The sequence below is a fragment of the Amphibalanus amphitrite genome, unplaced genomic scaffold (genome assembly GCF_019059575.1).
Source record: "Amphibalanus amphitrite isolate SeventyFive unplaced genomic scaffold, NRLGWU_Aamphi_draft 001646F_arrow, whole genome shotgun sequence".
NCBI classification, from domain to species: Eukaryota; Metazoa; Arthropoda; class Thecostraca; order Balanomorpha; family Balanidae; genus Amphibalanus; species Amphibalanus amphitrite.
Window position 1 is genome coordinate 1 of NW_024883139.1, and position 130,767 is coordinate 130,767.

At 48.7% G+C, this 130,767-nt stretch overlaps 4 protein-coding genes across 5 annotated transcripts; 1 reads left to right on the plus strand and 3 right to left on the minus strand.

Moving 5' to 3' along the window:
• Window positions 1–206: 206 nt before the first annotated feature.
• On the minus strand, window positions 207–31,561 carry LOC122374358 (the record flags this gene model as incomplete). The annotated part of the gene is made up of 15 exons (XM_043353050.1): window positions 31,302–31,561; window positions 30,914–30,998; window positions 30,403–30,600; window positions 29,987–30,124; window positions 29,465–29,614; window positions 29,195–29,290; window positions 28,364–28,606; window positions 27,142–27,277; window positions 26,665–26,904; window positions 22,413–22,576; window positions 2,085–2,205; window positions 1,363–1,499; window positions 1,093–1,216; window positions 590–744; window positions 207–341 (listed from the first exon to the last, which is right to left on the minus strand). Coding segments are annotated over exons 2-15 (2,104 nt in total), but the record flags the coding sequence as incomplete, so codon positions are not given.
• An 8,280-nt stretch (window positions 31,562–39,841) lies between these two features.
• LOC122374361 (acetylcholine receptor subunit alpha-like 1) lies at window positions 39,842–71,737 on the minus strand. The gene is made up of 6 exons (XM_043353053.1): window positions 71,252–71,737; window positions 58,687–58,731; window positions 57,243–57,352; window positions 51,475–51,655; window positions 43,199–44,038; window positions 39,842–41,159 (listed from the first exon to the last, which is right to left on the minus strand). Exons 1-6 carry the CDS (start codon window positions 71,444–71,446, stop codon window positions 40,965–40,967), a joined length of 1,566 nt encoding a protein of 521 aa, XP_043208988.1. The 5' UTR covers window positions 71,447–71,737; the 3' UTR covers window positions 39,842–40,964.
• Window positions 71,738–76,370: 4,633 nt separating this feature from the next.
• LOC122374360 (acetylcholine receptor subunit alpha-like 2) lies at window positions 76,371–104,655 on the plus strand. The gene is made up of 4 exons (XM_043353052.1): window positions 76,371–76,638; window positions 95,693–95,737; window positions 101,802–101,911; window positions 104,469–104,655. The coding sequence occupies exons 1-4, from the start codon at window positions 76,420–76,422 to the stop codon at window positions 104,653–104,655; spliced, it is 561 nt and encodes a 186-aa protein (XP_043208987.1). The 5' UTR covers window positions 76,371–76,419.
• Window positions 104,656–110,287: 5,632 nt separating this feature from the next.
• LOC122374359 lies at window positions 110,288–122,504 on the minus strand. Of its 2 annotated transcripts, XR_006255203.1 has the most exons (4): window positions 119,567–122,504; window positions 118,788–118,962; window positions 111,463–112,748; window positions 110,288–111,091 (listed from the first exon to the last, which is right to left on the minus strand). XR_006255203.1 is itself a non-coding variant. In XM_043353051.1 (3 exons), the coding sequence occupies exons 1-2, from the start codon at window positions 121,161–121,163 to the stop codon at window positions 118,835–118,837; spliced, it is 1,725 nt and encodes a 574-aa protein (XP_043208986.1). In that variant the 5' UTR covers window positions 121,164–122,504; the 3' UTR covers window positions 110,288–112,748; window positions 118,788–118,834. The 2 variants fall into 2 exon arrangements, 1 of the variants encoding a protein (XP_043208986.1); XM_043353051.1 differs by having other exon boundaries at window positions 110,288–112,748.
• Window positions 122,505–130,767: the final 8,263 nt, after the last annotated feature.

Here is a 130,767-nt window from a genome sequence, read left to right on the forward strand (position 1 = left end):
TCTCCTCTCTCTCTCTCTTCTCTCTCTCTCCTCCTCTCCCTCTCTCTCTCTCTCTCCTTCTCTCTCATCTCTCTCTCTCTCTCTCTCTCTCTCTCCTCTCTCCTCTCCTCTCTCTCTCTCTCTCATAATCTCATAATTTGTCATGTGTTGCCTTTTCTATTTATCCCCCACTCCATTTCATGTTGGTTGACTACATACATTCTTACACGCCAAGTAAGATGAAAGTGACCCCAGTGCGTGCATTACATGACCAAACAGTCGAGCAGAGTGGTGCAGCCTGGCTCGGGTCGCCACTGCCACACCTGCAGGCGGTGCAGACACCAGGCTGGCACTGTATCCATCTGTGGGATGGATAGAGAGTCATCTTTTATATTTTATCATGTCTTAGTGGTCGGTATTTGTTTTGATTCAATTTCTAATAGCCTAAACGTAAGCATTGCACCTATGTTCTATAGATTATGCGTAAGACACTTCTTATAGAGTCAGTTGCATAAAATCACATTGGTCGACGCAGCCCAAACATTCCTTGCATCCTCCTATGATATTATTTCTGATGATTGCTTACCGTAAATAAAAATGGAAACCTTACCTCGGGACTGCAGAGAACGAATGTTTCTCATCCAGATATCAACTGACAGAATTATGTAAGCCTCGATTGAAGCCAGCGGTTCTTGACAACTCTCTATAGGAAGAAGTTGCGGCCTCGACGAGGCTTCGGTACTGTTACCGCAGAAACACCCCGACCTGTCGAGAATCACTCAGTTTCAGTATGAGAACACAACACCGGATGTCACCAAGACATCAACTTTCATTCGTCATTCGAGAAAAAAACTTATACTGAAAAAGTAATGAAATAATGTTTCATGCAAAATAATATTCAAGGTAGTAGAAGTTATCGCAGTATTCATTGCTCAAAATCACAGGCCATGGTTATGTCGATTATAATTTATAGAGATCCTATTTTGTAACTGCCTGTGTTAAAATAGAACGGAAAGTTATCTATATCTATGTGCATGTCTTTAGTGTTTACTCATAGATATATCAATGGCATCGCACAAATGTGTATTGCATGTGTTGCATAATCAAATTTACTTTCCAAATGCTGCGAAGCTGTTTTCTGTGTCATTGCAGATAGTGATGCAGCTGGCCAACTCTGATGTTGATGGATGCCTTATCCAGCTTTCTGGTTTTGTTGAGCACATCCATCCTTCCGGGACTGAAACGAAAGTCATAAATCACTCACAACAACAAAAATCATCGCCTTTTCATCAAAATGCGTGCTAAATACTGCAATATCCCGATGATATCAGGTGTTGCCAAATGTATGGTACCGATGGGCTGCACGCCTGATTATCCACTGACCATTGTTGAGCGCGCCCTTGTCGTGAAGCAGGAAGCCCTGTCCCCTGGAGAGCGTCAGGTTCTTCTGACCCGCCATCCATTCCAGAGCGTTCCAGGAAGAATTCCTGTCAGGCAGGCTACCGCACAAACAACTGCTTCTGTGAAGTCAGAGACGGTCGTCTGTTGTCATTAGGTACTAACGAGTACACACAATGAAGAAGCTCCTGTACAATACATACACTGTTTACTCTGCACGCATACGGCCAAGCAGTGACTTATTCATTCAGGCGATTTTGTTAGAGTGGGACATCACCCAGAAACATTTTGTGCAGCAAACAGCGAGCGCTACAGCGAGCCATGTAGGTGGACACTGCAGTGCACAGTGTGCAGTGCAGCTGAGCATGTGTGAAGGGATCCAACTGATTTGTCCGGGTCCAGTCATCTAACAGGTCTCTAGTGCCACCGGAACACAAACTTCGAGTGCCATTGGCCTGTTCTTAAAATGGGGAGGCATATGGAAATAAGGCCTTATCTGATTTGTATGAGCCACCATTCTATTCCGTCCCCAGCGGTGTAGCTTCAGGCAGCATCGAAGCTGCCGATAACAAGATGCATAAAAACGGTCACGCACGTGCTCGAACTATCTGAGACCATTCGGCCAATGCTCGGAGCCATCGAATTGCAAAAAAAGTGTAAAATATCATGCATCTGACTTGTGGCTCAGGTCAGGCTCAGGTACTCACTTCCCAATCAGCGTAATCTGCTGAGAACAGTTTCTCAAACATTCGTCTATGGTGAGGAAATATCCAGAGGTAGTCCAGTTGATGTTTTTGGGTCTTTCTTGAACCCAAAATAACTTGAAATCTGAAAGAAATGGTGTGGATAGTAAAGTGCAAGCGTGGAAATGTGAATAGTAGGTAGGTAATTAGCCGCACAACTGACTAATCACAGCCCACCATAACTCATAAGCAACATACAGTTAGTGCTATACAGCATATTACACATGGCAGTGTAGGCATAACTATACGTCTATTAAGTTGACATGAGACCTCTAAATGGGGCCTTATTTCACCGAGAATGTGTATTGTGTATAACTCCTGAGCTTGACCCGACACGTGAGGCGTTTCTCGCCAAAGAGTGACATAACTAAAAGGTTAACCTGGATTACGGAAGTATAGGCCCGGGCAGCGCTTGTCGAACAGCACTGCGGATCCGAAGGTTGGGACTTTAATTGTGAAAAACCGCCCGCCCGCCCGCCACCAAACGCAAACACCGCAAAACGCGCAAAACGCACGCCTAAAACGCCAACGCAAACTTCGCAAACAAACAATCGCCCGCCCGCCGAAAACCGCAGAAAAAAACGCACAAAATGCCGCAAAAAAAACGCGCGTCCGCCGCAAAACACAAACACCGCAAAAAAACGCAAACACCGCCGCCGCAAAAAAACGCCCGCATCGCCCGCCGCCAACCGCGAAACGCCGCAAAAAAAACGGCCGCACGCCGCGAACCGCAAAACGCCGCAAAAACGGCCGCCCGCCGCAAACCGCTAAACGCCGCAAAAAAACGACCGCCCGCCGCTAACCGCAAATAACGGCCGGCCGCCGGCAACCGCAAAACGCCGTAAAAAACGGCCGCCCGCCGCAAACCACAAAACGCCGCAAAAAACGGTCGCCCGCCGCAAACCGGAAAACGCCGCAAAAAACGGCCGCCCGCCGCAAACCGCCGCTAAAACGGCCGCCCGCCGCCAAACGCAAACAGCAAAAACACCCGCATCGCCCGCCCGCCCGCCGCCAAACACAAAAACCGCACAAAACGCAAACACCGCCGCAAAAAAAAAAACGCCCGCAACGCACGCACGCCCGCCGCCAACCGCAAAACGCCGCAAAAAAACAGCCGCCCGCCGCCAAACGCAAACACCGCCAAAAACGCAAAAACGGCCGCCCGCCGTCAAACGCAAACCCCGAAAAAAACGCAAACACCGCCGCAAAAAACGCCCGCCGTAAGAAAAACGCTAACACTGACGCATTAAGACAAATATGGCGCCCTGCGGCAAATGTGGTGCAATCATATCTGCCGTTTAAGCAGCCATCCCTTAATTACAGCGCATCCTAATCGTCCAATGCTCGACAAAGTTACGCACATTCTGAGCTTTGCGGCAAAAATGGCGCTTTGAGACAAACGTGGCGCACTGCAACAAACATGGCGCATTCGTTCATGTCGCTTAACAATTCATCCACCCACCAAATTTGAACCAAATCGGACCATATTTGAGAAAGTTATGGACGTTTGAATATTTCACGATAAAATATCTCCGCAAAGGAGGAGCCCAGCTGAACACGTGTGCCACGTGACCACTGGTGATGAAAGCAGGACCTGTCCCCTCACCGACTGACCCAATTTAGTGTTCTTGGCTGGTTCTGTTTCCACGCTATACGGCCACCAGTTGGACAAAACACCATTATGTTGGAGGTACTCGGCTCAAACACGTGGCCACGTGGCACGTGCCAGACCTTTGACAGCTTAACGGCTCACGCCACGTCATGACCAATATAAGTGGCCATCGGCATGTAAAAGATGACCCCGGCCGGTGTCACCGTCTCTGAACAGTGGACGGCTAAACTTGAAAAATGGGAAAATTTAGGGAAATTTTACCTTTCGAATATAAAATTTCCCCAGAATTTTAAATTTTTCATTTTGCAAAAAATCCGAGATAGCAGTTTTTTAGGCCTTTTCATTTTGTGTCTATACCCGTTTTCAGATCGACCCTATGATAAAAACTGACGGCCTGACGGCCATTTCCCCCATTCCTTGCATTTAACAACGTTGGTGTATTTAAGCACAAAAATTGACCTCGTGCCACGGCACGTGCAATAGCACGTGCGCCACGTGACCACTAGTGGGACAAGCTGGACTCATCTGCTCACCGGCTGCACTTATTTGGTGTCGCTAGGTGGAGTGGTTTCCACGCCATAGGACTCCCAGTTGGCCAATGTCGGATTTTCCCGGAGGTTACCCCATCAAACACGTTTGCACGTGGCACGTGCTTTTCAATCGCCCCATATCTGACCCATACCATGTGGTAGCCGACATCCGGGGGCACAACATATTGGGATATTTTCAAAATCTAACGTGGAAATTTTTTGCAAAATCGATTTGAAAATAATTTTTCGAATTCGCCATAGGCTCAACATGGGGTAACTGTCTGTGCCAATTACCCGAAAGTTCTCTAATTATATTTTAAGCGGTTACCACCGACGGGTGGGGTGCCAGCCCGAGAGCCGACCCTAAAAATGCGGACAAATATTACTGAACAGATTTTCCGTAAATCGCATTTTTAATTTTTCCCCATGTTAACCCTATGGGAAAATGCACGTGCCGCTTACCCCAAAACGTGTCAATTATATTTTTTGTAACTTTGCCAGCCGGTAGCTCCCCCACACGGGACCAAACGGTGAAAATGGCAAGAAAATCTAACTATCCGTTTTCGCGGGGATCAAAATGACCAAAATCGCGGCCGAAACGCTAAACACCCCCCTAGAGAGGTAGCTCAGGTTGGGATTTTCAATAGAAAATCACAATTCTAAAGAATAGTGATTTGTCTTAATTGAAAAGTCCCAACCTTCGGATAGGCCCGGGCAGCGCTTGTCGAACAGCACTGCGGATCCGAAGGTTGGGACTTTAGTTGTGAAAAACCGCCCGCCCGCCGCCAAACGCAAAACCGCAAAACTCGCAAAACGCACGCTCAAAACGCCAACGCAAATGCCGCAAAAAAAAACAATCGCCCCGCCCGCACAAAACCGCAGAAAAAACGCAAAAAACGCCGCAAAAACGCCCGTCCGCCGCAAAACGCAAACACCACAAAAAACGCAAACACTGCCGCCACAATAAAACGCCCGCATCGCCCGCCGCCAACGGCGAAACGCCGCAAAAAACGGCCGCCCGCCGCAAACCGCAACACCGCAAATAACGCAATAACGCCCGGCCGCCGGCAACCGCAAAACGCCGCAAAAAACGGCCGCCCGCCGCAAACCACAAAAAACGCCTCACAAAACGGCCGCCCGCCGCAAACCGCAAAACGCCGCAAAAAACGGCCTCCCGCCGCCAAACGCAAAAACACCCGCATCGCCCGCCCGCCCGCCGCCAAACACAAAAACCGCAAAAACGCAAACACCGCCGCAAAAAAACGCCCGCAACGCACGCACGCCCGCCGCCAACCGCAAAACGCCGCAAAAACGGCCGCCTGCCGCCAAACGCAAACACCGCAAAAAACGCAAAAATAGCCGCCCGCCGCCAAACGCAAACACCGAAAAAAACGCAAACACCGCCACAAAAACGCCCGCCGTAGGCAAAACGCAAACACTGACGCATTAAGACAAATATGGCGCACTGCGGCAAATGTGGTGCATTCATATCTGCCGTTTAAGCAGCCATCCCTTAATTACAGCGCACACTAATCGTCCAATGTTCGACAAAGTTAGGCATATTCTGCGATTTCCGGCAAAAATGGCGCTTTGAGACAAACGTGGCGCACTGCAACAAACGTGGCGCACTCGTTCCTGTCGCTTAACAATTCATCCACCCACCAAATTCTAGCCCAATCGGACTTAAACTGAAAAAGTTATGTACATTTGAATATTTCACTATAAAATATCTCCGCAACGGAGGTGCCCAGATTTGCACGTGTGCTACGTGACCACCGGTGGTGCAAGCAGGACTTGTCCCCTCACTGATTGCACCATTTCAGTGTTCCTGGCTTGTGCTGTTTTCGTGCTATAAGGCCACAAGTCGGCAAACACACGATAATCTGGGAGGTACGCGACTCAAACACGTGGCCACGTGGCACGTGCCGGACCTTTGATAGCTTCACCGTTCACGCCACGTGATGACCCATCGACGTGGCCATCAGCATGTAAAAGATGACCCCGGCCGGTGTCAACCTCCCTGAACAGTGGACGGCTAAAGTCGAAAAACGGGAAAATTTAGGGAAATTTCACCTTTCGAATATATAATTTCCCCAGAATTTTGAATTTTTCATTTTACAAAAAATCCGAGATAGCAGTTTTTTAGCCCCCTTCATTGTGTGCCTACACCCGTTTTCAGATCGACCCTATCATAAAATCTGACGGCCTGACGGCTATTTCCCCCATTCCTTGCATTTCACAATGCTAGTATATTTAAGCACCAAAATTGACCCCGTGCCACGGCACGTGCAATAGCACGTGCGCCACGTGACCACTAGTGCGACAAGCTGGACTCATCTGCTCACCGGCTGCGTTGATTTGGTGTCGCTAGGTGGAGTGCTTTCCACGCCATAGGACCCCCAGTTGGCCAATGTCGGATTTTCCCGGAGGTTACCCCATCAAACACGTTTGCACGTGGCACGTGCTTTTCAATCGCCCCATATCTGACCCATACCACGTGGTAGCCGACACCCCGGTGCACAACATATTGGAACTTTTTCAAATTCTAACGTGGAAATTTTTGGCAAAATTGATTTGAAAATAATTTTTCGAAATCGCCATAGGCTCAGCATGGGGTAACTGTTTGTGACGATTACCCGAAATTTTGTCATTTATATTTTAAATAATTACCACCATGAAGTGGGGTCCCGGCCCGAGATTCGACCCTAAAAATATAATTCATTTCTAACGTGGAGTTTTTCCGCAAATCGCATTTTAAATTTTCCCCCATGTTAACCCTATGGGAAAATGCACGTGCCGATTACCCCAAAACGTGTCAATTATATTTTTTGTAACTTTGCCAGCCGGTAGCTCCCCGATACGGGACCAAACGCTGAAAATGGCAAGAAAATCTAACGAGCCGTTTTCGAGGGTATCAAGATGACCCAAATCGCGGCAGAAACGCTAAACACCCCCCTAGAGAGGTAGCTCAGGTTGGGATTTTCAATAGAAAATCACAATTCTAAAGAATAGTGATTGTCTTAATTGAAAAGTCCCAACCTTCGGATAGGCCCGGGCAGCGCTTGTCGAACAGCACTGCGGATCCGAAGGTTGGGACTTTAATTGTGAAAAACCGCCCGCCCGCCGCAAAACGCAAAACCGCAAAACGCGCAAAACGGACGCCAAAACGCCAACGCAAATGGCGCAAAAAAATCGCCCGCCCGCCGAAAACCGCAAAAAAACGCAGCAAAAAAATCAAAACCGCCCGCATCGCACGCACACCAAACGCCAAAAAAACGCCCGTTCGCCGCAAAACGCGAACACCGCAAAAGAACGCAAACCCCGCCGCCGCAAAAAAGCCCGCATCACCCGCCGCCAACCGCGAAAGGCCGCAAAAAACGGCCGCCCGCCGCAAACCGCAAAACGCCGCAAAAAACGTCCGCCCGCCGCAAACCGCAAAACGCCGCAAAAAAGGCCGCCCGCCGCAAACCGCCGCTAAAACGGCCGCCCGCCGCCAAACGCAAACACTGCAAAACACCCGCATCGCCCGCCCGCCCGCCGCCAAGCACAAAAAAAAACGCAAAAAACGCAAACACCGCCGCAAAAAACGCACGCAACGCACGCCCGCCCGCCGCCAACCGTAAAACGCCGCAAAAAAACGGCCGCCCGCCGCCAAACGAAAACACCGCAAAAAACGCAAAAACGGCCGCCCGCCGCCAAACGCAAACAACGCCGCAAAAACGCCCGCCGTAGGCAAAACGCAAACACTGACGCATTAAGACAAATATGGCGACCTGCGGCAAATGTGGTGCATTCATATCTGCCGTTTAAGCAGCCATCCCTTAATTACAGCGCATCCTAATCGTCCAATGTTCGACAAAGTTACGCACATTCTGCACTTTGTGGCAAAAATGGCGCTTTGAGACAAACGTGGCGCACTGCAACAAATATGGCGCATTCGTTCATGTCGCTTAAGAATTCATCCACCCACCAAATTCTAGCCCAATCGGACTTAAACTTACAAAGTTATGTACATTTGAATATTTCACTATAAAATATCCTCGCAACGGAGGTGCCCAGATTTGCACGTGTGCCACGTGACCACCGGTGGTGCAAGCAGGACTTGTCCCCTCACTGATTGCACCATTTCAGTGTTCCTGGCTTGTGCTGTTTTGGTGCTATAAAGCCACAAATCGGCAAACACACGATAATCTGGGAGGTACGCGACTCAAACACGTGGCCACGTGACACGTGCCGGACCTTTGATAGCTTCACTATTCACGCCACGTGATGACCCATGGACGTGGCCATCAGCATATAAAAGATGACCCCGGCCGGTGTCACCGTCCCTGAACAGTGGACGGCTAAACTCGAAAAACGGGAAATTTAGGGAAATTTCACTTTTCGAATATATAATTTCCCCAGAATTTTGAATTTTTCATTTTACAAAAAATCCGAGATAGCAGTTTTTTAGCCCCCTTCATTCTGTGCCTACACCCGTTTTCAGATCGACCCTATCATAAAATCTGACGGCCTGACGGCTATTTCCCCCATTCTTTGCATTTCACAATGCTAGTATATTTAAGCACCAAAATTGACCCCGTGCCACGGCACGTGCAATAGCACGTGCGCCACGTGACCACTAGTGCGACAAGCTGGACTCATCTGCTCACCGGCTGCGTTGATTTGGTGTCGCTAGATGAAGTCGTTTCCGCGCCATAGGACCCCCAGTTGGACAATGTCGGATTTTCCCGGAGGTTACCCCATCAAACACGTTTGCACGTGGCACGTGCTTTTCAATCGCCCCATATCTGACCCATACCACGTGGTAGCCGACACCCCGGGGCACAACATATTGGAACATTTTCAAAATCTAACGTGGAAATTTTTTGCAAAATCGATTTGAAAATAATTTTTCGAAATCGCCATAGGCTCAACATGGGGTAACTGTCCGTCACGATTACCCGAAACTGTACCCTATGATTTTTAAATAATTACCCCCAGAAGGTGAGGTGCCAGCTCAAGAACTGACCCTAAAAAAGTGGACAAATATTACTGAACAGATTTTGCGCAAATCGCATTTTTAATTTTTCCCCATGTTAACCCTATGGGAAAATGCACGTGCCGATTACCCCAAAACGGGTTAATTATATTTCAAGCGACCGGTACCAGCCGGTAGCTCCCCCACACGGGACCAAACGCTGAAAATGGCAAGAAAATCTACCGAGCCGTTTCGGCGGCGATCAAAATGACCCAAATCGCGGCAGAAACGCTAAACACCCCCCTAGAGAGGTAGCTCAGGTTGGGATTTTCAATAGAAAATCACAATTCTAAAGAATAGTGATTGTCTTAATTGAAAAGTCCCAACCTTCGGATAGGCCCGGGCAGCGCTTGTCGAACAGCACTGCGGATCCGAAGGTTGGGACTTTAATTGTGAAAAACCGCCCGCCCGCCGCAAAACGCAAAACCGCAAAACGCGCAAAACGGACGCCAAAACGCCAACGCAAATGCCGCAAAAAAATCGCCCGCGAAAACCGCAAAAAAAAACTCAAAAAAACGCAGCAAAAAATCAAAACCGCCCGCATCGCACGCACGCCAAACGCCAAAAAAACGCCCGTCCGCCGCAAAACGCGATCACCGCAAAAAAACGCAAACCCCGCCGCCGCAAAAAAAGCCCGCATCGCCCGCCGCCAACCGCGAAACGCCGCAAAAAACGGCCGCCCACCGCAAACTGCAACACCGCAAATAACGGCCGGCCGCCGGCGACCGCAAAACGCCGCAAAAAGCCGCCCGCCGCAAACCGCAAAACGCCGCAAAAGAAACGGCCGCCCGCCACACACCGCCGCAAAAACGGCCGCCCGCCGCCAAACGCAAACACGGCAAAAACACCCGCATCGCCCGCCCGCCCGCCGCCAAACACAAAAACCGCAAAAAACGCAAACACCGCCGCAAAAAACGCCCGCAACGCCCGCCCGCCCGCCGCCAACCGCAAAACGCCGCAAAAAAAACGGCCGCCCGCCGCCAAACGCAAACACCGAAAAAAAAACGCAAAAACGGCCGCCCGCCGCCTAACGCAAACACCGGAAAAAAACGCAAACACCGCCGCAAAAAACGCCCGCCGTCCGTTAAACGCAAACACTGACGCATTAAGACAAATATGGCGCTCTGCGGCAAATGTGGTGCATTCATATCTGCATTCATAGCAGCCATCCCTTAATTACAGCGCATCCTTATCGTCCAATGTTCGACAAAGATACGCACATTCTGCGATTTGCGGCAAAAATGGCGCTTTGAGACAAACGTGGCGCATTGAGTCAAACGTGGCGCATTTGTTTCTGTTGCTTAACAATTCATCCACCCACCAAATTATAGCCGAATCGGACTTAAACTGACAATGTTATGCACATTTGAATATTTTACTATAAGATATCTCCGCAAAGGAGGTGCCCAAATTTGCACGTGTGCCACGTGACCGCCGGTGGTGTAAGCAGGACTTGTCTCCTCACTGATTGCACCATTTCAGTGTTCCTGGCTTGTGCTGTTTTCGTGCTATAAGGCCACAAATCGGCAAACACACGATAATCTGGGAGGTACGCGACTCAAACACGTGGCCACGTGGCACGTGCCGGACCTCTGATAGCTTCACCGCTCACGCCACGTGATGACCCATCGACGTGGCCATCAGCATGTAAAAGATGACCCCGACCGGTGTCACCGTCTCTGAACAGTGGACGGCTAAACTCGAAAAACGGGAAAATTTAGGGAAATTTCACCTTTCGAATATATAATTTCCCCAGAATTTTAAATTTTTCATTTTACAAAAAATCCGAGATAGCAGTTTTTTAGCCCCCTTCAATCTGTGCCTAAACCCGTTTTCAGATCGACCCTATCATAAAAACTGACGGCCTGACGGCTATTTCCCCCATTCCTTGCATTTCACAATGCTAGTATATTTAAGCACCAAAATTGACCCCGTGCCACGGCACGTGCAATAGCACGTGCGCCACGTGATCACTGGTGCGACAAGCTGGACTCATCTGCTCACCGGCTACACTGATTTGGTGTCGCTAGATGAAGTCGTTTCCGCGCCATAGAACCCCGAGTAGGCCAATGTCGGATTTTCCCGGAGGTTACCCCATTAAACACGTTTGCACGTGGCACGTGCTTTTCAATCGCCCCATATCTGACCCATACCATGTGGTAGCCAACACCCCGATGCACAATATATTGGAACATTTTCAAAATCTAACGTGGAAATTTTTTGCAAAATCGATTTGAAAATTATTTTTCGAAATCGTCATAGGCTCAACATGGGGTAACTATCCGTCCCGATTACCCGAAACTGTACCCTATGATTTTTAAATAATTACCCCCAGAAGGTGAGGTGCCAGCCCAAGAACTGACCCTAAAAAAGTGGACAAATATTACTGAACAGATTTTGCGCAAATCGCATTTTTAATTTTTCCCCATGTTAACCCTATGGGAAAATGCACGTGCCGATTACCCCAAAACGGGTTAATTATATTTCAAGCGACCGGTACCAGCCGGTAGCTCCCCCACACGGGACCAAACGCTGAAAATGGCAAGAAAATCTACCGAGCCGTTTCGGCGGCGATCAAAATGACCCAAATCGCGGCAGAAACGCTAAACACCCCCCTAGAGAGGTAGCTCAGGTTGGGATTTTCAATAGAAAATCACAATTCTAAAGAATAGTGATTTGTCTTAATTGAAAAGTCCCAACCTTCGGATAATCCGAAGGTTGGGACTTTAATTGTGAAAAACCGCCCGCCCGCCCGCCACCAAACGCAAACACCGCAAAACGCGCAAAACGCACGCCTAAAACGCCAACGCAAACTTCGCAAACAAACAATCGCCCGCCCGCCGAAAACCGCAGAAAAAAACGCACAAAATGCCGCAAAAAAACGCGCGTCCGCCGCAAAACACAAACACCGCAAAAAACGCAAACACCGCCGCCGCAAAAAAAAACGCCCGCATCGCCCGCCGCCAACCGCGAAACGCCGCAAAAAAACGGCCGCACGCCGCGAACCGCAAAACGCCGCAAAAACGGCCGCCCGCCGCAAACCGCTAAACGCCGCAAAAAACGACCGCCTGCCGCTAACCGCAAATAACGGCCGGCCGCCGGCAACCGCAAAACGCCGTAAAAAACGGCAGCCCGCCGCAAACCACAAAACGCCGCCAAAAACGGTCGCCCGCCGCAAACCGCAAAACGCCGCAAAAAAACGGCCGCCCGCCGCAAACCGCCGCTAAAACGGCCGCCCGCCGCCAAACGCAAACAGCAAAATCACCCGCATCGCCCGCCCGCCCGCCGCCAAACACAAAAACCGCACAAAACGCAAACACCGCCGCAAAAAAAACGCCCGCAACGCACGCACGCCCGCCGCCAACCGCAAAACGCCGCAAAAAAACAGCCGCCCGCCGCCAAACGCAAACACCGCCAAAAACGCAAAAACGGCCGCCCGCCGTCAAACGCAAACCCCGAAAAAACGCAAACACCGCCGCAAAAAACGCCCGCCGTGAGAAAAACGCTAACACTGACGCATTAAGACAAATATGGCGCCCTGCGGCAAATGTGGTGCAATCATATCTGCCGTTTAAGCAGCCATCCCTTAATTACAGCGCATCCTAATCGTCCAATGTTCGACAAAGTTACGCACATTCTGCGCTTTGCGGCAAAAATGGCGCTTTGAGACAAATGTGGCGCACTGCAACAAACATGGCGCATTCGTTCATGTCGCTTAACAATTCATCCACCCACCAAATTTGAACCCAATCGGACCATATTTGAGAAAGTTATGGACGTTTGAATATTTCACGATAAAATATCTCCGCAAAGGAGGAGCCCAGCTGAACACGTGTGCCACGTGACCACTGGTGATGAAAGCAGGACCTGTCCCCTCACCGACTGACCCAATTTAGTGTTCTTGGCTGGTTCTGTTTCCACGCTATACGGCCACCAGTTGGACAAAACACCATTATGTGGGAGGTACTCGGCTCAAACACGTGGCCACGTGGCACGTGCCAGACCTTTGACAGCTTAACGGCTCACGCCACGTCATGACCAATATAAGTGGCCATCGGCATATAAAAGATGACCCCGGCCGGTGTCACCGGCTCTGAACAGTGGACGGCTAAACTTGAAAAACGGGAAAATTTAGGGAAATTTTACCTTTCGAATATAAAATTTCCCCAGAATTTTAAATTTTTCATTTTGCAAAAAATCCGAGATAGCAGTTTTTTAGGCCTTTTCATTTTGTGTCTATACCCGTTTTCAGATCGACCCTATGATAAAAACTGACGGCCTGACGGCCATTTCCCCCATTCCTTGCATTTAACAACGTCGGTGTATTTAAGCACAAAAATTGACCTCGTGCCACGGCACGTGCAATAGCACGTGCGCCACGTGACCACTAGTGGGACAAGCTGGACTCATCTGCTCACCGGCTGCACTTATTTGGTGTCGCTAGGTGCAGTGGTTTCCACGCCATAGGACCCCCAGTTGGCCAATGTCGGATTTTCCCGGAGGTTACCCCATCAAACACGTTTGCACGTGGCACGTGCTTTTCAATCGCCCCATATCTGACCCATACCATGTGGTAGCCGACACCCCGGGGCACAACATATTGGGATATTTTCAAAATCTAACGTGGAATTTTTTTGCAAAATCTATTTGAAAATAATTTTTCGAATTCGCCATAGGCTCAACATGGGGTAACTGTCTGTGCCAATTACCCGAAAGTTCTCTAATTATATTTTAAGCGGTTACCACCGACGGGTGGGGTGCCAACCCGAGAGCCGACCCTAAAAATGTGGACAAATATTACTGAACAGATTTTCCGTAAATCGCATTTTTAATTTTTCCCCATGTTAACCCTATGGGAAAATGCACGTGCCGATTACCCCAAAACGTGTCAATTATATTTTTTGTAACTTTGCCAGCCGGTAGCTCCCCCACACGGGACCAAACGGTGAAAATGGCAAGAAAATCTAACTATCCGTTTTCGCGGGGATCAAAATGACCAAAATCGCGGCCGAAACGCTAAACACCCCCCTAGAGAGGTAGCTCAGGTTGGGATTTTCAATAGAAAATCACAATTCTAAAGAATAGTGATTGTTCTTAATTGAAAAGTCCCAACCTTCGGATAGGCCCGGGCAGCGCTTGTCGAACAGCACTGCGGATCCGAAGGTTGGGACTTTAATCGTGAAAAACCGCCCGCCCGCCGCCAAACGCAAAACCGCAAAACTCGCAAAACGCACGCTCAAAACGCCAACGCAAACTTCGCAAAAAACAATCGCCCGCCCGCCGAAAACCGCAGAAAAAACGCACAAAATGCCGCAAAAAAAACGCGCGTCCGCCGCAAAACACAAACACCGCAAAAAACGCAAAACCGCCGCCGCAAAAAAACGCCCGCATCGCCCGCCGCCAACCGCGAAACGCCGCAAAAAAACGGCCGCAGCCGCGAACCGCAAAACGCCGCAAAAACGGCCGCCCGACGCAAACCGCTAAACGCCGCAAAAAAACGACCGCCCGCCGCCCGCCGCTAACCGCAAATAACGGCGGGCCGCCGGCAACCGCAAAACGCCGCAAAAAAAACGGCCGCCCGCCGCAAACCGCCGCTAAAACGGCCGCCCGCCGCCAAACGCAAACAGCAAAAACACCCGCATCGCCCGCCCGCGTGCCGCCAAACACAAAAACCGCAAAAAAACGCAAACACCGCCGCAAAAAACGCCCACAACGCACGCCCGCCCGCCGCCAACCGCAAAAAGCCGCAAAAAACGGCCGCCCGCCGCCAAACGCAAACACCGCCAAAAACGCAAAAACGGCCGCCCGCCGTCAAACGCAAACCCCGAAAAACTCAAACACCGCCGCAAAAAACGCCCGCCGTGGGCAAAACGCAAACACTGACGCATTAAGACAAATATGACGCCTTGCGGCAAATGTGATGCATTCATATCTGCCGTTAAGGCAGCCATACCTCAATCACAGCGCATCCTAATCGTCCCATGTTCGACAAAGATACGCACATTCTGCGATTTGCGGCAAAAATGGCGCTTTGAGACAAACGTGGCGCACTGCAACAAACGTGGCGCACTTGTTCCTGCCGCTTAACAATGCATCCAGCCACCAAATTCTAGCCCAATCGGACTTAAACTGACAAAGTTATGTACATTTGAATATTTCACTATAAAATATCTCCGCCACGAAGGTGCCCATCTTCGCACGTGTGCCACGTGACCACCGGTAGTGCAAGCAGGACTTGTCCCCTCACCGATTGTGCCATTTCAGGCTTCCTGGCTGGTGCTGTTTTCGTGCTATAAGGCCACAAATCGGCAAACACACGGTAATCTGGGAGGTACGCGACTCAAACACGTGGCCACGTGGCACGTGCCGGACCTCTGATTGCTTCACCGTTCACGCCACGTGATGACCCATCGACGTGGCCATCAGCATGTAAAAAATGACCCCGGCCGGTGTCACCGTCTCTGAACAGTGGACGGCTAAACTCGAAAAACGGGAAAATTTAGGGAAATTTCACCTTTCGAATATATAATTTTCCCAGAATTTTAAATTTTTCATTTTACAAAAAATCCGAGATAGCAGTTTTTTAGCCCCCTTCATTCTGTGCCTATACCCGTTTTCAGATCGACCCTATCATAAAAACTGACGACCTGACGGCTATTTCCCCCATTCATTGCATTTCACAATGTTGGTGCATTTAAGAACAAAAATTGACCCCGTGCCACGGCACGTGCAATAGCACGTGCGCCACGTGACCGCTGGTGCAACAAGCTGGACTCATCTGCTCACCGGCTGCGTTGATTTGGTGTCGCTAGGTGGAGTGGTTTCGGAGCCATAGGGCCCCAAGCTGGCCAATGTCGGATTTTCCCGGAGGTTACCCCATCAAACACGTTTGCACGTGGCACGTGCTTTTCAATCGCCCCATATCTGACCCATACCACGTGGTAGCCGACACCCCGGGGCACAACATATTGGAACATTTTCAAAATCTAACGTGGAAATTTTTGGCAAAATCGATTTGAAAATAATTTTTCGATAATGCCATAGGCTCAACATGGGGTAACTGTCCGTCAAGATTACCCGAAATTGTACCCTATGATTTTTAAATAATTAACATCAAAAGGTGAGGTGGCAGGCCGAGATCCGATCCTAAAAATATCAGCAAATATAATTGACGAAATTTTTCGCAAATCGAATTTCCAATTTTCCCCCATGTTAACCCTATGGGAAAATGCACGTGCCGATTACCCCAAAACGGGTTAATTATATTTCAAGCGACCGATGCCAGCCGGTAGCTCCCCGATACGGGACCAAACGCTGAAAATGGCAAAAAATTCTACCGTGCCGTTTTTCTCGGAATCAAAATGTCCTAAATCGCGGCCGAAACGCTAAACACCCCCCTAGAGAGGTAGCTCAGGTTGGGATTTTCAATAGAAAATCACAATTCTAAAGAATAGTGATTGTCTAATTGAAAAGTCCCAACCTTCGGATAGGCCCGGGCAGCGCTTGTCGAACAGCACTGCGGATCCGAAGGTTGGGACTTTAATTGTGAAAAACCGCCCGCCCGCCGCAAAACGCAAAACCGCAAAAAACACGCCCAAAACGCCAACGCAAACTTCTAAAAAAAAAACAATCGCCCGCCCGCCGAAAACCGCAGAAAAAACGCAAAAAACGCCGCAAAAACGCCCGTCCGCCGCAAAACGCAAGCACCGCAAAAAACGCAAACACCGCCGCCACAAAAAACGCCCGCATCGCCCGCCGCCAACGGCGAAGCGCCGCAAAAAACGGCCGTCTGCCGCAAACCGCAACACCGCAATTAACGCCCGGCCGCCGGCAACCGCAAAACGCCGCAAAAAACGGCCGCCCGCCGCAAACCACAAAAAACGCCGCAAAAACGGCCGCCCGCCGCAAACCGCCGCTAAAACAGCCGCCCGCCGCCAAACGCAAGCACCGCAAAAACACCCGCATCGTCCGCCCGCCCGCCGCCAAACACAAAAACCGCAAAAAAACGCAAACACCGCCGAAAAAAACGCCCGCAAAGCACGCACGCCCGCCGCCAACCGCAAAACGCCGCAAAAAAACGGCCGCCCGCCGCCAAACGCAAACGCCGCCAAAAACGCTAAAACGGCCGCCCGCCGTCAAACGCAAACACCGAAAAAAACGCAAACACCGACGCAAAAAACGCCCGCCGTAGGCAAAACACAAACACTGACGCATTAAGACAAATATGGCGCCCTGCGGCAAATGTGGTGCATTTATATCTGCCGTTTAAGCAGCCATCTCTTAATTACAGCGCATCCTAATTGTCCAATGTTCGACAAAGTTACGCACATTCTGCGCTTTGCGGCAAAAATGGCGCTTTGAGACAAACGTGGCGCTCTGCAACAAACATGACGCATTCGTTCATGTCGCTTAACAATTCATCCACCCACCAAATTCTAGCCCAATCGGACTTAAACTTACAAAGTTATGTACATTTGAATATTTCACTATAAAATATCCTCGCAACGGAGGTGCCCAGATTTGCACGTGTGCCACGTGACCACCGGTGGTGCAAGCAGGACTTGTCCCCTCACTGATTGCACCATTTCAGTGTTCCTGGCTTGTGCTGTTTTGGTGCTATAAAGCCACAAATCGGCAAACACACGATAATCTGGGAGGTACGCGACTCAAACACGTGGCCACGTGACACGTGCCGGACCTTTGATAGCTTCACCGTTCACGCCACGTGATGACCCATGGACGTGGCCATCAGCATATAAAAGATGACCCCGGCCGGTGTCACCGTCCCTGAACAGTGGACGGCTAAACTCGAAAAACGGGAAATTTAGGGAAATTTCACTTTTCGAATATATAATTTCCCTAGAATTTTAAATTTTTCGTTTTACAAAAAATCCGAGATAGCAGTTTTTTAGCGCCGTTCATTCTGTGTCTACACCCGTTTTCAGATCGACTCTATCATAAAAACTGACGGCCTGACGGCTATTTCCCCCATTCCTTGCATTTCACAATGTTGGTGTATTTAAGAACAAAAATTGACCCCGTGCCACGGCACGTGCAATAGCACGTGCGCCACGTGACCACTGGTGCGACAAGCTGGACTCATCTGCTCACCGGCTGCATTGATTTGGTGTCGCTAGATGAAGTCGTTTCCGCGCCATAGGACCCCCAGTTGGACAATGTCGGATTTTCCCGGAGGTTACCCCATCAAACACGTTTGCACGTGGCACGTGCTTTTCAATCGCCCCATATCTGACCCATACCACGTGGTAGCCGACACCCCGGTGCACAACATATTGGAACTTTTTCAAAATCTAACGTGGAAATTTTTGGCAAAATCGATTTGAAAATAATTTTTCGAAATCGCCATAGGCTCAACATGGGGTAACTGTCCGTCACGATTACCCGAAACTGTACCCTATGATTTTTAAATAATTACCCCCAGAAGGTGAGGTGCCAGCTCAAGAACTGACCCTAAAAAAGTGGACAAATATTACTGAACAGATTTTGCGCAAATCGCATTTTTAATTTTTCCCCATGTTAACCCTATGGGAAAATGCACGTGCCGATTACCCCAAAACGGGTTAATTATATTTCAAGCGACCGGTACCAGCCGGTAGCTCCCCCATACGGGACCAAACGCTGAAAATGGCAAGAAAATCTACCGAGCCGTTTCGGCGGCGATCAAAATGACCCAAATCGCGGCAGAAACGCTAAACACCCCCCTAGAGAGGTAGCTCAGGTTGGGATTTTCAATAGAAAATCACAATTCTAAAGAATAGTGATTGTTCTTAATTGAAAAGTCCCAACCTTCGGATAGGCCCGGGCAGCGCTTGTCGAACAGCACTGCGGATCCGAAGGTTGGGACTTTAATCGTGAAAAACCGCCCGCCCGCCGCCAAACGCAAACACCGCAAAACGCGCAAAACGCACGCATAAAACGCCAACGCAAACTTCGCAAAAAACAATCGCCCGCCCGCCGAAAACCGCAGAAAAAACGCACAAAATGCCGCAAAAAAAAACGCGCGTCCGCCGCAAAACACAAACACCGCAAAAAACGCAAAACCGCCGCCGCAAAAAAACGCCCGCATCGCCCGCCGCCAACCGCGAAACGCCGCAAAAAAAACGGCCGCAGCCGCGAACCGCAAAACGCCGCAAAAACGGCCGCCCGACGCAAACCGCTAAACGCCGCAAAAAAACGACCGCCCGCCGCCCGCCGCTAACCGCAAATAACGGCGGGCCGCCGGCAACCGCAAAACGCCGCAAAAAAAACGGCCGCCCGCCGCAAACCGCCGCTAAAACGGCCGCCCGCCGCCAAACGCAAACAGCAAAAACACCCGCATCGCCCGCCCGCGTGCCGCCAAACACAAAAACCGCAAAAAAACGCAAACACCGCCGCAAAAAACGCCCACAACGCACGCCCGCCCGCCGCCAACCGCAAAAAGCCGCAAAAAACGGCCGCCCGCCGCCAAACGCAAACACCGCCAAAAACGCAAAAACGGCCGCCCGCCGTCAAACGCAAACCCCGAAAAACTCAAACACCGCCGCAAAAAACGCCCGCCGTGGGCAAAACGCAAACACTGACGCATTAAGACAAATATGACGCCTTGCGGCAAATGTGATGCATTCATATCTGCCGTTAAGGCAGCCATACCTCAATCACAGCGCATCCTAATCGTCCCATGTTCGACAAAGATACGCACATTCTGCGATTTGCGGCAAAAATGGCGCTTTGAGACAAACGTGGCGCACTGCAACAAACGTGGCGCACTTGTTCCTGCCGCTTAACAATGCATCCAGCCACCAAATTCTAGCCCAATCGGACTTAAACTGACAAAGTTATGTACATTTGAATATTTCACTATAAAATATCTCCGCCACGAAGGTGCCCATCTTCGCACGTGTGCCACGTGACCACCGGTAGTGCAAGCAGGACTTGTCCCCTCACCGATTGTGCCATTTCAGGCTTCCTGGCTGGTGCTGTTTTCGTGCTATAAGGCCACAAATCGGCAAACACACGGTAATCTGGGAGGTACGCGACTCAAACACGTGGCCACGTGGCACGTGCCGGACCTCTGATTGCTTCACCGTTCACGCCACGTGATGACCCATCGACGTGGCCATCAGCATGTAAAAAATGACCCCGGCCGGTGTCACCGTCTCTGAACAGTGGACGGCTAAACTCGAAAAACGGGAAAATTTAGGGAAATTTCACCTTTCGAATATATAATTTTCCCAGAATTTTAAATTTTTCATTTTACAAAAAATCCGAGATAGCAGTTTTTTAGCCCCCTTCATTCTGTGCCTATACCCGTTTTCAGATCGACCCTATCATAAAAACTGACGACCTGACGGCTATTTCCCCCATTCATTGCATTTCACAATGTTGGTGCATTTAAGAACAAAAATTGACCCCGTGCCACGGCACGTGCAATAGCACGTGCGCCACGTGACCGCTGGTGCAACAAGCTGGACTCATCTGCTCACCGGCTGCGTTGATTTGGTGTCGCTAGGTGGAGTGGTTTCGGAGCCATAGGGCCCCAAGCTGGCCAATGTCGGATTTTCCCGGAGGTTACCCCATCAAACACGTTTGCACGTGGCACGTGCTTTTCAATCGCCCCATATCTGACCCATACCACGTGGTAGCCGACACCCCGGGGCACAACATATTGGAACATTTTCAAAATCTAACGTGGAAATTTTTGGCAAAATCGATTTGAAAATAATTTTTCGATAATGCCATAGGCTCAACATGGGGTAACTGTCCGTCAAGATTACCCGAAATTGTACCCTATGATTTTTAAATAATTAACATCAAAAGGTGAGGTGGCAGGCCGAGATCCGATCCTAAAAATATCAGCAAATATAATTGACGAAATTTTTCGCAAATCGAATTTCCAATTTTCCCCCATGTTAACCCTATGGGAAAATGCACGTGCCGATTACCCCAAAACGGGTTAATTATATTTCAAGCGACCGATGCCAGCCGGTAGCTCCCCGATACGGGACCAAACGCTGAAAATGGCAAAAAATTCTACCGTGCCGTTTTTCTCGGAATCAAAATGTCCTAAATCGCGGCCGAAACGCTAAACACCCCCCTAGAGAGGTAGCTCAGGTTGGGATTTTCAATAGAAAATCACAATTCTAAAGAATAGTGATTGTCTAATTGAAAAGTCCCAACCTTCGGATACCTATCATAAAAACTGACGGCCTGACGGCCATTTCCCCCATTCCTTGCATTTAACAACGTTGGTGTATTTAAGCACAAAAATTGACCCCATGCCACGGCACGTGCAATAGCACGTGCGCCACGTGACCACTAGTGCGACAAGCTGGACTCATCTGCTCACCGGCTGCGTTGATTTGGTGTCGCTAGGTGGAGTGGTTTCCCCGCCATAGGACCCCCAGTTGGCCAATATCGGATTTTCCCGGAGGTTACCCCATCAAACACGTTTGCACGTGGCACGTGCTTTTCAATCGCCCCATATCTGACCCATACCATGTGGTAGCCGACACCCCGGGGCACAACATATTGGAGCATTTTCAAAATCTAACGTGGAAATTTTTTGCCAAATCGATTTCAAAATAATTTTTCGAAATCGCCATAGGCTCAACATGGGGTAACTGTCTGTGCCAATTACCCGAAAGTTCTCTAATTATATTTTAAACGGTTACCACCGACGGGTGGGGTGCCAGCCCAAGAACTGACCCTAAAAAAGTGGACAAATATTACTGAACAGATTTTGCGCAAATCGCATTTTCAATTTTTCCCCATGTTAACCCTATGGGAAAATGCACGTGCCGATTACCCCAAAACGTGTCAATTATATTTTTTGTAACTTTGCCAGCAGGTAGCTCCCCCACACGGGACCAAACGCTGAAAATGGCAAGAAAATCTAACTATCCGTTTTCGCGGGGATCAAAATGACCAAAATCGCGGCCGAAACGCTAAACACCCCCCTAGAGAGGTAGCTCAGGTTGGGATTTTCAATAGAAAATCACAATTCTAAAGAATAGTGATTGTCTAATTGAAAAGTCCCAACCTTCGGATACAGCTACAGATATGCCAAGTTGTATTAATTGAAAAGTCCCAACCTTCGGATACAGCTACAGATATGCCAAGTTGTAGCTTACCCTTGGCGCGGCTGGTCCTTGGAACGGTTACGCGTCTCTGGCTGGTCAGTCGAAACCCGTCGACGGTCTGGCTCCTTGTGACAGATTTTGGCTTCATCTCACACTGTGAGCGACGCGCGTGACCCAAACGGGTCATGCTCTCGGCCGAACAGTGGAACAGAGGGCTGCGAGGAGAGAGAGAGAGAGAGAGAGAGAGAGAGAGAGAGAGAGAGAGAGAGAGAGAGAGAGAGAGAGAGAGAGAGAGGGGGGGTCAGACCCAGGTGCTTCATTAGTGTGTTGATTGTTGATGAATATGCGTTGATATGCTTAAAATACATTCAGGAATTTCTACCATCGCACTGCACATGCAATGCATACTGTGTTACGTGCATGTCTGCTGGGGCATTCCACGATAGATCGACAAAAAAAACTTGAAATTTACACCCGCATATTTTATTTTTAGCTTTAAATTGGTCAAATGGGTTGTGATGGGCGGGGAACCCAGCTGTGGCAAGGATTTTTTTCTTCGAACAACGGTTTCCGAGATATAGCCTCGGGCAGTTCCTGGAGGTCACGCTGCAACCCTATGTTTGGCGGCTTATAACTCAGAAACTATTGGTTTTCTATGGTAAAAACTTTATATGGTTCAACTCGCAATCAACCAACAAACGTTTTGGCTATCTCGGATTTTCGATTTTTGAGAATTTTGATCACGTGACATCTTTACCTTTTTTCAAAGAGTGACCTTGATATTTTCCCAACTGAAAGTCGCAATTTTGTCTGATGACGATTAAAGCCTTATCAATTGCCATTCATATGCGATAATAAAAAGTGGCTTTCGGCCTGCGTTGACCTCAGGTCAGGATTCCCATTATTACGAGTCATTTTCAGGTCAGGTCAAAGATGACGTCACAGGGGTAAAAAGAACGTCTAAATGGCGGCACTACATATATATGAAGTTTTTTCATGAATAACTTTCGAAGTATCCCAGCTAGGAACAAACTAATAGCACCATTGTGCTCCTCTCGTCGATCCGCATCGAAACATGTGTATGTTGACCTCGAAAGGTCAAGGTCAAAAGTTGACCTTAGGTCACGTGACCTTAACCCTCGCCCGCACATGCCATTTTCCCATCCTAGAACGCACATGGGGGGGGGGGTTGCCACCCCCCGCGCCATTTCGTTCTTGTTGGAGATAGAGCTTAGCGGTAAAGACCAAAAAGATTCTTTGGGAAGAGACGAATCCAATGATACCCAGTTTTACCTTCTCAGGTCAGTCATTGACCTTTCAGGTCAGGTCAAACTCAGAGATGTTGCTGTTTTGGGTCACCGTTGGATATCAAGTGCGCTGCTTATCATATACCGATGACGATGCCGTTTTCTGGTGCCAAGCCAGCTAGAACCTCTTTGTCACACTACCCGACCAGGTTTTTGCTGCTGAGGTCATTTCAGGTCAAGTTAGGTCAAGGTCAATTATATGTGTTTGTATGTCTGTGTGTGTCTGTGTGTACAGGGTGTCCCAAAAAAATGTACCTCATTTGAAATGAAGATATCTCAGTGTTTGAGCATACAATGATCCCAAATTTGGTGCCATATGAAAGCTCATTCCATAGCATTTTGTTTGCTATAAACTATTTTACTGTACGTTACGTGACAGCCGAGTGATAACGGAAGAGCAACACCCTTGCAATTTCGCTCTTCAACTATTTCCACGGGTCTTCCTGGGAAAAAGCTTTCAATTGTTTTGCCGATATTTTGAGCAACTCAGAAGAAAACAATCAGAAATATTGAAACTAGGTTTCATTCATGCATTGCTAACATAACAAGCACACATCGCATCACATCCCAGTCAAAGGTTCAGCCGTGCTAACGCTCGAAGTGCCCTCCCTTTTGCTCGGCACACATGGCGGAGCGTCTTTAGGACTCTTGGGCTACGCGGGCACATGTTTCAAGCGGGATTTTCCGGATGCATGTCCAGGTCGAGTTCCTCAGCTGGTCCAGAGTTTGAGGATTCTTTGCGTATACCACACTCTTGAGGAACCCCCACAGATAAAAGTCAAGGGGCGATAGGTCTGGGGAGTGTGGCGGCCAGCTAACGTTGGCACGCTGGGATATGATCCTATTACCCATGTGCTCGTTGAGCCAGACCATCGTTGATCTCGGAAGTGTGTGGTGTAGCCATTGGAGGCTGATGGTGTTCACACACTTTTTGCACACGTCTGGGAGGAGCTTTTTTGTTTGTTTGTTTTGAAGTGGGCCTTAAGTTTCCGCTGTGTTTGCACCACAGAGCCGGTTTGGGGGTAGGATTTTGCAGCTTGAATCCTTTCCTCCTTGCTCAGTTGCCCCATTGTGCAAAATGAAAAATGTGGAGCATTAATTGCCGTGAAATTAGCGTTAATAAAATATATTATAGCTATCATCACGTGCGTATTTTCTGAGATGTCTTCAGTTGACATGAGACACAATTTAGAAATACTTGTGGCAGCAATTCAAGTGCGAAATGGCAAGGGTTTTGCTCTTTCGTTATCACTCGGCTGTCACGTAACGTACAGTAAAATAGTTTATATCTAACAAAATTCTATGGAATGAGCTTTCATATGGTACCAAATTTAGGATCATTGTATGCTCAGACACTGAGATATCTTAATTTCAAATGAGGTACATTTTTTGGGGACACCCTGTATACTGATGTGTGCACCGATTGTTTATGTGTCCATATTACATGAAATCATGATCTGAGAAGCTTTTACCAAAAATGCAGTCAAAAAACTTCACAAAAGTAAATTCTGCTTGCCTAAAACGCAATTATCTTAGATGACCTAGGTCGACCTTGACCCTGACCTTGACATCTGTACATCGTCGAACAACATGCTCCGTGATAGGTGGGAGGTAAGACTGGCAAAAAAAGCCGAAATCGAGGTGTCAAAAGCTCACAAGGCCCATAGCCAACGCAATATGTTGAGAATTGGCCATTTGGGTCATGACATGACCTGAAAAACAAGGTCATATCTCCGAAACAAAAAACCACAGAAACTTGAAATTTTCAATGGACATCAAGAAAGGATAGAGGAGCAGCTATACGAAAAATCAGCCTTCTAGCTCTAAAAAATGTTGAATGCAGAGCAGAAAGTCTACCTGGGGGGGGGGGGGGGGTGGCAACCACCACCACCCATGTGCGGGCGAGGGTTAAGGTCATCATATATATCATTCGATGGGCCTTGACGAGCTGCACACAATGAGACTATCCGCGCGGCTGTATCTCAAACCTGTAAGGAGTTATTAGCAAAAACATTTGGTGACCTTTAATGACGTCACATGACCCAAGAGCAACGTCACAGTTGACCAAGAGCAAAAAAGGTCTCAAGGTAGTCAAAGTTAGTCGCATATGGAGTCACTCATGGTATATTAGGCAATTCTGACGCGTTTTAGTGTAAAAATAAGGGAACTGATTTTTCCCCATTTGACTTAAAATGGGGTGGTCAAGAAATTGACTCGACCTCAGGTCATCGGTATCGAAATGCAAAACGAACTGGCGCTAGGCGAAAGCAAACGGATTAGTGCCAATTCTACGTCTCTTTCTTTATTAGATCAAAAGGTACAGCCAAAAGCGGAAAATTATTGTGTGTTCAACGCGTGACCTCGGATGACATTTCAGGGGGTCACTGATACAAAGCTGCACCAGTGCCATCAATAATAGCCTAACTCAGCATGATTCAAAAGTATTTGAACCGGTCAGATGCGTTTCGGTGGTAGCCGACATTTCTGCCATTGACTTATAAAGGACAGGTCAAAAATGACCTGATCTCAGGTCAATGCAGGCCGAAAGCCACTTTTTTATTGTCGCATATGAATGACAATTGATAAGGCTTTAATCGTCATCAGACAAAATTGCGACTTTCAGTTGGGAAAATATCAAGGTCACTCTTCAAAAAAAGTATCGAGATGCCACGTGATCAAAATTTTCAAAAATCGAAAATCCGAGATAGCCAAAACGTTTGCTGGTTGATTGCGAGTTGAACCATATAAAGTTTTTACCATAGAAAACCAATAGTTTCTGAGTTATAAGCCGCCAAACATAGGGTTGTAGCGTGACCTCCAGGAATTGCCTGAGGCTATATCTTGGAAACCGTTGCTCGAAGAAAAAATCCTTGGCACAGCTGGCTTCCCCGCCCATAACAACCCATTAGACCAATTTTAAGCAAAAAATAAAGTATGAGGGTGTACGCCTTTGGTCGCTCTATCGTGGAATGCCCCTGCTGTATGTAGTTACCCACCCGCCAGTGGTGTAGTTTTTCCTCCGGCGGCTCTCGCAGAAGTCGATCGTCCCCTGGACGGCTGTTGGGTCCTCTGCGACGGAGGCTGCCCCAGGGCTGCAGCTGGCGCCCCTCGGCAGGCGCAGCCACAGGCTCAGGATGATTGCAGGGGTCACAGCGGCCGGGAGGGCGTCCCTCCATACCGGCAGGGCGGTGGTGATCGAGGTAGGTCCAGACGACAGGCCGCATCGACATCCCTGGCTGTGACAGGGTAAATTGAAGGAATAATACCCTTGTGCTAAAATATATCGGTTGCAACATATCTGATGCCTCATGTGTAGGTACGAGTCCAATCATATCATGCAGGCTTCGTTGCTGCTAGAAGAACTGCGATGAATAAAAGTGCAATATGCAATATTAGCTAATGACAAATAAGAATGGTCAAGTTATGCGATTTTAAATCCATGCATATTTTTGTGAGACCCCACATGCACTTACTGATCAACTCTGCTGAATCCGGCTCCCTGCTCCACACACGCCTCTGTGCAGGTGCGGAGCGTGGCGGGACCATTGAGGTTTACTGGCACCCACTGTATGCCATCCAGATCGCTGCCTGTTATCCACAGTTTCGCCCCTGAAAGAGATCAGAGGCCTCTTGCACCAAAATACCTAGCTAGGTAGAATCGGCAAAATACCTACCTAGTAAAACTACCTACGGCGGTAGCTTCTCTTGCACCATCCTACCTACCTACCTAGGTAAATTTGACAGCTCGCGTTTTTAGGATTTGTTTTGATTGGCTGTTTGGCGACGAATTATTTGTGGGCGCAAACAAATAGTAACTAAAGAAAACAATTAAATGGATATTGTTTTTATTAATATACATTTTGGTATTATGAAATCATTTTTCATTTACGTAAATACCGATAGAAGTTATTTTGATATTAAATTACTTGAACAAATAAGCTTCGTTTCCATGGCAACGAGTGAGTCTTCAACCTGGCTGTTCTGCTACGGAGGTTTATCGCCTTGGTACGGAGAAGCACCTCTGTGAACCCATGGAGCATTTGGTCAATTATATTATTATTCACTCATAAAACATTGATTTATCATTGTCTAAACATTTTGTAATGCCTAATTTACATAAAAGTACCCGTGGAATATCATGTATTGTGCCTATTGTTACTAATTGAATCATTTTACCTAAGCTTTTGCTAGTTATTTTCGAGGCCCGAATTTACCTTCAAAACGTCAAAATTTCCTCCGCGAGTACTACTTTCCGGCTTTCGGTGCAAGAGGAAAACAGCCGGTCGCAGTTCAACAACTGGTAAGTTCCGATGCCGCTCGGTAGAATTTCTAGGTAGATTTTCACGGTAGCGTTTTTTGGTAGGTAGTTTGGTGCAAGAGAATTTAGGTAAAATCGGAATTTACCTGGGTAGGTAGTTTGGTGCAAGAGGCCTCGGCATTGTAAGACCCCAGTTACCTGTTTTTCTATTGGCTGGACGCGTATGATTTGACGCAAAACAGCGCGAAATATCAACGACGCTCTAAATTGGACAAGATCATGTTACACTGACATTAATTTTTCGCGTACCTATTATTTATTCTAAGTCAAAACTTTAAATTGCAAGTGTTGAGCGAACCAGCAGTAAAGCCTGTAAAGACATTACGACAGCCTACATATGTCTCCCACACACGTAAAGCAATGTGTCCAACTCCCACCTGGCCGCAGTTTGCTGATCTGCTTCTGATGCTGCTGGACATCGATGACATGCAGTGACCGATTGGAGCAGGGTCCGCCGGTGACCAGTGAGGTCAGGTCACCGTACAGACAGCCTGAGAGGCCCACCGCCAGGTGGCGGGCCCGCCGCCGGAGGGCCTCAGCCCAGCAGCCGGACACCCCGGCCCTGCTGAGGTCCCACTGGCGGCCGGCAGGCAGGCGGTCTTCGGCACACAGCCAGCCGGCTGACGGCAGGTCACGACAGGTCAGGTCAAGTGAAGTCTGTTCTCGGGGTAATCAAAAGGTCGCGTTGACAAATTTTCTGTAAGTTGGCCAGCTCTGTCTGGGACGGGTTGTGTCAGCTTTGTGCTAATCATTTATTGACCTCCAATGGTGCACGCACACCCATCAGCCGAATGGGCTTAGTTTGGGTCAGGCCAATGTTGATTGGACGCACCACAAGTAAGCACACCAAGACATTCATCTATCCGTGTGAGTTCCAGTCCGACCAGGCCAAAGCTATCTTACAGTTACCGCAGAAGTATGAGCAAGTAAATGCACATTGCATGGTTTGTACTGGGCGTTCGCCGAACATCAGTTTGTAAAGCGCATCGTCTTCTTTGTCCCATTATCCAGACTCACAGATAAACGATTCTTTACAAATAAGTATACATACTGCTAGCCGCTAGGATTTAGCTGCGGAAGGTAATTGATCAGTGGGGACAAATATTTTTCGAAGCATTCTTTTCAAATAAATGATGCCATCTCCCAAATTTCTTCCGCTGACCCTATTGAATGAACTGTTTATTATTGCGTTAAGCTTCTTTACTGACCTGTTCCGTGCATTGTAGTTACAGATCCATTTGTGCTTGTGTCAGTTTCTTCCTTGGGCAGTAGCGCTTCCATATCCCGTTCCACCGATGTCGCAGCTGCAATAAAGGGTTAATTCAAGAATTATGAGGATAAAAAATAAAAATAATAACAATCGTCAGGTTGCACTCTACCAATACGTCTTCACTGGTTTTATGTTGCATGTACCAGTTGGCTGAAAATGGAAAAAAATCATTCGAAATATCGGTATTTTTCGTCCATTTTCCACATACCTTTCGCGTAAGGCAAACAGAAGCGTCTGGTGGAGTCAAAGTAAAAGCCGTCCCCGCAGTCTTCTAATGTGTAATAAAACTCGTTGCATCGGTAGAACTTCTGACGGTCCGTGGGGTGGCGGAAATCTCCGCTTCGGGACGGACAAAGCTCTGCCAACAGCACAAGCGACTGAGTTATTTATGGTGCTGGCTAAATAATAGCTTTTTATACTCTTTTTTTAGCACAGCAGCTCCTTCATAGGCAGTGTAAGCTGAACGCGAAGGAATCTTGGTAGTTGTTTTGTGATGGACAATTACGAACGATAATGCAATTAGAAAAAAGACACAATGGTTTATCGCGTTAATGCCTATCCTTCATATTCATATTTTGATAAAAATCATAACATGAACATTGTAACATTTTTCCTTCAGACGACCGATATTGACTACGATTAAACTGCATGCAATTATACTCATCAAACTTACGCTCCACTTATTATAGTCTAAACCCGAAAGTCTCACAGCCAAACTGCTGCAACCCACCAGCGTATTTATCGTTAGTCGTTGCGAATGTGACCTCATGTCGATCGGCGAAGACGGTCGGGTCATGTCGGCCAGGGGGTCGACAGGGTCCGGTCATACAGGGTGGCACAGGTCCGGTCAGTACCCGATCCGCAGCGTCTGACACGGCAGGAATCAACATTGTCAGATCACATATACCTACAAGTAGGCCACAAGTACCTGTTGTATGCTACAACATTCAAACAGGTATGGTTCAGTCACATACGTACGAGTATGTGATAATATGCATAGGAAGAAGCAGTAAACCATCATGTGCGGCTAAACAAAGAAAAAAGCGGCATATTGGTATAGACGTAACCATAAAGGAGGTCAGACGAGTTTATATCGATGCCTTTGTATTTAAAACATGGACACAAAACTCCAGAAACACAACTCACATGTATCCAGATGAGCGAGTGTGGCGTTCAACAGCAGTCTGGCGTTGTACCCATAGAGTAAAAGGTCGTTGAGTGCAGTTGAAGTTTGTCGCCATTTTCTAGCCTCCTTCCTAACCATTTCGTTTTGAGCGGAGGCGTCTTTTACCTCCTCCTCTACATCATCGGGGGCTCCAAGCACCCGACTCAGCAGACAGATATCTGAGGAAATTGGAGACGAATTGGTGGTTGAGTTTTGCTGTCTCACTGGTGCTTTTGAAATCATGACTTACTTTGTCCTCACCTTTTACATGTTTAGCCTACGTGTGCAAAAAAAATTATCGATCCTAAAACCTTTCTAGAAGATGCTTCACTTATTCTAAGACCATTACATGTTGTCGAAGTTTGTTATATCACAGTCAATGTCATTGGTTCAAGAAAGACAAAAAGGCAAAGCAATTGCATTTCGCTTTCACCTTTGTAATCATCAGCAAAAGCACTGTTTCGATGCATGTCGGAATCATTTTTGACTTACATAAAATGATCGCCGTCAACAGCCCCATATGGTTCCTGGGTCCAATATTCATACAAGGTCGGGCCATGGCGCTCTGTCTACGGATCTGAAAATACCGGGCAGATAGGCGAGTAGTTTATACAATATACAGTCCACTTCATATGTGCTATTGAAATACAGGAGCCGCTTTCATAGACAAAAATGAGACTAGAGAGGCTGTTGAGAAAGCCGAATGGGAGAAACAACAGTAAAGTCGGTGCAATAATACAGGAGAGAAGGCATTCCTGAATTACAAAATCGGTAATCATGCAAACGCCAAATGAATGGTGCTTTCGCTGAAGGTTCCAGCGGCTTCCATTTGAAAAGTCGCCTTTCAAATGGACGATCAAAGATGCGTACGGGTACTGACCTTGTGACTTTGCTGCTGTTCCGCGCCGAGCCACCTACGCTGGCGCTGCCGCTGCCGCTGCCGCTGACACTGACTTATAAGGCGTAAGTGCTGACCAACTGCTGTCACTGCCGCTGCCACTGGCTCTGCCGCTGCTGTCGCTGACTGCTGCTGCCGCTGTTGTCGCTGCCGCTGACTGCTGCTGCCGCTGTTGTTGCTGCCGCTGTTGCTTACCACAGCTGTGCTGTCGCTGACCGCTGCCGCTGATGACAGGCCGACCAGCTGTCACCTCGTCGCCCTCTTTCCACCGGACAGGCAGTCACCAGGGAGGACCGCCGCGCTCGCCGGGGTCAGAGGTCAGCCGCCGTCACCTGTCTGTCACTCTCTGCCGACGTCAGCACCGTGCACGTCACCTAATGACGCGAATTTGTTACACGGTATTGGGGATAGCGTGGCCTGTTAATCACTGTGTTGGTAGGAATCTGTGGAAACCTTTCCGAGCCAATAGGGTTCAGCTTAGCTCACTGTTATCTTCTATCCAGCACAAACTTCATGACCCTGTGGGCCTACCTCATCGTGATGTATAGAAAACGTAAAATGGATACGTTTCTTATAAGAATTATCCCTTACATTCGCTATTATCTTATTTTGCGCAGACAACGGTCATTCAAGGATCGATTACCTACCTACATCTCCATCTTTATATATTATCAACTTGTCTGATACTGACGGATACGGCTTATCCAAATACGTTTAATAAAGTCCAAATAAGTCCAACTAGGTTTTGCGATAAATGAGCTTCAATCGCCAAATAAGTACGTAAATAACAGTCAGATTCAACCAATGACAATGACAGTCAGAGAAGTCACCATGGCCATTGTTTCTATAGCTGACCATTCGTTCGTCAATTGGCATACTCGTACATAATGCAAAGGTTTCAATGAAACGATAGCATGGTAGGACGTCATCCAGAGTCGTCATCAAACATGCGTAAGCACATCAGAACAGAATGCATAGGTATTTTTGTAGCTAACACATCGGTCACTCGGGTGTCGGTGTGGAAAAGGGCACTACGCTGTCCTCTACAGCCCGTTATCTTACAACCTCGCTGCCTCGCGACTATAGATGTCGCTGCTGGTTGGTCCCCGAGTTAGCTAGCCGTTGGTAGTTTCCAAAATTGTTGAAACGGACTACATTTGATGACCTCTGGCGACCTGACCTTTGACCTGACCCAAAAATGACTGAAGTGTTTTCGTCATTATTTTTGACGTTCTCTCGAATGCCGCTTGCTGCGTGTCGCTACGTGGCCCAGGGCCAGGCCCAGGAGCCGAGTTAGTCGGGGGTGTTCAGACCCCCCCCCCCCGGGCCGGCGCGGAAGTCGCGGAGCACCGCGGGTCCGGCGCGGGGTATTACAGCGTTGGACTTCACAGCCTTTTTGTGGAATTAGAACTAAGGCACAAATATGTATGTACCTCATTATGTACAAATGAGCCCGTTCAGAGCAAGTACCTTCTGCACACGAGACCGACTTCATAAACACAACGTTAACCCGCGCCGAGCCGGGGGGGTGGTGTTTGAACACCCCCCCCCTGCTGTTTTTCGCAGATATCTAAAAAACGGCGGCGCTCCGCGCCGCCGTTTTTGGCACACCTGTTTGTGCATCCTTTACGCACATGTTGTGAAAATTTCAGACCCAGGCCACCTTAGGTCAGGTCACCAGGTCACGCCAAGTGACCTCACCTAAGAAAAAATAAGAATGCTCGTCATAGCTACACCGATTGATCAATTGCCTTGAAACTTTCAGCGATTGATAAGAGCAACATTATCTATGAAATGTATATCTCGGAATTTTGATATCGGTGACCTAAGGTCAGGTCAATTTTGCGACCTCTCCATTATAAGTCAATGGGAGATACCTAATTGAAAAGCGTCTGTTTTGCACGAACACTATTCTAGACACTCTCAAACATCGAGACATAGGCGTAGGAACAGGGGGGGCCAGGTGGGCAAGTGCCCACCCACTTTTCGAGGTGGGGGGGCCAACCATGTGTTTTGGCCCACCCACTTTTTACTCGAGGCCCCTCGTCTCGATTTGAGAGGACGTCGTCACCTTCCAGAATAAACAAACTCGGTAAAAATAAGTTCCACGAATCGCCACGCACGGACTCCAAGGGGCCGTGATGGATCCAAGGAGGCCCTCTGTTCATACTTGTCAGTCGAAGCCCCTGAGACTGATGGCCTGAGAGGCCCTAGTGGATCTGAGGAGGCCCCAATATCCACACTGGTCTGGGGAGGCCCCTGACACTGGCGGTCTGGGAGGCCCCTCTATCTACACTAGTCAGAGGTTTGAGACTGGTGGTCTGGGAGGCCCCTCCATCCACACTAGTCAGAATAGGCCCCTGACACTGGCGGTCTAGCCAAGGCCCCCTACCTTCACTAGTCAGAGGAGGCCCCTCTATCCTCAATAGTCAGAAGAGGCCCCTGAGACTGATGTCTGGGAGGCCTATCCATCTACATTGTAGTCAGAGGAGGCCCCTGAGACTGATGACCTGAGAGGCCCTTATAATCACACCAGGCAGAAGAGGCCCATGATACTGATGGACTGAGAGGCCCTTCTATTCATACTGGCCACAGGAGACCCCCAAAACTTTCGGTCTGGGAGGTCCCTCAATCCGGCACCAGTCAGAAGAGTCCCCTGAGACTGCTGGCCTGGGAAGCCCTTATATTCACACTAGGCAGAGGAGGCCCCTGAGACTGATGGTATGAGAGGCCCTCATATTCACACCAGTCAGAAGAGGCCCCCGAGGCTGATGGCTGTGAGGCCCTTCTGTTCATATAACTGGCCACTGGAGGCCCCTGAAACTGGTGGTCTGGGAGGCCCTCTATCCACACTAGTCAGAAGAGGCCCCTGGGACCGATGGTCTGAGAGGCTCTTATATGCATACTGGCCACAAGAGGCCCCTGAGACTGATAAGTCAGAGAGGTCCACTCGTAATGAATCTGAGGGGGCCCTCTATCCACATTTACACTTTTCTAGGGAGGCCCCCGGGACTGATGGTCTGAGAGGCCCTTTTATTTATACTGTCCACAGGAGCCCCCTAAGATCAATGGTCTGAGAGGCTCTTCTATTTATACTAACCAGAGGAGGCCCCTAGGATTGATGGTCTAACAGGCCCTTCTATTTATACTAGCCAGAGGAGGCCCATGAGACTGATGGTCTGAGAGGCCCTTCTATTCAAACTAGGCAGATGAGGCCCTTGAGAATGATAGTCCGAAGAGCCATGCGGCGGCAACTGGCCGTGGCCATATTTCGGCTCGGTAGGGCCCCACAGAGCTCATGAGAGCACCTCAAGGGCTCCTAAGTAGACACGCTTATCCCCATAAGGGTGCCACGCTGGCTTCTGAAGGCTCCTTGTAGGCATCTAAGGGCCCTTTCCGGCCTCTAACGGCTCCATCCGCCTGTGATGGCTCCACACCAGTGTTTATGAGCGCCACACAGCGGCGCCTTTGAGTGTCATACTAGTGTCTCTTAAGGCCCTATATCGGTTGCTCTGGGGGCCCCACACCGGCGCCTCTGTGGGCCACCACACCTGTGCATCTCAAGGCTCTATAGGTACATCTGAAGGACCCACACCGACACCTCTGAGGGCCCCATACCAGTATCTCGGAGCTCTGAAGGCCCCACACCGGTGACTCTGAGGACTTACCGGCTCCTGAGAGCACCATGTTGATGTCTAACGGCTCCACAAGGCCACTGAAGGCACCACACAAACTCTCACTGAGCTCTAATGTCCATGTACCGGCCTCTGAGGGATTTAAGCCAGCGCATTCATAGCCCCACACCAGCAATTGTAAGGGCTTCACACTGAAGTATCTGAGGGTTCCACACCGGTGTCTCTAAAGGGCCACATACCGGCATCTCTGAGGGCCCCATACCGGCGTCTCCGAGGGTCCACATCTGGCGGGCACCCATCAGCGACTGAAGGTCCCACACTGTCGACTCCGAGAGCTCCATCTGCGTCTGGGAGCACCATGCCGTCTCTAAGAACCACAGCGGCTCCTCCGTACGAAAGATGGGCGTCTGCATGCCAAAGGGGAGCGGTTCTGAGACAGTAGGGCACCTACGTGCAATAGAGGGGCGCCTATGAAGCCCATAGGGGCGCCTCAATGCGAAAGAGGGGCGCCTCTGAGGCCTACATATATGGGCGTCCACATGCAATAGAGGTCTGCAAATTGCAATTGATCAATGCCATGGGGGTGCATTCATAAGAAACAGTTGCGCCGGCATGGCAAAGAGAGGCGCCTTCAAGTGTCCATAAAAGAGAGACGCCTATGATAAGCGCACATTGTATGCGACAACGGGGCGACTGTTGGACATATAGGGATGTCTCTGATGACTATACATAGGGCGCTTATATGCCAAAGAGGGCGCCTATGAAGCTAATGGGGGCACCTGGGAAACGAGGAAGACATTTGTGTAAGGGTTTCCAGGGGTCATGCGCCGTTTGCGGCAAATAGATTAAAAAAAAAAATCGGAGGGGGAATAAGCTTTAAAAATGATGCGGACTTTCCGCACTGTTCGCTTAAGCGGTTACGCCCCTGGGAACATCTGCCCGATCTCAGAAGCTAGATTTGGAGGTTATACTTGAAAGCAGCCAGCAGGACGAGGCAGAAGTTGGAGGCCCCTGAAAATAGGAGGCCCCCTGGAAAAGGAGGCCCCTTGACAGGGTGGCCCACCCACTTTTCATGACGTTCCTACGCCCAGGCATCGAGATGTAGGTAAAATGGACACACTGAACCGGAAAATGGCAACTGTGACCCCTCGTTATGTCCCCGAGGTCATCTCAGGTCACGAACAGAATCTAACAGTTTTTCGCTAATAACTTCTGATAGAGACGTGCTAGAGCGCTGAAAACCCCTTAGCCCTCGCCCGCACATGGGGGGGGGGGGGTTGCCACCCCCCCAGGCAGTCTTTCTGCTCTGCACTCAACATTTTTAGAGCTAGAAGGCTGATTTTTCGTATAGCTGCTCGTCTATCCTTTCTTGATGTCCACTGAAAATTTCAAGTTTCTGTGATTTTTGGTTTCGGAGATATGACCTTGTTTTTCAGGTCATGTCATGACCCAAATGGCCAATTCTCAACATCTTGCGTTTGCCATGGGCCTTGTGAGCTTTTGACACCCTGATTTCGGCCTTTTTTGCCAGTCTTACCTCCCACCTATCATGGAACATGTTGTTCGACGATGTACAGGGGTCAAGGTCAGGGTCAAGGTCAACCTAGGTCATCTAAGATAATTGCGTTTTAGGCAAGCTGAATTTACTTTTTGTGAAGTTTTTTTGACTGCATTTTTGGTAAAAGCTTCTCAGATCATGATTTCATGTGATATGGACCCAAAAACAATCGGTGCACACATCAGTATACACACAGACACACACAGACATACAAACACATATAATTGACCTTGACCTAACTTGACCTGAAATGACCTCAGCAGCAAAATTCTGGTCGGATAGTGTGACAAAGAGGTTCTAGCTGGCTTGGCACCAGAAAACAGCATCGTCATCGGTATTTGATAAGCAGCGCACTTGATATCCAACGGTGACCCAAAACAGCAACATTTTTTAGTTTGACCTGACCTGGAAGGTCAATGACTGACCTGAGAAGGTAAAACTGGGTATCATTGGATTCGTCTCTTCCCAAAGAATCTTTTTGGTCCTTACTGCTAAGCTCTATCTCCAACAGGAACGAAATGGCGCGGGGGGGTGGCAACCCCCCCCCCCCCCATGTGCGTTCTAGGATGGGAAAATGGCATGTGCGGGCGAGGGTTAGATGTGTTCGGCTCGACGTTGCGGATCGATTGATATGCAACATGACCTTTTCCGGTCAGGTCATGAACTTGACCTGAGGTCAAATTTTCAAGTTGACCTTTCAAGGTCAAATTATAGTTCATTCGACGCGTCTCGACGAGAGAAACACGATGGTGGCAAAAGTAATGTCATGACTTTTTTGAGTCAAAAGTAATTGCCGTAAAAACGTTTTTCGTAAAAACGGATATTTTGGAGTTTTTGCCCTCTGGAGGCTAAACCGTTGACCTGAGGTCGAATCTGAGGACATTACTCAGAAAGGTCTGTAAAAGGGCTATCGAATGCGCTTTTCCGCAGCGCTGTAGCTCTATCGGTTCCCGAGATAGCCGTTGGCAGTTTCCAAAATGTTGAAATAGTGAACATTTGACCTTTGGTGACCTCTGGTGACCTGACCTTTGACCTGACCCAAAAAATGACCGAAGCGTTTTCGTCCTTATTTTGGACGTTCTTTCGATTGCCGCTTACCGCGTTTCGCTATGTGGCCCAGGAGCCGAGTTAGAAGGGGGGCGGGTGTTCAGACACCCCCCCCCCCCCGGCCCGGCGCGGAATCTCAGAGCACCGGCCCGGCGCGGGTTAATAATGTCATGACAAGATGACCACTTCAGGTTTGCAATAATGCACCTGACGCGCCTCAAATATGGCAACAAACTCATTCATCGCTGCTTATATTGTGGCTTCAAACCAGGAAGCACCTAGGGCGCAGGGCTGAGGGCTGGACTGAGCTAAACCGGCGAGTAAAGAAGACTCTGCGGCGTTGGAAGTGTGAGCATGTCCGCAGATCACAACAGTCAGCGTCAGATAGTCTTTCGGCGCTGGACATCTTTGAATGTGGAACACATTGCTGACTGCTTCATTGTTCAATGCTCCCACACCTTTACACAGCCACGCGTGATATCAGACTCACCGTGGCACACGTGGACACCCGTGGACGATGGGATCAGTGTCGTTCCGTGCTGGTCCACGGATGCCCCATCCCGTAATACCCGTGGATGATACCGGGGTGCCACAGTCCACACCCGTGGCCGCCAGACAGTTTCACTGGCGCGGGGGGGGCGTTTATAGTGCGCTCGGTCTTCTCAAACGGACGCGGATGGCGCTCTCCGGCGCCGCCAACAGCGCCCCCGGGGCACAGTCCGAGGTGATTACCTCGGTGCTCACTCTTCCACGGCCTGATAGGGCCCCGGAGAGAGCGAGAATTCCTTTATCCAGCCGTAGGTAACCGGACCGGAAACCGAAATAAGAGAGACTTACGTGAGATCTGAGTGGATTGATGGAGATGATAGAAACTCTTCTTGGAAAATTGAGGATAAAATATAAAGGAACGTGGTATTTTGATAGCGAATCTTATGTACGTTTTTCGTCCTTTATAGGCTGGGTACATTTAGCTAGAGCTGGATTACTCGGGTGTGGATATTGTGACGTAAATTTAATCACATACAAAAACATCTGACAATTTAGCGCACATTAGGTCTTGGTGTTCTCCAAACTACTTCGCGGAATAAAACTTCATAGGTAAAAGATATTTTGCGAGGTTCCAATATGCAAAGCATCGCCTTTGACCATTTCCAGGGGATTCAGCAGCCAGTTATCTCTTGCTCGGCAGCAGCGCCAGCGACCCTTATAAGCTCTTCCACCCACACAATCCGGCAGCGTACGACACAGATACTGCACACAGCCGCCCGATCGGCGCTCAACAGTGAACCAAAACAGAGACCCTGCCAACCGCAGCGGGTCGCTGAAATGAGCCGCATGTAACACCTGGGACCGTGCTGTCCCGGGCATTGACATTCTGCAGCGGCTCGGTACGACAGGCCAATGCAGACGGGAATATCAGTGTGTCGCCATCACAGCCAGTCCGCTGGAGCCGCGGACGGCGGCCGCCACAATCAGGGAAATAGCATAGGTACGTGTCACAGCACAGGGAACATTTCGCGGCAACGGAGCTGCTGCAAGCAGAGTTGCACGCACTTTCATAGATAGGCAAGACGGCTGTCAAATTGAAGGTTTCCACTGCGCTGTTAGCACTATGCGATGCGCTGGCGCTATGACAAGCCAACGCCAAACAATCCCAACAAGTGATGCCTCCGTTCTCTGCGGCGCCAGCAGTAAGTTTATTGTCAATTTCCAACATGAACTGGTGGTGATTCCGTGCAGTCCTTGGCCAGTCGGACTCCATCGGACTCCTCGCCTCGATCGTTGTAGCGTCCGCGACGGACTCTCTGGGGACGATAGACCGGAAATGGAACTCGTTCCAGACAAGTCCATTTGCACGATGGTGCAGCTCAGTCAAATGACAGCAGGAGTGTGGCAACTGGGCAGCTCGCTTGCGTGTTTCGCCCATAAAACGAGCTTGTGACATTTGTCTGACCTCGGTGAGGATATTGCAGACATGCATGACGGATGAGTTTGTATGTATGTATAGCGGTTGTGCCAGCATTGGGACCAAAATGGATAACATTTCATGATAAAGCCAAGACCGTAAGAGAAGTAATAAGAGGCGTCATAAGGATGAAGCGGTCCTCTCAATGCAGCATGGAGGCGTAGGTGAATCACTGAATATATATCAGCTGTTATAATAATCATATTACACGATGATGCTTCAGCGTTGTAATTGTCAACTTTCCGTCACAATCAAAAATTGACCCGTCAGGCTAGTATGTGTTCATTTAAATGAAGTTAGGCCCACCTAAACATCGTTGTGGAAGGAATGTTTATTCGAGGTGAGCATCATTTTCTTCCGTGAACAGTGGTACAGACACCGAGCGCTCCTCTAACTTATGAGTATACTTAGTTACGCGGGTTGATACTCTGCACGAATAATATATGATAAGCAACATATCATGAGATTAATTGTTTGTATAAAGGATTCAGCCACAGTACGACATGTCCATAGTTAATAAAATTATATAAGCAGGCAAGAAAGTTGGAAGACATGAAAGATTGACTCGCTTCCCATTGGTACAAATATACGCAACCTCTGTTTGAGCATTTGCCTGCACACACTGCAGACTTTGTTTGAATGCTCTTAGTTGGCAAGCAGGAACGTTTTCCATGTACATACGACGAGCATATACGAATGTGGGTTCACCCACACCATAATATTGCTATGGAACACTATACATGTCGGTGCGAAGGATGCTGCAAGATGTGGCAGCTCTCACCGGATCCGTTGCGCCAATATATGTTGCCTTTGGCTGCTCTCTAGACACCAGGAATAGAGTTAGAGGCTAGCGCAGAACGCTAAAGCATGGCCTATGCGGTCATCAGAGGAGGTAGCCAGTTTATAAATGAGCCTCCACAGCTGCCAGCTAGCTCTCCAGCTGCAGTAAACGGCCTCTGACACGTAAAGCTCGTTACTGTCTGTAAAACGGCAAGATTCAAGCATCCGCTCTGTACCCTATTGAGATGTTTGCTAGTCTTGGTAAGGGTAGTTTGGGCCCTTGTAGAGCATCACCCACGAAAAACATTTAGCTGCCAGCGCTGGCTACTTTGATACGAAACTTTCGGAATGCAACGGGCTGGGCGACAGAATCGGGGTCATCAAACACCACCTACCTCACCCTCCCTTCAGTACACCTTTCAGTCGCGCCCCTGGTCAACACGGAGACACCAAGACCCTTCTAACAGCAACGGCGCCACCGTCATTCCTACAGCACCACACACCGGCTTTTTGTGAACTCGGAGCATTTCACACACGAGCGCAAGCTCCCAAACATGTTCTAGCACCGTGTGCTCGCCATGCACCAGCACCACTGCACGCTTGCCGTCACCGTTACCAGTGTTCACGGCACAGCACCCGTCCGAGCGGCTACTACAGGGTCACTCCTCAGGGCCCATGGTGTTGAGGTCTGCCCGCGCCACCTTGGACTTGAGCCGGTCGATGGGTGTCGTGTTGTCGTACAGTGACGGCGCCTGCAGCAGGATGGCACACGTGCCGATCACGCAGGCTAGTGAGAAGATCCAGAGGAACAGCCGGTCCAGCACCATGGCTACGTACTGCCAGTCAGCCTCGATCTGTGGACAGGGGGAGGGGGCGTCGCAGACGCATCAGCGACAGCGGTACGTAGAGACAATCGTTGAGTGATAGATGATGGTAGGAGAACGAATGTCATCGCTGCCAATGTATTTCTCCCGTCACAAAAAATGAGAATACATAGGATTTCTTACGACATAACCTCATTAGTGGTGTAGCCTGGTTTGTGTCGAGAAATACATCACTTCGTGATAATTTGTGTGCTAGCTGTCAAATCTAACTGAAGACTAATTTGTCTCCTTGCAGCTCGCTTGATAAGAACAGGCGTTACCCGGCGGCAAGTCAGCACATAACCATTACAGCGAAGGCGGCAGTCGCTTTCACTGGCCCCTAACGGCTCTCACATCAGCGTTAACAATGCAGCGGCCATCGCCAGTCTTCATCTGCATATTATTACTGTGTATTCAGCGGCGTTATAATGTCCGCCCGAGCGGAGCCCTCGCGGCGACGGGTGCCGATTGTGGCATCCATCCAAAGGCCCGCCGCTGACACGTGGTCAATGTTGATAAACTGACGCAATGTCGCCAGACAACGAACTCAAAATTTACGGCAGCGACGATTCCGTCATTTATCTTTTATTCATGGCTGCCTTGGCCGTAATGGAGGTCGGCATCAGAAAATCGCGCGGAGCAGCTGCGGTCGGTTATACAGAGCGAGAGCAGTTTGTTATCCGCCATCCGGCAGATGAACAGGGCGGGGTTTGCACTGATACAGATAGAATGCGAATGTTGATAATAGCAAACAGTGATTCGGTTTAACCCTCGCCCGCACATGGGGGGGGGGGGGGTGCCACCCCCCCCCCCAGGTAGTCTTTCTGCTCTGCACTCAACATTTTTGGAGCTAGAAGGCTGATTTTTCGTATAGCTGCTCCTCTATCCTTTCTTGATGTTCACTGAAAATTTCAAGTGTCTGTGATTTTTGGTTTCGGAGATATGACCTTGTTTTTCAGGTCATGTCATGACCCAAATGGCCAATTCTCAACATCTTTCGTTTGCCATGGGCCTTGTGAGCTTTTGACACCTTGATTTCGGCCTTTTTTTGCCAGTTTTACCTCCCAACTATCACGGAACATGTTTTTCGACGATGTACAGGTGTACAGGCACCAGAAAACAGCATCGTCATCGGTATATGATAAGCAGCGCACTTGATATCCAACGGTGACCCAAAACAGCAACATTTTTTAGTTTGACCTGACCTGGAAGGTCAATGACTGACCTGAGAAGGCAAAACTGGGTATCATTGGATTTGTCTCTTCCCAAAGAATCTTTTTGGTCTTCACCGCTAAGCTCTATCTCCAACAGGAACGAAATGGCGCGGGGGGGGGGGTGGCAACCACCCCCCATGTGCGTTCTAGGATGGGAAAATGGCATGTGCGGGCGAGGGTTAACAATATCACTTGTTTCGCTGACATTTACCGTCGCTGTGTTGGATACTTTGGTAAATTTGGTGCTGATAGGTGAAACGAAGGATTAGGAATGAATCATTTAATGAAATCCCACTACACATTCTTCTGCAAGCAGCACATTCGTAGTTGCTCCATGAACCGAGAAAACAAGGAGCTACAAGGAAAATGAAATTTATAGCTGCACAACGCCGTTGCCTATACGAGCGGAATAATAGCCTGTTAACAGAATAACGGAGGCGTTTAGAAACACAAAAGCTTTCAAGAAGCAAGATTGATGAGGTTTGTACGCTAGATTTCTCGTAAGTATGGGCTGGGCACCTTCAATGAAATTCATTGAAAAGAGGAAGGGTCGATAAACACATAAGTTACTATACGCAATGTACGTCTGCGGGCTCTCAAAAATCATTTTTATTGATTCATATGCAAGGTCTATACTCCATATTATATTTTAGTTGTGCTACCCATCATCGCATGAACCAATGGAATCCGACTAAGCCCCTTACGAAGGAGAAAAGAATAGCTATCTAAGTGACATGATCCTAAGGCTGACACGGCGAGGAAAGAAACAAAACATTAATCGATAACCATGATAAAAAATCGCGGTAGTATACTCACATCCTCGTAGGTGTCTTTGTTCTTCATGTGTTGGGCGATGGTGCGCACGCCCATGATGGCGTTCTGGACGCGGTAGTCGAGTTTGCTGCCCCCGGGAGGTGAGGAGGGCGGCGCGTGGTGCGAGCAGAATCCGCCCTCCAGCGGGGAGGCGAAGGGTAGGGCCAGCCGGTCACCCACCACACTGGCGTCGCCGTACCGCTCCAGGTCGTAGCGGGACGGCGGCGCCGGCAGCTCCAGCTCCGCCAGCGTCGACTCCTCGCCGTCAGGAACGACCTCTTCGTCATCATCCTTGGCGGGCCGCACCACGAACAGGATGGAGGGCAGGTACTGGACGAACAGGCGCCGCATCCAGCCCGACATCCGGTGCGTGCTCGGCGAGCGAAAGTTGACGTTGAGCACGCAGATGGTCGACATGACGGACAGCGTGACCAGAATCATGGTGAAGAGCAGGTACTTGCCGAGGAGAGGTACTGTCAAAGACGTCGGAGGAATGATCTCAGCCAGCAACAGGACGAACACAGTCAACGACAGCAGGATCGAGATGCAGAGCGAGACCTTTTCGCCCGACTCTGACGGCAGGTAGAACACCAGGACGGAGAGGAAGCTGATGCCCACGCAGGGGATGATGAGGTTCACCGTGTAGAAGAGCGTCTTTCGCCTTAGGGTGATGTTGAAGTAGATGTCCGGGTAGGGCTCCTCGCAGCAGCTGTAGTACCGCTCCCGGCGCTGGGCGGGTACTGACATCACGTCCCACTCCACGCTGATGTAGTAGTCGTTTAGGTCGATGCCGTAGTCAACGTCGTTTGAGTCCGGAGTCTGGTGAAGATGCTGTAGATCCAACTGGAACATCGAACAATAATAGCAACATGTTAGTGTAACGCACAAATTTTAGGTGTGGTCCACCACCAAAAACATGCTTCTTTGAATAGCATATGGCCACGGACGTATGCAATATATGTGGGCAATCAATGGGCATCCACACGCGCCTGCGTCCATTTACGCAGGTCGTTCTTCTTATGTATCCCAACCATGCATTGTATACAGCTGCTGGTATTCAGCTCGAATGTTTGGTGAGACATCTAACCCAGAATGAATATTCTCACAAGTGACGTCAAGATGTTGACTCAAAAAACATTTTCCTCATTTCCCGAATGCCATGATGATGCCAAAACGTCGAAGAAGCAATCATCCGCATGGCAATGTGTGGATGCAGGGGCATAATTGTCTCCCCAGAACGGCAAACCAGCTTCCATTTACCTGCGATACACATCTGAAATTACTCCTGTCAAAGCCATAGCCACGCTTTTTCTCTGAAGGTAAAATTCAAAGCAGATTGGCGGTACCGTGATTGAATAAGATGATTACTTGGAAGGCCTATATGGCTCCTAAGAAAACTATCAGCATGTTTTCCACGAACGGATTTCCTGTTGCTGTTGCTTATTGCGAATAGAATCCAGCGTGATTTCCTACAAAGTACTAATAAAAATATTTGGAAACAATGCGAATCTAGGTATTGATAAGTGTACAAGGGCATTATAGTCATATTCTGGAAAGATTGGCATCAAAAGAAGAAAGAAAAAAAGTCATGTTGCAAGTTCGCCACGTCGAGATTACCATGTTCAACAGTTGCACCGTTTCGGACAAAAAAGTTGATACCTACATGGGAACAAAAATATAAGTCAGTACGTAAGTATGAAGGTACATAAAAATACTAGTAGGTACATTTTTTTAGTAAATCTAACCTCTTCTTTGAACCGTGCCAATTGCCAGCGTGTCCACTAGGGTGTCTCGAAAGTGGGGTCAAAAAAATTAATTCACTTCCTATAGCAAAAACCACTTGCATCTAGCCTTATTATGACATGAAATGATGATTAAAAAATTTTCATTTAATGTTAAGAACCAGCGCACCTCGTCTATTGTAACCCTTTCCTGACAATTTCAGGCGTTGCAGTCTCCATAGGCTTTCTTCGGTGTTATTCTCACGTAAACCGTGTAAATGCGTTCTCGCTTCAGCTTGCGATCTTTCAACGAATCAATACATTTGTTGCATAAACATTTACTAAAACACTTTCCTAGCGCAACATATCCAAAAATTGCTACCTGAGTGATAATCATCCTGCTGACAGTAGGTTATGCTAAAAGCTAATATCCATGTCGCTGACGAGGTACCTAAAATGCAGTAAGAATGTCAACACACATGATATACGGCGTTTTCTACGTTTCTGTCTTGCTCTTGAGCGCACTCCATTCCAATTTTTTTTTGTCCGGATAAGTGGGAGGTCGAGCCTTGACTTCGCACGGCTGACAATGATATCGGCCGTCATGGCCGACACGCTTCTGCGACACTCTTCTGCGCTAGCAGCATTCCTCTGCTTCAGGAATCATCGGAGAACATCGCTTCTCCACGGAAGCTGCGTGCGAGGAAGACTAGCGGATCCAGATTTGCTTTTTTTGGGGGGGGGGCAACTCATGTACCTAGGAGCCAAACCTAGCGTAACCCCAAATCCTATTTTCTCATCGGATTTAGGCCAGTTATTTTTCGTCACAGCCCTGACACGATGAACATTTTTTTTTAATTAGAAAGAAAAAATATAGAAATGGTAACCCACCCGACCCATGCCTTTATATCACTTTGTATAAACACTTCACATTGCTTTTGTCGACCAGTTAACCCGCTCCGGGTCGATGCTTGGCGCAACCTTTGCGGGCCGGGAGGTGGTAAAACACCCCCTGTTTAACTCGGCTCCTGGGCCACGCACTGATTGAACTATGTTTCATTATCGTTGGGGGGGGGGGGCAAACAGGCCACTTTAGGCCTTTGAGGGGGCATAGCCCTAAATGCCCCCTCCCTGCAGATCCGCCAGTGTAAGAGACCATTGGAGATGGAGGAAGCTCTGCTGGGTGGACATTCAGGACCGGGACCACGGTCTGGTTACGGGTACTTGGACCGGGCTTTGCCATGGCCTGAGAATGAATGAGTAACTTCACCACCAATGCATACATCGACAGTCGACACCATCACGAGAGTTCAATCAACACTGGCGGCCGCAGCCCCTCGAGGTAAAACTCACCAAGCCTCCAGGCGGCAGCGGGCGTCGTTCTCGTCCTCGCCAAGTGGCAAGTAGGCTCTGGACACGAGACGGCTCACAATTGTGACTTGGGTACTTTGATTATGGTTAGAGCAGACGAAAGTTATCACTGTGCTGCTGCCGCGGTCGGGCTCGAGGGGCTCGAGTGTCGACTAGGCGTCTGTGGCGCTAGCGTGTCTGGTCCGAGTTCCGACTGAGATTATGGGCTGGTGCCGGACGTGGTTTGCCCAGAGTTTAGCTGCGCTGAAGCGAAGGTCGCATTACAGGCGTGACTTTAAAAAGTGTATCGACAACGTCTACACTAAATAAAGTCAATTAACTACTGACCTGAAACTACGCTTAAACTCTTCACCCACGAACTCTGCCTGAGACTTTCGTGAAAACCACCGTATTATTACTGCCACTAACACCAAGCAAAACCAATGGAGACTGCAACGCCCGAAAAGTAGGTGCAAGCTTTTGGAAATCGCGACTGCGCTTGTTGAAGACAATGGCTCATAATTTTTTAATTGCGATTTTCGAAACCAGCAGACTCGATTGCAAATGTTTTGGGCTATAGGCATGTCAACTTTATTTTTCGAGACACCCTAGTGTCCACTGTCCAATGTCACGCATCCTGTAACGTGTCTACATACATGTTTGAATGTAAACAATATTGGTTTATTGTTTTATCCACGCCCCAAAAAGAACCCGTTGAGGATACCGCTACCATTTCTGCCGTCCAAAGCCAAAACACCGTATCCCAGGTTTTTCAAATTTTACAGGGGAACGATTTTAAGCTTTCTTACTTCGAGGTGTGATTTCTGTGTGAAGAAATCAACATTCCGTGATAGGAAAAAGACCATCAGAATTGTCTGATCTTGCCGAATTGATACATGTATTCAAATTTCATAATAATCATTATCATTTTACTTAGCATTCGATATGGTGTTTTGGCTTGGTTTGTATGTAAATTTTGTGCCTTTTCGCGGAGCAAAAACACCGTATCGCGTTTTATGCCCCAATACGGTGTTTTGGCTTGGATGACCTCCAAGTTACGGTAAAGTTGAAGCATACAGTTTACATGATGGAATGATCCATCGACAATTGCCAGCATTCGGAATCATCGATGCTGCATCATGTGTAGGAAATAGGCGGGTCTATGTAATATGGAGTTCGCGACAAAATTCACGAATTATTAGGGGAATATTCTAGGGTCTAAGGCCTTTCAGCAATACCTGCCAGACTATCACGTGGGCATAGTAAATCAGATCGAGGCTGCTTTGAATGCAGCAAGCAGGCGGTCCACCTCAGTTCAGGCAAGGAAGCCAGTGGCGAATATCGAAGAGAGGCCGATCGTGATTGGGCTGACGAAGGGGTGACGGCGACGGTGTCAGTATGATGAAAGAGGTGATGATACATAAGCTTAGGTCTGGCAGCTGGCTATGCTCCTTCGTCCCTGGGTTACGGGTCTTCAACTGAACAGTGCGGCAATGCCTGAGAACACCCGCAGCGTCAGAAAGGACTGTTATCATGTGGTGTCCGTTTGCATCGTCTGGAAGGTGTAGCCGGACGTGGAACGGCTGGAGGTATCTGGACGTGGCTGTATCACTTTTTTGCTTGAAACTTGGGACTTTCATCCAGTCTACAAAGGGGAGAGCAGAATGTGTTTGATGACGGAGAGTCGCAGACTGAAGGCAGCCCAGGGGCGAACGTTTGATGCGTACATTGGACTTTTCTACAAATTTGCTACAATTAGAAGACGGTGCTAAAAATAGTTAAATGAAGCAACGGAAGTGTTGTCATCTTCTAGTTACAGGAAAGTCTGAGTTCCACGCATATTCAAGGGTTCGCCGGCCGCATTCACAGGCTCCGAAACCAACTGATTTCTGATTCAGTTTTGGGTTAACTTACCTGGCACGGCTACGACATCGGCGTTCATGCCGGTGTTTTCAGGTTAGATCGACTTTAGCGTCAGTCTGGATTGCGAGGTAGTTCGATTGCACACTGAACACTTAACAGCATTCATCAGCGCTCATTTTTGGACTGTGTGAAAGACCCAAGTTGCAGGCAAAAAGTAAATACCAGATTACTCCACCAGTTCCACGTCCGGCTACACCAGTCATCCCAGACGATGCAAACGGACACCACATGATAACAGTCCTTTCTGACGCTGCGGGTGTTCTCGGGCATTGCCGCACTGTTCAGTTGAAGACCCGTAACACCCAGGGACGAAGGAGCATAGCCAGACCTAATCTTATGTATCATCACCTCTTTCATCATACTGACACCGTCGCCGTCACCCCTTCGTCAGCCCAATCACGATCGGCCTCTCTTCGATATTCGCCACTGGCTTCCTTGCCTGAACTGAGGTGGACCGCCTGTTTGCTGCATTCAAAGCAGCCTTGATCTGAGCCACTTCACCCATGTGACAGTCTGGCAGGTATTGCTCTAATGGCTTACATCTTTAAATATTATGCCTCTAAAAATTGTGTCGTTATTATTTTCGCCGTCAATTTTGTCATGAATTTCATATTGAGTAGCTTATTTCCTAAACACGTTGAATCATTCTTGCTAAAAGAGCGCATCTCAAGGTGATCGAGAATTACCGACACCAACCGATGCCAAAATACCGCATATCAGTCAATACGGTGTTTTTGTCACTGGTTTTGTCGGATACCTCGTTCGAACTCAAAGCCAGAAGACCGCATCACACGTGAAACGGTGGCATGAGAGTGGCATAGGTTCAGCGTCCGCCAAGGCCAAAAGACCACATCGCTGTGATACGGTGTTTTGGCATGAGTTGACGACTTGAAACAACTGATGAATTTCACAAACACACTTCATACGGCATTTTGGTGGCACCAAGTAGGTAAATCATGGTTTATCCACAAAAGCCATAATACCTTATCGAATATAATAAAAAATATATTTTTGATACATAACTATAAATGTTACAGCTAAACGCAGCGTCAAAAATGGATTGTCCTGGTATCAAAAACCATATTTCGGAAAAAATGGCCCATACGGTGTTTTGGCTTTGGACGGCAGATTTATATTCCAAAACCAAAAGCCGTACTTATGTTTCATCACTATTCGTGACTTATCTCTCTCAACCAAAGCTTTTGTTTGTGTGCCACCTCGGCAGCCCTTTCTGTGACTTTTGCAGGATGCGTTTCGGAGGCCATCCTTCAGAGAAGCAGCGGACCGCTCGGGACGCGATCCTGTAGGCCCGCGGGTGGCAGATATAGATCTGAGCTCTATATTGAGTCGGCCGGACCGGCCCGGCCGGCCGGCAGCCGCTCAGCCGCTCTGGGTCTGATTTGTGGCGCCGCTGGCGGGGATCGATTGCGGCGCGCTGGTGACAGTCGCGCCGCGCCGACTGCAGGCGCAGCAGAGATGAACAGAGCGGCCGAGAGCCACCAAAAGGTGAGCGCTGAGCTTGAGAGCAAAGATCGCAGAGTGGGTCGACGATCCCATGCATGACAGCAGAGCAGCGAATTTGGCACAATCGAGTTAAAGCTTCGCTACATTAGTTAGGCATTGATAGCGTTGCAGTTCAAAAACCGAAAATACTGAGGTAATGACGTGCTTTGTAGTAAAAGTTGCAGTTCACCATGGTTACTGGATAAAACAAGGGTTATGTCTCATCTTATCTTTTTTATCGTTTCAGGCCTGAAACCAACTAATGTATGCACAATTTGGCATTAAAAGGAATCTTTAATTCCATAGATGATCGAATATCTATTGTCCACTTACACCAAAATATGACCCGTAATAAACCACCTTGCTTATTAGTTACACTGGCGCACGGTTTCCGGAACCCACCAGGCGCTAATCTCAAACACCTCATCGGCCAGTAATCCAATGAGCGTCGACTAAGGTTTACGCTAATTGGTCATAGAAACACCGAGAGCTATGCTTGGCGCTTATAACACTCAAGAACGCTATAGCGCACACTCTGCCTTTTTTACCAGGAAAGGGGCCGTCATTTGAAACAAGAAACTTCTCTCGTGACTGTTTCGTTGAAGAAACAGCAAAGCGAAAAATGTTTCAACATATCTTTATCCACACAACAGCAACTCGTGGGTACAATAAAGTTATAATCGTACTCGCACAACTTTAACGTATATGTGATCACTGCTCATATACGTATGTATTATGTAAGTACCGTTTTTAGCAATATCAAAGTTCTAGCATCCTACGCTGCTACCGAAGGGCGCCACTAGTCTCTTTTAGAGGCTGGGAGTGGCACGCCAATTTATGCTTAGCTCAGCCAATCTAGCTGTTTGTTCTCCGTCTAATCCATTCAGAGCCATTAAGGGATGGCCTTCACTCGCAGGAAACTGAGCTACGTGTGTGATGTTTTGCACATTAGGTCTCTAAATGGACAAAAACAAAGTACGAGGTGGACCACGTTTTAAGAAATAGTGAAAAATGTGTATTTACAGCGGTAAGAATGAAAGAAACGAGAAACACATCACTAATCAAAACATTCGGTTTAGGTTAGCACTTTTGAAGACATGGTGATTATTCTTTCTCTTCGAAATGTTGTTGCAAGGCTTTTTGCTTTGTAGGACGTAGGTATTACCTTTTAAGATTTGCTGGCTGAGCTCATATACTTATTAGTTATGTGATTTCTTTATGTGATATTTATGTGAATTCTTATGCTAATGAATTCACATCAATAGAGTCTTTTTAGATATTATATATTAACACATGGTTTCCCGTGTGTAAATGGTTTTAACGCACGACGTGGATGGATTGGAGCACGAGTGTGTTAATGCACGAGTGAAACGAGTGCATTAACGCACAAGTGCTCCATTCCATCCACGAGTGCGTTAAAACCATTTATGCACGGAAACCATGTGTTAAACTAATTAATACATGCTTAACGGTGCGAATTTGAATTAAAATTAAACTTAGTCCATGACACTAAAAGGGCCTTTTATGGGAATTCTTAGAATAAAGTCAATGACCTTTCCAAAAAACTTCAGTTGAGAAAGTCATCATTGCACGCGCGTGCACCAATTTAAATTGGTGCACGGCTACCTTCGAATTAACGCACGGTTAATCTCCAGTGAACGCACCGTAAAGTATGTATTAATTATAGTTTATGTTTTTATTAACTGCTTATCAGTACAGAAAAATACGACAGTTTTACATAAATAGACTTGAAACAAGGACTCCCTCGGATATTCCACTAACCATGTATCCATCGTAGGTCCAGCTGCCAAACTTCATGAAGCACGTCTGCTCGTCGAACGGAAAGTACTCGACGTCTATCTCGCAGTAGGACTTGTAGATAGCCGGCGGCTTCCAAACCACGCGGCCGGTGAAGTTGAGGATCGCCTTGGTCATGATGGTGACCTCGTAGTTGCCGTCCGCGCTGCCAGATGGAGAGGAGGGCGGTCAGAGCTGTGACTTACACAATGATGACCTTACCCGTCTAGGGGAAAGTGGGGTAAGACGGGCACCTTAACTTTGGAGCCATTTTTCGGCCGGTTAGAAACATCATAGAAACGGGAAACTGGGTGAAAACCTTTTTCAGACATTTTACTTTCATTTGCCAGAAGATGAGACTTAGACCTGATTCAACAAATAAACTGCAGCTATTTTTGCAAAACCTTGCAAAAACCCGTCTTACCCCACCCCATGGGGTAAGACGGTCACATGGGTAGGGCAAGACGGCCAGCTTCTTTCACCGATCAGCGCAGCTCGCAACAAATGCCCGAGATTAGCCGCATTTATACAGTCGCTCGTTGGTCTCAAGTGCTTCGGAAATGGCAGTATACGAGATTCGTGCAGAAGGCGTATGCTCCTATATAGGCCCTAGTTCAGAAGCCATGTAGAACCGTTTTTCACATTCATTATTCGAGAATAAACTGTGCCGAAGGAATATTGCTAACATGTCTGTGAGTATCGGAATCGAACATATTCTTATTAGAAATGCTTCTTTTTTCCTACAGCAACAAAAATATTTTCACCATTACAGACCCATTGGGTTCATAGTTGCCCGTCTTACCCCAAACTCAATGTCAGAAGTTCAGCACGATTTTTCGCTGTGGACAATTTGATGCAGACAAAGCAAATCCGCCGTAAATGAACACTGTTGGCATATGAGTGTACCACAAGTGATTGCGAGTTTTTAACTCTATAGTGCTGTACACAAAAGCTTGCACAATACATTATGGATGTTTTCAATGAAATGAGTGTTTTAAAGAAATCAAAATAAAAGATTATCGACTGAACACAAATTCACCAGACTTGAATGGTGGTGTGTAGTGGGAAAGGCAATTCTGGTCCTAACTTTTCTTGCTCGTAGCGCTATTGGTTTGGTCTGCAGAAGGGGTGCCCGTCTTACCTACCCTGACCGTCTTACCCCACTTTCCCCTACGACTGGGGTCACACTACTGAATACGAGTCACACTTCATGAGTCTGACAACAATGACATAATACTTCTAGTTAATGAGCATATGTGATAATGGAAAATAATTACAAGATAATTAATTAGTACTGACTGTAACTGTAGTACTGACTGCATAAGTAAAATTCTTAGCATTGCCTCAGTAAACAAAGAGCTGATATCAAAGAACTAGAGGAATAAATTTGTTAATGAGCAGATCGTACTACGTTAGTCATACACACACACACACAACGAATTTTATTACAAACACAAATGAAAATAAAAACAAGATGAGCATGCAATTGGCGCAAAAGTGCCTAAACACTTGAATCATGGCGCCTTTTGCTTAATCAGGTAACTCGTATTTACATATTTGTCTACTTGTTTGCTTCTTTATTTTGACTATGTGTTGACCGCCGCTCGTATAGGTGTGAGTTCATTTACCCGCTCGGTAATAAAGATGGATCAGCAGCCGGCAGCAGCAGCGCCAGGGGTTCCCTATTGTATATTTATTTATTTATTTGTTTATTTATTCATTCATTTATTTATTTATTTATTTATTTTCATTATTTCATTTATTTTTACGCATCACACACTTTTGCGTTTCACACACAAAAACGTTTAGTTGACATAATGTAATTTTGGACCTGTTGTGCCAGTGTCAGGAGTTGTTCATGCTCGTTGGTTGTTCCGTGTAGAAGGAGATTCAGTTTACCTGTGTCGGATTTAAGGGCGAAGTCGTCACAAATATTATGAGTAATAAACCTGTATAAAGTACGTCGTTGTTCGATATATGATGGGCAGTGTAGAAAAAAGTGTTTTACATTTTCAAGCTCGTTGCCGCAGTGGCAGCTTGGCGAATCTACTCTTTGGATTGTAAATTGATGTGCATTTAATTTCGACATCCCTACTCAGAGTCTCGTTAATAGACAGTTGCCGATTTTTTTACCCAGGGAGTAATATTTCGGTGGATGCTCTTTTGCCTGCATTTTATATATTTCTTTTTTGAATGCCTTCTTTGTCCTCAGAGCTCTGCTCTCTTCCTTTAGTTGATTCCAAAGTTTGGTAGTTGCTGGGATATACGAATTATGATATTTTGTAGTACGATTAACTTGTACCGTTCTAGTTGTTGCGTTTCTTAACCCGCGCGGGGCTGGGGGGGGTAAATTTTACCCCCCCCCTCGCGAATTTTTGCGATATCTCAAAAACGGCGGCGCGCAGCGCCGCCAAACTTTCAGTACCTTTTCTTACATCAATTTGACACGTTCCCTGAAAATTTGAGCGAAATCCGTCGGAAAATTTTTGAGAAATTGACGTTTTAGTGACGTCATGTTCGCCATTTTCGCCTCAAAAACGGCAAAAGTTCAAACGCCGCTAACATCTTCATTTTTAAAGGAATCAAGACGTAACAAAAAAGGTTGTACGTAATTTTACTTTGTCTATCAAATGGCTATCTCGGTTTTTTGAAAATTTTGGATTTTGGCCTAAATTTTTTCAAAAAACTGATTTTTTTGGGAAAATCATTATAAAATCCAAAATTTTGAGTCTATCGAAAAAACCGGAATATATGTCAGAGAAGTGGTCTATGTGCACCTACATACCAAATTTTAGAAGAATCGGTTCAAAAATGTGGTAGTTATTCAAAATTTTATGACGTCACGACACACAAAATTTTTGAAAAATGACTTTTTTGGAAGTTCTAGACCTCGTACGGAAACAAAAATAGCACCATTCGATTCGCCGTGAAAAACTGCATCAGATAGACACCTTTTTAGGCCTTAACAACCATTTTCAAAATTTGACCTCACTTGACCTGACCTTGACCTGACCTCGACCTGAAATTCATCCAGAGGTGGTCCATATCACTTATTGAGTGTGCCTATTGAATTCTATGAGTAAAATGACCCATAAAACATGTGTCGCACATGCCCTTTTCTATATTTTGTTTTTTGGTGACCTGACCTGACCTGACCTGACCTTGACCTTGACCTCTGAATGATATTGTATGCAACGAATATTGTCTTGGTAGCCTAAGAACACGTTTTGGGCGATCAGTCTCAGTCCATGACTCAATTCTTCGGCAACTACGGTGCAAGGCCGATACTGTAGAAACTTGCAATTTGTACCCTTGACCTGACCTTGACCTTGACCTCACTTTAAATTAAGTACATGATTTTAGTAGTTCGTGATGAGAGCTTTCGATTGGCGTTTGAATTTTCCAAATCGGACCATTAGTTCGGGAGATAACAGGGGGGGGGGGGTAAATTTACCCCCCCCCCCCCCAGCCCCGCGCGTTCGGCTGGAGACCCCAGCCCCGCGCGGGTTAAGGGTCTATCAATTTGGTTGATTCGTTGTGGTGGTATTATTATCATTTGCCATCGCCATTTGCGGCTAGCAACTGCATCGATTGTTGGTGGTAAATTCACCGACACAAATCAGGCTCAGGAATCTTCAAGCCCAGAAAATCCTAGATAATAGATTTATGCTATTGGAGATAAGAATTGACCCATTGCGGCCAAAATTCCAGAATCACCAGTTATTGCAGGAGATCGGGGCAATTGCTTATCACAATACACCAGGGCGGCCAATCGCTCGACGGAAGTGGAAGAGTAATCTCGTCACCCTGTCGTCTCTATCTGCGTCGTGAATGGCCTACCGGAGGCAGCGTTCAGCAGAGATCGGCTCACCGACCGCGTTATCAGCGTACCCAGGCCGTCGGAGATGGAGCGGGCGCCGGCGGCTCGCTCCGGAAGGGTCGGGTCACCGATCTGACGGGACCGATGGACCGACGAACCGCACTGGAGCGGCGGGTCAACGGACCAGAACGACTGATCGGACCGGCCAAGAGGTACCTTAAAGGTATGACATATCAGTGGTACACTGTGGATGTCTGGTAGGAAACGCAGTGGAAGTCTGGTAGACCCGAGTAGCAAACGACTTTGTCTCTTTGCACTGTGCCTTTCGCATAGGCAATATGACCGCGTGGGCGCATGTGCGTATTGCTGTGCAATATGCATCCTGCTTATTGGTGTTATTTGCCGATAAACAATATGCAACTAATGAACAAACTGATCCGAGGATCAAGAGTGGGAACTGAAAGCGAATAGAACGAATTGAGGGAAGATCGGGTCCAAGAACGTATGGATCAGCGGACGGTCAGGCCGACAGAGCGGCGGGACGGCGGACGACCGATGCCGGTGGACCAAAGGGTTGGACCACAGAGTCGCCGCCAAGTGGACCAAAGGGTTCGACCGCCGCACAGCCGCAGAGATAGCGAATAATGGATGAGCGCAGCTGTCGGTTTTCTCGCCGCCGGCAGAATGGCTGCCGTCCGATGGCCGCCACCGCCGAGAATTGAATTATGGACGGCGAGAGAAAACGAAAAACCTGAGAGAGACTCACTTGGTGGCAGTCTGAACAGAAGGTGAGCTTCAGAGAGGAAGGCGATCGAGCAGAAATGGTCATAAATGCCGGAAAAAAATAGTTTTGGTGTAAGAAGGGATCTCATTAACCGTTCCTTGCTGTGGTGGGGACACTAGCCTTTACATCCAAATTATATGCATGACACAACCCAAAATTGGGTAGGTATTTTGTATTGCGTAGGCTTTGCATTGCTATGTTTACATAATATGGTCATTGGGCTGTCATTACATCTATTCAAAACATTCGAAATAATACACCTAATATACACACAGAAAAATATTAACACCGTTAGCGGTGTAATTGCACAGTACATATCTGAGCACTTGAGGAAAGTTAAATTAGTCCCTTCCCCGCTTAAATTACTCGCGCTTCCAAATGTACACCAGGAAGAAGGTAATAGAACACTGTTAGGAGGGTTGGGTGTTTTGCTACATGTAGTAAAACACCCAACCCTCCTAACAGTGTTCTATTACCTTCTTCCTGGTGCTCATTTGGAAGCGCGAGTAATTTAAGCGGGGAAGGGACTAAATTAACTTTCCTCAAGTGCTCAGATATGTACTGTGCAATTACACCGCTAACGGTGTCAATATTTTTCTGTGTGTAGAGGTGCTATTGTTGCAAAGTGGATAAGAAATAAGACATCGAAATAACGAGGATCTCATTCCCAATACCTTTTGTAATTCGTCTTGGTATTGTACATACCACCAACATCTCAATTTATACCACGGAGCTGTAGTCGGAGCTGTTCTCAGTGCCCGTTAAATATTCCAGCGGCTGAGCTCGAGGCTGTTCTAGCAAATATTCATAAATCACTCTCATCCTCTTGTCACGCCGGGCGCCTCCAATATTTCCAGATGGGGTTGACAGACACCCTAGACATCACTTACGATTGCTGTTGTGACGAGATATTGGTTTCTGATGCTAGGGAGGCAGAAGTGTAGTGCAAAAATTCGACGTCACTTTATGCATTGCAATTTTACTATTCTGGTAGCACTTCAAGCCTCGTGAATTATTAACAGAATGGCCGCACGCTGTGCAGAGAGAAGTCACTGCGAAATGAAATGACCTTTTGTCAGACCGTGACTGAAGACAAACAGCGGACAGCGGCATTTGCGAGATGTCACACCACTGCACGGGCGAGCTCACTTATTATATAGGACGATGTCGGGAAGCCAGATGTGTTCTGAAGGGACGTGTAGCGTCTGAACCCCGCCATACTCTGACGGGTCCCAGGCCAGCTTGTAGTCGTTCCATTCCTGTGGATGGACGGGGAGGGGGTCAATGGTGGTATGCACCTGATATCAACGTCTCCATGAATCCCAAACTTGGATAGGTGCGTTCTGCGATCTCACTACAGATGTGGGTTGGATTTTTGATTTCATTCGATCTCGCGGTGATTGATGAAAACTTTAGGATACGACAAGGGGCTCTTGTATGGTCAGCTCAGTGCATCCGCATCCAGCTTTAACAGTCAGTTTGCATCATGTCGTCGAGATGAGTCAACACCCTGGTGCAAAGCATAATAGACTCTGAGTACAAATATTAGTAAACCTCAATTGGCATGTGTTGCCAAATCGGAAATAGCGACAACGTATCTTTTTCAGATGTCACAGTATATTTTCCTTAGCTGTCAATGTTCAAGATACATTGCTATTTTTGTTGTCCAACTGAGGCAGTTTAATTCAATTGGGCGGATATAAATTGGTTCTTAGGAATTAGATCTGCAACGAACAAATATGGTTTGCGTGCAGACCTTATGTACACTTCCTTCAGAAGTGCGTGTCTCCATACAGCAGCTTTGGAACTTTTTATGTTGTAATTCATTCTTGGGCAGTAAGAAGTTGATGTGAACCTATTTTTTTTTTTTTGAAGTTACAAGTAGATTACAGGTTGCACCAGCTGCTCTCGAAGAAACTCCCCGCCCACCCAGGCACGTCACCGAATCAGCCCCCTCTCTCCGTTCGATCGCGCGCATGGTTTCATTCCCGATGACTGGGAGGGGGAGGAGCAGGGTCACCGGCTATCACCCGGTCCGGATCGACACGTGGTGTCAGCGCCTAACGTCGGCAGACGGTCTCAGACGCAGACGTGACCGGCGTGCGGAGACGGACGGCGCCGGGTCTGCCGGGGAGCCGCCAAACACACATCGATCCGACCTCACCGCCGCCGCCGCGCCGCCGCCTCATCGCCACCCGCAGCGGTCAGCCGACGGCTCGCGACTTAGCGCCCGAGTCGTGCACCTGACTGCCTGACCAACATGGGTGAGTAACTTATAACTTCAATTACAGCTCAGTAACTCATGATCCGATTGCGCTGCGTTCGTGTTTGAAATACTTCCACATCAAGGTGCCAGTTCGTGAATTTTGACGAATCACAGCAAAAGTCGTGTGCTGCGACTACACAGTACACATAATGTTGGCCTCATACTCTTAGTGTTTTGGTCAGTTAGCGTATACCGCTAACGTGTATGTACTCGTATGTTTTGTTACCAATGAGCTTACATATAACGCGATGGCATAGACGTTAGGTGACGAAAAGTCATGCAATTCGTGATACAACCTCAGGAGACGGCAGCGGTCCAGTTCCTTACCTGTTCAACCCAGACATTCGTGGTCATGATTTGGCTCTTCATGTTCTGAAAGAAACGGAAAACAATGTCAGATGGTGGTTACAAATAGATGCGTTTTCAGACAAATCACTGTATAACCCAAAAAGGAGAAAAGACGTTAGGCATAACATAAATATAGAGTAGACCGGGTCAAGTCGTCCCGCCGAGGTAAAACACCTCACCGATGTTTCTCGGAACTGGCACGATTCTGAGGAAGCATCCTCTCTTTTATAAAACGTGCACATATGATTATTATATGAGTAGACTTGAAAGGAACTGTGATACCCAGCAGCCGAAAATGTGTTTTTGGAATTTTTTTTTACGTTTTGTTGTCACTTGTCAGATTATGCATCATAGCGTTTTTTATGGGTCACATCAGGGTTATAGTTTTTTTGCATTGTGAACAGCTATTATCTGACGCTTCTAATGCCGGGCTGGTTCATGCTCAATTGTATCTTGCTGGAGCGCACAGCGTTTTTCCCTGACCGAACTATGTGATGGGGTAAAACGCCCCAGTAGGTCGCGGGAAAAAAGCCCCATGGGGCGTTTTACCTCATGTGTTGTTTGAGCCACCCACTTTCTAATGTTCGGCAGCTGGCGAACAGTAAGATTCTATGCATTTATACATGCCTATTTCTATCAACAACTAGATGGCAAGTGAAGTATTTTGTTAATATTTGTATTGCAACAATTTATCATTTGGCTTTATAAGGCAGGTGAAAAACCTGACCATACAATAGTGTCACAGCTGAAGGCCGGATGGGATGGAAGGTGCTTCGTGCTAACTTCAGCAACTGCTTCTGCAGTGGTCTAACGGACCTCTCATATAAGATTTAGGCAATAACCATGCTCAATTTCTAATCTTGAGTATGGGGCTTCTTGCCCCAGGCAGTGGGGTGTTTTGTCCTGGTGGCGGGGCAAAATGCCCCTTCTGCTTCACAAATCACTTCCTAGTTGAGAGTCCGATCACAAGTGAATGAATTTGAGGGTTGAACTTTAACCCTATTAGTGGCAGGGGGGGGTTGTTTTCATCCACCCCTCAGGTTTTTCGGGAATATCTCCGAAACCGCTGAAGCTACGATGCTGAAATTTTCTGACTTTTCCTAAAACTAAATTGGGCACATTCCCTGAAAATTTCAAGTTCATAACTTTACCAGGGGCGGCTCCAGAGTACTGGGAATTAGGGGTCCTACTATTCGTGAAGCGAGTCATTTGGGCGAAGATCACGATGCTGATGTAGTATAACTGTATGCACCAGTTTTACGAACAGTGAATGAAAGGTATCATATGATAACATATACAAAGTTATTGTGCATCCTCTTTTGACACGTTTTTGCTATAATAGGCGGATCCAGGCGTCCAAAAAGGGGGGGGGGTATGTTTTACCTCCCAACATAGGTGCCCTGACACCGCCTATGCATGACCAATACAACTGTAGTCGTTCTCTCATAAGAAAATTGTAATATAACAATACCATTGCCACCCTTTTTAGAAACAGTACCAACAAAAACCTTATTTACTATACTTTTTGTGTACCCCCAATCTCAATGATCTGTATCCGCCTATGATTTTTGAAAATGCATATTTTTAGGATCCATGTGAATTCCTGGTTCATTCTCTATCGATCGGCAAAAGTTGCGTTAAGATTGGTTCAGAAACCTGGCCGTGATAAACAGTCTAAAATGTATCTGCAATTTGCCCGTTTTTACCCCCCCCCCCCTCTACCCCCCTTTTGACATTTTTTAAATTTCTATTTTTTAGAAATGTAGATCACGTTGAGCGAAATCGAATGCCGTTTGAATTTTGAAAATCGGCCCGTTAGATCTCGAGATATCAGGGGGGGGGTCGTAAACAGCCCCCCCCCCCCGCCACCAATAGGGGTAGCCAGGAGCCTGCCACTAATAGGGTTAAAGTAAAATGTCCATAGAACGGACGGAGCACAAATTTGAACTTTCAGGTGATGTGGGACAACAGTTATTAAACGGAATAAATTATCTGGGGCGTCTTGCCTCAGGCTACTCTACCCCAGCCTGATAAGTAAAAGGCTATGCTCGCACCATTTACACAATCCTAAAAAATGCAGCCATATCCCCCATGTCTTACCACATGCTACAGTAAAATTAGCTTCTGATAATATTGCAACTTTAATGCTCGCTAACATTGCTTGTGTTTATTCTCCAACAAATCATGCTAAAGGAAAATTTATTTCGCAGTTCGCACAATCGCGGACCTGACAACATTTTTCGTGTGTGTTTCGTCCCCGTTACTGCGTGTCTCTACTATGCGAGCGGTGCCGCTTTCGCTAGTCTTCTCGCCATCATCGCCACGTTTTTTACCCCATCGCATTCATTTCCTTTTCTTTCATCGCCTGCCCGCACCCCGCCAGCGACAGAGAAAGGAGCATCACAGGCGAGCAGGCGAGCCCGGGGATTCGGGGGAGATGGGGAGCGCCTCCCACCATCAAACATCAGACCTCGCCGCCTTACTCAGGGAGACACTGCGTGAAACGAGCCGGCGCGAGCCTTTTCGCCCGCCTCCCCCGGGATGTCTCACCGCGCTCTGACTCGTGCTCACAGCGAATGTGATACCACCCAGTCTCCTCCCCCCTCTGCCCTCAGTTCTCTGTCCTCTCGCTGTGCTCAGACCTCCGTCCCGGATCACTCGTGTAAGGGAGGGGGCGGACAAAGGGCCGCCGGGACCTGATGTGGCCGGGTCAGCACTCAGCAACGGTCGTGGGCGACCCGTGCCAGCCGCTTTGTATCTGCCAAAGGGTGGCCCGGCTGTCAGCGGCGCCGGCCCTCAAACACTGCAAGTATCGCAGGTATTTTTTCATTATTATTATAATCATTACTTTCCAAACAATATACTGAGAAGAGCTAGAGAGTACTCGTAGCCAGCGGTAAACAATGCTTGAAACTATTTCTGGGGCTCGCGATTGGCAGATAACATCTCACCTATATGGCATGACCGTTTTAAATGAATTACAAAAAGTTGATACCTTCTTATCTGACAATTGCATGAAAAGGAAGACGCACAATATGCACAAGGAAGATGCACATGGCGCCTGCTGTGATATTTTGATCTGTAAAAGGTCGCCACGCATTGCTTTGAATCCAAGGAGTGAACTGACAAATGTATCAAAGAACTTCAAAGGATCTGATGATTGGAAGTGGTCTCATGTATGTGAATATCAGGCACGTGCATGAAAATGAAACTTGGATACTGGATAGGTATGATACTATCTGATCTCACAGACTTTGGTCTCGGATCCAACTTAGTCATAGATTTAGCTGTCTGGAGGCATATGCCTGCGCCAAACCACATGACAGGCGTGCATCCAGCTCTTTTAGACTTAGTTTCATGAGATAGCTTCCTTTCAATAAAAACTGCATTGCAACAAAACGACAACAAACACTTCCAAGTTCCAACTTATGTCCATCAGTCTTCGCTCCTCATATAATGGAAGGCTGTCCCGTTTATTTCATCCCGCGTTTCATCTAAATCGTTTCAGGGCATCGGAGTCGCTGAACCTCCCATCGCTTTGCGTCCGAGTTTCGTAAGGGCGTCGGGCAGTTGGCAGCTGCAGCTGCCGGAAGCCGCAGCCGGGCCAGCTGTCGGACCTGTCTGGAAAACTTCCGAAGCTGGCGGAGCGGCCCGGAGCGGGCTGTCGCCGACACTCTGGTACCATATTGATCGTCGGCCGGCCGGCGGGAGGTGGGCGCTCGGAGCCGGGCTGCGAGAGCGGCGCCCGAGCTGCCGCAGCCCAGGGGAGCACGCATTGTCACCGACTGGTCACCGGCGCAGCGCCGCCGGCTGCAGCCCGACCTTGGGGGCGGGGGGGGGACTGTGGACCGCAGAGGGATGCAGGGGAGAGGGGTGGGGCGGGGAGGGAGGGCCAGCGAGCTGATGGATTGTCTGGGGAAGCCGGGTGCAGCTGATGGAGCCGCGCCGAAAACTATTAGATTGGTGGGGTGTGATGGTAGGGAGAGAGGCGTGTGATCGACTGGTACCCTGAATAATTAAAAACCAACGCTTGTTTTCCGCTAAATTATTGCTTTTTGCATTCTTGCAGATATCTATTGTCAAATGTATATTATTTGATCTATTTGTATCAAGTGTCATTGTTCTAAGATTTTCTTATTGACGATTAGATGAAAAGACTAGAAACTTACAGATTGCATTCCATGATTCAGGATCCAAAGCTGAGCACCAGCTAAGGATATGTCCACTTTTTATAACAGCTTTAGTCAGACAAGAAAACGCGTGTTACTTATTCATTGCAGCGTGACAAAGGAATTATAAAAAAAAACATATGGTCGTGGTTGAGGTCAGCTCAATGCCATTGTAATCATTGCACGGCCCAATATCATGTCGAGCCAAGCTTTCGTCTCCCTTATAGATAGCTCTCAGGCTCGCTGAAGGTTGGAATCATACACGTTCAACTATACCAAGCGGTGACTCTTCCAATGGCCAATGGCTTCAAAACTTTTAACTAGTTCCCGTTCTCAACGTGCAAAATTAAATAAGCTTTCTCCAAATACCAATTCTTTTCTGTTCTCACTCGAGTTTATATTGAAATGGCCTAACGTCGTAACTGCAAACTGCAAAGCCCAACCCTTTGTCTGAGCAGTGCTCTAGATGAATGTGGCAGCAGGAGATAAGGTCCAGCTTTCAAATAGACACGAGCCTCCACTTTGAAACTGACATAACTTGGCAGTCTATCAAATATATCCGAGCATGAGTTTCACAAAGTCTGCTTTACACGCTGGCTGCCATTTCCGTCGGCTGCGATCGGACGGATCGCCTGACCGACCAGCGCGAGCCGGGGCCGGGCTGGGAACATTGGTCGATTGCTGGCCGAACAAAGTTGGCCAACGGTCGTCCCTCTCAGTGGGGCGTCGGTTCCGACAAGGCCTGGTCTCAGGAACCGAGAGCGCCCCTGCCTGTCAGCTCTGCAGGAAGACGCTGCGTCCGGGGCGAGGCTGAAAAGAGGAGAGAGAGAGAGAGAGGAGAGAGAGAGAGAGAGAGAGAGAGAGAGAGAGAGAGAGAGAGAGAGAGAGAGAGAGAGAGAGAGAGAGAGAAAGAGAGAGAGAGAGAGAGAAAGAGATAGAGAGAGAGAGAGAAAGAAAGAGAGAGAGAGGGGGAGGAGGGAGGGAGATGATTGTGGTGGCACGATGCCGCAGTCTGACTAATGGCAACCACTTAGCTAGCCGGAGATAATTATTGGCAGGGAAGCACTGGTAGCGAATCGTGTAGTAACAACCCAGGACATGACAGGGAAGACACACCGAGCAGTGTTCGCCATGGGCCGGGCCAGCCCAATGGGCCATGGGCTGGGCTGGGCTACGGGCTGGGCTGGGCCCTCAAATATGAAGGATCGATGGGCTGTGGATGGGCTGGGCCAAGAATTGTAGAGTAGAGTCAGGAGTTCGCAAATGAGACAAATACTAAAACTACATAGCTTATTACCGTGCAAGACTAAAAAACGAGTTAATAAAGCACGCATGCAATGTGCATTGTGCATGTTGCTCGTAAAAGATTGTTTCTTTGCTACCTTTTGATACCTGTGTGGTGTCAATAATTTTTTAATACATTCATTTTTGACGGGCTGGGCCGGGCTGGGCTTTGACGCTTTTACCATGAATGGGCTCGGGCTGGGCCGGGCTGTGAACCCATGGGCCTGGGCTGGGCTGGACTGGGATTTTACGGCCCATGGCGAACACTGACACCGAGCCACCCTGATGCGAAACAAGAAGGCCTATTTAGCAGCTGGCTCTGTATATCCATGTATATCTCATCATGTCCGACTGGGTCGATGCAGGACAGACCACTATGGCAAAAATGACAAAAAAAAAAGTTGCACAAAGACGGCACATAACCAGGAATGAGTGCCCCACGAAGGAAGGCAAAGCAAAGCAGGAGTGGTTAAGTATGGTATGATCATGGCAGTTGTTTCTCCTGTTTTCTGTATAATCATCACAGGCAGTAAAGTCAACTTTACTTAGCCGTCGCCCGCACATGCCATTTCCCCATCCTAAGAACGCACGTGGGGGGGGGGAGGTTGCCACCCCCGCGCCATTTCGCTCCTGCTAGAGAGAGCGCTTCGAGAGAGAGCTGCTAGAGAGAGCTCTGCTGCTAGAGAGAGCGCAAAAACCAACAGATTCTTTGGGAAGGGACAAATCCAATGGTACCCAACTTTGCCTCATTTGGTCAATCATTGACCTTTCAGGTCAGGTCCAACTAAAAAATGTTGCTGTTTGAGGCCACCGTTGGAATATCCCTTGCTGTGCCCAACAGATACCGATGAAGCTGGCGTTTGTGGTGCCAAGCCAGCTAGACCAGCTCTTTGTCCCTCTATCCGACTAAGTTTTTACTGACACTGGTCATTTCAGGTCATGTTAGGTCAAGGTCAATGATATGTTTTTGTATGTCTGTGTGTGTTTTATACTGAAGTGTGCACCGATTGGTTTGTGTGTCCCTATTACACGGGATCATGAACTGCCGATAAGCTTTTACCAGAAATGCAGTAAAAAAGTTCACGAAAAGAAAATTCAGCTAGCCTAAAATGCAATGTTTTTAGGTGACCTAGGCTGACCTTTTCCCTGACCCTGACATCTGTACATCGTTGAATAACATGTTCTATGACAGGTGGGAGGTAAGATTAGCAAAAAAAAAAAACTAAATCAAGGTGTCAAAAGCTCAAAAGACCCATAGCCAACGCAAGATATTGGGTACCTATTGGTCATTTGGGTCATGACATGACCTGAAGAACAAGGTCATATCTCCGAAACCAAAGATCACAGAAACTAGAAATTTTTAGTTGACGCTGAGAAAGGATAGAGAAGAAGCTGTACGGAAAAATCAGGCTTCCAGCTTTAAAAATGTTGAGTGCAGAGCAGAAAAACTACCTGGGGGTGCCCCCCCCCTTATGTGCGGGCGAGGGTTAACCCTCGCCGGCCGAGGGGGGGGGGGCGGGTGCCGCCCCGCCATAGGGTTTTTTCGCGATAGCTCCGAACACGCTGGCGATAGAGAGCTGAAACTTGGCATACCTGACCTTTGATCCAAGTCGCATCTTTCGACACCAACCGCATTTTTGGGTCAGGTCAGGTCACTGACCTATGACGTCATAAGTGAACCTCTGCACGGTCTTCAGATGTCGCAACTTCGCAACGCCCTCACTGCCAGAGGAGATGTCACAGGGAAATGAAACTTGCAGGATCTAGTATCCATTATGAGTCTCACAACTTGTATATCTCGGATTTTTCCTAAAGGTCATATGAGGTCAGGTCATTTTCGTGACCTCACCATTATAAGTCAATGGGGAAAAATGAAAACTACTATTCTGGCGCCGGGAACGATCTCCAACTATCTCAAGCACACAGAATCGTGATTTGATGCACTCCTTGCAAGGTCAGATGCGTCACTTTTGCAATGTTGACCTTGCGTGACGTCATGTATGACGTCATCAAGGTCATATTAGTTTTTCGTCAATAACTCTTGATCAAATTGAGCTAGCGAGTCGAGAAAGCCACCAATGGACTCAGGAAGACCTGCCGAATCGAATGATATGCGACATGACCTCTTTCGACCAACTTCGTGACCTGGGGGTGCTGACCTGACCTTGACCTGAGGTCAACACCCTAAGTTGACCTGACCCGGACAAAAAGTATATCATTCGACGCGCCTGGGCGAGTCGAACACGATGCTGCCAAAATCGCGGCTCTGCGGCCATTTGTTGCGAAGTTATTCACCAAAAACTGAACCGTACCCTGGGGCACTTGACCTGACCTCAGAGGTCACCGGTTGACCTAGGACCTTAAAATCGGGTACCAATCTCTGCGTCTCGTAACGGCGCACACGCTCGTTTTTTCCGCGACGCGCTAGCTCCACCAGGGGCGAAACGGCGAGGGGGGGTCGTACCCGCCCCCCCCCCCCTCGGCCGGCGCGTATGTAGAAAACCAATAGGTCCGGCGAGGGTTAAAAGTACATGCACAATGGTTAATAAAGCCTTGCCGTATCATTCCAAAAAGAAACTTGCTTGCAGTACTTCTATAAGGTTCTTGGCTGTCGCAAGAATCACGGCTAGATTCAAGGTTGAACGAGTTTGACAATGGTTTCAACAATAACACATCTGTTCGTGAACCGATTTTGTGTGGGGAACGAAGTCATGTCTGTTGCCCTGCTCCATATTTATAGTTACCAAGCAATGGCCAATGGTTTGTGTCCGTTTGAAATACAATAATAACTTGATGCATCGATATGAAGTGAACCGAGCCATTAAAAGTTTCGGGTGACCAAGACTAGCAACAGTGGCTGCTGTTTTATGAGATCAATTTGACAAGGCGCCAAGCAGCGATATCGACCGTAGCTTCCCCTGTTTGAGCTGACCGCGCTCAATGGTGTGAGACCGCCGGGAGAATCCTCTCCCATATTATCCTCGCCGGCTAAGCCCGGGTTTCCGAGGACCCGCTGTTTGGGGATCGATGTCCCAGCACGGTTATTTTTCCGCCGCCCGCTGAGCTTCATCCAGCCACTGCTGTGATCGTTTTCAGCTCCTTAGTCGCGGAGCCACTCCGAGCACATCAGCAGTCCAGCTGGCTAAAACAACGAAATTCCTAGGCACCACAGCCTAATGAAAATAAACGCGGACGTGCTCTCTCCGTGTTGCCATTGATCGCGCTTCTATTGATGTCATTGTTCGAGTTGGCCAGATGGGACCGACAATATAGGCTAGTTATTTCAACAGGACATGCAGACTACAGAGTCAGTCCGGGTAGCGACCATGGAATACAAACCAGACAACTCATAGGTCACTTGACCCAAGGGTTTAAACAACGCCAGTTGGTCGAGAGCAGGCGATTTCTTTGAAAAGTCGCCTTTCAAGATTTGGCAGAGGCGCTCTGTCTAGCTGAGGAAACTAGACTGGTTTATTGGCACATTTATTCCCGCAGATAAGACCATGCTGACAGCAAATGGCCTCATTATCAAAGGTCATAGATATGTTATCGTTATGCAGAATCCCTAAATGTTCTTGTTCGTGCTGAGATACCCAAACTACTGAGACTGAAGATACCCAAACTATTTGCTCATTAGGCAGCATTGTTTTGATGCACAGAAACACTGTTATTGCATATCAACATTCAACGCCTTTATAAATTCAGCTTGAATTGGGAGGGCACCGCTTACGCTAAGCAGAGCTTGTTCGGGAAAATTCCAAAAACTTGTATTGTCTGATCGAGTAATGTCGAATTGAAAACAGAAAATTCGAGGGCCAACAGTGCATTTCAAAATCGGACACCGTCCAAACACTGGCTGGCTGGCACTGGCAGCAATCACTTCATGTTGCTGAAGTACCACATCCATGGTTAGAGCCAGGCGAGGACAAAGCTGCCACAAGTCAGATTCGTCCATCCATACTGAACGCTATACACGACGAGCAAGCTGCGCTACAATAGTATGACATTGGCTTTTTATGCTCTTTCCATGGCGTTGTCAACGGTTCAGCTGTCCATAGCTCGCCAATCGCCCTGCATGGATCTATATCGCAGCCGGCTGTCCAGTAGTTTTCTCCGCGCTGTCCGCTTCCACACAGACCCCCCTTTGTCCGAGGACCGTGGGGGCAATGGAGCCAACAAGCTCCTGTCATCTCTCATTTTGAAAATTTAATGGATGGTGACATATTGGATCCTTGGCAAGTGGGCTAGAAAATGGCTCCATCGTCCTTGCGAATGCTTTTTGTACACTGGTATGTCAATAACAGCAGATTGAAAAGCACCACTCTGTGCAAAGTCCAAAAGGCTGAAGAAGCCGTTCATTCAAATAGGCGAAAAAAATACAATCAAACCAGCGTTTGCACGTAACTATCCTAGCTTCTTTTTTAAGAAGAAGTTTCTTTTTAAGAGAAGCATAGGATATTTTTTAAGTTTAGAAACTTAAAGAATATCCTAGCTTCTCTTTATTCTGGATGACTGGTGTCTGGCAGCTGAAATGGCTTCGGTCACCTTCTAAGAGAGACGGTACGGGTATAGGTACCTTTTAGGTTTAGGGTAGTGCCTCATAGCCCTCTGCCCCAGTGAATCAGTCTTGTCTTTTGTCTTTCAGTGCTTGAGTCAGTCCTCCGGGTCTCCCTACGCTAAGTGCATGTTGGTCTCTCAGTTTTGACATCTCTGACTCGGGACTTCCAGTTCCGAACTAAGCCGTGGTCGGTGAGTTTTTTATGATGTCAGTGATAAGTCGATCAGTTCCAATGCTATCAGTGACCCGAAACTCAGTTCTCATGCGTGCTGCGAGTGGCCCGTGCATCAGCTCCAATGTCATCAGTGACCCGTGTAACTTCACATGTAGTCAATGAACCACACAGCGCAGTAGTAAGTGACCTGTGTCCCTCAGTACTGGAGCTGGTGACCTGTAACTCTCACTCCTCAGTAAACCGTTGACCCGTGCTCTCGTGACCCGTCGGCTGCGTCGGCCGTCGGCGGCTGCTCTTCATCGCCGCGTCGGTCGAACACGAGACCGGTCGATGGCTCGTTTACGGTGGGAGCGCCGGCTCGGTACCCCGCCGTCCGGCCTTGCTCTCCATCTGTGTCCGGCCGAGCTGTCCTCATCAGCGGCCGGTCATCCGTCGGGCTGCCGGACGCAGCCGCCGGCGAACCGTCCGTCACCGCCACACCCTCACAGCCGGCACCTCTACTGGCCCACCGCTGAACTGGTGTCAGAGATGGAACGGTGTGAGGTGTAATATACACACGATGGAGCGTGAATGAACGCCCGAGTTGATAAGACAAAGCACCGCATGGGAGCCTATTATTGTTCCAAATAATAACAATATTTATAATTGTTATTTGGAATGATTGTAGCAAATCATGGTAGCGTGAATTATTGCACGTATTAGAATACTACTTTTCCATATCAGCTAAGTTTATGCATTGAAATCAGTGTTTGAGCGCTGATTTATTGCATTAGCGTTATATTCATCCGAAGTTGGACGCACTATTTCCATTAGCTATTCTCATTCAACGTAGGTATGCAGAATCAGGGGCGCGGGAACTACTTTCCGACTGGGGGGGCACACCATAATAGAGATCAACCTAGGGTACCCCCAAATCTAGTTTTCTCACCGGTTTTAGGCCACTTATTTTTCACCCCTCGGCTTTTTCAACAAAAAAAGAAAACATTTGCAAAAAAAGTGTGGTATTCCGTCTCAAAGATGTGGGGGCACCGCCCCCACGGCCCCAGAGTTGGGGGGGCAAGCTGCCCCCACTGCCCCCCCGGCTCCCGCGCCTATGTGCAGAATGACTAACTGGATGGATTTACCTAGATGGGGCAGAGCGCTGAGAAAAGACTGAGGCCCGCATATCAAGGGACGTAGATAAAACGTTCTTAGCATGCAAATGACCTGGCATCGTCGTTCCCTCTTTCATTGTGCACAATCCGTACGAAATGAGATAGTGGAGAGAAACGCACGTCTTTTTTTAACATAATTTGTGAAGTGATATGGCTTCCTCTTGCCATCAGCTCTACCAACAGCACTATGGACAAGTGTCAGAGTAATCTTCTCATGTTTTGTAAATTTGTGGATACGGAGGCAGCCCGACAGGCGGCATCCAAACGTCATCATTTAGTTGCTACTACCTTAACAAATATAAAATTAGTCTACCTCATCTACAAAGTTGTAAGTGCAGGCAATGTGTGTAACTTTGTAAATAAATAACTCATGTCTTGCGCTAATCAGAGCAAGGGGAAGATGTATCTCAGTAATAACGTCCAATGAATCACTTTGTAGCGTAAGCCTGACGTTCTCTCAGAAATAATTTTTAGCGAAATTGTAATCAACAGCGACATTCATCACTCCTTGGTACAAATTGGACTCGCATTGTCGCATGGACAGAGGAGTTTGGAGCGGTTGCTGTCAAAAGTGCAGGCGGCAATCGTCCACTTAGCCAAAGACACAAGCAAGGGTCTATGTAGAGTCATGCCAGACTAAAGGCAAGAGTTTGTAATTTGAGCGAAATGAAATTTCTAAATTATTTATGCCACATTGGGCGGGACTTTGTTATTATAGGATCATCGACCATCGTAGATGTGGAAGATCTCGCGACGCGAATTCTTGTTTCATTATTTCCCGGTGGCTGGTGGCATAGATTCGAGCCATGTATACGGATGCTAGGTTTGTAAGAGAAATTCTTCTAGTCGGTGAGAAGACACAAGCATACAAACCTAGCATATCAATATTCAATATAGAGGTGTGCGCTCAATGCTTGCTATCTGCATTACTAACATTTTGATCTTCACCTCTGACAGAAACAAAACAGCAGTCCTGAAGAGTAATGAAATGATAAGGCACTAGGCAAGACTTAGAATGTCCTGAGTAGTGGCTCGCGAAAGCCGAGTCCAATTCTGTGCCATTGGCGCTGATGATTTCCCTGCGGCCTTCGGGTGGTTGCTGTCAATTGAGCCCATCAGCGGGCCAACGAGCCACCTCCGCTGCGAGTCGGCTGACCGTGGCAGCCGGGGTCACCTTCCCAGCCCCACGACCCACGCCACTCACCACGTCAATCAGTTGCGAGAGCCGCAGGCCCATCTTGACGGTGATGGTATCCGAGTTGTTTCCCACCGGCCGAATCAGCCGGTTGTACCTGCTGAGCAGGTCATCGTATAACCTCTTGGCGTCCGGGTTGGCGGTGGCCACCAGCCATAGTGTGACTGCCACCAGGGCGGTCAGATACCTCCGATCGACACACATCGCGCACTAGTCTGCGGCGGCTAGCACCGGGAGGAGAAGGTCCGCAGGGTCACCTCCTGCGGACACCGGACACGGACACGGACACGGACACGGACACGGACACGGACACACTGGCGACCGGCGCGTCTCAGCCGGGCTCGGACGGACACTCGGCGACACTGTGACCGTCCGCTGCGTCCAGCCCACGGCGGGGAACACCCATCTCCGGCACGGCCGGCGCCCCGGACCAGCGCTGCAGCCGACTGGCGGCCGCGCGCGCCACCAACGCCGCCGACGCGCCGCCACCGACGCAGCGCCAGCTGTCGGCAGCGACGGCCGTGCTCGATACGCGGCGGCGGCGGCGGCGGCGGCGTGTATCGACACGGAGCGCGGCATTTATCTGCGGCGCGGCCCGGCAGCCCGAGGTGGTCGGCGCCGACTGCCGATGACGGTATTTCGGCACTGACGTCTCCTAATGGCTGACAGGTTGATGAGGCAGCTGATTGGCGTTTCAGAGACTTTTAAGCAGCCATCTGCCAACACAAGAACAGCAGCAGTGGCCGATTCTCACTTGATGGCTCTGTATGTGTTAACGTTACCTCTGATTCGGTTGAGTAGCACGTATCCTCGAGATTATTCAGCTTCGTTCACAATATCAGCGTAGCTGAATAATAGCCGTTTTCACGACGGCCATCTGGTACACATTTGGTCAGATTTGGTGCAGATTTGGTCAAATTAGGTTCAGTGTGTTTCTTCGTAGCAATAAGCTAGGGTTGCGCTAATTGCTTACATGCCTTCTTTGCCATACTTTTAGACATTATCATCGACTAGAACAATGAAGTGAGCTCATTATTCAAATATATTTGCCGTAATAGAGTTAAGGAACAGATCTGAACAGACCTGAGGCCTCTTGCACCAAAATCCTCTTGCACCAATGCTTGGATAATTTTGCATTGTATACCCAGTCCAAGTCTCAAATGTAACAATTTGCGTGCAAAATTTAGCAAACACATGTAGGATTATGTATTGGGCTATTGCAAACAAATTAACCATCGCTAGCCCTCGCGGGCCCGGGGGGGGGGGGCGTTTTTCGCCCCCCCCTGGCGAATATTTGCGATAGCTCCCGAACGCTTAGGGATAGGAAGGCGAAACTTTCAGTACCTTTTCTCCCATCAATTTGACATCTTCTGAAGTAAAAAATTTGGACCTAGCCCCCTTGATGACGTCACAAGGTCCATTTTTCTAGACCCCTGCACGGCAAACTTCGGCGTCACAGACGCAAACTTCAAATAGCTGCTAAAAATAGAGTTTTAGAGATAAAGACAAATTACGAGCACGGTTGTGTAGCGTTTGACCTAGAGAAAAATAAAAAAATAGTTTTGGTGACCTGAGGTCAGAGGTCAGGTCAACGACCCCGAAATGTGGTTTTAGTTTTTCGCGAATAACTTCGACAAAAATGGTCCTAGAGTTACGGCAGTGGTACCATCGCATTCGCCTTGTCAAGCCGCGTCGAATGATATATATTTTGTTCGGAAAAGGTCAAATTTTATGTTGACCTCATGTGACCTCGAATGACCTCTGGTTGACCTTGACACATAAAAGGTCGTTTATGATGGATTTGTACCCGCTGATCACGAATCTGGCATCTATTTTCCTCTAAGCCTTCATTTGGAGCTTCCGGATTGCAAAATTGTCTTACTTATTATTACTAACTTGAATCAGTGAAATAGCCTCTAGCAGGGATACTCTTCTGTGACCTTGACCTTTGAGCAGCCTTGTATCGTAAGATGAACCACAAATAGGGAACTGATAAGCCTCAAAACATCTCAAAACATCTTGGAAGTTAGCACGCAAGATATGCGAAAAAGTGCCAAGTTTGAGGTCAATTTTGAGCGTGACCTTGACCTTGACCTTTCACTTTGAGCACATTTTCAGAATCCTCAGATCCTCTTCTTTCGTTTGACAGCCAATTTTGCCGGTTTGATGCAGCCTGCCGTCCTCTAGAAGGCTTACTTTGAGATCACTACACATGTGGCGGTTTTTGCCTTTGACCTTGACCTCTGACCTTGAAAATTGACCTGAGGTAAAAAATTTTAGGTGCATTAGAATCGTCTCGTAAGGACCTTTCGTTTGGTATCGCTTTTGTTTCCGTAGCTCCCTTATTTACGGAGTTAGACAGGGGGGGCGAAAAACGCCCCCCCCCGGGCTGCGGTGGTTGGGATTACCCCCCGGGCCCGGCCGGGCTAGATTAGCTTATTCTGAAACAGGTTTTTCGATTTTACCTAGCTAGGTAGTTTGGTGCAAGAGGCCTCTGGTCAAGTTAGGTGCATTCACCAGATAGCCCGTCGTGAAAACGGCCAATGGTATTTCGGTGCCTTCTTTTCATTGTGACTTCTTTTACTCCTTTGAATAATCTCATCTTGTCTAGCACAGCAACCACTCTGAGTTTTGATCGGTCAGCAGAAGCTGTTCTTTCATTCTACATATCTTTTTTTCTGTCTTGAACATCTCATGATAGCAACCTCCATAAATGCATAAAATCGTGTTGTCAAGGCAAATACAATAAACGAATATTTGTCAAATGATCATGATGGTTACCTATATCCGATCACAAATGCTTTTAGAAGTTACCGCTAATCCTAATCCTGCATATTTGCTAACACTATTTCTCCCAAATCTGTATAATTTTGCCCACCTGAGGAAATCCTCGCCAGCATCGCCTATTATGATTTCTTCCATCACAAGCCGAACGGTGGCGAAATAAACTTTCTGAAGGTCGGACCGATCATGCGTTCTTCTGGGCCTCATGGATTGCAATGCCCTGCAGGGGCACATAAAACTCGGCTCTGCAGAGCATTGAGCTATAAGTAGCGGTAAGCGACGATTGGAAGCTCGTCAAGGACTACTTTGGTGAATTTTGACATCTGTCTGAGCTTATGTCATCGAATGATTTTTTTGTTGATTTCAACCTGCGTGACGAGAGGATACTGGATACCTAAATCAAGGGATCATTTCAATATAAAAGCATTATGTGGAGCTACACTGCAAGATTCCTCCAAACATGGTTTGTAAGAATGCTTTCGAAATTTATTATTTTTCTATGGGTTTTGTGATGCTGGGCCGGGGCCTCAGGGCACATCACGCTTATCGTACCTACGTCTGGAACTGTATGCGAAAACACATCGCCGTGCGTGCGTCCCGAGCCTGGACGAGGATCTGTGACGAGCCCCTCCTTGGTACTCGAGGCGCGTAATTGGCCGGTGGAGCTACTCGGGCTCGCGCACCCAATTAACTAGGTCCTAGGCAGCCCGACCCGACGGAGAAAACAAATTAATCGAGTCTGCCGCCGGGCGAATGGTAAACAAACGAACTCGGCAGTCCGTGTCCATGTGTCCGTGCCCGTGTGTCCGTGTCCGTGTGTCCGTGTCCGTGTGTCCGTGTCCGTGTGTCCGTGTCCGTGTGTCCGTGTCCGTGTGTCCGTGTCCGTGTGTCCGTGTCCGTGTGTCCGTGTGTCCGTGTGTCCGTGTCTGTGTGTCTGTGTCTGTGTGTCCGTGTCCGTGTGTCCGTGTCTGTGTGTCCGTGTCTGTGTGTCCGTGTCCGTAATGCTATACAATGTCGATTTCAGAAAAGTTAGCAAAAAATGTACCAAATTATGTTCACCAGCCGTTGCTGCCACACGGGTATTTGGTTGTGTTTCGCAACGCATTCCAATCATGTTATCACCAATAGCTCACCGCACCACCGTTCAGAGCAGTGAGCACGCCGGCTGCCGACCTCTGGTGACCAATTGGCCCAGTTGCTGCGACCCTGTCACGCGGCTGGTGCTATTCACTGCAGCTACCTATTTACTGCCCCGTTCACGATATCGGAGCCAGCAGCGGCGTCCAGCCACTCGGCCAATAAACTGTCCAGCTGGTGGCCAATAAGCTGCCCAGCTTGTGGCCATGGACTGCTGCGGTGAGGTCGCCGTCACGGGAAGACTTCTTCGTAAACTGCTACGTGGGTATGACAGTCGCGGTACTCATCAGTGTCTTGGGACGGTGATGATTTCAATCCTTCATTGTAAATGGTTGTTTGATATTTGATAATTGATGATCTAGTAAATTTCTAATCAGACTGAAATAGAGTTACTTCGAATTGATACGGAATTACAAAGTAGATAACGTTTATTAAAATAACGTGATGTGCCGAGATCAGATGCAATATCTACAATCTACTGCGGAAGATTTGCGCTCATCGAAAACATCTCTCAGGTAATGAAAGAAAATCCAATTTGCATCTAAACAAGCCACTCCTATTGAAGCGGCAAACGCCGGAAGATTTCATTTTTTTCCGACTCTGAATTTTAAATTCACGTCTGTCGGCTATTTCATCCCGGTTTAAATGTGCAATTACTTTGTGTATTCGAGCCGAACTCTGGACAAACCCAGTCAAAGTGCCGTTCACCGCCCAATCAGGGCATTGAATGCCTGAGGCGACCCTCTGATGCACTTTCTGTGCCACGGTAAGTGTGTTTACTGTCGTAAATATCGCATTCATGCCACTCGCTGGACAAACAGTGTCGCCATATCTGTCTCAGAGCGGGATCAATCGAGCCTGACAAGAGCCCGGCACTCGGCAATGGCTCGTCGTCCGCGAAAACAACGATATTACGAGACCGGCAGCCACTCCTCTGCGCCCTCCTCCGGGCGACGAATTACGGCCGCTTGCTGGCACACAGGAAATCTCCAACAAATGCACCCCATTACCCACCATCGCGGAATTGGCCAACGCTAATAACGGAATTGCATTAGGCAGCGCTGACTCCGAGTTCCGCCGATAGATGGCAGGTCAGTTCCGCCGCCAGTCGCCGCCGTTGCCGACGGGCCGTGGTCGCCGTCGGCGGCGACGGCAGCGGCGGCGGCGGTGGTAGCGGCAGTGAGCCAGGTGCGGCGGATGACGGCGGTCGAGCTGGCGCGCGGTGACGCCCGGTGACGCTGCTCGGTGACGCCGCGATGTTCGGTGACGGTGGTGTGACCAGCCCCGGGGGGCTGCTGCGGCTGCTGATGGTGGCGGCTGCCCTCTCGGTGCCGTCGGTCCGAGCCAACCCGGACGCCAAGAGGCTGTACGACGACCTGCTGTCCGACTACAACCGGCTGATCCGTCCGGTCTCCAACTCCACGGAACGGGTTACCGTCAAACTGGGCCTGCGGCTCTCGCAGCTCATGGACCTGGTGAGTGAAGGTGTGATGCGAATTGCTGCATGGAATCACAGATCAATTCTAAATCATAGCCGTCATTTATTTTGGCATGCCTATATGAGTGGGTGTTCCCTGAAGAAAAGGTCACATTTCGGTGTTGAAGGAAAACGAGTAAAGATCTGTGATTTCATTTGATCTCTCGACTAAGAGTTTGCTTTGATTTTGATCCCAAAGAATCTCTCGTGAAGATAAAAGTGGATCAATGATCGTAATTGATCTGAAATCAAGCTCCGTGGAAGCTGTAGGTAGATTTTTTCTCGCGTCGTGTTATCGCATTTTGTATCGAAATTGTGACGTCGTCAATGTGTATTCAGGTTTATCGTTATATCGAGATGTGACTAGATCTTTATCGGTTATTTCTTCTTATGGTAGGTACTTGAGTACATTCTTCTAAAAATCAAGGCTATTGCTCACCTGAATACTGCAAACTCTTACGGCACTTTTTCACAAAAACCTAAAATTTTGAAGTTATATGAAGCTCACCGAAAATAATATGCCTAATATCCAAGCAGAAATAAAAGAGGAAAAGGTAAACAAGAAAACGGAATTGTTACGGCGCGAGCATGTACATTGTGCATTCTATATTGCAAGAAAAACAATGTCGTGTGAAGTGATATCAGTTGAAGTAAGACGTGCATGTGGCACGCAATCTGGCAATCAGACATGGCTCGTGCGGTGTGCCATCTCATCGGTGGATGAGCATTGCACAATGTACAGTGCACACTGCGCATTGCCTTTGAATGTTGCACGAGTGAGCCATCTATGCTTGTTTGAGCTCGACTGAATGACCGATAAGCATATATTTCCAGTAATCATGGGGATCATTGCATACATCCTCATCTGACCGCGCGACCGACTGCATCCTCATTCAAGCCCCCGCACCGACAAGTGATGGCGTGATATTGGTCTCAATGTTCGCTCCTCAGTTGCAGACAAGCATTTATTTTTTTCCCACACAAAACATTGACGGGCTATCATGAAAAGTTGTAGTTTGTCGGACCCGTCCCGTGGTTCGTCTGTCATGGTGTAAGTTGAATTAATTCTCTCTGCAGGTGTGTCGCCGGCGCCGCGCCGCATCATTGCGTAGGTATTTGCCCTGGATGGGACGGCATATTATGCCCCTAAATCTCGGTATCTCAGCTCCAGTATGAGCTAGACGAATGGGGTCTCACTTCGTGCACAAGTGCGGGGTCAGCTTCTACATCTAAAAAAACTGTTGGCCCAGCTTCACTAAAATACGCATGCACGTTGTCGGGGACCGAACGATCCACACAAATGAGTTGAAGTTTCACGTTGCACGTTCGCGCATGCAGCTTTCGCTCTCCGAGTTTTCCTCCTCTTCTTCGTCACCTTACTTTTTATGTATTTGGAAGTGCATTGTCGAAAAAAAATTTCCGATGCGCGCCATGCTTCCAACCGTCCGCAACTTTCTCAAGTCCCACACTGCCCTCTCCAGTCTGACCCGTTCCGCCTGACGGCCGTTCCACCCCCGGCGCCACTGTCTCCCCATGACAATCATATAAAGGGACAGCTAATTGCGGCGTCTGTCCGGGCCGCGGTTATGGCCCGTGGCGCCGACCGGGACGGCCCGTCGCCCCGGCCCGGACCGCGCCCTAATGTCGGCCCTCCACGGTCCGTTTACCATTTGAGATGTCGGCCCGTTGTCGCCACCGTCGACTGCCGTCGGGCCGACGTCAGTGGGGTTTATTGCCCCGCTGACAGAGCAGACAGGCCGAGCGAGATCGGAGGGAATGGGGAGGGATATGGGTGTGTTGGAGGGGGGACGGGGGGACGCGTTCCCCCAGCCCCTCCCCCGTAAATATATCGACGTTATCCGTAACCGTGAAGGCTTTGACATGAACCGTATTAAGTTGGCGCGGATATCGGAGTGTAATGTGTATTGTGTAGGTGTGCGGTCCACTGTCATTGTCCATTATACATGCAATGCAGCTGCTTGAAAGGGTACGGAAACAAAGTCTATTTTTGGGTTCTCAAACGGCATATCCGCTCCCCCCCCCCCGGAAAAATAATATGTTGTAAGGACCCTGGGGAGGGCTTCGAGTGAAATGTTGTCTTAGAATGCTTCTACACAAATGTTATTGTCCCAAAACAATCGACCTACAAACAGCTTGATACATTTAATGTAGACTGTAGAGTGTAGAGTGCACTCGTAATCGAATTATCTGTCTTTTTGTACTAAAACCATCTTCAGTTGCAGCTAATCTCAACCTTATTTTCATAATTTTATTTAGTTTTTCCTTTATACACTGTTCAGCAGCAATATACATACTTGCAGCGCGTTTTCTCTCCACATTCGTTTCCATTCGGGACTCTGAAGTCTGACGTAATACGATGGGACACTGACATGGTATTGGTGTTGTACGGCTGCACTGTGGGCCGTGGGGTAAACAAACACGAAATGAAGAAATGTGGTGGTCTTGCCATGCTGGAGCCTGGAATGAGGAAAGATATTTTTTGAAGGAAGATAACCCGGCAGGACCCGGGGGGTAATCCCAACCCCCGCAGCCCGGGGGGGGCGTTTTTCGCCCCCCCCCCACCCTGTCAAACTCCATAAATAAGGGAGCTACGGAAACAAAAGCGATACCAAACGAAAGGTCCTTGCGATATGATTCTAAAGCACCTAAAAATTTTGACCTCAGGTCAATTTTCAAGGTCAGAGGTCAAGGTCAAAGGCAAAAACCGGCACATGTGTAGTGATCTCAAATTAAGCCTTCTAGAGGCCGGCAGGCTGCATCAAACCGCCAAAATTGGGTGTCAAACGAAAGAAGAGAATCTAAGAATTCCGAAAATGTGCTCACAATCAAAGGTCAAGGTCAAGGTCACGCTCAAAATTGACCTCAAACTTGTCACTTTTTTCGCACATCTTGCGTGCTAACTTCCAAGATGTTTTGAAATGTATTGAGGCTTATCAGTTCCCTATTTGTGGTTCATCTTACGATACAAGGCTGCTCAAAGGTCAAGGTCACAGAAGAGTATCCCTGCTAGAGGCTATTTCACTGATTCAAGTTAGTAATAATAAATAAGACAATTTTGCCATCCGGAAGCTCTAAATGAAGGCTTAGAGGAAAATAAATGCCAGATTCGTGATAAGCGGGTACAAATCCATAATAAACGACCCTTCATGTGCAAAGTCGACCAGAGGTCATTCGAGGTCACATGAGGTCAACATAAAACTTGACCTTTTCCAAACAAAATATATATATCATTCGACGCGGCTTGACAAGGCGAATGCGATGGTAGGTACCACTGCCGTAGCTCTAGGGCCATTTTGTCGAAGTTATTTGCGAAAAACTAACAGCACATTTCGGGGTCGTTGACCTGACCTCTGACCTCAGGTCACCAAAACTATTTTTCTATTTTTCTCTAGGTCAAACGCTACACAACCGTGCTCGTGATTTGTCTTTATCTCTAAAACTCTATTTTTAGCAGCTATTTGAAGTTTGTGTATGTGACGCCGAAGTTTGCCGTGCAGGGGTCTAGGAAAATGGACCTTGTGACGTCATCAAAGGGGCTAGGTCCAAATTTTTTGCTTCAGAACATGTAAAATTGATGGGAGAAAAGTTACTGAAAGTTTCGCTTTCCTATCCCTAAGCGTTCGGGAGCTATCGCAAATATTCGCCAAGGGGGGGGGGGGGACGAAAAACGCCCACCCCCGGGCCCGCGAGGGATAAGGGACGTTGCACTGTCACCTGAAAAGGGGCTTGTACGGTAATTGGTGAACAGCTGTGTCTCTCTACAGGGCTCATGCGCAATGAGACCGAAGTATCATCGTAATGTGCTTATCTGAATTTCGACTCTATACACTCATACAAATACGGTACTTTGAACTAAGTGACGGTGAACCAAGCCGTCTCATCCAAGGCGTCGCGAACACCAAACGATGTCCACCATGAGACTGTGATCGGGTGGACCGGACAAGACTGGACTGGGATCTCACCTAACTATCCGGGTCAGGCGAGCCGCGGACTCCAGACGATATCCACCGGACCGGACCGGACCGGACTGGACCGGACTGGACTGCGATCTCGCCTAACTACCGGGCCAGACACAGACGATTTCCACCGTACCGTGATCGGGTGACATTTCCGCGCCGTCGTCTGATGAGCTGCCACGGCCGGGTCGTCACTGGAGGCTGCCAGCTCCAGCCATCAGCGCCGGTGTCATTACTCGCTCCGTCACTGGCGGACAATGGAGGCAGGCGCGGGCAATCGGGACGCGGGCCGAGACGAACCCTGTCCCCTCCTCCGGAGCAAGTCCTGTCGCCAGCCCTGCACCAAACACACGGTCACTTGCGGCGGCAGCCCAGAGCAGGACGCTTTGCGAGATCGTGTTCTTTGCCGTTTCATACGATATTGTTTCATCCCCCCCCCCCCCACCGTCATTTGGTCACTCTAAAAAACACATCATTTCGACGCCCACTAAACTTTTACCTCTTCCAAGCATCTCACTCGAACCAAATCCCTCGCGTTCTTATTCAACATTCAACTACCTCCCTCATCTGGCAACTAGATACGTTACATTATTTTGCTTGGCAGTGCATGACATTTCGTATGGCAAGTCATCTTATTCTAAGGAATCATTGCTCAACGAAGTTTGAGACATGGGATGCAATCTTATTAAGCTCATCAATAGAAGTAAGCAAAACGCGCTAACTAAGATTGAAATATGATTAAAATTTGACAAAAGAAAGGGCTTTGGGCGCTGTGTATATGATGTCGTCCGTTGTGTCTCGACATCCCGCTCGATGAACGATGGTAGTTTTACACCGCACTGTCTGCACAAACAACTTAATTGAATTTTCATCCACCAGCGCCCAGAGGCCTGTCCTCGCCGTCCGCTGTAGATGGCGCGGCTCGTTTCCTCTTTTTCTTTTTCTACGACAGGCCAGGATTCGTTCGGTTCGAGCCTTCAATACCCATTAGAGTCTGAGCTGCGCCCTCCGCTGTGTCTCGGCTGGCCGAAGTGCAAACAAACTTGTTTTGATCGGTCTGGCGGTGGTGTCTGACGGTCCTGGGTCGAGGCTAGATGGCAGCCGTGGACCCACACTCCAACGCCGCCGTCAGCAGCGCTGTAGAGGGAGAGATGGCACTCGGTTGGGATGCACTGCATTGGGACGGCATTTCCACAGACAGCTCCTCAGAGCACAGGCTGAGCTGTTTCCGACCGGATACGGAGACGGCACGCTGACAGAGCAGTGGATGCCACTCCATTAGCAGAACCCAGGATGAAACTGGCGCCGTGTCCCGCTAACTTCATCGTAAAACTCGATTGCAGTGAGCAGAGAACATTAATGGTGTTGTTGTCAGTCGAGTGTTGTTTATTTGCCTACAACCAGAATCTTGAAAAGCGCGATGTGTTGAGAGAAGTGAAATATGGTCATAAAACATTGTATGAGCACGTGTCGTATATAAAATAAAAATATATGCCCAACACAGAATGGTGCTTGGCATGAATGGCGTGGTGAAGAACGGACAGTTAGGTAAGCATGCTTGAGCTGAAACTTTGGTTGGGACTTCAGGCATTCTGTTCCTTTTACATAGTCCTTATAGAAGCAGAGGCTTCTGAGAGGAAATTGAGGTCCGAATGGTAATTATTGCAGGGCGGAAGTTTTGTTTTGTTCAGTAACATAAGTTTTGTTGTACCTAATGCATTATAAACTTCATGGGTTGTTATGGAAGACCAAAGGTCTATTTTTGAACTACTTTTCATGCACATTGTTTACGGCGACATGGTTTTATTTCCGGGCTCAACTTTACAAAGCCTGATCTGGCTTGCGCATACTGTTTTCTGCGCCACCGGAGCTGCTCCCTCCGTCTGGTAACCACCCACTGGGGGTTCCAGTGGACCGGAATCGCCGCCGGACAGCGGCACGCGCTGCTGATCCCGCCGCCGTCGGCCGCTGCCGGGCGCCCGTCGTCGCCGGCATGTTTTGATTGGCGGCGGCGCTGTCGCCAATATCAGTCCGCCTTGTGTCCCCGACAGGCCGTGTCACGGCAGACGCACGGGGCGCCGAACTCTCACACCACTGACAGAGAGAGAGCATTCAAATTGGCTGATAAAAGCGACAAGCTAGAATATAGATAGCCATTCTAAAATTGTTGGTAAAACAGGATTTGAATCGTTTCTCTGTTTTTAGGTCCCGACCAGTCAACTGTCCGTTTTATTCACATGCAAGAAGCATTTCTTGCTATACCTACGCTCTGGGTGGTTCTACAAAATATTTGTCAGCTTTTCTAGCCTGCAAAAAATAAACAACAGCTTCAGGAGGTAAAGCACACCATATAGGCCGCGCCGCGGTGCGGTCGTGGCATGGTATACTGTCCCGCAATACATGTGTGTGCTGCGGCGCAGTCTATGGCTCAGTCGTGAAAGAGGGAGGGAGCATGGAAGGCGGGCGACCGGCGAGAAAGTTGCAGTGCTGTGAAACTAAACTGGCCGAAAAAAGAAAATAATGCTTACCCATCTCTGTTCACCGCTCAAAAATTAACTAAAAAGTCATTTGTGTGATTTAGCAATCCAAGGGCTGTTGACCATCGGTGATTTATTCCCTGCTACTGGTAATAGGGAAAATGCATGTTTACTATACGAATTGTTTTGGCATATACCAGTGTCCTTTTTCATAAAGATTCTACAATCCGATTGTAGTTTGTACATTTGTAGTTTTCAAAGTACAATTTTACAAACTACTACTTTTCATAAAGCCTGGACATGCGGCATCCATAGAATTGTACTTTCGATCCCGGAGCGTAGTTTTGCGGGGCTTCGTCTCCATGGCAACGGAGTAAACAAAAACTTCTGAAACAGTTTTCGATGTTGTGTTGCAAATTGCGTATGATGTGCTGATAGTTTTTGCAATTTTTAAAAGAAATAATTATTGATAGATAACTTGAATGGCTTTTAGAGATTAGCCATCGCTTTGCACATGCATAGCTAGAACTTTTATGCTGAAAGTATTAACATTTTCAACATTGCAATCATTTCAAGATATGCCTGTCTCGAGATTTGGTATCTGAGTAAGTCCAATAAGTCATAAGTTTCTTCAAAGACTGTTTCATGAATTGTTCAGACAATAATGCAAAAATGGCTAAAAAAAGGTTAAGGTTTGACCTCAGTAAACCTATCCGAGTTATATATTATATGGCCTTGGATTGGCAGCTACCTATGGATGTTGTTGACAGTCATATTACCTAGCGACGGGCTATGTGACCTCAAAATGCTTTGAGCCTTGAATTACCCGTTTTGAAAAGTAATGCAGCCTAGTGAAACATGAAGCAACATGAAAGCCAGCGAATAAAATGCCAAAATCAAAATGTAAGAGCATTGTGACGAAGAGCGCCGAGATGGAGGCAAATAGATGGAGCTGGAGGCTGGAGCCACCCAGGAGACTGGATGAAAACTGATACAAATACAAGCCTTTCCTACTGCGTGAAAGGAAATGGGCTACATCTTGAAGAGAAGGTGCATGGTCATTCCATTGTGTTGGTTGAAGAAACAGGCAACAGCCGGAAACGAATAGGACATGAGCGTAGGCTGCTCTTTTTTCAAGAGAATTTCATCCGCAAACAAAGACTGCCTATGTTACTGTCAGATTATGAGGTATGTTAAAAAAATGTTACATGAATCGATCAATGGTAGGTATAGTACCTAGTCATAATGTACTCAGATATTGATATCAATAATAGCTAGGTATATATTTATCCTTGACACTTTTAGATATTATTCGTGAACTTATTATGACTGCCTACTGATAAAAGGTTCGAATGAATAAGGAAAATAAATTGTTGATAAAATGTCGTCTTTTTATCGAATCAAAAACTCTGAATAGGCCCGAACGATGCTACGAATTTCAGCGCTTTAGTTCCTTCCGTTAAAAAACGCCAATGGCGTGGGTCAGCCGGATCGAGGGGGGTCGGGTCGAGCCGTTCAATGCCGGCATTTTTTTCGGAAATGCGGCACACATGACGTTATATATAAACAGGAAAATGATGAAAATAACCAGTTAAGTGCCTTTTGGGCGAAAAACAAGCGGGAACAAAGTTAACACCTCTTCTTTTTGCTTTTTGCACATGCAGTGGGGGCCACTCACATAGGTCAAGAGTATCCGACCTTTGGTAGAAGGGATGCAGCTACCTTACAACAATTACCGCAAGACAATCGCCCTAGCGGCTGCTGAGATATGAGCCTCCCAAAATAGTCACTACTTTTGCAAAACAGCTTGAAAATGAACACCCTAAACCCTTGACTTTTCACGTGGCACGCAGTAGCGGCGGAACACCTTCAATTAAGGGGGGGGGAGGGCACTGCCGACTTTTGGTCCTATTCTTTCCATGCAACGTCCATAGGGCTAATGATAAAATAGCAAAATCAAAGGGGGGTACGGTGCCCCCCCGTTCCATCGCCTATGGTGGTGGTACGTGCCACGAGGGTTTCTGAAATGCATTAGGAGTAGTCAATTACGGGGTAGAAGGAATAGGACTACCCAACAAAAAAGACCGAAGGCCAATCGGTCCAGCGGTTGCTGGGATATTAGCCCGGCAAAAGTGTTACTGGCCGGGCCGGACCGGGCAGCTCAATACTGAGATTTTTTCGTTATATTGAAAAACCTCGCTTCGCTTGCTGCGCTCTCTCGCTCAGTAATAATACATATCGTGTATCTGAGCATTGGTTATTATTGAATTAAATTATTAGCAACGTTAAGCTGATTCCTATGCTTCATCTCCGAAATTCTACACACGGTTAGGGCGTTGTAGATTTCGATTGTATTTTCCGTCAAGGAAATCCCAAAATCAGAGGAACCGTTCTTTTTATGAAACAGATTGCTAGTTTTTTGGCTGATAATTGCCGAATGTGAGTTGTAGGTTTGTGGAATTGTAGTTTGTACTTTCGGATTGTACTTTTTCCTTTATGAAACAGATTTGTACAATCGGAAGTACAAACCTACAAACTACAACTACAATTCTACAATTCCAGGCTTTATGAAAAAGGACACAGTTGTAGGGTTTATGAGCAAAGCAGCTTATTTCAGGATATATGCAATTGTGGCCGTGGGGGATGACTTATTCACAGTTTTTCTTTTCCCTTGTCACGATCTCTTTTGGTCGGCATTGATCCATTCGGCATTGTCAAGTGCCAAGAGCATAATAACTGAAAACACACCTCGTTACCTGATGCTCTATCGGGATGCATTTAACTTTTCTCCATTTATATCTCACTTTACAGCGTGACGCACCTGAAATACTTTTGTTCAAAACTGATGTAATATTCATCCACAAAACAGCTCCGTCGTTGTTTTACAGTTCGAGCAGCCCAAACTTTTCCTGAACTCCTGACCAACTCGGCTCTGAAAGGCCTCTTTTCTCCAGCCTCGCCGTCTCCTGGCGGTGTGTTTCATTCGATACGGCTGCGTCTGCCGACTCCGTCGTCACCAGAAGCGTCTTAATGCAGAACAAACACCGGTGTTCTGTATCCAACTGAGGCAAACATTGCGAGCAAACAGAGAGGTCGACGGCGAGCGCGAGGTGGCGGCGGCGGCCGGAGGAGTGGCCGCTGTCATCTGCGGTCACCGGGGAGAGAGCTGGGGAGGGAGGGGAGGGAGAGGCGGTTGATGAGCCGTGGAGGCGACACTGGCCGCCGGCGACCATGCTGCAGCCATGGCCGGCCGCCAGCGGTGGTATCTGACCGCCACCAGACTGCCGAGCGGCCGGAGGGATTCCCAGAACAGCCAGAATGAACGACGGTGGCCTTTAATATCTGTTCGTCAGCCGATATATGAAATGTTTGTTTGACATGCGTCCTACATCCACAAATATCAGGATGAAATCGAGTTTGCGTTTGCTGTGAACTTTGAAGCAAAACTTGATAGTTGCATTTCCAATACCAGTAAGATTATTTCGAATTTCAATATAGGACTGGCGTCCGTCCTTAACCGTATGTGCAAGACAATAATGCACTCTCTTGTTGAAACACCGGCTCAAAGGCAGATCAGCGAATCACGAAGCTTCTGAGAGATAAAAAATCCGTTCTTGAAATTTGTCAAATTTGATGTTTTTCTTATATAGTAAATCGTTCCCTTTCAATACATGTATTCTACCATCCATGCAGGCTATTTCTTTACGTCTATGTATCTGCATAGGATGTAACCGAATTTCCATACCTGCATTGATTTCTCCCAGCCAATTCGCTTGTCTCCAATTCCACTAGTCTGGATTATCCTTCATTTGCATACAGTTCCCACTGGGGGACGCTCAACCACAAGTGGTGCACGGATCAGCACTGGCGGTTGGTCCGCTGTCCATCCCTCTCATTGTATGTGAGTCCTCCCTCATAACGACCCTCTGGCAGAACTGGTAAGCTGTGTCATCGGTGGATTAGGCAGGGTGGTGACGTCATCGGAGCAGATGTGACGTCACTCAGCCTTGAAGTGAACGCCGTAGAGCCGTGATGTGCCGTATGCCCACAGGATTTCTTACGCGAGTGATATTTATCACATAATCAGCATTCTTCAGCTTTATGTTGAAGGCATCTTAATTCCTACATTTTCACAGTTTCCATTATTCCACTAAAGACTGCATAAAACAATTGTCTTCATTTTCTCTCATCCTCTCAAATTAGAAACTAACTAGGGTTACCCGCGTGCTCCGCAACGCGAAGAAGGGTTGTTTTTGACCCGTGGGTATTGGGTTGGTCTGTGTCGATTTGGCTGATATCCATTTCGTTCGATTGCTTTTCGGCGGCCAAGCATTTTGTAATAAAAAAGATGCATCGCATCGAGGTGCCCGTGTCGTATTATCATGCGTTCTACTTTAGAATGATTCGAAAACTGGCGTGAAGCCTTTTGAGGGCCATCGATGAATTTCGCTAAAAATGACGATGTAATGATTTGGAACATTTACATTTTTAAGAATACTGTTGCTCATTATGCAAAAATGAAGACTGAACCTTGGACAGAATTGAATGCTCTATCCGATGGTACCATATTCAATTGTCAAAGGTATCAGGTTATGCAGCAAAACCCGTGTAATTAATAAAGTGGCACATAATTGACAAACACCATTTTCTCCCGTGATTTGCACCACCTTGATTTGGATCAATCAGCTTTTCACAATTTTTATATGAGAGGCGGTACATTTCTCTTGCCAACAGGCGTTGTTCCAACTCGCTCTGTTTAACGGTCACCTAAAAATAAAATCAATTCCAAAATCCGTCAAAAACCGCATTTTTTTCAACAAAACTGCCCTCACGGGTGCACGTGGCACGTGCCATCCTCTACATCGTACACCATTCGACAGCCCGCTCAATTATCTACACGATGCTGTTTTCCCCGTGCCGATCGGACCTCTGGTCACCAAGATATTGCACGGGGACCGGACCCGTGTCGGGCAAATTTGGCCGTTTTCGCCCGATTTCGCGCGCCAATTTATACACGTAAAGTCTATGACGCGATTTTGCACTTTTTGGGCACGCGCCACGCGCTCCCTGTCAATCCGATCGAGTTGAGACCCCTCAAAGGCACGTCGCGCATCCTTGATCTATAAGTTGTGCAAATTTCAGGGCGCTTGGTGCAACGGTCTGTCCTGTAGTCCACGCAAAGCACCACCAAGTCGGGACCTCGGTAACGGACAGACGCACCCTCCTCAAATAGTAAGATAGATATGATTACTCTCAAATTAGAAACAAATCGGGGCCTGTCAGCGCTCTGACAAATTATCTGTCTGCATGGTTGAGCTTCCATCTCCCATTTACCGGGACTCGGGAGGAAGTGGCTCCGTTTTCGGCCTCTGTGGGAGTGGGAGAGCACGGAAGGCTGGTCCGCCGGTGGGGAGGGGCGCAGAGGAGAGGAGCCAGTCGGCCTGCCAGAACGGTGTTGATTGGGTGTCGATATTACCGGCGCCGACGGTGGGAGGGGGTGGGGGAGGGGGTAACGATCGCCGGCCGCCGCTCCGCCGAATTGTCCGTCATCTCCTGGGCATAGTCCATCCATCAGAGAGCGGTACTATAGTGCACTGGCCGCCGAGACCGACCGACCGGCCGGCCAGTGGTTCATGTAGCAACAGTGTAGTTTTCTAATAGCGTGGCTAAAGAAGTGGTTACTTACAGAACAAGTGCTGCTGTATCTAGAACAGCACTAGGGTTACCCGCGTGCTCCGCAACGCGAAGAAGGGTTATTTTAGACCGGTGGGTGTTGGGTTGGTCTGTGTCGATTTGGCTGGTATCCATTTCGTTCGATGGCTTTTCGACGGCCAAGCATTTTGTAATAAAAAAGATGCATCGCATCGAGGTGCCCGTGTCGTATTATCATGCGTTCTACTTTAGAATGATTCGAAAACTGGCGTGAAGCCTTTTGAGGGCCATCGATGAATTTCGCTAAAAATGACGATGTAATGATTTGGAACATTTACATTTTTAAGGATACTGTTGCTAATCATGCAAAAATGAAGAGTGAATATTGGACAGAATTGAATGCTCTATCCAATGGTACCTACCATATTCAATTGCCAAAGGGTTATGCAGCAAACCCCACGTGTGATTAATAAAGTGGCACAAAATTGACAAACACCATTTTCTCCTGTGATTTGCACTACCTTGATTTGGATCAATCAGCTTTTCACAATTTTTATATGAGAGGCGGTACCTTTCTCTTGCAAATAGGCGTTGATTCAACTCGCTCCGTTTAACGGTCACCTAAAAATAAAATTAATTCCAAAATCCCTCAAAAACCGCAATTTTTCAAATAAAAGTGCCCTCTCCGGTGCACGTGGCGCGTGCTATCCTCTGCATTGCACACCATTCAATAGCCCGTTCAATTCTGTACACGATGCTGTTTTCCCCGTGACGGTCGGATCCCTGGTCACCAAGATATTGCACGGGGACTGGACCCATGTCGGCCAAAATTAGCCGTTTTCGCCCTATTTCGCACGCCGATTTATACATGTAAAGTCTATGACGCGAATTTGCACTTTTTGAGCACGCGCCACGCGCTCCCTACCAATCCGATCGAGCTGAGACCCCTCAAAGGCACGTCGCGCATCCTTGGTCTATAAGTTGTGCAAATTTCAGCGTGCTAGGTGCAACGGTCTGGCCTGTAGTCCACGCAAAGCACCACCAAGTCGGGACCTCGGTAACGGACAGACGCACCCTCCTCAAATAGTAATATAGACAAGCGGCTGCGCCACTTGCTTTGCTGCGTGGTAGGAAAAAATTGCGGCACCAGCCAATTTGCTTTCGAATGGTGTTCGTTTCAAATCGATGTGTTGGCTAGAAGCATAGATATGGACGGAAATGTGAAAAGATTTAAAAAAAGAGCTGTTATGGGTCTTTGTTGGATGAAATTTGGCTGATACGGGGTCAAGACGGGTCAAAAGGGTCAGACCCGGTCACTTTGGGTCAGGCCAGGTCACATAGGTCACCTCTCGTCCGATGGGATCAGCCCGAGCCACTGTTCTACTTTTGCCTCCACCACTACCCCTACCCCTACCCCTACCACTACCCCTACCTCTACCACTACCCCTACCACTACTCCTACCACTACCCCTACTACTACCCCTACCCCTACCACTACATCTACCACTACCCCTACCCCTACCACTACATCTACCACTACCCCTACCCCTACCACTACTACTACTACCCATACTCCTACCCCTACCACTACCCCTACCACTACCCCTACTACTACCCCTACTACTACCCCTACTATTACCCCTACCCTACTACTACCCCTACCCCTACCCCTACCCCTACCACTACCCCTACCACTAACACTACCCCTACCACTACCACTACCCCTACCACTACCACTTCCACTACCACTACCACTACCCGTACAACTACCACTACCTATCACTGGGTCATGTCAGGTCACGGAATAATTGGATCCAATAAGTACTAAGACAAAAATCAGACTTTAAAAGTCCTTCTAGCGCTGCTCCAATTCTTGCTATTACATAACCCTCAATCGCATTTGTCGGAATTGGCGCTTTGTGACAAATGTGGCGCATTGCGGCAAACGCGGCGCATTTTCACCCGGTGATTGAGCATGCATCTTTGCACCAAATTGCACCCATATCGGACCACATTTGACAAAGCTGTGTGATGTGCGGCAAAAATGACGCCCTGAGATATGTAATTGTGGCGCATCGCGGCAAACGCGGTGCATTTGTAAACTCGTATCACAAACTGCTCCCATTGAAAGAAAATCAACACATTCTCTCGCCACTTTTTATTCAAATTAAAAACTTGCTCATCCGCCAATGCGAGGCACCCGCCGCCAATCGGCATGCATTTAGTTCACAAAGTTTGTCGACCCCGGCTCTCAATGAAGATCTACGAACCGATCAAAATTTCATTGGCGTTTGTATCAAGTTGTGATAAACAGCTATGAGATTCGGGACGAGACTGTATTTACTGAATGCATCATAAGTAAGATTATTTTAGTATCACGAGCTATTTCGTGTTTCACACTATTTCGTGAGGCTCCGCCCGGAGGGCGGATCCACGATACATCTCCCTCCTTTGGCGAGACGGACGTCACGGTCCGAAGCATCTTCCGCTGCGGGTCACTCTGGGAGAGGACGATTTCACCTCCCCATGACCATCTGAAGTCGTTGTCCTGTTGTCGGCTCTGCTCCGAGTGTAAGACCGCCTTTCGTTCGGAGGTCTGGACTCTTTGGTCTGGATGCTTCTCGGCGGAGTGAGCGCCCTTTGTGCTGGAACCTTCAGGTCACGACGCGACGGATGAGATTGCAGCAGAGCTGGTAGGTGTGCCGGGCTCATCGATCTTGTTGCAGCGCGGGCTGGTGCTGGAGGCGGAGAGCGCTGGTGCTTGGGCTCTTCATGCTCACAGAGCTTTAGATGACAACGGTTGCGTCGGTAAGTAGCTCCTCCGGTCTGTACTATGTAGCTTCTTGGGCCTGCTTTCTTGAGAACCTTCGCTGACGCCGACCAGTCTGATTCTTTGTCGGTCTTCATGCGAACATTGTATCCAGGCTTGAGATCTGGAAGTAGTCTAACCCCATTCCGCTGGTTGAAGTACTTTTCCATCTTTCTCCAGTGCACTGCGCCTTCAGCGAGCTTTATGGTGATTGGAGTAGTCTTCATCAGCCCCGTTTCTCCAAACACGCCTTCACTGATCTTGCTGACTTCGCCAGTGAACTGCAGTACTGCCAGCCGGGAGCTAGCCGAGCGTGACAGTAGATTTTCTGAGCATGTTTTCACAACATAGAACACCTCAGAGTGGAGAACTTTGCCTCTGTAGTGTACGCGAGCTTTCACTTTGCCTTCAACGTCAAGGATTCTGCTGACACTTCTTAAAGTGTTCTTGGCAGGCTGCAGCTGCGGTAGGCCAAGTCTCACGTAGTCGTTCCAGCTAAGGATGCTTACATCTGCACCAGAGTCGACTTTAAACTTAACTTTCTGCTTGTTCATGTCCGCTAGGATGGTCCAATGTGGGATGACATCTTCGTCAACATCCCCGACGAAAGAATATTCATCAGTTTCTTCAGCCTGCACGGATGGAGATGGCCATTCGCAGTTCACCTCTCGAGCTGATATACGAGAGAGGCACACGGCAGCGAAGTGGTCCCGTTTTCCGCATTTGTTGCAAGTTTTGCCTTTCGCGGGACATTCTCGGGGGCGAGCGTGGCGGTCATAGCCACAGTACTTGCATGCACCTTGTCCTCTGGTCTGCTGACCTCCGCCAGAAAATCTTCTGCTGCCACTGTGCTCATAGCGCTCGACTTCCGCTTGGGGGCGCCTGCACTGCTGAGATGGTACCGATGGCGGCCTGTGCACATCGATACGATCAACATTCTGCTGTGCTTCTTGTCCATTGCTCACATTCTGCTGTGCTTCTTGTCCATTGCTCACTATGTCCATGTTACGCATCATTGTCACGACCTTATCCAGGGTTATGTCTTCTTCCATGGCTCGGAGCTGAATTTTCATGGATAAGTCTTTGTTTTTCATGCCAGTGATGAGCCTGTCCCGGATTCGTTCTTGCTTGTTTTCAAAGTTGCAGTGATCGGCCAGAGCAAACAAGCTGCGCATGAAACATTCACTGCTTTCATTAGCTGCTTGGCATCTTTTTTCAAACGCCTGGCGCTCGGCTATGAAGTTGCGTTTAGGGATGAAATAGTCATTGAACTTGTCTACTAGTATGTTGTAGTTATTTGCCTCCTCTGCCGGCAAGCTCAGTGTATGAACGACGTGTTCTGCTTGTGGTCCCATTGCGTAGATCAGGGCGGCGACTTGAATGTCATCTTCATCCTTGTGGAGGCCAGATGCCAGCCGATAGCGCTGAAATCTATCTCTCCACGCTGGCCATCGCTCTGGCGTCGTGAAGTCAAATTCATCTGGAGGACGGAATACTCCTGGCATGCCGCAAAGCTTAGTGTTAAACTATTCGACACTTGAAAGCAGCGTTCAGTGATAAGTCAAAGTTTACATTCGTTTGTCAACTAATCTTTCAATCAGAGTGCGCTTGTCTAAAATATGCACATGCAATTCAAAAACATGTTAGTACCTTAACTTCTCGCTTACTTTATATCACCAGCTAATCATTAAACAAAACTATGGCTAAATTATTATTTTTATATAAAACGAAATCCTGCCGGCTGCGCCATGTATCAAGTTGTGATAAACAGCTATGAGATTCGGGACGAGACTGTATTTACTGAATGCATCATAAGTAAGATTATTTTAGTATCACGAGCTATTTCGTGTTTCACACTATTTCGTGAGGCTCCGCCCGGAGGGCGGATCCACGATACAGCGTTCTTCCATCGCGCCCCACGCGCGAACAGTGCACCCCAGCGAGATGAAACCCAGAAAAGGCGCTGACCCGTTCTGTCACCTATAAGGTGTGCAAATTTCAGCCCCCTACGTCGTACCGTCTGCCCTGTAGCCGTAACAAATTGAACCCACTACACGATGTGCGGACATACAGACAGACAGACGGATTCTGTTAGAATAGTAAGCTAGATTATTTGTGTACCGGAATATGTCATTATTCAATACGCTTGCAACGTGGACAGACGAATGCATGGCGAACCTGTGAGTGTGTTTTTTGCATTATACAGCTGCAAAAAAGATTCATCATCTCAACGGATTGTACTGTACAAAAATGGCGTCTCAAAGTATAATTTTCGCAAGGAAAAGGCTTTGCTAGTGAGAGCCATGCATTACGCGAATGATGCCTTACGCATTAGGTAGGTACGCCTGCCAGATCTGCGTTCAAAGTAGCTTTAAAAAGTATCACATATGCTAAGTGGAAGCCCATTTAAGAGGATCATTGTATAATGAAGTTTGAGCGAGCGTCAAAACTCCTTTCGAAAAGGCGTTAATATTGCATCGAACTTTTTAATGGACAAACTTGAGCAGGCGAGAGAATAAATGGGACGCAAGCAAGTTCCGAGTTTAGTCAAACACTTCAGGACATGATTAAGGAACTAATCGGGATCGAATCCAGCCCATTGCGTCGCCGCCCACCCTCACTGTGCAGTGCTGGCAGCCGGACGCCGGAGCTCAGAGCGCGGGCAGTCCCTCATCCGTCGCCGGTCATCCGTCTCCCAGCAGCTGTCGCGGAGGGCTCACCTCGGCGCCTCGGTTCGGAGCGATTAGTGGAACTGTGGTGGGCCTGCGGCGGTGGCGGTGGCGCGGCGTCGGGTACACTGGGATGATCGATGCTGACACAGCATTAGAGGATCTACTGCCAACAGGCAGGCGTGTACCCTCGACGCTGCGAAATGGCGCGGAGGCCTGCCCTCAGGGGTCGGGACAACATGGGATTGTCGCATGTGATAGAGTCATGATGACAGTAATGCCCTCATTACGGTCCGAGCTGTGCGTAATATCATACGGTTACCATTCAAAGTCTACCAATTTTCAGCACACAATAATCTATTTTACGGAAGTCATTCAACAATTTATCATAAAAATGCATGAACTATCAATGGTGCTTTCACAGCTTTGTTGCCATTCACTTTCATATTGATGTCAGATTGTGCTACTATGGTTCGATATTTATGTATGTTGAATGTTGATTCGTCATTTCTATTCAATGGTCATTTCTCACACTCCCTTGGGCTGCCAGAAGCCCAAAAGACGAATGAATTTAACGCGGAAATCCCTAGTCTGGTGCTTTGGTAATTGACATTTGCATGCTAGAATAGAGCTATGATAACTCAATTTCCTTCCGAGCCTGCTGGCATTGATTCCGCCGACTAAACTAAAATTACTTCATGAGCATACTTCAAGGTAAAGGTATTGGCTTGCCTGCCCTTTCCACCATATAGCTGGAAACAGCTGTATGTTACTCAGGTTGACATTATTTGCATTGCGGCATAGTTATATACTTGCGTGTTAATGATTTATGTATGCAAACGTAAATTCGCGTGTTCATAAGATATGAAAAAGTATGATGGAATTTGATTGGCTTGAAAGCCACAGTACTGGGCAGTGAAGCTGGCCCCTAGTCAGCGCTTTACCAATTGAGGGCACACAACATTCAACACGATGGAAACGACCCGACAGCGGCAACTCGTGTGTGGCCCTTCTGTTTGATATGCGCCGCCAGCGACAGAGACGCAAACCTCCCGAGAGACACCGGCCCCTTCAGGTCCGGCCTAAGTATTGACAATAGCCGCCATAGCGACAGAGGGTGGTTGCCCCGGCGGTTTCCGTGACCTTGGCTGACCTCGGGTCGGGGGCCGTCTGAGGCCCCGGAGGGGCTCCCCAGAGAAATTACTGACGCCATCGCGGCGGCCCTAACGCTGCGCTCAGCCGCCCACAAGAGGGAATGATTACATTTGGTAGCACCAAGCAGCACATTCCCCAAGATATATCGTGCGTTGTATTGTTGGGTGGTTACAAGACGGCCTACGCATCTTTGTATGTACATCTTCTGTGTCGCGATCATCTCCGTATTCTAGTGCATTAATGCATTGTACTTTCAGTGAAAATGGCACCATGATGGAATGATGATCAAAGCAAAAACTTTGGTTTGTTTCAGAACCTCAAGGATCAAATCTTGACAACGAATGTGTGGGTGGAACACGTAAGTACAAACGGAATCTTACTTTATTTCTCTGGCCAACTTTGTCCCTATCTCTGCATCTGTCTGTCTGCTCCTCGGTCTCTCTCTCTCTCTCCCTCTCTCTCTCTCTCTTTCTCTCTCCCTCTCTCTCTCTCTCTCTCTCTCTCTCTCTCTCTCTCTCTCTCTCTCTCTCTCTCTCTTTCTTTTTTCTCCCTCCGCCTCTCTCTCTCCCGTCTTTTTTCTCTCCCCAATCCCTCTTGCTCATCCTCTTCCTTTCTCTCTCCCTCTTTGTCGCTTCTTATAAATGTTGTCTCACCGCTGTCTTGCCTGCGTTACTACATTTCACGCTGTCGTCCTTAGGGACATATTTATTTACTGACGAAGCGCACCACAAATAACTGTTTTAGATTTACGGTGATGTCCCCCCCCCAGTCCGGAGATTTAGACGGGCGCACTATGGTTGGAAACGGCCTCACGGATGGCCGTGGGCAATCTCGGAATATATGTATATTTGGGGTGTCATTCTGTTGGAAATTGGTGAAATGTTTTGAATTGGGCAGAAAAAATTATTTAGTTGCGCATTTAGTCTCCATTATTGTACGTGGAATCGGGAGTTTCTGAGAGTGGCTTTTTTGGTGCGCCGTCAAAGGTTTAAACAACCGCGCTGGTGATAGCATGTGGAGTACCTCCATGACGTTGTAAAACTGGATTATTATATATCAAAATAATCCTTGTTATGTTGGCTATCGAGTGGAGTGACTCTTTTTCCCATGCGTGTTCAAAATCAGGAACGGCATTGCATTCTGTTTGCAGTGTCACCACAGCAATATTTGCAAAATTACGTTTATGTTTCATTGGACATACAAAAAGTTCTCCATCGACCTCCATTGAGCTTTTTGGCAGAATAAGTCTCTGTTCAATTCTGCGTAAGGGGAACGTAAAAGCAGACTGCGCACTTGTGCGCAAAATCGTCCGTGAAGCTTCATCTCCCGAGGCGTACCTACCCGTCGCTTCGTTAGCACCAGGTCGGCTCGTCAGTCTTGCAATCGCTTATCCTTATAAATGATGGTAAGAAGCAGGGTTGCGGAGTCGTGGTGGAGCCAAATCCGACTCCGACTACGACTCCGACTCCTGACTCGTTGCCATGACTCCGGCCGACTCTGTCTCCGACTCCGGACCCCTGCCAGTGTTTCGGAGTCGTGATGGAGCTGTTCCGATTCGGACCGACTCCGACTTCCACTGCGGGCTCCTGACCGACCCCGACTCCGACTCCGACTCCTGGCTCGTTGCCACGACTCTGGGCGACTCTGGCTCCGACTCCGACTCTGACTCCGACTCTGACTTCGACTCCGCACCCCTCGTAAGAAGTAACTGCTCGCCGCTGCACCTGGAGTATGGATATCGTGCAAACGTGTATGGATATCCTGGAGTATGGATATGGATATCCACCGACAGAGCAGACATACAGACATGCTGTAAACGCCATTACACTGCCAATACCATGGCAAATCAAATGGCTATCTATGGTTTTTGATCATCGTTCTACATTTCCCAAAATCTTGAACTGAATGTTGGCAATTTCTCGTGACTACTTCACGACCATGATGCATGCATTTCTGAAATTGATCTTTTTTCAACCAGCTACGTACTCGTATGATAAAATGAATGTCGCCATCGTGTTCTACGCCCAAAAGTACCCATAAAACATGTGTCATGCATGGGCTGCGAATAGGTACCAGTTTTAATTTTCGGGGTTATGTGCTTACCTGATTGACCTGACTTTGACCCTGGCCAGTGGCCTATGTTTGACTGACCCCTACATTGATCTGACACTCTTTTAGCACTTATATGAAGGGTTGTGACAGTTGTGACAGATTGTTTAGGACCAACTGATGACTGAATTTATTTAGGACCAACTGATGACGATATAATCGAAACGCGAAACGCGAGGCACCGATTGCGAGGTTCTAAAGTCCATGCTACTGAAAACCCGATTTCAAGTGTTTGACCTGACCTTGACCCGACCTGTGACCTCGAAATTCAACTTTAAAGTATTCATGTGAATCGTCTCGTCGCGTTCTTCTTTCGTTTGCCGCGCCTCGTGCGCTTCGCTGCGCCTATTTGTTCGCGAGTTATCGGCTGGGGGCGTTGAACGCCCCCCCCCCCCCCGGGCAAACGGCGGATGGGGAAATACCCCAGCAACTGCCGGGTTAATCTGACGCATGTTTTGTCATTTGATCGTCATTTTATTTCTTACTTTTTTGCCCAATCTAAAAAAAAAATCATAAATACTCTTTCTCCAAATTTTTGACCGTTTATGACCAATAGTAAGACACTGTGCGTCACTACGTTGATATGTCTTGCCCTAAAGCATAACAACAATATCCATTCAGTAATAGCAGTATTCAAAACATGTTCAAAATGCCTCGCGATATCGATAACATAACGAAAGACATAGGCGACTTATAACATACTTGCAATGATGACGTCACACACGCGTGACGTGACGTGACCTCGTCATTTCTGAGTTACTGTATGATGCACGAAAGACACTGGTATACCTATGCAAAGTTTCATCGCAGTCGGTCTACGCATTAACAAGTTATGGGCAAAACATTTTTTCGCGTTGACCCCCGGCCATCCGTGAGGCCGTTTCCAACCATAGTGGGGCGGTCGTGCTCATGCCATCTGTCTTCCTCGGGCCGGCCGTGTGCAGTCGGACCGGTTGGGAGGACTCGTTAAATGGTCGCTGGGCCGCTCAGTCGGCCGGGCCTGTTAGCGACACAGGACTCGGGCGGACAATATTTGAATAATGGCCTACCGAGCCCTGTCCGACCGACCCGCCGGCCTGAAATGGAACGGGTGGGCGATCACTCGTCCGACCAACGATGCTCAACGATGGGGTTCGGTCACCTCAAGTTTTCAACTATAGCCTCATCATTTGAGTCTAATACTTGTTAACCCTCGCCGGCACAGGAGGTTGATGCAGAGAGAGTTGATGCAACCCCCCCCCCCCTAAGGTTTTTCGCGAATAACTCGCGTAAAAAGCGGCTGATCGTGACGAAACTTTCTGTACTTTCGCATTGATCAATTTTACACCTAACCTGAAAATTTCATGACCCTGACCACAATGACCTTTGACCTGTGACCTCTTTTCCGTGACCATGTTTGGCCGAAATCGCGATTCGGCGTAGGTATGTCGGCTCGCATTAGCCGCGCGTTTGCTATCTTTTCGTGGTTTCAAACGTTCAAACATGTGATTTCATGTTGCTCCCATGCATTAGGGTGGGTTTCAAGGTCACCTGAAGGTCAGGTCAGGTTATTGACCTTTGGTGACCTCCGTTCACTTTTTCGAGTTTTACATGTTTCTAGGCTAGTTTTTGGAGCTGAATTCGAATTTAGCAACCATTTGAAAATTTACGAAGTAGTTTTGGTGCCTTCGTAACATGTTACGAAGCTGTAAGACGCGGATGGCAGGTACTACGAATACCCGTCACGACCCCTACCGGTTGACCTGACCTGATCTGACCTGACCTGACCTGACCTGACCTGACCCGACCTGGTCTAAACGCTTAACGACATCATCTGTGATCAAAACTAACACGATATTCGTGATCAGCACCCCGGAACACCCCTTAGCAGCCACGCTTTACGACTTTCTATCAGGTCCCGATAATCCCGATTTTTTGGTCATTGACCTGACCTGGAAGCTCAACCGATGACCTAGGACCTTAAAATTGGGTATCATTAGCTTCTTCTCGTGACGGGTAACACGCTCGTTTTTTCCGCGAAGCTCTAGCTCCATCAGGGGCCAGACGCGAGGGCCGACGGTTCAAGGGCCGACTTCGACGGCACAAGGGGGGGGGGGGGGTCGTACCCCTCCCCCCTGTGTCGTCGAAGGACTCAAAATGGCCTGTGCTGGCGAAGGTTAAGAAATGTTTAAATATGGTCATCCACCCGCTACGCTGGATTAGAATAACGAACCGATAATTCCTATGAAGTTCAACAAAAAAAGAAGAAATAGCTGGTGATTTTGCTCTTTTGCTAGTGTTCCTCATGTACAAACCACTTCGATGTTAATTTCATGTGGCCAGTAAGCCAAGCATATACCAAACTGCAATCCACACAAGTTTTATATCCTGCCATACGTTTCAAGATTCATCCCTTGGCACAGCCTAAGCGGCCTATTATGGCCCAGAATAGCCCATTTAACTAGCCAACTAATAACAACGCATGACATGATGGGGTCGTTGCTATTCGCGCGGCGTTTGCGTCGGCTGCGGTCGCTGGGTTGGCCATGACTGCCGGCGGGACACGGCCATATTTTACTGGCGCGTCAGCCGTGACCCACAGCCTGAGTGGTCGGTCGGTCACCCCCTCCCCTACCCCTCCCCCCGTCAGCTGTGCCCGACAGCGACCCGTGACCCCTGACCCAGTAGCCCGCGGCAGTGGTCGCCCCCCGTTCCCGGAGACCGTAATTCAGCAGCAGCTCTGGTGGTGACATGTCTGGCTACGTAAAGTTGTCAGCGGGCAATATCGCGGTGCCAGCTGGAAGAAAGAGGTGTTTAGAGGCCTGTATGTTGTTGGGGACTTATGTCCGTGGCATTGTATTGTAGACGTCGACCTTGGAGATGATTAAGTTATAATTTTGAAACGCGTTCACAAACTGAAGTTACCGATTATGAATTTTGAACTTCAATGTCTTATGGAATTGTATAGGCGAATATATATTCATCTTCCCAGTCGCAATAATAAAAATAAAGGCTCCAAATAAAAGATAAGCAAGTAATAGCCTTTGGCTCAAGAGAGAGGGAGAGAGAGGGAGTGAGATGGGGAGAGAGAAAGAGAGAGAGAGAGAGAGAGAGAGAGAGAGAGAGAGAGAGAGAGAGAGAGAGAGAGAGAGAGAGAGAGGGAGGGAGAGAGAGTTCACTTTTTGTTTTATTTTATTACATTTTATTTCAGTTCATTTTATCCTATTTTATTTTATTTCATTTTATTTTATTATATTTTGCTTCATTTCATCTCATTTCTTGTGGCAAGGTGAACAACTGCCAGAAGCAAAAACAACTGCCAGAAGCCAGAAGCATCGGTTCCACGATCCTGCGACAAAAACGCAGAGCAATTTAATTGCTGTCAATACTGAAAGATGTTACATTCTAAAAATAGGCAAGCAAGCAACTAACACTGATAGACGGTAGCTGATCATACACCCGTTAGTGAATCAACCATCTCTCTCCTTACCCATCCCAACCTTCAACTGCAGATCTAACTACCCCCTCGCTGCGATCCCGGTCCTGTCCGGCGTTATTCCTCTACCGCCATCGGGTCATGTCTTCTACAATAATAGCTGGCGGGGCCGCCTCCCTGGCGACACCCCGCACGAGTGCCTCCAATCCTCGAGCGCTGACGGCTGCGGGCGAGCTTGCAGCCTCAGCTCCAGGGGCACCTCGCCCTCGTCCGTGTCCGGCACACCAACTGCACGGACCGCGGCCAAATTGGCCCAGTTGGCGGCGGAGCCGCACTGATTGCAGTCCGTACAGGCTCACACCTCAGGCCAATTGGGGGACTTGGTGCGGAAACTGCAGTTCAGTCAGACGTTCAGTGTAATGGTCTCAGGGTAATGGGTCCAGCGATGCCATTTGTAACATATACGATTGTATAGGGTAGGTGCATAGTGGCCTCAATGTGGTCAATACTCATACATCGGTTCCATTCTCTGCATTTGTGTAGCATTGATGATAACGTTTTTCGTTGTATTTTGCACCAGCAGGACCCTCACTCGTTTGTGTGTATAATTATCCCAGAAACAGTTATAACAGTCCTTCACCACAAAAACATAAACAGCTATTGTCTTTCAAGTCTTAGGCTATAGTCTTTCAATCTGTTGCATTGTACAAATAAAACTATTGATGCATTGCATAGCTAGTGCTACGTTGAAAAGAAAGGTTTGCACGCAGCTATTCTATGGACTACTTTATCGTTGTTAAAGAAATGGAGTGAATGTCGACTGAATGCACCCGCTGGCAGCCAATCCAAGTAAAGTACGTGTATCTTGTCTTCATGAAGTGTGCTGTCTGTTCCTCAGGAGTGGATGGACTACAAGTTCACATGGGACCCGGAGGAGTACGGTGGTGTGACCGAGCTTTACGTCCCAGCCGAACACATATGGCTGCCAGATATCGTCCTGTACAACAAGTAAGATTGATGGCTATTGATCTTATCTGATCTGATCTACTTTATCGGGATAGATGTCATGGAACTCACGAAAAAATGCTGCTGTTTGGCCCCCACCATTCCCCAAAGGAGTGTCTGGCATCTCAAACGGGTTTTCCATATGGCTCAATACGAGCTCGCTGGTTCAAACGAATTTAATTCAAGGCGAACCTTTTAGAAACAAAAACTATGTAAGTGGTTGATAAGAACATTGTCATATTTTCACAAGGATACGTGTTCAAAAGAAAATTGTTTCCGCTGAGCTATTATGTTGAAATGTTTCTGGTGTAATCACTACTGACATCCATAATGAGGCCTTTAAATCCGTCTCGTATTCTCAGGCTCCATACGGCTTCCCATCCTCTAGCCAGCTCTCTCAATATCCGAGAACCTGCTCAGTGATCACCCTTGCTTCTCTCAAGCACCTGTTGGTATTTGTTGTACCCTCCCTCCAGCGACCTACTTTCCCGTAGCTCTCAATTCTCATGACTAATGGTAAAGTAATCCTGTTCTTGACGGCTCGCTGTCTCTTCCTTAACCCGCGCCCGGCTGGGGGTCCTGGATTTCCACGCCCTGCTGGGGGGGGGGGGTGTTTGAACACCCCCTCCCTTGTAACTCGGCTCCTGGGCCACGTAGCGATACGCAGAAGGCGGCGTTCGAAAGACCGTCAAAAATAATGAGGAAATCATTCCGGTCAATTTTTTGGTCAGGTCAAAGGTCAGGTCACCAGAGGTCATTGAAGGCAAAACTTCGCCGATTTCCAGGTCGAATGTCGAAAATTTCCAAGAAGCCAACGCATAACTCGGGAACCAATAGAGCTACAGCGCCGCGGAAAAGCGCATTCGATAGCCCTATTAACGCCCTTTCTGAATAATCCTCTCAGATTTGACCTAACGTCAACGGTTTTGCCTGCAGGGGGCAAAAACTGCAAAAATAGCCGATTTTTTCGGAAACAGTTTTTCTGCAATAACTTTTGACCCAAGCCTTGTACGAGCTTACTGTTACCGGCATCGTGTTCCTCTCGTCAAGCCGCATCGAATGCACTATAACTTGACCTTTAAAGGTCAACTTGAAAATTTGACCTCAGGTCAAGGTCATGACCTGACCGGAAAGGGTCATGTTGCATATCAGTCGATCCGTATCGTCGAGCTGAACACATCTAAGGCGTTTTCATCGCTCTAGCATGCCTCTATCAAAAGTTATTTGCGAAAAACTGTTAGATACCATTCGTGACCTAAGATGACCTCAGGGCATAAACAAGGGTCACGGACACCATTTTCATGTTCTGTGTGTCTAAAACACTTGTGATTTGGTGTTTGGGAGTGTTTATAATGTCTTTCGTCCAAAAGAAGCGCATTTCAATTTCCTCCCATTGACTTATAATCGGGAGGTCGCAAAATTGACCTGACCTTAGGTCACCGATATCAAAATTCTGAGATATACATTTTGTACAGATACAGATAGATACAGATGCATTCAAACAGGATCCCCTCTGAGGAGGGGCTTTTCACATGTTCACGTCAATGAAAAACCGAAAATACAAACAATGAAGCGCATACATAACTCTTTCACGCACATGCATTCGTTCAACATACGTTCATGTCGGTGGCGTGGCCAGCAGCACATTTTTTACTTTATAGCGGTACGACAGAATACCTGGCTCGACTCCCAGCTCGTTCAAACGAGCTATGCCACGGTAGCAGAGCCTACGGCGGCCTACTTCCGTACGAATGGATGGGAGTGTAAAATAGTAGGCGCGCCTGGTGTCGTGTCTATGACGCTGGCTAGCCCGCTGGCCAAGTGTACCTCGGAGATATTCGGGCTGTCCAGACGTGATGATGCGCTCTACAGCGCTCACAGTGTGATACGTTACTAACTGTTTGGTAGTCAACCACTTCAGCTCCTTAATGACTGCCACAACATTATCGCGACGCCGCCGACCGGATACGACACGCGCACAAAAATTTACCACTTTCTGCAGTCGACAAAGCTGCGTCTCCCCACACGATCCATACACCGATAAACCATACCGCAACACTGACATGACCAGCGCTCCGACAATCTGCCTCAGGGCTGATCGTGGTATCACGTGCCGTGCGTGTATCAGCGCCGTGAGCATGCCTGTGCATTTCCGTGTTACGGCATCTACATGCGGCACAAAGTTGAGGTGGCGGTCAAGAATGATTCCTAGGTTTTTCACAGTCTCAGACTCGGTAATGGTAAGACATGCTATTGCTCTTAGCAATCGCTGAAAGTTTCAAAGCGATCGGTCACTCGGTGTAGCTATGACAGACATTGAAACTTTTTATGAGGTGAGGTCACTTCAAGTGACCTGGTGACCTGACCTTGAATGACCTTGGTCTGAAATTTTCACAACATGTGTAGAATTGATGTATGATAAGGTGTACCAAAAACGGCGGCGCTCCGCGCCGCCGTTTTTGAGATATTCGCGAAAAACCACAAGGGGGGGTGTTCAAACACCCCCCCCCCTAGCAGGGCGCGGGTTAACTCCTGCTAACTGCTGATCTGTTCTTTCCAGCGCCGACGGAGAGTACGTCATCACGACACTCACCAAGGCGGTGATACACAGCGGCGGACGGGTGGTGTGGAACCCGCCGGCCATCTACAAGTCCTACTGCCAGATCGACGTCCAGTACTTTCCCTTCGACCAGCAGCAGTGCTTCATGAAGTTCGGCAGCTGGAGCTACGGCGACTCGGTGAGCTAGGAGCGGACCGTGGCGGCGAACTGAGTAGACACACAGGATAATGAATGCTGCTATTAAGGTTGTGAAATGCGCTATTTTGCAAAAGGATTGGCAATCTTCAGTCGTATCTTGGGCTATAACTCAAACTGAGTTACGTTTTAGACGATCACAGGGAATTGATTTGTCTCCTAACCAATCCTAGTTTAACCCGCGCCCCGCTGGGGGGGGGGGGGGGGCAGAATCTGCCCCCCTCCCGTTTTTTGCCAATAACTTCTAAACGCGTTACGCCAGCGACGTCAAACTTTCAGTACCTTATCATACATGAATTTGACACGTTCCCTGAAAATTTGAGCGAAATCCGTCGGAAAATTTTTGAGAAATTGACGTTTTAGTGACGTCATGTTCGCCATTTTCGCCTCAAAAACGGCAAAATTTCAAACGCCGCTAACATCTTCAGTTTTAAAGGAATCAAGACGTAACAAAAAAGGTTATACGTGATTCTACTTTGTCTATCAAATGGCTATCTCAGTTTTTTGAAAATTTTGGATTTTGGCCAAAAATTTTCCAAAAAACTGACTTTTTTGGGAAAATATTTATAAAATCCAAAATTTTGGGTTTATCGAAAAAACCGGAATATATGTCAAAGAACTGGTCTATGTGCACCTACATACTAATTTTTAGAAAAATCGGTTCAAAAATGTGGGAGTTATTCAAAATTTTATGACGTCACGACACACAAAATTTTTGAAAAATGTTTTTTTTGAAGTTCTAGACCTCGTACGGAAACACAAATAGCACCATTCGATTCGCCGTGAAAAACTGCATCGGATAGACACCTTTTTAGGCCTTAACAACCAACTTCAAAATTTGACCTCACTTGACCTGACCTTGACCTGACCTCGACCTGAAATTCATCCAGAGGTGGTCCATATCACTTATTGAGTGTGCCTATTGAATTCCATGAGTAAAATGACCCATAAAACATGTGTCGCACATGCCCTTTTCTATATATTGTTTTTGGTGACCTGACCTGACCTGACCTGACCTTGACCTTGACCTTTGAATGACATTGTGTGCAACGAATATTGTCTTGGTAGTCTAAGAACACGTTTTGGGCAATCAGTCTCAGTCCATTCTTCGGCAACTACGGTGCAAGGCCGATACTGTAGAAACTTGCATTTTGTACCCTTGACCTGACCTTGACCTGACCTCTGACCTACTTAAGCAAAAAATCTGGGCTCCTAAGATCCGCCTTGTTGAGAGCTTTCAATTGCCGTTTTCCCCGTCTTTCTACGACCATCGGTTCGGAAGTTAGACAGGGGGGGGGGGCAGAATCTGCCCCCCCCCCCCCAGCAGGGCGCGTATGGCTGAATAGCCCAGCGGGGCGCGGGTTAATTTCTTGTACGTAATAGCAAGACTCCGATTTCTGCAAAGGCAGGTGGCTTACCTATTTCCAAACTAAATAAAAGGTCTTTGAAGCAGTCTACTGTTGGATTTTGCGCTCCAGCCTGGACAGGCGGAAGCTGCCGTCTCTGCCACCTGCGACCTGCGATCAAAGGTCACCGCTCTGTAAGTTTGTGCGCGCCGTGCTGCCAGCATACCGAACTAGGCGCTCGGCGCACCGAGCCAGAGACTGACGCTGAGCCGCAGGTGATGACCGGGACGGTCCGAGGATGGTTCCCTGGAATACGCCGCCACACAGAATGCTGATGACCTCTGGGACGCCTCCCGTGCCATAGGGACACATCATGGAAATGGAGCTTTTTCTGTAGCGTGCGTCAATGATCGGATACATCTGGGCATTACAAAAGAGCTTTAACTTTGTATGCAGACATACGCGGTTTTATTACAGCAATTAGGAGATACTTACTTTTATCCGGGATATGAACTCACTTTATTTCAAGGAAATAAACGCATAATATCGCTGCCACCATGGCTGAACAGTTTCCAAGGCGACCCTGGGTGCATCAAAATGCGTCATATATTTTCTTCTACGTTTTTAGCTTTCTTCAGTCTATTACTTTCATATATTTCCCATTCCCATCCCGCCTCTAAAACCAGCCTTCCACTGATCTCACCACCCTCCACCATCCATCATTGCTCCCACCGTTCATGCACCCTCCTCCGGCCACAGCTGCACCCTGCCTCGGCCTCTCGTCGGCGCGTGTTTACTGTCGCGCGCCGGAGCCGGGTGTCGCCGCTGAGCGCGCACACCTGGCGTCGCGGCCGATGACACCTCGTCGACGGCGACACTTGGCGCGCGTCGTCGCCGACGGACGAGTGTTTACAGGCCGCCGCGGCCGTCCGAGGGCCGACCGGCGTGCTGACGACCGCCAATCTTGATAATGGCCCGCCGCCTAAAGAAAACGGGCCCAGACTATAAATAAGGCCGACGGGAACTTGGTGAAGGTGTTAACTGATGTTGGCCTGCTGCTATAAAAAGCCGTAAAGTGAGAATGATACAATCAGAAATGGGTTTGTGCCAAATTCAACAATGTTTCGGGGAAGCCCTTGATACATTGACAAATATTCAGTATCCGGCTTTTGCACAATAAATATGGCGTACCTTCCCTTTCCATCATGTTTGCAACACAAATTGTTCTAATATTAGCTAGCGCACGCCTGTTTGAAAACAACTTCATTACATTACCTTATGTAGGCTGCATGCTTCATTGCTTGATTACAGACAGAAGCATCCAGGAACATTTCAGCGGCAACAGCGGCGGAATGGATTCGGAGTGCTGAGTCCACAGCGGAGCGGTAGCGATGTCGGTGGTGTTTGCGGACGGATTTCAGCTGCCGTCGCCACCGACAGGTCCTGTTGGTGATTCGTAAGAGCTGCCGCGGGGCAGAGTGGCCGGCGGACGGCGGTGACAGATGGACGCTGGAAATGATGCGGAGCAGCCAGCCCCCTCGATACACCCGCAGCCAATCGCCGCCAGTGTGCAGGCTGCCCTGCGGCGGTGTTCGTTCCGAGCTGACCGCTGTGAGATCCGCGGTGTGAGCGATATGACCTAAGGCGCAACTGACAGGCGGTGCCGGGATGATTTAATGTGTCGGTCTATAGACCGAGCAGGTGTAATTTATTGTTTTAGTCGACAGTAAAATAGGGCTACACTTCGCCAAAACATTTAATTTGTTCTTAAGAGGGCGCCAATCAACTTCGCTTTGAAGCCATACGTCTCTGAAGTGAAAACTTCAGAGCAGTTAATAATAACCTCCATGCGTCGTTATCAGCACCATAACTCAAAGCGTGCTAAAGTTGGCAGAAAATTCCGTTCATTTGTCAGCCGGGGCTGCTGCGCGCTGCCGGCTCCGCGGGGTGCCTGGGGCGTCCGTCCAGAGACGGTCCCTGGGGTCGCCTGCGATGGCCCGGCTCCAGCCGGGCTGCCCGTTACTGTAACGTAGGTGGGCCGTTCAGAGGCGAGGTCCGGCCCGGAGTGGGAAAGGCAACGGCCGAGTCGACGAGTTCGGGCACGGCGAGAAGCTCAGGTAGGCACCGAGTTCGCAAACAAGGCCATATGGAAGCCAGAGGACGTGGCCAGAAGCAGAGTCAAAATTGGTTTTCAGTGGTGAAATCCGGACGTGCAAGTTTTGAACTCCAGCCCTTGTAGCAGTTTACGAGCCGTATGCTGTCAAAACACATTACGGCCATATGTCGCCACGCCGTCCTCTGGTCTGTAGTTGCGTACAGCGACACTTGATTTGACTGACTGGCTGTGGTGCAGGGTGAGGAGAAAGTGGATTTTGGTAGAGGATGGGAAGGAATGCGGTAGCCGCCGAGTGACCACAGCCCCTCGATGGCGAGGCTGCTGTGGTCAGACGGATCTGAGATGCTCCGGGATCTCGATGGCGAGATTGACCGAAACCGACTGGCCGCCCCAGGAACGAGGAGGCCACGAGTGTTGTATCCCGATGGCAAGACACTTCACTCGCGGTCAGCTTCGGTGACTCGATGGCGAGACACCGCAGCCGCCTCCCTCCGCACCCTCAATGAGAAAAAGAGAGAGAAAGTAGTGGGCCCCAGGACAAAAAGACAGGTATCAGGAGCAGCCACGATTAGCACTGCTCGCACCGTCTTCCGCCACTTATGTCACCGCCCACCACACAAAGATGCACTTAGTAGGACGCTGTATTTGTTCTTACCGTCCTCACCGCACGAGTCACAGACAGAGAGTGGGTCGGCGCAGCGAGCACCGGCCCCAGGTCACCTCGTTCCTCCCTCGCGGCACACGCCGGCGGCGGCCAATCACGACAGCGGGCCCTCACGTGACCCGAGCCGGGCCTCGCCTCGAGCGGGACCACCGGACGCACGTGGCCACCACATGGCTCGGCCGTAACCGGGCGGAGAGCGGCCGTCGGCCACTACATACTCCCCCACCGTGTTGCGCCTCGCAGCAACACTACACAATGCTCAGCCGACGCGCCAATGCTACATATAGACATTATACATTCTCACGTTCGCGGCCTTCAGAACATAAATGTGTCTTCACTCTTCACAGTTACCAAAGTCGTTGTTACAAACATACAAGACATATAAACACCGCTGCCAGCTAACTTTTTTAGCGATGGCTCAAACATTCACACATATTCCAAATTCCGGGATGGGTGGACTTTAGCGTATTTCGTCTTTCGGTGGACTTGAAAACTACGCATGCTGGGAGGATGACTTTTAGATGGCAGCACACGTCAGGTAGGTAGCAAGAAAATATCAACTGGCCGCTGTCCTATGCCGGTTAGTTTTGATGTGGTAGCCGGTCGAATTTGGGTGCAAAAAAGCGTTTCGGTGGACTGTACTTTTAGGTGGACATATTTTTTTTTGTCTTGAGATAACGGTATAAGTGGACATTTTTTTTTTGCTTTGAAATGTAGTGCATAGGTGGACGTACATTTTTGTTTTTAAATTGCACTTTAAGTTGACATATTTTTTACGTGCTTTATTACAAGCGAGCCAGCGGAGCGAGCGAAGCAAGCTTTCGTAGAATGGCGGAAAATTCTGAGTACCTATGAGCAACTTGGCAATGTATTTCAATGCGTCAACGACCAACGTTGAAGTGTACTACACGTGCGCACGTGGAGGGTGCCGCTTCCAGATCTCAGGAACGGCTGGACCGATTGTGCTCAGATTTGATACACCGATAGCGACCGGTTGGCAGGGTGCCGTGCAAAAGTCAGTTGGAAATACCCCCACTCAGTTTCGCACTTGCAGGGCTCATCCTTTTGCTCGCTCGCGTATCGCCCCGAAAGGCGTCTTACTGGTTCATTAACCCGCTCGGCGTTTTCACGCCCCCCCCCCCCCCCCAGGTTTTCGCTGACATCTCAAAAACGGTTTGGTACAGCTTATTATACGTCTTTTCCGTACAGGCTTTGAAAATTTTAGCTCCAGGTCATCAAAGGTCAGGTCACCAGGTCAAGTTAAGTGACCCAACCCCCGAAAATAAATTCAAACACGCGCCCTGACCATAAGATACACGGCCCCACGGCCCCAGAGTTGGGGGGGGGGGCAAGCTGCCCCTACTGCCCCCTCCCCGGTTCCCGCGCCTATGTTTGAGGTCACATTATTCATCATTCGACGCGTCTTGATGAGAGAAATGCAATGGTGTTTGAAATGTAGACGGGTCCCGCCTCGCCAACCCGGCTCCGACACACAACCTTCACAGACGAGCTTGTATTCCACAACCGCCGCTCGCGCCGGCCAACCAGGACTCTCTGAACATGCGAGCGACAACAAACCGAAGAGACATCGGAAATTAAGGTACTAGGGCTGCAACTAAACAGAAAATAAAGGAACAGCGCCGTAAGTTATTATGACAATATAAAATAAATACTTAAGTGACGTGAATTAATCAGATATAAAATCGGACAAGTGACATCGCAGAAAACAATAAGAAACAGAAGAGAAGCCGGTACGAAATCAAACGGTGCGAATAAATCGACCGACTATACCCGACCCTCTTAACGAAAAGAAGCGAACATCGGCAACAAGCAACATTAAATTCGGAGATAGCACATATCAAAAGGCAGAAGGCGACGCAACACAACGGCGCGTGGCACTCCGTCCGAGCGCGGCACTCAGGCCACGGCAGTGAGCGGCACTCATGGCAGAGCGCAGCAATCACCACGCTGCGCGCGGCAGCCACCGTCCGAATACGGCACGCTCAACAGCGCGGCGCGCGGCACCCACCGCGTACGCAGCGCTCGGCAAAATCACTGCACAGTGCGCGGCGCCATCACTGCAGCGCACGGCATCGCGCAGGTCGCGGCACCCTCGCCGCGGCCACGATCACGGGACCACGGAGGGCCCAGCCACGGGAAGCACGGCCGCAGAGCACGACCGCAGAGCACGGCCGCAGAGCACGGCCGCTGGCAGCTCGGCCGCGGAGCTCAGCAGCGGGCAGCTTGGCCGCAGACGTCGCAACCGTGGAGCACGGCCGCGGACAGCACAGCCACGACAAAACTGTGAACAGAACGCATGAAAATAACCATGTCCTTTAGCACCGCTCAGCACTCCATTGAGACCACGCTGGACAGATTCGCCGATTTGAGGCGCTGGATGGCTGCATGCCATGTCGATCGGCGCGTTCCGTCAACAGAACAGCCAGACGGGCGTCCCCAACCAGCTTGCCACGACACTACTAAACAATTCGCCAGCAACGACCACAGCAAAATCGCAGTAAAAATTATCAGTTAGCAGCTGATCACGCGGCTCACATCACAAACGATGCACGATGAACACATATTTACAAAGACCTTAATTAGGGACAGAATCGGTTAGGCGGTCTCGACGCTCTCTCAGAGCACTGCAGGGCCGGCACCGGAGCTACTGACCTCTGTGCGTCGGTAGACACAGCAGCAGCTTGCCAGCCAGGAACCTCCCGGGCAGCGTCGACCACGCCAGACGGCGCAGGACTCGCCGGAGGAAACTCGTCGCCGGCGGGGTCGGCGGGAGCCGCGAATCGTTCGGCCCCCAATGGCGAGACCGCGACATGTACGAGTCGCCGCCCAGCGCCGCATACCGCGGCGGCGACGGAGACCGCGGACACGGCGGCTGTGCGCCATCGTCAGAGCCGGGCGACATCACTGCAGATCTGGGGACTGACGTGTCCGGGGCCGCGACTGGCGGCCCCGTCTGGGGTGCGCGTGGGCAACGACGGGCCGTATGGTTGCCCGTGTCAGTCATGAACACGTGACTCGGAGATAAGGTGAGGCGGGTATGGCGCTCAGCGCAGCCTTCGTCGGCTAAATGTGGACGCCATTCGACTACTGCGCCGCCATCGTCGGACTTACGCTGCGACACCCTGCTCGCCTGGGCCTACTTCCCTCCACTGGGACTGCTGGTGAAACAGCTAACCGGTGTTTAGTCAGTCAGTTCAGAGTCAGCCACTCGCCAAGGAGCTCTAACTCGCAACAACTACTCGCACTCCCATTACGAGAGGCGCAGTTCTGATTCGTGGTCGGTTCGTGGTCGTCAGGAATATCTACAAGCATCGTGCACGTGCGGCTCTTTTTCAGACGGCCAGTTCGTATATCGGAACTTAACGTTCAAAACAAGATATGTACTCCGTAACGGGAATGGTATATATGAACATCACAAATAGCACATAGCAATGCCAGTGACAAACATCTCTGGGCAAGCCGGTTTCGCGGAAACTCAAACCAGTGGCGGCATTCCGGTGACATCGCCGGACCTCGGTGCGGCAATGAACAATCAGTGACAATGGCCAACAATCAGTGACAATGGCCCGGCGCGGCCGTCCATTCGGCCAGCCACGCGGCTCCTCCCTACCTCCCTCAGATCGGCCGGCCTGGCCTGGTCCGGAGGGATGGGCGGGCGGCGCCCTCGGTCCACCTGTCCGTCACCGGAGCGTCAGGGCAGCGCGGCCAATTGAACGCTACGCCGGTGTCGCCGCGTTGGCCGAAAATCCATCACACTTGTGGCGTGTGCCAGTCGTCCGTAGCGGCGCGGCGGCCGACTCGCACGGCGGCGGCCGGGGCCGGCGGCGGCCCCGTCCGTTTAACGGAAAGTTACGCGAAACACTAATGCTAAAAACGGAGGAATCAGTGCAGAGCTTGCCATTCGCATTCTTGCACCACTGCTGGGTCAATGTGCATGCCTGTGAATCAAGAGATATAATATCAACGTTTGTTCCAGAACACATCTTTCCATTCATGTAGAACGGATCATAGAGGTCTTATATACATAGAGATGCCCTGACGCTTATTATCCTGCCGTTTCATTGGAGGAATTCAAGTTAGGGAATGTGAGCTGAAACATCGTGCGAGCTTGATTTCACGACTTTTAACTGACAAATTTAGCTTTACTTTGGATTTATTTCCCCGAAGGAGGTTTCCGAAAACGAAATAGGGTACGACTTTACTGAAATATTTTGACGACAGTGATGGTCGATGACCTTTGAACATCTCATTTTACTCGTTTTCTACCAAGGAGAATGCTGATACCATCGATCACGAGTGTAAAGCAGTCAGACGGCAGAAAATAAAGTGTTTCGACATTGGATGGGCATCTTCATGTAGATAAAATATCTATGGAACGAATGACTTAGAGATAATGCAGGCAATTACACCAGAACAAGAGACACAAAGTAAACAAGCTGATAATTATTCACTGGACCCACCAACGATAAATTCACAACCAGATTGACTAACCAGTCACACTAACGCCTTGACATACCTAGAATGTACTGTACATTGCAACCCGGGTCACATTTTGTTATACGATCTACAAGTTCCGATGATGAAGTTCGTTCAGCATGTGAATTCAACTACGCAATTTAACCCTCGCCCGCACATGCCACTTTCCCATCCTAGAACGCACATGGGGGGGGGGGGGGGGTTGCCACCCCCGCGCCATTTCGTTCCTGCTGGAGATAGAGCTTCGCGGTAAAGACTAAAAAGATTTTTTTGGGAAGAGACGAATCCAATGATACACAGTTTTACCTTCTCAGGTCAGTCAGTGACCTTCCAGGTCAGGTCAAACAAAAAATGTTGCTGTTTGGGGTCACCGTTGGATATCAAGTGCGCTGCTTATCATATACCGATGACGCTGACGTATTGTGGTGCCAAGCCAGCAAGAACCTCTTTGTTACACTATCCGACTAGGTTTTGGCTGGCTGAGGCCATTTCAGGTCAAGTTAGGTCAAGGTCACTGATATGTGTTTGTATGTCTGTGGGTTTGTGTGTCTGTACAACCTAGGTCATCTAAAAACATTGCGTTTTAGGCAAGCTGAATTTACTTTTCGTGAAGTTCTTTGACTGTATTTTTGGTAAATGTTCGAGAGAAAACGTACTGTGCCGTGGAGGAGACGGCAGCGATCGGCGGGCTCAGCCGAGCCTCGCCGCCCACGTGGTGTACTGGGGCCCGCGTGGTCATCTGGGGCACATGTGTGCGATGACCGGCCCGACGCGCCGGGCCGGCCGCCGCCGGCCGGCTCGGCAGTTCGCGACGCGACGACGACGGCGACGCGGCTCCGCCGGCGCAACGGCGACGGCGTCGTACGATACGATTAACGTGCATTGTGTGGTGAATATTCAAGAAATAGACATTCACCAAAGAACTCTTTTGGTCCTCCAGTTAATGAAACGATTCGATCAGATACGCAATTATTAGTGAACTCGACGATTACACGAACACTTTGGTCTGCCGTGCTGGATCAGAGTGAACGATCACGATTCACACGAACATTTTGGTCCTCCGGGCCGGATGTATGTGAACTAGTGAGTGAATGGACGTACAGTCCGGACGCGAGTGCAGTGAAGGAGTGATGTCAGACGCAAAATCCGACGCGAAATCGAACGCCAGGTCGGACGCAAGGGCGGTCGCACAGTGTGACGCGAAATCTACGCGCAGCTCGCGGACATGCCATACCCGCAGCGAGACCTTCGGCAGCGCAGCGTCGTCCACCATCAGCGCAGCCCGCCGCCGAGCCGCGCTGAGCAAACTCGCAGCGGAGCAGGGCCAGCGAGCGGCCGCAGCAAAGGTGGAGCTGGCACGGCAAGAGGCGGAGACGCAGGCGGAGCGGGCGCGTCGCGAGGCGGAGACGCAGGCGGAGCGGGCACGGCAGGAGGCGGAGACGCAGGCGGAGCGGGCGCGGTAAGAGGCGGAACTGGCACGACAGCGGGCAGCTCTCGAAGCTCAACAGCTCGCCGACGAAGCGGAACGCCGTCAGCTGGAGCTGGAGCTGCTCGAGGAGGAGGAGTATGATCACCAGCCATCTGCCGTCGACCGTCAGGCTCTAGCTCGGCCTGCTGCCGCAGCTCCAAGTGAGCCAGCCGCCCAGCTGCGTGAGCCGCTGCAGCCGGGTGACAGGTCCTCACGCACCCGGGACTGGGTGGAGCAGTCCTCCCAGTACGGACAACTGGTGAGCGCGCAGCCATACGACGACCGTCACCAGCAGGAAGCACGACGTCCGCTACAGCCCGTGAGACAGCAAACGACTCCACAGCTGCCTCGAGTGACCCTGGATAAGTTCAGCGGCTCCGCTCTGGAATGGCCGAGATGGATCGCGCTGTTCAGGGCTCTAGTGCACGATCGAGACGACCTGACTGACGTCGAGCGCCTGACCTATCTCCAGGCTCATCTCACCGGGCCGGCCAAGGAATCAGTGCGCGGTATGTTGTGCGACTCTTCTCTGTACGGTGAGGCTATGCGTGAGCTAGAGGAGGAGTTCGGTGACCCTGCACGGGTCATTCACGCGACGATGAAAAAACTGCTCGATTCGCGGCCGGTGAAAGATGGTGATATGTCGGCTGTGACAGAGCTGTCACGTGACCTTCGCACCGCGGTTCGTGTGCTACAGTGCCTTCACTACGACGCGGACATCTCGGCTGCCACCAATGTAACAGCCGTGATCTCCAAGCTTCCTGCTGCGCTGGCTTTGAAATGGGGCGAGCACTCTGTGCACAACGGACTCGTCCGCCCCACGCTCCCCGACCTGGACAGCTGGCTGCGCGGCTACGTGGCTGCTGGGCGTGCGTCCCTGACCCTGACGGGCCACCAGCAATCCAAGGCCGAGGTCAACAGTGGGGAGAGCCGGCAGCGGCGTGTTTACGCGACTGCGCTAGCGCCGGCCGCGCCCCGAGAGGTCGTAAAACAGAAAATTAGTGCAATAAAGGCAGCGCCGGTCGCGAGTGAGGACGCATGTGTATTCTGTCAGGGGACACACGTCGTAGAGCGCTGTGACAGGTTCCTACAGCTGACAGCGAGCGAGAGAGCAGAGGTTGCCGGTTGTAACGGACTCTGCTTCAATTGTCTCGCGCGAGGTCACATCAGCGCCGCGTGCCCGTCCGGTACAAACTGTGGACACGAGAACTGTGGAAAACGTCACCACACGCTTCTGCACAACGGAGGCCGTGTGTTTCCACGGCGCAGTGCTGCCGGCAGCGCGCCGTCACCAGTGAAACATGTCGGCACTGCGGTGGTCGAGCCACCCTGTAAGGTGCTGCTGCAGACACTGCCGATAACGGTGCATGGTCCTGCTGGGCGCTGCACGACCCACGCGCTTCTCGACCTCGGGAGCCAGGTAACGCTGGTGACCGAAGGCCTGAGCGACCGTCTCGGCATCTCTGGACCCATTGACAGTTCGGTCCTGAGTACCATAAACGGAAGTGAAACTCAGATCATGCCGTGTGTCCTTCGTGATCGAGCCTGTCAGCAGCGGTGGCACACGTCACGAAATACGGAACGCCCAAACGACGCCGACGCTGAGTGTGTCAAATCACGCCATGGACTGGTCACGGGAGAAGGGCAAATGGCCTCATCTCGCTGACCTGGATCTGCCGAGTGCGACTCGAGGTCCAGTAGAAGTACTTCTGGGCGCTGACGTCATAGAACTGATCGTGGCACGTGAGGTGATCGACGGACCACCGGGTGCGCCGTGCGCCGTGAGAACACTGCTCGGCTGGACGGTCACCGGCCGCGCGCCGTACCAGAACCTGCCAGTCAACAAGGACGTGCACCATATCCGTGTCAGCGAGGAAACCCAGGACGCTTCGGAAGTGACTCGATGGCAAAACGTGCCAGGGTCACTGAACTCATCGAACATAGGCAGCCGAGGCTGCTCGGTGGCTGAGGTGGCACCGGGCGAAGAGTGGGGCCAAGGTCGCGCCGTCCTGTCGCGCCGTCCTCAGGACCGGCCCGCCGCGCCGCCCCGCCCGACAGAGCGCCCGAGAGACGAGGAAACGGCCGAAATGAGAGCACCAGCCTGCGTCATCAGGGGAGCTGAGCCGGCCATAAACCCCAGCCGGTTCTCATCGTGGCTCAGGCTGCTGCGTGTGACAGCGTGGGTGCGCAGGTTCGCTTACAACAGCCGCAGCCGGGCAGCAGCTGATCGGCGGACGGGACCGCTGACTGCTGAAGAGCTGAGAGAAGCTGAGCGCGTCTGGCTGCTCAGCACACAGGCCGAGCATTTCGGCGATGATATCGCCGCTCTCCAGCACGGAAGGCGGCTTCCCCCGAACAGCCAGCTGCACCGGCTTAACCCCTTCCTGGACTCGAGCGGCCTTCTAAGAGTCGGGGGCCAGCTGCGCCACGCTCAGCTAGACTTCAAGGTCAAGCACCGGGTGATTCTACCTGCACGCGGAGACATCACTCGGCTGATAGTCACCGATCGACACAAGAAGCTCTCCCATTCTGGCGCAGAGCACGTTTTGACTCACCTGCGGCACCAATTCTGGGTCATCAGTGGCAGGGCCGCTGCGGAGCGGTACACACCTGCCTGCATGCCGTGCCGGAAACGGTCAGCCCAGCCAGCGCCGACGCCGACGAGTGACCTACAGCCTTCCAAGTGGGCAAGCCGGCCCCGGGCCGCACCTCCGGACGCTCACCACACGGGTGAAGTGACGCGCAGACCCGGCAGACGTGCAGCTCGACGAATTAGCGCTGGTGACAAAGGACAACCTGCCTCGCGGGCACTGGCTATTGGAGCGAGTGGTGACCGTGTTCCCTGGCGCCGACAGCCGAGTGCAGGTGGTCAAAGTGTTAGTGGCCACCGCCACTGGTCGGAAATTCGGAATAGGCGGTCGGTCTCTGGTCTCTGCCGTCTCGAGCGCGACGGTGACGGACAGTAAATGGACTCAGAGTGGTAATGTGCGCGTGTGAGACGACTGAGGTGAGTCGTTTACGACCCCTCTGTGCCGCCGGCGAGTAGTGTCGGAGTCTGGCCATCTATTAGTGTTTACTGCGTCCGCCATTCGCGGTGTTAACGTGTGCGTGTGCGAGAATGAGTCGTTCATTCTGTGCGCCGGTCATTTGTGTTTGGTGTTTAGCCATTAGCCAACAGCTGTGAGCCGTCCGACAGTCGCCAGCGTTCACACTGTCGCAGTGTCGCTCCTGGCTCATTTAGCCGGTTGGTCTTGTACGAGTTAGAAGTTTACAGCCTTAGAGTGTAGCAGCCTTAGATCGGGACCGACGCGCGGCGCAGCCGACGTAGTTTACAGTCTTAGCTTTAGTGGTCGTTTATTGCTGTACGATACAGACAGAGACACTGCCTGCGAGCAGCTGTTTGTTGTTTCGCTAATGTTTTCTCTCTTACGTTTAGAATTTCCGCGAGCGAGGCGAAAATTCGGGCCGGCCATGTTTGAGAGAAAACGTACTGTGCCGTGGAGGAGACGGCAGCGATCGGCGGGCTCAGCCGAGCCTCGCCGCCCACGTGGTGTACTGGGGCCCGCGTGGTCATCTGGGGCACATGTGTGCGATGACCGGCCCGACGCCGGCCGGCTCGGCAGTTCGCGACGCGACGACGACGGCGACGCGGCTCCGCCGGCGCAACGGCGCCGGCGTCGTACGATACGATTAACGTGCATTGTGTGGTGAATATTCAAGAAATAGACATTCACCAAAGAACTCTTTTGGTCCTCCGGTTAATGAAACGATTCGATCAGATACGCAATTATTAGTGAACTTGACGATTACACGAACACTTTGGTCTGCCGTGCTGGATCAGAGTGAACGATCACGATTCACACGAACAGTAAAAGTTTCTCATTTCATGATCTAATTTAATAGGGACACATAAACAATCAGTGCACTTATCAGTATAGTATTAACCTTAAGTATTTACCTTAAGTAAAGGTCACGAAGGTGAAAACAAACTATGACAAGCGTTATGAAGCATCAGATCAATAAGATCGTGTACCTGTGCCGAGCTGTGCCAGGTCCTGTGCGGTGGCGGTGAGCTGCTGGTCAAGTGCTCCTGCTGGCGTCAGGAACCGTAGCGCCTACTTGACGTCGGAGCCGGCTGCCTGTTGGCCGTGGCCGAGCAGGTGGGTCGCTGACACGGCCAGCCGTAGCGCCGACTGCATTTGACGCTCCTGGCGGCCACACAGACAAAACACTATGACCCAACACAGTGATAGGGCACACGAGGACCGCTGGTGGCAGTGTGACAGAGCAAACACAACCGAAAGTACACAACAGAAAGTACTAAGGATAAATATCTCGATACCTTACGAACTGCGGACAGTGTTACTGGGCCGCAACTATTGTATGTAAATCAGATGTGTTACAGTTACGGAGATAAGAACAGCTTCTGAATAAACAAGCCGCAGCACTTGATGCCTCGGGTCGAAAATCGTCGCGTCGAAAATGGGCCCTCACTTAAATTTCACTTTTCATTCCACGGGCTGCGCGGGTGTAGTGGACAAGGCCACGCATGCTGGTGTACATGCTAGGATTTGACATGCGGTGCACATCTGTTTTGAAGCACAGAACGACAATAATTAAAGCGGACATGTATGGGGCCGACCCGAAAAACACGGTGACATCCAGCTCAATTGTGCTTGCTTTAGCGTTTACAATTACATGTATTTCCTGAGAATGGTAAAATTAATAAATAAGAACAACCGGTAATTACCAACAAGCTATTTATGCGTTATTCAGACAAATTACGTATTCTGAATGGTAAATGGTACTGACCTTCAGCATCATCGTCGAGATTGGCTCCAAGCGTTTCTTCGGTAGACAGTAGAAGTTTCGCTATTTTCGCGAGTTCTACTGTGCTGTCCGGTAGGCGATAATATTTTCTGTGAACGGTTATATCGTGTCCGAGGTGTGAGGCAATCTGATCCATTTCATTTTCTGATAGGTTCATGATCTGGGCGATCGTGGCTAGATATTTGCGCATATTTGTTGAAGTGATGGCGTTTATGTCTCGGCAACCAGCATCTCTGCATTCTTTCTTCAGCTGATACCACCCGTTTACGAGTCTTCCTTCCGGAGCCTTTGAGAAGAGGAGCGCCTCTTCTGGTACACTATCACGCAGACCCACCGACTCACGGAGAGAAACCAGAAGATCGATCGCCCGTTTCTCCATCTGTGGTATGAGAACCGGCACAGTCCTTCCACGTTTGCCACGCGTTTTGATCAGGCACATCTTGTCCATGATCTGTTTCTCCAAGTCTGATAGCGAATTGACGACTGTCTCGTTTTGGGTGTACGCCGCTCTTGAAGTGTAATCACGGACACGAATCTTCATGGACTCTCCACCTCTACGTTTGTTGAACACCATGAGGCTGACGGCTGTTACGCACGCCAAGGTGTTGTATGACTTGACGCTAGGCTTTCTACTCACAGACTCCATCGTGGATGCCAGTTTGGTCTGAAGGTGGTTCTGTAGCCGTTTCATATCTTCGGTGGTTGGCAGCTGTTTCTCTGCGTTCTGTTTTCTCAAATTCAATGTTTCGAGTGAGGCGCGCCCCATTTTATCGCCCCATTCGTTTTCTAGCAGTCTCTTGAAGATGGAGATTCGGTTCTGCATCTCCGTGTTTCCTTCTCGCATACTGACGCCCAGTAGTACATGGCAAACCTTCCCCAACGCAGTTCCCACTGTTCTTGGCACAGTAGGCACTAGGAACGTTGGTGGGGTCAGCTTAGTGCCTTCCCTGTATCCCGCTGCTTGCTTTGTCACATGCACAATGTCGTCAAAGTATCGAGCGTCACAAAGCTCATCCATAGTGAGGTTTGGCTGACTCTTCCTGTCCCGTACATCTAGGAGAACTTTGGCTAGTTTGGTCACTCTGGTTTTTATTGGCTTCAAGTGGTTTTCGTTTTTTCCTTTGCTTTCTACGGTGTAGTTGGCATATGCCACCAACGTTCTGTCGCCACAAACTACGTCCCTTATAGCTTTGTCTCGTATCTCCCTTACGAACTCAGGTACGTCTCCTGGATCAAACCTGCGCAGCAGGTTTTCCGCCTTGGTGGTGATCATTGCGTTGTCCAGACTGTCCATGTTGTCTGCAGGACAAACTGGATGATGCTGCTGCAGGTCCTCACGCAACATAAACGCCAGGCATCCAGGACATGGCAGGAACTTGGTGACTGGTATGTCGGGCTTCTTGGGTCTCCTCTTCAACATAAGTTCCCCTTTCCCAGCTTCCAGTACTTCCAAGTTGTGCTCAAAGTTACCCCGGCTGATAAGAAGGGAAAACTTTCTGTCCTGTTGATCAGCTGTCCCCGTCATGGCATGCGCCACTTGCTGTTTGTCTGAATGTTTTGTTTTCAAATGGCGGCGCATTTTCTGTTTGATTTTCTTTTTACAAAACAGGCATGAGTTTACTGTATCGTACGTTTTAGCAGTAGGCGACACTCTATAAAAGACACCATGACTGGGGGATCCTTCCAGGTGAGGTTCATCCTCGCGAGATGTACTCGCTGTCGGTACATTCACTGCAGGTTGGGTCGTCAAAGTATCTGCAGCGGGTGCGGGTGCGGCAGGTGCGGCAGAAGCGTCTGCAGCTGCGGGTGCGGGTGGCAAGAGGGCGTCCGCAGATGCTCCCGCGACAGGTGAGTAGGTGGCGTGTGACTGCAGTGATGGGTTTCGAATCTGCGTGATCGGGTGAATTGGGAAGAATCTCACCTCTCACTTCAGGAAATATTTCACACACTTCGTCGAGGGACCACGTCCGGTCAAGCATGTCAGCAGACTCGTTGCTGGGAGGCATCCAGTCAGGATCGAGTCTGTGTCTGACACCACGTCCATCCAGTCTGTCATCATTGGAATCATTTCGTACACGTATCGTGGGGAGAACTTGCGCAACCTTGTTAAATGACGACATGTTTTCACGCGTGGCCACCATCCGATTTCTGTGCCGCTGTAGCGGAGGCGTTCGCATTTCAATCAAAGGTGCGTCCTCTGCAGGTTCATTTGCAGCGGGCGAGTGTGCTGGTCTGTCTGCAGCGGGTGCGTCTGCAGCTGATGCTCCCGCCACCGTTTTGTCCAGGTCCAGTTGTAGGTGAGCGCCAGCAGAGTCCGGTACAGGTGCGTCTGCAGCTGATGCTCCCGCCACCGTTTTGTCCAGGTCCAGTTGTAGGTGAGCGCCAGCAGAGTCCGGTACAGGTGCGTCTGCAGCTGATGCTCCCGCCACCGTTTTGTCCAGGTCCAGTTGTAGGTGAGCGCCAGCAGAGTCCGGTACAGGTTCGTCTGCAGCTGATGCTCCCGCCACCGTTTTGTCCAGGTCCAGTTGTAGGTGAGCGCCAGCAGAGTCCGGTACAGGTGCGTCTGCAGCTGATGCTCCCGCCACCGTTTTGTCCAGGTCCAGTTGTAGGTGAGCGCCAGCAGAGTCCGGTACAGGTGCGTCTGCAGCTGATGCTCCCGCCACCGTTTTGTCCAGGTCCAGTTGTAGGTGAGCGCCAGCAGAGTCCGGTACAGGAATGCCGAGGTTTTCTGGAAGACGCAAAACATTAACAATAAAAACAAAGGCCAATTTTAGTGTTACTGCACAAAGCCTTAAAAAAATGTATAATGAGTGGCATCCGAACCAGCCTTTCACCGTGGGGATACATATAAGCACAGTGTACCAAAATCATATTTTTGCTTGGGTGTCAGAGGGGAAAATTGCTGACCAAAAAAAGGATGAAAGTGAAAATTGTCGGTCAGGTAAGGCCCAAAAAGAGTGGGAAAATGATCAAAAACATTAATCTATCTACAACTGTGACAGATGTAAAACAACCATTCCCGCAATTGCTCCTTCTCGGTGGGATTGGGAGTGGAAAATTGGGCTTGAAAACTGGAGGTGAGAGTGGAAAATGATCTGCATTTCGATGTCGTTTCCCACCCACATCTACAAATTTTGGGACACTGTATAAGCAAATTCTGGTTTCGAAGTTATGACCCTGTAATATGACAGACTTCCTCTTTTTAGGATCTGACCAAAGCAGTTAACGTTCGCAGGACGCTTTTCTGCATTAAATCGTTCTACATTATATTGACATCATTCTTTCTGCATCATACTTGCATTGGTACAGTTACACCAGTCAGTCAGGAAGGTCGCCCACCAAAACGTAATAGACAGCTCCGGGACAGGTACCACTACCAGGCCTAAACTGCTGCGTTTCATAACTACTAAAACAGTTTACAAAGAGCCATCTATACCGTTCAGACTTAACCCGCGCCCGTAGGTCTATCGGCGGAACTTACCCACCCCCCTTAGATCTCGGAAAGTTACCGGCCGATTTTCAAAATTCAAACGGCTTTGGATAGCGCTAACAGGGAACTACCTTGTGACCTAATTTCATTGACCTCGGCCTAACCGATGACGTCACAGGTCAGGTCAAAGTTCGAATTTTCACCGTTTACAGGCATTTCAAGAAATGTGTTGTAAAAACGAGTAAAAAGGAGCACCATTGAAAATCATCGATTGGGCATTGTCCGTCAAACACATCTTTTGCTATTTGAGGTCACTGATACCAGGTCAGATCATAGAGGTCAGGTCACTGAGCATAGGCGGCGGAACGGGGAGGGCACCGGGGCACCGTGCCCCCCTTTGATTTTGGCATTTTAACATTAGCCCTATGGGCGTTGCATGGAAAGAATGGGACCAAAAGTCGGCAGTGCCCTCCCTTAATTGAAGGTGTTACGCCGCTACTGTCACTGAGGTTCACAATAAAAGTGTCGTGTGATACATGTTTTATGGTCCATTTTACATGACAAATGCGATTATGTGGGTTAGGCGACATTTGGGGCCAGTTTAGGTTACGTTCTGGTGAAGGCCAGGTCAAGGTCAGGTCAAATTAGGTGAAAGTTGATATTTTTTTAGTTTTTACATAAAATGGGTATCGATTCGATGCAGCTTGTCGCGGGGAGTCTAATGGTGGTCTTTGTTTTGCGAGACCAGTATCCCACCTTAACATTATATTTGAGAGATAGCGAAGTTAACCCAGCAGGCGGTGGGCCTCCAGGCCACCTTCCACGCGGTGGGGGGACTTTATTGCCCCCTTAACGTTTTCCCAAAAATCTTCTAAATGTCTGGGTGTATCAAAACAAAACTTTTGCACACAACAGGATGCAAAAGTTTGCACACAACAGGAAACTTTTGCACACCTAGGGTAATGTGTACACAATTTTGGAAGTATCAAATGTCAGGTTAGATCACGGCAATGTCAGAAGTCAGATTTAAGGATCGTGATTTACCATAAGTGTAATGGGTTGCCAGATAAAGCTTAGATGTTCCTTGGCATAAAAGTAGAGACAATTTGTACTAAAATACAGTTATGCAGAGATATATGCGTAATAATAAGTGTTGACTTGACCTGACCTGACCTGGCCTGCCCTCTACAGTAACTTTGTTAAATAGGTCGTCATGGGTATCGTTGGAACGAAGGAAAACTGAAGGGAAATACGATGATGGGCTTAGGGATTTTATGTCATTCAGACATCTTAGTCATAATAATGGTTGACTTGACCTGACCTTATCTGGCCTGAAAGGATACCATTTTGGTATTATACTTAAGTAGTACACCAGTCAAAACTAAAAAACTCTTATGAAAAAAAAAAAAAATTCAACTAGTAGGTTAGCGTCTAGGGTACACAATATTAACCCGCGACCTGGTGGGGGGGGGGGGGGGGGCTATTTTTTGCCCCCTCCAGACTTTTCGATATATCTCCAGAACCGCTGCGCCGATCGTCACCAAACTTTCAGTACCCTCCCGGACATCAATTTTACACATTGTGACCAAAAATTTTTCCAAAGGCTATGATAGGTTGGCCGGAAATGACGTCAGAGTAACATCATGTTCTGCCGTTTTCGAACCAAAAAAGGTTTCGCGGGAAGAGCTGTCAGGCCTATAGCTTTGCAAATACAGAAAAATGATAAACATAAAAAAGCATAAAACATAAATAAACATAAATGACATAAAAGCTGTAGAATTGACAGGGCTACAAAACTGCCATCTCGGATTTTTAAAATTTTTGGATTTTGATCCCAAAAATCAAAAAAAAAATTTTTGGATTTAATAGTCGAAAAATCCAAAACGTTTTTTGAATTTCGCAAAAACCGGAATATATGTGGTAGTCCTTACCGCCTTCTATCCACATACCAAATTTGAGATTGATACCTCTTTTTTGGCGAAGTTATAGCGAAAAAACTGTTCAAAATTGATGATGTCAAATTTTCAAACTCAATTTTTAGCAATTCTAGACCCCGTAGCGCAAAACAAAGACCACCATTAGACTCCCCCGTGACGAGCTGCATCGAATCAATACCCATTTTATGCAAAACTATCAACTTTAAAATTTGACCTTTTTGGCCTGACCTTGACCTGACCTTCACCAGAAAGTGACCTAAGCCGTACCTGATAGTCTTATAACCAACACCATTGAGTTGGAAATGAAAAATTGGCCATAAAACATGCATCACACAACCTTAGTAAAGTTGGGTTCATGTGACCTGACCTGTGACCCTTGGTGACCTGACCTGGTATTGTCAGTGACCTCTAATAGTAACATATCTACTAGGCAACTGACGCCCTATCGCTGATTCTCGACAAAATGCGTTTTCCTTGGTGTTATAGCGCATTCCCTAGAAGACCCGTGAACGGTGAAACATTTCATCTTTGACCTGACCTGTGACGTCATCGGTGACCCCGAGGTCAATGAAATTTGATTTCCGTAGACAAATTTGACAGGCCTTTCGAACGCCGTTTGAGTTTTGCGGATCCGTCCAGTAGTTTCGGAGATACGAGGGGGAATAGTTCCCCCCCCCCAACCAGGTCGCGTTATAAACAGACCCCACCAGGGCGCGGGTTAAAGCTGAATGCTCCCAGTGACGTCACTAGGATGCAGTAGGTAGTAGGCTGCCATTCCGGCTACGCCCGCTTTAACATCCAAAAGGGTAGGGGTGATGGCTCATGCAAATCTTCTGGCACCGGGACCCTAACAGGACGGGCACTAGCAGGACGCGGGCCCCTGATCCTGACCGGCTGGCCCCTACGTAATTGATGGCTGGTCCCCCTCTGGTATTCTGATCCCCGGCAGCTCGGATCCTTAACAGTCCGTGCCCCGGGTATCACAGACCGACGAGCCCCCGAAAGGCCCGGTACCCCAGAAGCGCTTGGCACTTGGCTCTCGCCTATCGGGCACCTGGCATCCAGGGCTCCCGACAACGCCGGCAGCACAGGCCTTCGAGGACGGGCCCAGCAGCACAGGTCGATTCCTTTACTATACCTTTACATTTGACCGATTTAACTGTTTAACCATTATGCATATAGGAGGCGACACTGGTTATGGAGGTATAGTCACGATGAATGACTTTTACCGAACTGATACTGTATAGTTATCCAGATCTGTCAAAGGCAAATGCAAACAGGTGTAATAACATATGTAGACCATCTGGCTGCCCGGGTCCCTGGAAGAACGAGCCACTGCAGGCCTAGTTCCCCGCCAACATGGCCCTTTGAAGGTCAAAGCCCCTCCCCCGAAGACGGGTGGGTCTCTGGTACTTGGGCACTCAACGGCACGGGTCCCCTGATTGGCCGGCTCCCCGAAAGGACCCAGTTCGGGTAACCAGAAGGGTGGGCCCCATGTAGCTAGGACCCCTTTCAGCCCAGGCCTCTAGCAGCACATGGCCCAGAAGCCAGGCGCCCGGTCATCCGGGACCCCTAACCTCGCCTGCAGGTCCTCTTGAGCCACTACTAACTCCTAGAAATACAGGGTCCTTGGTATATCAAGGACCCCCTTCACGTGGTCCCTCACTGTTTGGTCTAGAGGTCTGCACCGGCCGGCTGCAGCCGCGGCTGGCTGCAGCCCCACGGCTGTGGGCCGGGGCGGCTGCAAATATCTCCAAGAACACGGCTACGGCTGTGGCCACGGCTGTGAGATTTCAAGCTCAATCTTAAGTACTCAAATATAAAATTTTAAATCCTTAATCTTACATTCTGATAAGCAGTCTAGCCTGTAAAAATCATGCAAAGGATGCCCAGCAACATTGAAAGTGGTGAAGCCTTTGAGAACCTGTAATGGTTTTACCATTTGCTGTAGGGGAGTTTGCACTCTGGTACAGAATACTAATAATAGGTACCAATTGTTCCTTCATCATCAAGAGCTTGACAGTTTCAGAAAATGCAACATGTTGCATTGTCACATCCCTCTCAAATCAATCTCACCTGGTCATTAGGAGAGCACCTTACAGCTATTGAAGACGAGCGTTCAATAATTCTTTCAGGTAATAGAAAAAGAAATCATGCCTAGGTAAAGGCAGGTAAAGGCTTAATAAAATATTATCTAAATACCTCTTAGATGAATTTCTGGATTTTCGGGCAAGTCCAATTACGTAATATAAAACTGGCGCTTTATGTTCTAACTGGTGTGTGAGTGACCGCTACCAGAAAATGCCGATCAATGAAGCCAATGGAAGTAGATTATAAGTGAGCATGAACCTTACTTACGGTTAATTCACATGATGGTGAAAACCCTGAACACGTAATTCACATGACGGTGAAAACCCTGAACACAATATTTTTTACGCGAGCTGTTGACTTTACTAACAAAATGACGTCTTCTTCTAAAAATGTAAAAATTTGATACTTGATCTTTGTTTTAGAGCAAGTTTTTAACTGCATAGCGTTATTATTAAAAAAATTATAATTTTTATGGCTGTTTATAGTGAAACAAAACAATTTATTGCCACTTCCTTTCTATTGACGTCATTAAAAACTTAAGTAAAATTTTTGATTGAAACAGGCAATTGTGGCTCGCACGTCCTTGGGGATTTGAGCGAAGATCATTATTTGGAAAAATCAAAATAGATGAATGTTTTTTCTTTCTTGGATGCTCACTAGTGTTTTGATGCCTTGCATATCAAATTAGTTTGAGACTTGCTCAGAAGGCTGCTTCAAGCCTGGCATATCACACCCCAGAAAATATGCAAGGTTAGAAAGAAGCAAGAGTTTTGACTAGACAATCACTGTTTGACAGTCCATCAACTTCAGTTTCATTTTCCATACCTAACATTGATAATGAAAAGCATCAGGGTCTGTTGTTCTGTCCCACAACCATGCTTCAGGATTTGGCATTAGATGTCTACACACTGCTAGTGCTTCTATTCTGGTTCGTTGTTTATGTTTTCTGTTACCTACCTACCCATCTTTCTTAACCCCTTGCAAGGGCTTGTGTAGGCATGCGATGCGCATCAGGCTTCAGGCCTTCCGCCTAAAGCCAGATACACAACCACTTAACCTATGATGCTTCATGAGCTTGAAAATCTATAGCCCATTGCAATGTGCCTTTGGCTATATGTTTCAACTAAAAACAACTTATTATATACTATTTGGTTGCATTTCATTGAAAGTATCCACGGCCGGCTGACGGCTGGCTGCCCACAGTTTGCCACGGCTGTGGGCGGCTGTGGCTGTGGAGCCATGGCTGCGGGGCGGCTAGGCTGTGGAAAATTGCAGCCGTGCAGAACTCTAGTTTGGTCCCAATGGAAAAACGGGTCCCTGGCACCAGCACAGGTGACAGGTCCCCTGGACGCCCTGGCCATAGACAAAAACAGATGTCGATCACGTCCCCTGAATTCCGTCCACTGCCCTAACCTGGAGGTCAAGCCCCCCCCCCCAACCTCTGGAGGTCAAGCCCCCCGGACCTCTGGAGGTCAAGCCCCTCCCCTGAAGGTCAAGCCCCCCCTTGGAAATCGTGTCCTTCCTAAGGAAAATCCTGTATCCGCGCCTAGCTCCTTTAACCAGCGCCCCGCTGGGGATCCTGGATTTCTACGCCCTGCTGGGGGGGGGGGGGGTTGAACACCCCCATTCTAACTCGGCTCCTGGACCACGTAGTGATACGCGGAAGGCGGCGTTCGAAAGCGCGCCAAAAATAATGAGAACATCACTTCAGTCACTTTTTGGTCAGGTCAAAGGTCAGGTCAAAGGTCAGGTCACCAGAGGTCATTGAAGTCAAAATTTCGCCGATTTTCAGGTCGAATGTCGACAATTTCCAAAATGCCAAAGCATAACTCGGGAAGCAATAGAGCGCCGCGGAAAACGCATTCGATAGCCCTATTAGCGCCATTTCTGAGTAATTCTCTCAGATTTGACCTAGCGTCAACGGTTTTGGCCTGCAGGGGGCAAAAACTGCCAAAATAGCCGATTTTTTCGGAAACAGTTTTTCTGTAATAACTTTTGACCCAAGCTTTGCACTAGCTTACTTTTACCGGCATCGTGTTCCTCTCGTCAAGCGCATCGAATGAACCATTATTTGACCTTGGAAGGTCAACTTGAAAATTTGACCTCAGGTCAAGGTCATGACCTGACCGGAAAGGGTCATGTTGCATATCAGTCGATCCGTATCGTCGAGCTGAACACATCTAAGGCGTTTTCATCGCCCTATCATGCTTCTATCAAAGTTATTCGCGAAAAACTGTTAGATACCATTCGTGACCTGAGATGACCTCAAGGGCATAAACAGGGGTCATGGATACCATTTTAATGCTCAGTGTGTCTAAGTTCCTTGTAATTCAGTGTTCGGTAGTGTTTATAATGGCTTTCGTCCAAAAGAGGCGCCTTTCAATTTTCTCCCATTGACTTATGATGGGGAGGTCGCAAAATTGACCTGACCTTAGGTCACCGATATCAAAATTCCGAGATATACATTTTATACATACTACTGATCTTAGGAATCGCTGAAAGTTTCAAAGCGATGGGTCACTCGGTGTAGCTGTGGCAGACATTGAAACTTTTTATGAGGTGAGGTCACTTCAAGTGATTTGGTGACCTGACCTTGAACGACCTTGGTCTGAAATTTTTACATGTGTAGAATTGATGTATGATAAGGTGTGCCAAAAACGGCGGCGATATTCGCGAAAAACCACAGGGGGGAGGGGTGTTCAAACACCCCCCTTGTACATACACAATCACAAGGCACAAATATACAGGGTGATTTTTTTTACTTGTTAAAAAGTAATGAGGTCTAGTGGGGTTAAAATGCAAATATATCTTGCAAAATTATATGCCAGGATGACGAGCATTCTGGGACATTTTGATTTCATGCAGACACGATGCGAAGGAACGTCCATCGTGTATTTTACTCGTGCTTGAAGTTACCCCCTCTCTCACCGACACGACTCAGCCCGCCTGAGCACGTGTTGAACAGTACCATGGACTCTCATACTCATTAGGCGGACTGAAAAGGCTCCTATCGCCCATTTTCAGCTCTGCCAGATATTTCCAATGTTTTCTTGTTATATCTGCCATAGCTGGGTCCAAAAACTAGAAGTCTAGGGAGGGCAGGTCGAGGATTTTGATACTGGCGGCCCTGATGGTGTCTGACTCGCTGTTTTTCTTTCCCCTGAAGACTGATTCTTCAAAAGCTGCTCATACGCCAGATGGACCGTTTGAAGGTTATTTATGACTACAAGCTTGTTCATGCGTTATTTAACGTCTTCTGAGGTATCTCCTTGATCATCGTATGCTTCGAACTGCCTCAATGCTTCAGAATCATCGTTTTGTGTCGTTCCTTACTGAACGGCGGTGGACCATGCGTGCCCGATTGGTGGGCATTTTCAGGCTCCATTGGGGCCGAGGCCGTCGGTCAAAAGGGACAAATGATGACACCATACAAAATGTCCCAGATTTATCTATCACGTGCATTGCTTTTTTGCACGCGATTTTTCGATTTAGGGACCACCATTGACGTTTACTTTTAACAGTTAAAAAAAATCACCCTGTAGGTACACAGTACACACACGGCAATTAATGATTTTGGTTTTAGGGGCACCCGACTGCCACATCATTGGCTCATATGACACGCAATGGGCAGACCAGTCACACGTCCTGGGAAACCACCACTGGCTTTCGCAGCGTTCAAGAAAACAAAATCGCATCATAAATTATGTAGAAATCTTATAAAGGAT

What these genes read in the sequence shown, in the direction of transcription:
- LOC122374361 (XM_043353053.1), bottom strand. Translation starts at nt 71,446, where the DNA reads ATGTGTGTCGATCGGAGGTATCTGACCGCCCTGGTGGCAGTCACACTA. An exon ending in TCTCGCAACTGATTGACGTG is followed by an intron (nt 58,732 to 71,251) that starts GTGAGTGGCGTG and finishes CGTTTCTTTCAG; the next exon opens with AACATGAAGAGCCAAATCAT. An exon ending in ACAAAGACACCTACGAGGAT is followed by an intron (nt 41,160 to 43,198) that starts GTGAGTATACTA and finishes CCCTGTCCACAG; the next exon opens with ATCGAGGCTGACTGGCAGTA.
- LOC122374360 (XM_043353052.1), top strand. Translation starts at nt 76,420, where the DNA reads ATGTTCGGTGACGGTGGTGTGACCAGCCCCGGGGGGCTGCTGCGGCTG. An exon ending in TCTCGCAGCTCATGGACCTG is followed by an intron (nt 76,639 to 95,692) that starts GTGAGTGAAGGT and finishes GGTTTGTTTCAG; the next exon opens with AACCTCAAGGATCAAATCTT. An exon ending in GATATCGTCCTGTACAACAA is followed by an intron (nt 101,912 to 104,468) that starts GTAAGATTGATG and finishes TGTTCTTTCCAG; the next exon opens with CGCCGACGGAGAGTACGTCA.
- LOC122374359 (XM_043353051.1), bottom strand. Translation starts at nt 121,163, where the DNA reads ATGCGCCGCCATTTGAAAACAAAACATTCAGACAAACAGCAAGTGGCG. An exon ending in TCTCGACGATGATGCTGAAG is followed by an intron (nt 118,963 to 119,566) that starts GTCAGTACCATT and finishes TGTGGCCGCCAG; the next exon opens with GAGCGTCAAATGCAGTCGGC.